General features: G+C 40.9%; 2 protein-coding genes across 4 annotated transcripts; one reads left to right on the top strand and one right to left on the bottom strand.

The window, feature by feature from the left end:
* Window positions 1-2,313: 2,313 nt before the first annotated feature.
* On the bottom strand, window positions 2,314-65,001 carry col5a3a (collagen, type V, alpha 3a). 3 transcript variants are annotated; one of them, XM_042504858.1, is made up of 67 exons: window positions 64,764-65,001; window positions 51,883-52,050; window positions 50,983-51,196; window positions 50,370-50,532; window positions 42,962-43,084; window positions 41,080-41,490; window positions 40,172-40,279; window positions 39,932-40,060; window positions 39,789-39,842; window positions 39,638-39,679; window positions 39,130-39,192; window positions 37,017-37,091; window positions 36,716-36,799; window positions 36,504-36,560; window positions 36,141-36,194; window positions 35,946-35,999; window positions 35,780-35,833; window positions 35,154-35,207; window positions 34,866-34,919; window positions 34,274-34,318; window positions 32,124-32,177; window positions 31,889-31,933; window positions 29,951-30,004; window positions 29,268-29,312; window positions 28,829-28,882; window positions 26,743-26,787; window positions 26,311-26,364; window positions 25,664-25,708; window positions 25,471-25,524; window positions 25,273-25,380; window positions 23,207-23,260; window positions 22,811-22,864; window positions 22,665-22,709; window positions 22,399-22,452; window positions 22,016-22,060; window positions 21,780-21,833; window positions 21,623-21,676; window positions 20,745-20,798; window positions 20,527-20,634; window positions 20,081-20,170; window positions 19,868-19,921; window positions 19,569-19,676; window positions 19,152-19,259; window positions 18,986-19,039; window positions 18,702-18,755; window positions 18,487-18,594; window positions 18,298-18,351; window positions 13,936-13,989; window positions 11,656-11,709; window positions 11,479-11,532; window positions 11,273-11,380; window positions 11,103-11,156; window positions 10,707-10,760; window positions 10,467-10,520; window positions 10,300-10,353; window positions 10,073-10,180; window positions 9,866-9,919; window positions 9,662-9,715; window positions 9,466-9,573; window positions 9,322-9,375; window positions 7,776-7,811; window positions 7,274-7,327; window positions 6,873-7,173; window positions 6,517-6,629; window positions 6,298-6,366; window positions 5,205-5,438; window positions 2,314-5,014 (listed from the first exon to the last, which is right to left on the bottom strand). In XM_042504858.1, the coding sequence occupies exons 1-67, from the start codon at window positions 64,846-64,848 to the stop codon at window positions 4,868-4,870; spliced, it is 5,619 nt and encodes a 1,872-aa protein (XP_042360792.1). In that variant the 5' UTR covers window positions 64,849-65,001; the 3' UTR covers window positions 2,314-4,867. The 3 variants fall into 3 exon arrangements, with proteins under 3 accessions (XP_042360792.1, XP_042360794.1, XP_042360795.1); XM_042504860.1 differs by having other exon boundaries at window positions 39,944-40,060; XM_042504861.1 differs by lacking the exon at window positions 41,080-41,490.
* Window positions 65,002-79,384: 14,383 nt separating this feature from the next.
* rdh8a (retinol dehydrogenase 8a) lies at window positions 79,385-87,258 on the top strand. Its single transcript, XM_042505085.1, has 6 exons — window positions 79,385-79,804; window positions 82,028-82,189; window positions 84,564-84,743; window positions 86,164-86,257; window positions 86,377-86,560; window positions 86,665-87,258. The coding sequence occupies exons 1-6, from the start codon at window positions 79,699-79,701 to the stop codon at window positions 86,890-86,892; spliced, it is 954 nt and encodes a 317-aa protein (XP_042361019.1). The 5' UTR covers window positions 79,385-79,698; the 3' UTR covers window positions 86,893-87,258.
* The last annotated feature ends 34,638 nt before the right edge of the window (window positions 87,259-121,896 follow it).

Genomic DNA, 121,896 nt, shown 5'->3' with positions numbered 1-121,896 from the left:
TGAGGGCAGACTGGACGCTATACTGTGACTCACTATTGCATCTCAAAGTACATGTGGTATTACAAGACAGGATGCGATAGGGAAAGCAGATTGGCATGCTTCTCTTAGTTGAGATCTCTGCAACACAATACATAGACATCTTTGATACTTAAACTTTTACTTTTTCACATTTTGTTCATACGTTAGCTCTTCTTTATAGAATTCTGGCAGCATCTTACACATTGCACCTTTAAAGATATACTATGCTTGATGGTGTTGAAAAATAAAGCCAACACAGAAGTGCTAAAAACTGCAGTGCTTTGAACAGCCACTTAAGGCTGACTCGAGAAGCTAGTCAATCCCCATTGACACCCATATTAAAATGCCCAATGTTATCAGTCGGTTACAAAAAACTGTTCTAGTCTCTATAGCTATTTCATGAGCGTATAGCTTCATTAAAACTCTACGAGGGGTGAATTTTTAAATAAGTCACCAGTTAACATTTGATTCAGGCTTTAAATTACGCACAAATACTAAACGGCTTCAAAACTAAGTCCACAAATCAATGGGTGATGTCACAGTACCTATGTCCATTATTTCTAGTGTATAGTGGTGGTGGTGGTGGTGGTGGGGTTGAGGGGGGGGTTCTTTATAAAAGGTAGCAACCAGGTGCCAGAACATAAGCAGCAAACATCTAAGAGACAAAGACCAAAAAAAGCAATTATAGGGAGGGGAAACGCCAAACGAGTGACTCTGGGGTTGTTTTTTTCTCTCTTTCCCTGGTGAGTGTGTTTACAAACGGCAACTGGCAACCTTAAAGTAAGAAAGGAAGGAATCACAAAATATTGGAAGGACATCTTGTTTGAAAAGAAAAAAAAAGTTTGAAGGGTGCTGATAGCAGACAAAATGGATTTAAAAAGAAAGATACTTACATGACGAGGTTCCTTTTTCTGCTGTCTGCTCCAGCATTCAGGTATTTGGCCTGCTGTAGTTTTTGTAGTGTCTGTAACATCAGAAGTGTTAGGGACCTTGAAAAGAAAGAAAAAATTAGTAAAGTTTTTTTTTCAAGTTATTCAACATTGTTGTCTTTTTCCGACAAAGGGGCATGACAGACTTTAGAAACAGTTCCTCCTCAGCTCTTTTCAGCATTGTGTTTATGCTGTATGTTTGTATTTATGAGCATAAGATACTCACATGGGAGTGCATTTCCATGGGATTCCCACCAGCTTTCACAAAGCTGAGCTGCAGGATCAGCTGGATGAAGAGCTCTTTGCTCAAGCTGGTTTACCTCTGTGCTGTGGAGAGACTGTATATCAATAGTTTCCAAGTGCTTGTCATGTTTGAAGACTCAATTCAGAGTGGCCATTCTTGTACATTAGTCAATTATAAAGACTTTCAGCTCTCAACAGAGGAAATAGATGTGAAGCACTGCAGCGATGCTATCTTTACAAAAGGTTCAGCTCTCGGCAGAAGAAATACAAGACTTTGGAGACACAATGTCACAGGAGCGGTGGGCACTAGAGGGTGGAATGTGAACGAGAGAAAAGGGCATGGTGCCGTGGAAATACCATATTGACAGTCACAATGCTCTTCTGCTTGATCATTATTCTGAGTTAGTGGCAACAGATGACCTTTCCTGGTCAAGAGCTTAGTGTGGTTAAAATTCAATTGAGTGGAAGAGAGCAGAAAGAAGAAAAAAAATAACATGGTAACCTTTATTCTGCCATTGACGCTAACCTTGAACAGTGGGCCCCAAAAGGGATAAGCGCCTTGTACTTTTATGTGTGCAAGAGAATAGGCTGTCGTGCGTGTGCATGTGTGTGTTGTGTATGTGCAGGAGTCTGCGCAAATTTAGCAGAAAGCAATTATTGCACGTGTGTTTGTGGTAGCAACAGAGATAAGTAGGCAGACTGAAAGATAGGGAGAAAGCGTGTGAAAGGGGTGCAGAGAAATTACCCATTGGAACAGCTTTACCTCAACCAAACCGACCGAATCTCCACAGATGTGTTTCTCACCCTCAGCCATTTCTTTTCCGACCTCTTCTCTTGTTCACACCATCCACACTTTCCTCCTTCCCTCACCTCTGTCTCCTCCCCACCTTCCCTCTGGAGGACTGAAACAGAGCTAATTGAAATAAATGAACTGGGGAACAAATCAGAGTTGATTACATCAGCTGCATGGGGATGCTGATTGCAAGCTTGTTGAGGGAATGTTGCAGAACTAGTTGGTAATGAAGAGCCTTGTTTGTGTATTACACTGACTGGACATTGCAGACAGCCACACTGTCTCATGGATAAACCCGCCTGTCAGGTCTGGAGTGGAAACATAACAGAATGATTTCTTGTTTGTTTTTATTCGCACATCAATTTGTCATCAATTTGACATCAATTCAGGCAGCAGCTTACTGCTCATAAACTCCTCAGAATAACTGTACAGTATATAAAATTAGTACAACAAAAAACACTATACACAGGAGGGGCTGCGCAGGATGGGACAGGAGGGGGAGAGTTAATAACTGGAATGTTTAAAAGCAATGAAACAGAGTGAACTGCAAAATTAAACACGCTGGGCACACAGTCTACTGTTTGAATCGGAGGAGGTAGGCAGAGCATTAAGATTTCATTTACTAAAGGGAAAATCATCCGTAAAATAGAATTTACATGCGTATGTCATTTTCTGTAGTATTTCACAGTTCCATTTTTTAATTTGAAGAAGTCTGTTTAAGCTGACATTCAGAGACAGACAGTGGTAATAATGTCATCTCAAAACAAATCCTGGAGCCGCTCCACAGACAGTGAATAATGGATAACATGGCACTATAATGGCACCCCTGGTAATCTCACTAGGAAGTGAGGATAATTTGTAAGTCACAGCTCTACAATTTTCAAAGGAAATTTGAAATAAATATTAAGAAGAATCTACAATGGATCAGGTTTTCATAGTTACCAGATGACAGTGTTGATGCTGGGATTTTTAAGTTTAGTTACATTTTTAGGTAATGGCTCGGGAAGTCAGTTTTGCATAATTTTAATAAAAACGTAAAAATTAAAAGGCATGGGATAAAAGTAGGTGTTCTATTGACTCGGTGAGCTTTTGTGCCACATTTTAAAGCGCTATTCATTTAGAGGTGGTGAAATTATACGTTCTTTTGTTGTAAATGTCTTGATTCTTGTTTTATTTTCTGTTGGCTTTGCTGACACACAGCTGGCCAGCCACATTAACGTGAAATCACAGAAAGAGTGGATGAGGACAATGTTACCAAAGAATAGCTGTTGGGTTGGGATGACAAAACGAATGCTAATTACAGAGCGAGCTCCATCGCAGTGCAGTAAATTGAAAAAGAACCAACATTAAGCTATAATCTAAATGTGTAGCCGCTCAAAAATATTCTCAGTGCTTAACCAATTAACAGTTAGCCATTGACAACCTCACTGGCTTTACCGTATCAGTAGACTGGTACACAGTAAATTCGGGTTTAGATGGATTTTCCCTTTAAAGCTATCAACCACAACGCTCTGAGCTGGCCCTAACCTCCTTTCACTGGCCCTGTGAAATTGGCACAATCAGCCAGAAGATGTGCAAAAAAACACAGTAGACTAGTCCCCAGACTCTGAGGATGTTTCGTGCTGTTGAAAGAGCAATAACCCTCTCCCTCACTAGTCCGATAAGCCTGCCCACAGAGACACACAAACACAGTGACACAATAATAACAGACTCATCTTTAGCACCACTGAAGAGCAAATCCTGTCAAATGAACAGCAACATATTCTGTCGAAATTTCAACATATGAACAAAATGGAGAAATGGAAAAAAAAAAAAAAAAACCTCTGAGTCGGGCAGGAAAATGAAAACAGGTTATGTCAGCAATTATAAAATGCTTTCAAGAGATGCGTGAAATGTCTCTTGGTATAAAGAACCACAGTGAAGATGAGAGAACATTTTAATAAGCATGCTCTTACTTCTTGCCCTGAAATATCCCCAGCCTGGTTGCTGAGGTATGTCATTAGCAGGTATATACCACAGTAGAGAGGATGTTAATCTGACATATACAGTACTGTAGTCCTTGGAATCATGGTGGGCTCAAAAAGTCTATTATCAAGCCCATGGAGGGAAGCAGTCCAATAAAGGAAACAACCTTATCCATTCAAGTAAGTGTCGGGTTCAATAACTTGCTATGCCTATTGAATACTAATCAAGGTAATTCACTGAGCAAACTGCAGTTGAAGGGTAAAAAGGACAATTTATCATTCCTGCGCACAGGAAATTAATTACGGTGCTTGTGTGGAATTAATATGCTAGGCTAGTTCACAACTGCTATGCAATTGTCATTATGCTGAAATCTGAGCATGCAAATGAGCACGGAAACACCTCTGATTTATTCAGTCCCAGTCTTTGTAAAACATTAGGTAGCGACTAGTTCGTTTAAGGTCTGAGAAGCTGCACTTAACTGACCCAAACTTCAGAATGACAGGCTGTTCCTGTCTGTGATCAGACAGATCTGTCTTGTTTATAAGTGGTCATCATCAAGCGGTGCATTCCTCTTAAGTCTAGAGGATCAATTACAGCACACTCGAACAGAGAGAGAAAAAGAAAACAAAAACACTTAAAATTAAATATCTCTAATTGGAATGTTTCCCTTTGGTAAATGTGCTTTGTTCCCACTGGTATATGTCCTCTTTCTCGCCATTCTTCTTACTGTTGTAAAGCCATAGAACCTATTTCATTGGCTGCTGAAGAGTCTTAAATAATATACCACAAACCCACCACATACAGGAACATAATATAATAAATATTAGCTTGGGCAGCGGTAAAAGTCCAGTTTCTCTCACTGAAAACTTGCTGTGCAGGTCTGGGTTTTTTTTAAGGTTTTTTTTTTTTGGGCATCTTGTTAACCATTGAAGCATACTCGTCCAACTTGGAATCCATATTTCTGGTTGCTGTTGCCAAAGTCTGTTGGAGCCACATCCATAATAGGGAGCAGCTCTGCCGAGGGGGAGTCAATCTCTAGAACAGTCCTTTCCTGACCTTTGCGGGACTGAAAGAGAAAAATTAAAGCCATTATTAAACTTTGCTTGGCTTAATACGACTAACTAGCCCTCCCCCCACTCTCTGGCTTAAAACCCAGTTTACGTCAGTGATTGATGGCTACCGCAGCAGCACGATTGATAAACATATTACATTCATGAAGGATAATTCTCGTTTGTCCAGCTAGTCCCTGCACTGACCTGGCATCCGTCATGCACTGCATTGATGAAGGGGCTTTTGGCTTGTGTTAGCTCTTCGTCGTTGCTGCCCCGGAAGCGGAGGGCATGCTGGTAGGAGCGGGAGGTGCTGTCAAACCAGCCTGCTGAGTTCTGGCAGGTGTAAGTGAAGCTCTGCTTGGCCGTGGCACTCAGTAGTTTCAGGAAGGTCAGCTGAACTACATGCACAGGGTTCCCATCCCTGTCACTGTAGGAGAACTGGATGACATAAAAACATAAGCGTTGGTGTACAACACAGACGGAGAAATGAAAAGAACGACTTTACCCTTAGAAAACACAAAATCTTACAGAATGAGAAAATATACACAAAAACAGGTTCTCTTTAAGAGACAAAGCCAAAGAAAAACACATCTGAGCCTGTAATCTGTCTCAGACAAATATGAGTTCTAATTTTAATTATATCACCGAGATAACAAATCTCCCAGCTTGCGCTGATGAAGGAGTTTATGTAAGCAAGGGTGAAAAAGTTACAGCAACTTCTCCTCAGAATCAAAACAGACAGGGAAAGTAAAGTAGGAAGTGCAGAAATTAAGAAAAGAAAAAAAAGCAGATCCAAGGACTCTGTGCGAGAAAGTCGGTGAATTGCAATTGTGCTGGCAGCTCTGTGATTATCAGAGAGGGGTATGAGACCTCTGATCAGGTGCACATAAAAGGCCAGTGCTCTGAGCGTGCTGCCCTGAATGCAAGTCAATAAAAGAGCTGGCAATGGCTCTGTGTGAGTCATCCAGACTGCTGAAATCAACTGCTGGCAATATTAAATCAGCTCTCTTGCTGCACATGGTCTAATAAATTGATACCAAATTATACAATGTGCAAATATACAAACATTCGCATGCTGTCATGTGCAGATGGATGGACACACACACACACACACACATGCATGCATACACATTCATGTGAAGACACTTGTACAAATGCTGGCACCTCAATCATATGCATGAATATCATTCAAACACTCTCAATTAGGATGAGTAATTTAGCTGAAAAAAAAGACTGCCTGGCATTTGGAGCCAGCTGAGATTAATGGCAGGAGAGGAGGCTTTTTGTTTTTTTGTACCTGCTTGCCTTTCCTGTATTGGCTGTACCAGCTTCCTGGCTTCTCTTTGTTCCACGCTGCTAATTTCACCTAGACACCCAGAGAGAGAGAGAGAGAGAAAGAAGGGAAGGATGCTGGGTAAAATTTTAGGCTCAAGGAATACAGGGAGTGATTTGTGCTATGATGTAATATGACAAGGTTGGCTTTGTAAAGGCTGACAGCAAGAGATTGGAGACTTACATTCTCAATCCTCTTGTCAGGGTAGAGACATGTCTCTCCGTCAGCTGTGAAGTTACAGTAGACCTTGATGGAGTCTTTGTTACAGCCCTGGTTAGGATCAATCCAGTAGTCTCCTACAGTGTGCACAAAGAAAGGACATCAATCAAGCACCAGATGTTGATACAATGACCACATCGGGCATAACAAGATGATAACATGCAGCTAGCGAACGCATACAGAGCATTTTAGCTTTATAAGGGTATATGTTTGAGGGTGTGTGCATAATTAAAATGAGTTTTCCTGGACTAGTTTTTCCTCAGGTAAAATTTTAAATGTGTTCAATTAGGCATTAAATATGAAGAAATGTCTTTGCTAACCATCTTTGTAGTCGGGTTGGACCATCATGAGCTCTTTGCAGGTCCGGGCAGGGCTCTCAAAGGTTCCCAGGGGCCTCCTCATCAACTCAACTTCTGTTTTCATGGAAGATAGGATGGCAAAGACTTCTTCCATTCCCTCAGCATCCTCCAGAGGCTGATCTCCCTGGAGGAACTCATCCATATCCATATGCACGTCCTCCTCCCTGGATGGGGCTGCCCCTCCTGCCCGTTCGGAGTGTCTTCGTCTCTTCCGCCTGCCCTCCCTGATAGGGAGGGGCTCGATCATTGACGCTGGGGGTCCCTGGAGGTAGCACAGAGAGGTGAGCAGGAGGTGAAAGGAACAGAAAGAGGGTAAAGTTGGCACTGAGAGGGCCATGATTTGGATCATTGGCGCTACTCACTGGGGGTCCTGGGGGTCCGGCAGGCCCTGGATCTCCTCTGGGACCCACAATACCCTAAAGAATAGAAGAAGACAAAACTTTGTGTCAATCATGTCTCACCTGGAGCCTCTCTTACACCACTTGGCTGAATCCCAGCTCTATCCGGGCAGATATGGCTTCTGCTTTATAGGATTATCCAGCTGTGTGCATCAGCACTCTGTGGTCAAAGCCTTGGCTCTCAAGACACACTATAGTGGTTTTCATAACATCACACACACCAGAACCAAATCCTATTAAAAGGGCCCAATGGAAAAATCACACACAAGGCAAGTGTGGCTGTACAGCAGGCTTTTAGTTCCAAAGACATGCAGTAAACACAGTGGAGCATTATGATTATGGAGCATGGTACATTTATGCCAACAAACACACTTTTTCTCTCTTCCCCAGCATATGTTCCCAGCAGCTGCTAACCAAGCTGAGGTGAGTACAGCGATGTATAAAGAAGACAGATTACTGAACTCACCGAATCTCCCTTCGATCCTTTCTCGCCAGCTGCACCCTGAGAGTGGAGAGGAGGAGTAAGTATGCAGTAAAAACATAAATTTAAAGGATAAATGCTTAGAAAACTACCTAATTACTCAAGCAAGCACTGCACAATCAGCAATTCACTGGAAAATCACACACCTGCTGCACAGCAGGGCAGGTTATGGTCAAAATTATTACTTTCACTATCAATGCTCTTTGGATAAAATGGTGCTAAGCTGGGCTCAACAGCTAAATCCCAAAGATCCAATCTTATTTGACCTTTAAATACATATTCATTAGGGCTATCTTGACCCAATTTTATATTAGGCATGGGACTGATCAATGCTCTTTTCAACTGATCGAGATTGACTATATTGAGCTTACAGAGCCCGATCTGATCCTTTGTTTTAGGTCAGCTGTCATACTTTACTCATGAAGCTTTCATGTACAGCAATGAAACAAATGCAGCAGTCATCACCTCTCAAACTGTTGGCTGTCTGTTTCTCCTCCACTCCACTGAGCCCTACCGGCAGCAAAACGCCAAACACCATAAACAGCAGCAAATCACAATGAGACTGTTTATTTGTATTATTTAAGCACTTTTTTTTTAACTTCAGCTCAGTGTGAGAGTCTCTTGTGTTTTGCTGTCATCTATGGTACAAGGTGTTATACCCGACTGCTCGGAGAAGAGACAACAACCACACTTATCACGCCACTGCAAGTGCAACAAAAGCCCTGCGAGCAAAAAGCCAATAAGTGTATTTTATTAATGTAGCCTCATCCGTGCAAAAGATGTAGGCTACAGACTAAAATAAACACTCAGTCGAATAAAGTTAATTCAGGTAACTTAGGCAAGGCTGCACCTAAGCAACAAACACTGAAGAATACTCTTTTTAAAGAGACATTCCCTTAGACAGCAACAAGAACAAAAGGATTACAGAGAAGGTTTGTTTACACTTTGTTTTTTTGTACAGAAATAACTAATGGAAAATGAAAACATTAAGGGGGATTTGTTTTTCTTAATGCATTGCAAAGCTACAGTATTAAGCTGTCAAGCTTGGATTGTTTTTAAAGATTATTTTTCGGGGCATTTTCCCTTTACTGACAGGACAGTTTGGAGATAGACAGGAAAGGTGGGTGAAAGAAGGGGGAATGACAAGCAGCAAAGGGCCACAGGCCGGACTCAAACACAGGGACACAGGACATCCTAAGTATTCAAAGAGTTTCAGTGAAAAACTGGTCAAACTGTTTACACAAAAGCTATAGAATGATGAATAGAGAGCATATAGAGATAGAACAATGATTGTACTTTTTGATGCCCGTTTCTTTGCTAGAGTGAATCTCTCTTGACATACGGTATGTGTTTTATGTTTGTTTAATATTTATGGGCTTAATATTAACTGCATTTCTGATTCAAATTTTCATCTGCATTAACAAGAGGCAGCAAAAATTATAATTTCAATTTATGTATGGTAGTTGAAAACATACTTGTTCACACTCTGATCATGTAAAAGCATGTACATTATTGAACAGCTGTGACTTACTGACAGTCCAGGTGGTCCAAGTGGGCCAGTGGGACCAGGTGAACCAGCCGTTCCCTAGATGTGAGGACAAGCATATCTTGTTAATGAACTGCACTGTCTTTCTGTATCAGTGTATCAGAAGCATTGTGTTGCAACTAAATGTACCGCATCTCCTTTAGGCCCTGGTGTACCCTGGTTTCCTGGCAGGCCTCTGTCTCCCTTCTCACCAGGCTCTCCTGGGGGGCCAATTAAACCGATCAACCCACCATGACCCTGCAGAAAGAGACATGGTACATCAGCATTGTTTCCCAAGGTTTGCACGAGTACAGAGTGTTCTCTCTGTTGTGGGCTAAACACTTACTTTATCTCCTTTTATTCCAGGGTCTCCTTTTAATCCTGGAAGTCCCGGTGGCCCCTGGTAACAATGGCAGATGAATTAATTGACCAATGATTTAGAATGTGTACATAAAACATAATTTAGTTGTGTTAAGTTTAAATCATGATCTGTTATTTTAAATGTCCTGAATTCCACCTTTCCACAAACAGCCAAATGTAAGGATCTTACTAATGGTCCTGGTGGTCCAGTCTGTCCTGGTGGCCCATTTAACCCTTGCTCACCCTAAAAAAAAAAAAAAAAAACACAATAATTAGAGATCAGCGTAAAGTATGCTGAGGCAATGATTAAACGCAAATGGGACCTCATGTTCTGATGATTGTCTTGCCCCGTTTTTAGCCTCAGAGTAATAAGTAGCATTTTAAATTGTGTACTGACCGCGGGACCTGGGATTCCTCGAAGACCTTCTGGGCCAGACCTCCCTGGCTGCCCTTGGGGTCCCACTGGGCCTGTCTTCCCCACTGGACCCTGGGTTCCTATCGTCCCCTACAGAGCAAGAGGAACAGCCACAAACAGCAAGGCATTTGGAGCAAAACAGTCCAGTAAAGCTTAATTGAAACACACCAAACACAACCACAGAGTTCAGTGATGGCCATTATCCTCACCTTGGCTCCCTTCATGCCTTGCTTCCCTTCTTTTCCTGCAGTACCGATATGACCCTGGGGGATTGAGAAAGACAATGGTGCTGACATGAAGACAAGAGCTATTGAGCAAACAAACACACATATAGCTACATACACATGGGTGCACACATAGAATATGATAAGCTCACCCTCCGTCCTGGAGGTCCTGGAGGACCTGGCTCTCCAGATGCTCCTGGAGGTCCCTGTAGAGAACAAAAAAGTTGGAAACACATTCCCACCCAATCACTAAACCCTGAGAAGAATATCCAGCCATAGGGATGATGACACAAAACCTCAATATGTTACAGAGAATAAAGACTTCAGTTAATCATACAAGAGCTACTAGTGTTGTCAACAAATGAGGTAGAAAAAAAACAGTCACTGCTTACTGCTTTGCCAGGTTCTCCGTTGTCTCCTTTAGGCCCTGGCCCACCATCTATTCCCTGAATAAGACAAACGCAATGTGGAAAAAAATATTTATCATTAAGTTAATAATAAATCATTGATTATTCAAATAGAATTATACAATGGTCTGGGTGAATGCTCAGTTCTGATTGGTTGTGTAAAAGCTGATAATGGACACCCACTAGATAGTTCTGTTAAATATGGCTGTTCACCATTTTAAATTAATGTGCTGAATACATGCTGTTATCAGCCTGTATCTAATGAGTGACCATGTTAAAAGGGTGCTAATGCCCTTCAAGGTGTCCACAGTCAGGAATTAATGGTCATTAATTCCTGATAATGGACACTTTGATGGCCATTATCCTTTACATAATACTCACGTTGGCGCCAGGTTCTCCAGAGGGCCCTGAATCTCCAGGAAATCCAATAGGGCCCTACGGGCAAGCACAGTGCATTAGAAACCATCACATGCATGGCATGGCAATAACAGATTGACTGACCTGAAAACCACAGCAAGAAAAGTCACTGATCCGGAGAGACGAGAACTCACAAGGTTGCCTTTAGGTCCATCCTCTCCTGGAGTTCCTCTCGGTCCTGGAGGCCCAGCTGCACCGGGGGGACCTGAGTCACCCTTCTCCCCCACCTCACCTTTAGCACCCTGGAACACCAGCATGGGAAATGATAATCAAGAAAAAGGGAAAAGGGACGATGAGGTTGAGCAAGACCGGAAGGAAAGATGGAGGTGACATGACTCACAGCAGTGCCAGTTTCTCCCGCTGACCCAGGGTTTCCAGCTTCTCCGTCCTCACCCTGGTAAAGAGTAAACATTCAGTAAGATAATATCACACCCCACATACTGGTGCACGCACCATCTACCGTTCTACTCTATGTGCACAGGAACATGCTAAGTAGCTGCTACGGGGAAATGCTGACCTTCTCTCCAACAATTCCAGGCTGACCAACTCCACCTGGCAGTCCAGGTAGACCCTGTGGCAGGAGAAAAGAGAACAGCCTGTATCAAAATATCATAACACAAGGGAAAGTTTGAAATATTCATTTGATTTTTCAAAATCAAGTTCTTGGTGCGGTATTTTTTTTTTGTTGTTGTTTTTTGTCAGCAGTTCTGCTCACAGAATGCTGAAACTGGAGCAGAATTATCACAACACAAGGAAAAATACTGAGTGTCAGGTTTGCTATGTGGATAGTGTCTGAGTCACACAGTAGGGTGGATGCTATTTCTCTCCTCTCAATCAGTTTGTTCATGTGTTTGTGCATGCATGTTAGTTGGCATCCATGTGTGTCAGTGTATTGTGCTTTTGTCTGGAGACGAACCCAGGAAAAGCACGTTTTCGGTAGAGTGCACAAACATGAGAGCTGAGTACAGCCATGCACTACTACTGAGCTCCTGCTGTCAACTGCTTTCCTCACATGCCATCCCACCACCATTTCACTTTTCTCCACTATTCCTGTATCAATCCATTTATGGATCCCAGCGTCTCTGCACCGCTTTATTTCCATGCTTCCTGCGAAGCACTAGCATGGCTCACACAGATTTCTGCAGCTTGCTGCTGAATAATTGACCGACGTGAGAGGCTGCAGAGAGACGGCCATTACTAGAGGTAAATATAACTGCCTCTCAGGGATGATAGTCTAATACTTCTTAATGATTCATAGAGCAGTAAATATAACTCTCTCCCAGGGATTATATCCTAATACTGTTTAATAATTCAAGTTTCAAAAGCAGTGGAGGGTCTGTGGCAGTAAGTGTTGAAATGAAGAGACTATATATGAAGGCATGAGGGGCTGAAAAATATAATGTGTCTATGATGTGTGAGGACAAGGTATTGTTCAGTCTGAATTTTAGATAATAATGTGTATTAAATGGAAGCCTTCTTGATTCCAAAGCTGATAAATTATCATTTTTTCCTGGAGGAGACACAAAGGCATGAAAATGGAAAACATTAGACAAAAGAATTATATATTTCAAAAAGAACAAATCATAAACAAAGAATAAATACTGACAAACCTTAAATTAATTAATTAATATTTAAAATGCAAAATCTGACAGACAGAAACAGAAAAAAAACCACCAAAAAAACAAAAAACAATTCTAACCTTCTGTGAAGTTGTTTTGACGAACATTTCCTTATGAAATGTAGCATGCAGATGCATTTATTGTTCCAGCTAATTTAACAATCTCTGTATGTTGATTTGAAATGTTGTCACTATGAATGTTTTCAAACAAATACTTGAACTGTATTACAAAGATGGATGTGAAAGTAGGAAACAATGGTCCACACTACAGCTCAATATGCATTTCTCTTTTATTCAGATGATGTTTTGGCCATGGTCAAAGGTGGAACATGATTATCTAATCACCATCTGGCGTGTGACTATATAACATAACACTGCCTGCGTCTGACTGTTATTGCTGATCTTGAAGAAGGCCCGAGGGCCCAGACATAATATGAGTCTATTGTCTAGTCTAGTCCATTGCCAATGATCAGCACGTCACCACATTCCTTGGTGTGCATTACTTTTCTGTATTATATTAAGATGGATATAAAGAACTTGTTGATATAAACTGTCTGAATTGTGCCCCGTAGGGTAATTCTTCTTTTACTTACGTTAGAGTACCTGCATGTGTAATGACACTTTATTCCATCTCTTTAGTTCTCCTGGACTCGCTGAGATTGTCTCTGTAATATCACAGCCTGTTCTCATGCATTATTCTTATGTATACCTATAAAAAGTAAAGCACTAGAATTGGTATATAACCCAAATAATTGTGACGGATGCGATCACATGATCATTGGGCTGACAAGAATAAAGAAGGAAGTAGTATAAAAAGACAGGTTGGAGTGTTGGATTTGTCAAAGAAACACAGGATTGTCTTCCAGGAGACTGGTGTTCATGTCCCATGTAAACTTTGAGTTATTTTGACATGATGACCTACTGCTTCTTTTCCAAAACCCAACCTATGTAACTTTGTGTTAAGTGCATAACTTTATAGCACCCAACTTTTTCTCTCTTAGGGGGTGCTAATTTGTGAGTAGATTATTCATAAGATATCATTTGATGCACTGTATTTAAGTAAGATATCATACAAACCGTTGCAAGAAGATTTGTTGAATTTTACAATCATGACCATCTCTAAATTAAATGTGTAAATAAAAACAATAAATGAATAAAAGAAGTAATGCTGCGATTTACCTCTCCACCTATGGGCCCCTGAGGTCCTCGTGGGCCATGCTGTCCTGGAGGACCCTGTAGAGAGAGAAATGAAATGTTTTTCATTAGGATCTCAGTGCCGACAATAAGAATATACTGCATCAATAAAACAGAAATACAAACTGAATGTGAGCTAGGGGTTGGCGGGTGCCTCTTAAAGTAAATGAGCGTTAGAAGTCAGGCCATGGTGGATTGCTTATGCAATGGGCCCAGTATCTATGATCATTATCGTAGTGACATGATGAAGACATCCAGACAGGTCATTACCCTCAATATGACACAAGCTCTGATTCTTCCCTCCCCTTCTCTCTCTTATTCTCTCTTATTAATAAGAAACCTCTAGCCTGTGATGTGTAAGACCATATTCTCTCAGCCACAGTGACGGCATGTGATTTGACTCGTCTGTGCAGCTCAAGAGAGAGCGGCAAGCAATTAATCCTTACTGTGCTCAGCTTCAGTTTCAGTTGAGTAGATGTTGAGCTGCGCTCTGAATCACTCTGAAGTCTTGGAGGGAGCCTTGTGTTGTAAAGACACTGAGACAGACAGACAGACAATCTGCCCAGAGAGAGACTGTGTGGGACTAGAGGAAACACATATCCTTCTGCCGGAGAGATACTTGAGCATTAGAGGGGAGAATTCTGTGATCCGCAACGCTCACACATGAATGAAACTTCCCCACTGAGTCTTCAGCATCTCTCCTCTCCCATCTTTCTCTCTCTCTCTCTCTCTCTCTTTCTCTCTCTTTTGTTTTTGGTTCCATTCTGATGCATTCCCTCCCTAATCTGGCTGTGGAGAAGAGGGGCTATAGAGAATCTTGTTGAGCGTGTGTTCATGGTTGACAGCGTTGTGAGATGACTGTCACAAAGGAGGATGCTCATTAGACAGCCAAGGCTGAGGCTAATCTGATTAGCAGCTGTCACACCGTCTTCCTGCTCACAATCGGAGCCACGCCTCTTCCTTCCACTCCATTGCTCTGCTGCATCCTCTCTGTCACTCTCTCTCTCTTTTCTCTTATGTTTTTTTTTTTCCTTTTACATACAGGACCAAATTTCATTCTGTGGGCTCGTCTTTCTTGCACATGAATCCACCGTCTACTGTGATTCACACTCAGCTTTGAAGATCAATCACACTTTGTAAAGACGAGCTGATATTGTTGTAGGCTTTATGGTTTCTTTTCGCTATTATTATTGTTGATATCAATGTGGATAACAGAAAGATATAAACAATGCCAACAGACAAAGAGATATGAAGAACTAAATTAAAAGAGGAGTTGACTGGAGAGCAAGTGTTTTTTTTTAACTTCAGGCTGTATTCTTTCACAGGCAGCACAGTAGCACGGTACATGATATGTGCCATGGTAATATGGTTGACTTGTTTGCAGCTACTTAGCAGCAGTGTTGGGAGTAAGGCGTTACAAAGTTACAAGTTGCTGTAATTCCTATACTTTTGACGGTATCTAGATATGTAATCAGTGAGTTTTTCAAATTGTATAAAACAATTGCAATTACTAAAATTTAAATTAAAGAGCTTATTATATGTTACTTGACATGTCTTGATCAAAATAAACAAACAAACACAGCCTATTCCCCAGATTCTTTTATGGGTTATGATCTACCGTCACCCATGGTAATGCGCAGATGTTGATGTTGTGTGAGAGGCGCTCAGTCCTTCTGTCTCGTGTGAGTGTTTGAGAGAGAGAGAAGAGAAGGTCGATATTGCATGCAATGTTTCTGTTACTTATTAATAACTTAACATTACTCGAAACACTGCAGGACCACTAGACACCCTAGCTTAAAGCAGCACTATAGATGTTGTGAATCAATCAATCAGCATTAGACTGTCGCAGCACACAATGACCAATGGCTCTGGCAGCTTGCGCTTGCTCTCCAGGAAATAAAGAATTCTTTATTTCCCTTCACAAGATCAAGGACAAAAATAAGCCTATAGTGGGGGGTTATATTTTATGTGCAGTATTTGAATTATTGTCAAGGTAACCAAGGATAAACCTTTATAACTTTTAGCACTTTTATTTCATTAGGCCTATCATGATGAGAATTTACTCTAAATGGTCTGAGAAACAGTTATTTCATTTCATTCTGCAAAAGGAGTATTAAAAACTACCCACTGATGCTTTATTTGAACACCCACCCAGGCTAAAAGAAATAGGCCTATCAAAGCGTTGTTTTTTTCTCTCTCCGCTACAATCATATATTAAATTTGGCAGTTGTCTTGTTGCTGACTGCCACAGCAACACTACAGAAATGTGCCCTCATTTGAGAATTAAGGCAGATATTTAAAAGTAACACAAAGGTTACTCTACCTGGTAACTAGTTTATTTTATATGCAGGAATTGGTAGTCATTTATTTACTTTTGAGAGAAGTAACTCCTTGCTGTAATTTATTACTAATTGTCAGTAACTTGGACAACACTGCTTAGCTTAACTAACACTTCAAAACCCCACACAAAGTGAAAGCACTATTTAGTTGTTAAGAGTATCATGATTGTGAAATGCCTATATTGTATGGATTATAATCACTGTCTTTTCCTATACTTTTCTGGAGCAGAACCATCAATAATGTTATTACTTAAATCTGTGCTTTTTTTGTTTTTACAAGTCACATTGTCTGCTTTGAGAAAAGCCTTGTGAAACCACAGATTGTGCGGATTAGACTGATAGGTGCTGAGAGCTGTCAAGGCTATTATAATGGAAACATAGCTCTTAGTAATCTGTGAGCAGAGGCGCAAAATCAATCTTATTTTTTTTAACAGTCTCAACACTAGACTGCACCAAGTGTAAAAACTATTATGGGTATACTCTAAAGATCTGTCAACACCTCTTTGTATAACCTAAACTGTACTGAAATTAATCACGGACCAAGCAAACTGGGTTAGACGGAGTAAATTTCAATGATTATCAGCGAAAGACAAAGGTTTGTTTACAAGTTTTAAACACAGCAGCTGGATAACCACAGCTACCACTAACAGACAGAGTCAGTGGCACTAATGAAAGTTTAAATAGCTGTGGTGGGTTGTGTGTGTATCAGATACAGTTAGCAGACTGCTGATACCTTGAATCTTTGCAGTACTATAATGATCTGGGTAACTGCAGGTTAGATAGAATCTTCATACGAAGATCATTTCTGTCTTTTATTTCCATGATATGCAATCAAAAATACCATCACCTTAAGAAAAAAAATTACCATGAAACTCCCTTTTTTTCAGTATTACCCTCTTGTGAAGCCAGTATAAGATGTATTCTATGATACCATCAGATGCAATAGAGATGTTTTTCTTCTGACTGTAACCTGCTGCATTTCTAATACCTTGTTTTTTGTGCTGAATTTACAGTAAATTTCAATTTCAATAGCTTACATGTAATACAGTATTAGGCAACTGTGTCAAACTGTGCCTCAATAACTAGTGTTGCGGTAATTACATTTCATCATCAATGCTAGTGCTGTTAGCTAAAGTTAGCAATTTCAGTCTTCAGCAGGCAACTGCACTTTGCCAGTGTAGCCCTTAATCACATGCTGGCTTCCTAAATAGGCACTCTTGCTTTTGAATGTGTACTCAGTCATCAAAACTCTGAGCACCCCTGATCTACAGGTATCAAGCAATGTCATTACACTCACAGTAACACATGTACTCAATGTGTTAAGGTACACCTTGAGAGGGGCCTACTGATGAATTTGTGCGCACCATCTAATTTTTCAAAAGAAAGCGGGATGCCCTTTATCAGTTTCTTGGAGGAAGCTATCACATGCAAAAATGCATTAATCAAACTTGCATCTTGTGAGAGTATCAATAACACATGTGAGAAACACCCACAATGACAGAATAATGCCTTCAGGCACGATAAAGATATTTTTGTATCACCTGTTTGAAACTCTGAGAAAACACTGGGCTGAATAATTATCTCTGACAATTAAGTGTTCACATCTTAACAAATAAAAGTGTTTCCAAACCATAAACAACAATGTAAATTTACACTATTTGCAGAAGCTCTGCATTACACCCTAAATATTCCAAGTAAATAATTCATTGTTTTTCTACTAATGAATGCATACGTTTGATCTTCAAAAAGATCTGTTAAACTGCTTTGATAGTAGAGAGAAATTGAGAATAGTGGATGAAGTACAGAAACATATTTGAAGGTTTTTAGAAAGTGAAGAAAAGTCAAGTATCAGAGTGGCTCCAAGACAAGTCAAAATCATCATAATAATGAAGCAAAGTGTGAGATGTCTGTAAAGTGGTGCTGAGAACAGACTCGAGACAGACATTGCACCAGAGCAGTGGACTTGAGATGAGTGTTATATGTGCTGAGATTGCTGAATCGCACTCACCATTGAGCCAACATGCCCGCTCTCTCCTTTCTCTCCTGGGGGTCCTGGCATTCCCTGCAAATGCAGATACGGTGAGCAGTGCAGTCTCAGGCATGAAATGGAGAGAAATATAAACTTAAGTCTAAATGTAAAAGTGGAGATGAGCCAATAGAGATAGTCAGTTTTTTTTAAAAATTGATAGTCACTTACCTGTAGCCCAGAAGGACCAGTTGCCCCCTTAAAGCCTCTGTGTCCTTCATCTCCTTTCGCCCCATTCATGCCCTGCTGCCCACGTGGACCTGGCTCACCATCAGCACCCTGTAACAAACACAGACAGGTCAGCACTTAACACTGCATAACTTAAACCAACTCAGGTATAGAATTATGTGTCTTCACATGATGCACTCTGAGTTTTTGTAACATACTGGCAGTCCTGGTTGACCCACAGGCCCTTGACTTCCAACAGGTCCTGGGGGTCCCTAGAAAAGCAGTAGAGCCATTCAATACACCGCAAAAAAATTCTTTCTTTGACTGCAGAAAGACATGATTAAAACCATCTGCTCACTCCATAAGATGATGCACGGTCCAGGAAAACAGTTTTTAAAATGAATTGCCAAAAACTCATTATAAGGCAGTTTGTCCTCTACCTCCCAGTGATGCAAGGTAATCATGCAATGTTCGGACTATTTGCAAAAAAAATCCTACTAACAGCTTCTCCTTTGTCTCCTTTGCTGCCCTTCTGGCCTGGTCCTCCTGTCTCTCCCTATAGAGAAAAATGCACACATGTGAACACACACAAACACACACCAAGTCCAAGCGTCAGCAAGCACTTTGCAGCAGCAGTGCAGTCCACGCTGGCTGTCCAGTGTAACTACCTTGTCTCCATCCTCTCCTGGAGGCCCAGGAGTTCCCGCAGCCCCTGGCAGCCCGACAGGTCCCTGTTCACCGTCCTGCCCAGCCGGCCCCACAGGCCCCTTCTCTCCCTGGGGAACAGATGGGAAAACAGTTCACATCTAGCAAATGCCACAATACTTATTATCCTCATATAGCGGCATGACACTTTGATTAATGTATCATACCAGGAAGGAAACTCGCACCCAAGAAAGCAGGCATTCACATTCATATATTCTCTCGCTGTCTCCTTTACCTCTCTCCTGCCCTCCGTCTCATAATGACACATTCAAAAGCAAGAGTGCATGTTGTTTATTACCCAAGGGTGGGATGACATGGTATAGTATGTGTAAGTGGACACTGTTGCCTAAAAAACAAATTAGTAATGTTCTAAATCTTACTGGCTCGCCTTTCTCTCCCATCGGCCCAGCAGGACCCACGCCACCGGGCCGTCCTGGCTGGCCAATAGCACCAGCCGGCCCAGCAGGGCCCCTCTCTCCAGTAGCACCCTGGAAAGAAGTAGAGATGAAGAGGAGAGGTGCGCATGTCACATGATTCACTCTTTGATTTAATGCAGTGGTCACGAGCAGTGATCACCATGGAAACAGCCTCCTGCTTCACATGTCCTAGAATTCTATATGACATAGAGGCTGGGCAGAGAGCAGGGGGTTGAATGGAAATTTAATCAAATCAGACTTACAATAGGTCCTGCAACACCAGGTAGGCCTTCTCCACCCTTCAGACCCGCAGGACCCTGGAGAGACAACAGTGAACAGTCTTCACAACTGAGTGACAACCACATCCATTACGAGATTTATCGACAGTGAATTACAGCAGTGATCTAATCGCAAGATGAGCATTTCAAGAGAATCTGATGTTGACAGGATGTGAAATATATGGAAGTTTGCATTACCGTTGCACCAGGAGTCCCTCTGCTCCCTCTGAAGCCTTGGAGCCCAGAAGGGCCACTTTTACCCGCAGCTCCTGATGGACCTGGGTCTCCCTGGAAACCACACACACACACACACACACACACACACACACACACACAAACACACACACACACGTGATTAGATATAAGCCAAGTAGCCAGCAGACAGCAGGCCCTTATGCAGTCATAAATCACACCAACCAGCAAGTCACACCAAGAAGGAACATTTATCTTTTATGAGCCATAATACACTCAACACCGCAAGGTTTCCGCTGTTATTTATTAGCAAATTAGTGGATAGGATGAGACCCAGGAGATAAGATATTCAGGCAGTGCTGAGACAGTCCTTGGGCTTTATCTAATATAACAGTAATAAGGTGATGCTGGTAAGTGATTATGATCTTGACATTTGGATGAAAACTACTCACCTTGGCACCCTCTTTTCCAGCAGATCCAGGTAAACCATGCTCACCTGGTGGTCCTGGTGAACCCGGATGGCCTCTGTCTCCAGTTGGCCCTGTCTCACCAGATTTGCCCTGAAAATAACCAAATTACAAAACACATATCACATAACAGTTATTTTAAAAAGGCATTTGAATATAAACATGTTTGCATGAGAACCTTATATATGGGCTCTTCCTCTTACCTGCGGTCCAACAACTCCTGCTGGGCCGGGGGGTCCGTTCTTGCCTTGGAAGCCCTGAAGAATGAAACAAGCAAGTTGGTGATCCTCAGTGTTGAAACAGAGTTCAGTAATGGCCTCTCAACTTGCACTTTGACTTCCGTGATTTGCTGCTTAAGTCATCGCTTTTGACTTGTTTGCCGCATTGACACATGCAGTAGATCATGTTGACTCTCAACTCTATGTTAAGTTAACAGATTGCTGCAGGGGTGACGTTTTTTTTGTGGGCCGTCACAGAAGTTAGCATTGTTCTGGTTCCTATGACGAAAAGTCAATGGTGTTTTTCCTTTGGATTTTAGATTTTTGCAGAATATTATTTCTGTGGCAAAACAGCATTTATAGATGTTTTATTCATAAAGATAATATGCACAAATGAACACAGATCTTATGATTCTTGAAGCCTAAATGCAATTGCCAGAAGTAAAATGCTAACATTAGGTTATAAACAAACTACATCATGGTTGCAATACTATAACGTCTCCACCACAACAAGTTTGTAAAGCCGTGTCCGGCGTGATGATAGTCTCATGTAGCCACTTGTTATCAACCGCTTTTTTTTAAGACATGTAAAAAGCTTCAAAATTCGTTAGTGGGGTATTTATTGATGTATGTTGTAGAACAAAATGTCTCTTAAGCTTGTGTTAACCACAGACCTTATTTGAACTGGCACAGAGCCCATTCAAAAAACTCAACGACCTCGAGACAAGGGAACCAGAAGTGCAAAAAAGCATTCCCAGATTTTAGTACTCATTCCTGCAGCACTCTATGCTTGGATGTGCACTTTACATGTATAAATGTTAAATACAAATTATGTAGCTGTACTAGGAGTTAAGGTGACTCACAGGTTCTCCTCTCTGGCCTGGATGACCTGGTAATCCATCTTTTCCAGGTGGACCCTGAAAGGGCAGCATTTATGTAAACATAAAATGTGAAATGAGGTCATAATGAGTGACATTAAATCAACAGGCAAACAAATACAGAACATCGTAGCCAACTCACATTAGGGCCTCTAGGTCCTGGTTCACCGTTTCTTCCCTGTGGTCCTTGGGGCCCCTAGAAAATAATAACACAGATTGTCTGTACTCTGTCTCAAACCCCAGATTGCATTTTCTGCTTGTCCTATAACAATTTATGAGGCCATATCTGAGATGCCAAGATATGTTTTTTCAGGCTTCACTTCTATGGTCTTATATAGGTGTTGCATGTTCAGTTTTACCCAAGAGTGAAACAATTACCTGTTCTCCAGGGAATCCTGGAGGACCATCTTGTCCAGCAGTACCCTACCATGTACAAGGCAGAAGACAAATGAAAACACAGTACAAAAATATGCACCACTCAAACATTCTTAGTTTTCTATCTGACAACAAATCTTTGGCTTTCCCAAGATGGTCTTAGAGGGTTGTAGTGTAAAGTGAAGCATCCCCTGCCAGACAGTCGGCTCGCACTGCACCAGATGGCCTGACATCGAGGAGTGCACAGCAACAACCAGCTCCAACTCGGTTGGCGCATTCATCTAGATTTTATGAGTCAGCCAGGTGTGTGTTTATGTGACTGTACCTGTATGTGTATATGTTTTTGTTTATGTCAGTGTTTGTGTTTGTGTGTCACTATTTGTCACCTTTTCTCCGGGCTTTCCAGTGGGCCCGTTTGCCCCTCTACCCCCCCGGGCTCCCTAATGGAAAAAAAAAGAACATCCTGATTAGCACACGCCTAACTCCACTGGAGGTGAAAGATTAACGTCTGGTGATGGGAAAAAACATTGCAGTAATATAACAGCATGCCTCCCACAAGTTGTGGTAAACTGATGGTATCTAATTAGAGCAAAACTTTATACATTGAGAAAAAGCATGGTGGCTCAGGCATGGCAACTTTAGCTGTACTCACATTAGGACCTCTTTGACCTCCAGTCCCTGACTGACCGGCTGGACCCTGCATTGTAGAAGTTAACAATTATTTATCAGCCCCAAAACAGAAAAGTTTACATATTCTGCAGCAATCAGAATGTAATAAAATGTCACCACAGTCCTCACCCTTCGTCCTTTCTCCCCTGGGACCCCAGCGACACCAGGGAAGCCAAGTGATCCCTGGAGACACACATAGAGGTTAATCAGCCTCAGTCTTCCATTCATCACACATCACCCCCGATGCCTCATTAACGTATAATTAACCACTGTATCAAATTAAAGCAAATCTAATCCATGGGCCCAACAGAGACTTAAATACACCATTCATCAACATGTAATGAATTGATGTCACTAATGAACTATTAATAAAATAGCCTTTTTTAATAAGCCATTTATCATTCTTTATTTTTAATCAGACAGGAAACAGTCCAGCCAAAGACGCACATCATGCTGCTTAAAGCTCTGATAAAGGAACCAGAGGACATATTAACTGATCGTAATAGCTCATCAATGCTAAATCACCTTAGGACCTTGTCTTCCCGGGTATCCTGGCAATCCAGGCACACCAAGTTTACCCTGCAGAGAGAGCAGCAAAATGAGAAGGGAGGAAGAAATAAAAAAAGGAAAAAAGTACATAAAAACCATTAAATTAGGGTTTTTTGACATTCTGCTGACTATGCATGCACCTATACAGCAGGATATCTTTTAAATTAATGCATCGAGTGATGACAGAAAGATTAAATGCTTAAAACATGCACACACTGGTTTGGTGGCAGCTTTGCCTTAGGAATGGGCTGTAACCAGATGTAATAAATGTGAGGGCATTAAAATCCATATGCCCAGTTTTTCAGTGGTTTTCAGACACTCATTTTATAAGAAAGTTTTGTCACAGCAGAGCGAAAGAAATGTAACTGTACCACCTAACATTATCATGGCTACAGCAGCACTATTCAGGTTTAGATAAGAGTTATCTCATAATTTGGCAACCTTTTCAATCTCTGTATTCTCCTCTTTTGTGTCCTAACCTCGTCTTGTAATGTAAACGAAATCTTCCGAAGGTTCCATAGTGTAAAAAAGACAGATTCCTATTTTGGTTTTTTTTTATATATAAAGCAGGTATAGGTGCTTTATAAATACTATGAAAGTATCAAAATGCACAATCAACAGAGAAATGCACACATGTCCATATTCAGAAACAGCATTTTAATGAGCTGTCAGGACCTCTGTGAAGTTGTGATGTCACAACTATACTAAACAGACCATTTCAAATTTGAAACATAAATACTGTAAATGGTTCTCTTTGTATTTCGTGTTGGAATATTCTGCAGTGTATGCAAATGACGCAAGCTGACAGGAAGTAAAGAAGGACCCAAGCAGTTCCTAAACCATCCAATTCTAGTTAAACTGTCTGTCTTGTCATATTCTGAAAGTCATGCACACCAGGGGGGAAATTATCTGTGCCAGAAAATAACCAGAGGGCTGGCGCACTAACAAATTGCCTGTAGCTAAGTAAAAACAATAGATATATGCATGTCAAAGGGTTATTTTAGCACCTAATGTCTACCAGAGAGGAGAAGTTACATTGCCTGTTGTCTGTTTATCTCATTGCCCCCTCTCCTCATCCTTCCTCTCTTGGAGAAATGATCCAACCGAATGGCCAGTAGTGACATACTTTGATATTTACAACTATTTGATTGAATCACCAGGTGAGATCATCATTTCAGCTAACAAAGATCAAAACCAGGTATTGCATAGCTTTTTAAGTGTCAACCTCTACACTTTTTCTCAGTTTTCAGTTTTATTTATATAGCCCATTATCACAAAACAAGGTTTGCCTCAGAGGGCTTTACAGTGTACAACATCCCTCTGCCCTTAGACCCTCACATCACCCAAGGAAAAACTCCCCAAAAAGAACCCCTGTACGATAATGGTAGGTGTGAAATTAGTAATTCTGGTCAAATTAGCAAAATGCTTGCTGCATACATCATACTGAGTGTCAGGATCCTAAAGTTCTCCCATATCATCTTACTGATACCTCCCATTTTATTGCTTAAATGCTCATTTTTTTGGCTCAGCAGCTTGTAAAAACAGAGTTAAGGATTCATCAACATGTTGGTAGTGTATCCTGCTGCAAAGTAGCTTTAAGCCATGTTTGTGTTATTTGCTTGCAGACATAAATGACAAGAAGGCATCGTCATGCAATACAAAGTCAATAAAGAGCGCTGAATTGTTTTCCCCCCACCAGTGGGGGCGGGACCTAAATGCGCCAAGTCCCTATAAAGATAGCAAGTGCCACTACAGTTATTCCCCCAGCTGCCATGACAGTGCAGATACGCCGAGATACAGAAGACCCAGAAACATTGCCCATTCAGAGCAGACTGGGCTTTTTTGGGAAGGGGGCTTAAAGAGGACGGGGAAAAAACAAAACATTTCAGACAAAGGGTGAATACAGGTATATTCAGGCAGGATAGGATGAGAAAAAATCTGTGTTTTTTTAACATTAAAGCACCTAAACATGTTCTATAAAAAACCCAAAACACAATTATGAACCATAAAATGATCATTGTCTGGGACCTTTAAAAATGTACCTTCTCTCCAGCTATTCCCAGAGCTCCCGCATCTCCAAGGGGTCCCACCTGACCCTTAGGACCCTCTGGTCCATCCTCTCCACGAACACCAGGAGCTCCGTTATCACCCTAAAGTCAAGAATGAGAACAGAAGGAATGTGACAATTTGATTTCCACTGCGACAGAAGAAAATTATATGTTATTTGTTGGCGCCCTCACCCTGTCTCCCTTGATGCCCATGTCACCTTTGAATCCAGGGAAGCCATCTTCTCCCTGTGATGCATTGAGGAGAGTTCTTGTCTAATGAAAACTCTTTCATGATAAATGGCGTCATTACGTAGTAATTCGTCCAGTGTCCTTCCAGTTCCATTCTGCAGTTTGACAACAAATAAAGACTATTTGTCTCACTCACCTTCTCTCCTTTGCTCCCCTTTAGGCCCCTAACTCCGTCTGCTCCCTGTGGAAAAAGTGGAGAATCAACAATCCAACATCACTCAAAAGTCTAAACTCAAAAAAATGTCTCCGGCCATCACACAGAAAAATCACTAGCTGCCTGCATTTCCAGAAATGCCCCATCTCAAAACACTGAAATGATTTATAAGTGCCTATTGATTTTCTCTTGACCTAACATCGCTCTGTTATTGAGTAGTTATTGACCTTACATTCATTTCATACAGATGATTGCCAACGAGGTCAGGCTTCCCCTAGACGACGTTGAGCCAAACTACCAGATAAAATACCAGACATGTGAATGTGACAAAAACAAAGCATTTCATGACAGCTTTGCTTTTATTCCTCAGTTTCAAAAAGCAGTCAAAATTAACTGTTCCACACCTACACAGCTCTGTTCTATGACTCTCCCATCCGTCAAATGTTCCCCACTCTGTTGTTAGCAGTCCCCTTGAGAACTGAAGTGCTTTCCCTCCACCTGTCAACTGTCAGTCATAGACTCAAACAGCTAGTCCATCACAGGTAAACATACTCGCTGAATGAAATGTGCAAGGAAATAAACATCTCAATGGACACTACACCTGACATCATGATGCATTTATGTCTCACCTTGACTCCACGGGTCCCTGGATACCCAACAGGCCCCTGAGCACCTGCTACACCCTACATTTAAAAAATACAAAACAAAAACAGTTTTTTTTTAGTTTTAACAGGCGGTAGCTTGGAAATCAGTATTTTTTACCAGATATAAATAACACTGCACTCAGTCACCACATCTTTGATTGGCAATGAGCTTTTTCAAACAAAAAAGATGATGCTGATGAGTGCGCGCAGCTGACTCTAATGAGCTAATACTCTTGCACAATAAAGATGATGACATTGTAGCAACACAATGATTATAATGATAAGAGTGAGCATTATTGTAACCTAATGTGAGTGTGTGCACAGTTACAACACATTGCAAGAAAAACTGTGATATTGCACTATTAATATCTTGCTATGGCACTACAGTAGACAAGCCTCAGATATGCAGTTACCCACTTGGATGCCTTTCTCTCCCGCGGGGCCCTCTCTTCCTGGGTGACCCTGAAACAGCAGAGAACATGAATTAGATTGACTTAGCACCACTGCAAATACATCATTATTGTATTACTCCTTGATGGAAATTTCCAAATGCAACCAACCAGAGAGAAAGCGGAAACGCCAGCAGCACTGAGAGTGAAGCACCATAAAAATATCATTGTGTGTCACAAAGCTTTGCAGAACAATATAAGGAACATTAAGTGAAACTCATTCAAATGCGTCTGACTGCGATCTCAAATTAATTCTTGGAGATGAGAAAAGCCTCACTGTTAAAGCCTTTACACACCAGGGTATTTTTTTTTCATGCTATTAATTTGCACATCAAAATATTTTTTCAAACTGTTTCTGTCAACGATACTCTCACACAAAACATGAACATTATGCTGCAAATAAAGGCTTCAGCCTATCATGATGTGTGGAACGGACATCATGTCACAACATCACAACTATGGTATACCTTTTGCAACTGTCTAAAATTTGCATCCCTGCTTGTATGAATACTTTTTTTGTGTCATTTACTTGTCACAACCCTGGTGAGTAAAGGCCTTTAGAAGCATTTTCAATCTTTTCTACATGTTTAACTGCTGTGGATCAATTCTAACAATGCCTCCTGTTCCCCCTGGCTGACAAATTTTATACTCTTGGCTACTTTAGTTTAACTAACTTCTGGGTTGAATATGTTGAATATGTGTACATACAAACGTGTGTGTGTACATATATGTGTGTTTATATATATATATATACACACACACACATACACATATCTAGAGATATATACACACAATTAATTTGGTTGTATTTAGTGTTGGTATAGAATGATGTGAGCTTTTATTTTTAAATGTACTGAAGGAACAGCATCCTGTAGAGCAGGAGTCATCAACAACATTTGTCCTGGGCAAGAAATTTTCAAAGCGGATACTGTACTTAGGGGCGGAGTTTCAAAAAGAAAATTATTTAGACCAAATTAGACTCATAATACAATAATTTTAATGATAGATTAAAGGTAAATCAAACAAAATGTTAAATAAAACCATATGAGCGAAAAAATGTTAGATGAGAGTTTGCCCCTATTCTTGCATGAAAATATAACGCAGGCTGCATTTATAAAAAACAGAAATTGGTTTCACCTTCTCCTATCCAATCTGCTCTATGCAACAAGCAAAAATATGGGCTAATCAACCACCTGAACTGACGAAAGAGACAAGGACAGAGACAAGTGCTTTGGCACGTGTGTGTGTGAGTGATGAAATGAGTGAGTGGAGAGAGAAAGTGGAAGGTGGACCAATACACATAATATTTCTGTAAATTACTAATAATTATTAGCCTGTGATATTTTCTAGTATTCTTACCCATACCTGATCCACGGGCTGTGTGTCTAAAATAAGCAAATAATAAGCTAACAGATGGATTTATTAAGTCTTTAATACTCACAGGTCATAAGCACATATTTGGGGTTGGTAAATCATTCCTAATAAGATTATTTTAAACTAAATAGTTTTTGGGGTTTGCTAATGCAAGAAATGCTAGATACCATAGACAGAGAAATGCATGTTTTCCATTTTTCCTCCTCAAATTCAATGAATTAAATTCAGTTAATATTCTGCAGGCCTGATGGGAGCCCTCTGTGGGTTGTACATGACCCACAGGCTGCCAGTTGGCAACTGCTGCTATAGAAGCTGGTAATCTTGGTTGAGTCCTCTTTCATTCATTATCTGGTGTATGTAGGATTTTGCTTGTTTAAAGTTGTGTATGTCTGTATGTTTTTACCTACTCTCTTAAAAAAAAAAAAAAGATCCAAAAACAGATAAACAACCTGTGCCAAAAATGTGTCATGGACTCTACCAGTGGATCTGTTGATCTTGTGGAGCTGTCATTCAGTTGTCTTATCCCTCGAGCACTGAGCTGACTAATGCAAGAAGCAGCAGTAGGCTCTCTATTTGTATGCACATAGATACTGCATGTGCAAAGCCATGCATGGATATGTGCATGTTTATGTGTTTGTGATAATGCATGCATATATGTATTTGTGTGCCTGTGTACTCACCGGAGGGCCATCAATGCCTGGTAGTCCCTGCATGCCTTGTTTCCCGCGGGGACCCTGTATAGGATAGAGAGAGCAATGAATACAGAGATGAGCTTGGATATGACCTGCTACCTTAACTTATGTCTACAAGACCACATTTCCCACTTTGCTGCTCCTCTACCAAACATATAGTATTTATGACTAATTCCACTTTTTATTTCTTTTATTAGTCTGCATAGCTTCATGATGCGCTGCGGCCATGGCCGTCCCTAGTGTCTGTTTTGCCTGTGTGTGTTTCTTCTGTATCGATTTCCTGTCTAGCCGTGCCTTGTCTGAATGGGAGCCAGAAGTGGTTGGGTCGTACTCTCCAGCTCAACCGGCCTCCCGTGGGTATGTGATGACAGTGGTCACAAGGTCACAAGCTTTAATTCTAAAATTAAGTGAGAGACATGCTACCTACCTTCTCTCCTGGCAATCCAATGGGACCCTGAGGACCAGGCAAGCCCTGGACCAGAACAAAGCATCAATCAGGTTAAGTGACACAAGACTTGGAGAAGGCTGGGAGGTGAGGTTTTGCTATAGCCTGTGTGTAAGTGTGCATCTTGTGTGTGTGTGTGTGGAGTCACGAACAGTGTGTGTGTGGATGCCTTTATGTGAGCTGGGTGGTTGGATGGATTGTTGACATGCTGGAGAGCTGAAAAACATGATTAAATCTTCTTTATATGATTGTAATGTCTCTGACGACATTTTTAAATTACATTTTGTTGCTGCGTGGGTGAAAGCCTTGTATCTCCAAAAACATTCTTTCAGTGAGGTAATAAAAACAGCCTGAATACATTTTAGTGTCATGCAATTAGATTGCAAAAGGCTTTTATATGCAAAAAGGCCAGAGAACTTTCTAAACCTGTAGAAGAAGTAGCAAACCTTTAGTTGAAGTAAAAATATAATAGAAACAAGACATTTTTATGTCACAAAAACACAGAGATAAAGTGTGTATGTATGAGAGCAAAAGTGTTATTATGCAACTGCCTGCTTTCAAGTGATTGTGCATATTCAAAGCATGTCTATGACTCGAATAAATTTATACGATGTGTAATGAGTGGATTAACTCTCGTAACAAAAGAGCAAATTTGTGTGCAGTACCTGTACTCCTGGATTTCCCTGCTGACCTGGGGGCCCTATCTCTCCTGCTGGACCCTGACAACAAGAAACACTGGTAATCACACACTCTGTCTCCACAATATCTTTGTCATAAGTTCATCATCACGTGACTGGTTAACAGGTTAATTAGAGGGCTACACTAAGCCCCTCCAGCTGATGTTTTTGTAGCTGACATGACTTTCAAAAACGTATTACACACTAGGCATGAAGTAGTTACAGGTTTAATGATAACATCTATGTAATTCCCAACAGTTTGTATTACTGTTTCGAATTTTAATTATCATCAAAACTGTGTTTGATTTCAGTGCTTTAAAAAACTAAAGACACAAACTGTCCAACAAAGTTAGAAATACTGTCCAAGGCGCCAACACAGCATGCTATGTGGGTTTCTTTTTCTATTCCCATGTTTACAGAGCAGATGTGCAGCAGGCAAACCCTGTGATGCAACTGTACCCTTGTTCTCAACAACAGTGACACAGACACTCAAATGTGCATTTCTACAACAGGCCATCTTTACTGTTAATGCAAATTTGATATGGCTTTGTGTTTACTGAAGGTACTAGCAGTGGGGATCCTTGACTCTGGGTGGCCCCTGGCAAAGAAGCCCACTCAGGAGAGGAGAGGCCCGGCAGACACATATTTCTCCATTATCTGATTAGGATTGGCTGAAATTATCAGTACATTGAGAAAAGCTGGTCCACCTTAAGTCAGTCTGCCTTAACAGTACACATATTACACAGCTACATTTAACTTCATACTCTGCTGTGGTCGCAGCAGCCCCAGCGTCATTAGGCTGGTTTCTATTAACACTAAAATTGTGCAAATTGTAATTTCAAATATGAAACACGCCTAATTGAAATAAGTCAGTTTTAGAAAAACTCCCATTTGTTGCAGTTAAGTTTTGCCGCTTGTATGATATGGTATTTTTGGCGATTCGAAAAGACCATATTTCGCAATACTATACTACAACTATATCTACCATACTTATAGCATTTATAGGTCACATGATGCTGTGACTATGTGCTTGTCGGTAGGAACTGTCTCCCTCAAGCATGATGCAGCAGGTGCTACAAGAGGTATTATTGCATCACATAACTCTTTGAAAGCTGAGCGGATAACCTGGAAGTTTTGAATCCACAATCCCTCCGTGAAATCGTGTACTATCACCTCCCAGAAATCCCTCATATGTGGCCATTCCCATGAACTGGGGGGCTTGCCTTTCCATTATTGCTCACCTAACACGCCTACTTCACCGTCAACTGGAAATAAACCTGCTAATGTTTTGAACATCCATCACCATGCATCTCTGAACATTATCACTAGAGGAGAAGTGCATAACATCGCAAGAAAAGTCAAGTAACATCACTCAATGGAAACGCAATCATCTCGCAATTCTGTTTTATCAACATTTCAAAAATATCGCTTAATTTTTGTGCAAATTTGGTGTAATAGAAACCTGCCTACTGTCACCGGCCCACACTTTCTCTTGGGGGGGCCACAGTGCACTGTGAGATGTTTAAGAGCTTTATAGTTGCTATTGAAAAATGTGCTAATATGAATGGCTATAGGGGGGATGGGGGGCTAACATATGCCTGGTTGCCTTTCCAGTGCAGAGTGCACCTTTGGGTATTGACTATGTTATCATTCTAATGTTTATGCAGACAAAATAATACAAAAGTGCACAGCACTACAAATTTTACTTATGGTTTTCAATATACAAATGCAAATCCAAAAATTAAATTAAATTATTTCAGGGTGTGTATCAGTACTTTGGTCACTATTATCCTGATATAACATTACATACTGTTTCATCCCTATATACCCACACGCTCATATTTATGCCACTCTTTTTACATTCATTGATCATCAGTGGTATATCATGACATAAAATAAAGTGCTTATGAAGGTAGAAGGACTGACCTGGTTGCCCTTTGACCCCTGTACTCCATCAGTTCCACTAATACCCTAAAAAAATACATGATGTCAGAAAACAGTGGATGAAATATCAAAGTTTGATGGAAATAAGAGACACAGCTCAACAGCATCCTTGTTTATCTTCAGTGGCATATTGATGATTCCATGCACAAGAGGACCTTTTATAGAGTTGAAGAGACTGAATAGCTCTGATCTTGCAATCAAGGCGATGTTGACTTACCGGCTGGCCAGGTGGACCAGGTGGACCCCTTGGCCCAGCAAGACCCCGAGAACCCTGGAGACAAAACATAGCAAATAGTCAGCAGCTAACCTGCATTCATGATGAGACTGGGGTGAGAGTGGAATACTAAATTATAAATCAGAACTAAGAAGGGAGAGAGTGGAAAACAGGGAGAGACAAATAATATATTTTTGTGTGTGTGTGTGTGTGTGTGTGTGGGCGCATCTGGTTTTGTATGTGCTAGCCACAGAGATTGCACTAGCCTGTGTTTGTGTGAGTGTGTTTGTGTGCTCTGTTTTTGTCAGCCTCCCTCTTTGTAGGCTGGCCAAGCCACCTGTTCCAAAGCCACATCTGTGATCTCCTGGGAAGTGATTGATATGGAAATATAATCATTCAGGCCAGGATTTTATCTCTTCCCTCTCTGACTCTCTCTCTCTTTCCTCTTTCCTCTCTCAATCTCTCTTATCTCTTTCACCACCAACCAAATTTCTGCCGTGCGTTTGTCTCTCTCGCTGCCTCACATTCCCGTCGCTCTCTCTCTCACACTCTCACATCAAAACAGCCAACTCTTCTCTCCTTCCTGGATCTTTGTAGTTTAACACAGCTTTCCTAACATGTCTTATGGCACTCTATTTCTTCCTGCACTAGATGATCCATTTGGAGGGACAGAGCCCTGCTGAGCTCCAACCTCACCTACTGGGAGAAAGATAGAGTGTGAGTCATAACCAATCAACCACTGTTCACCACAGAGGTACACAGAAAAAATGACAGCTTCCTCTTCTGTGCTCTTAAGATCTCTGTGGTTTCTCTATGATCTAAAGTTACTCCACGGGAAGAATTTCTATGATAGTTTTTTTAATATACATATTATGCATGTCATGCCATTGTATATTCTCGTGCCCGAGCTGCATGCCTTTTCCAAGTGACCTTTTCTCTCGTAATGCTACGGTGAACACTATGACAGTAGGCATTAATAAGGTTTGACTGTCCTACTTTTTTATATAGTGCTGTATATTGTAAAACACTGTGTAGCATGTTTACTGTTATATACATGCACAGTATGAGCAGTAAATTTTGTACTTGTTTAAGTTCTTCTGTAAGATTATGGCTGAAACTTCTGCTTGAGCTTAAATCTGGTGATCTCCTGCAATCCCCTCATGGTTTGTTGTGAAATTATTTGTTTGTGTGATTCTGCACAAAGAAAAGGGTTTTTCTGGGAACCAAAAGACCAGACTTGAAAAATATATACAGGATTCCCTCATTATGCCAAGGACAAAATTTCCAAACTTTCCAGTACTATTCAAGGACCCATGAGAAATTCTTCACTCAAAACGTATAAGACGAACAGAACTGTACAGTTAACTTTACTCTAAATATTAATTATATCATTATTGGCAATCATTGGATACAGAGCAGTAGAGGTACCTCAATAGGTGAAAGAAAGCTAACAATTCAATTTATTTGTTCGCAAAAAAGAATACACCATACCTTCAAACTACCATGCTCTACTTTCAGAGTAATTTAAATTAAATCAATGTGGGCACTGGTGTGCTACAAGTGACAATTTAAAGTCCTGCGCTGCCTTTATCAATTGCTCCATCTCATAATGTGATACAATTTAAAAAATATTAGTGGGGCATCAGTATGGAAACATGTTACATCACACTGCCACAACATTATATTTTTTGCACCAGCTGCCAACGTTATTCAAACATATCAGATTCAAACTCCATTCAAACATCATTCCAGCTATCTGGCATACATGGAGGGAGAGATGAAAAGCCAGGAGAAAATGAAGAAACACAGAAGATGGTAAACAAAACATCACGCAACTACACATATTAGAGCTATGTTACATCAGCAGCTACAGAAAATAACTGTTATTTTACAGTATATGGAAGGTTAAATGTGAAAGATTATTGTAACAACTTTTTCATTCGTGTAATAAAATTCCATAACTTCTCAAAACCTGGAAAACAATATAGTGAACTTCTGTGACTTTTCCAGGTGTTCAATGACCATAAAAACCCTGCATATCCTCCACACTAATTACTTGTGACAAAAAGTAATGTGGCAAAACAATGAACATTAAATATTGCATTGTGTACATTATGCGGGAGCATTATATCATTCCAGATGCGAATACTCACGGGTTCGCCAGGTTGCCCTCTTGGCCCGACAGGTCCATCAGATCCCTAAAATAACAAAGACAGAAACAGATTCAACACATAAATCTCATGCACCTCTCTAAGTCAACCTGAGGCATGGATACATTTATATCCCCACAGACATAATCTGTGAAAATAGCTCATTAAAGAAATTCACTGCCTGACAGATAAGGCTCAACTATCTCTGAGCAAAGACTAATAGGCCACTCTCTCAAATTTCCCCCGCCCGCCTGCGTGAATTGATACTATCTTGACAGAGCTTCTATCTTTCATATTTTCAATTCTATGTCAGGGATGCACTGCATAGCTTTCATGTTTTTTGCAAACCTCGATACTGAATGAACTCAGGCCAGCATAACGGAATTAGAAATTCGACAGTGTAGGACTTCATTCAGTAAAGCCTGCTTTGATCCGTGGTGCTTTACCATCTAAATGGTTTGTAGAATTGATTCACTGATCTGGAAAGGTTTCCCCCTTTAACCTTAAAAATTCTGAAAAACAAAGCACTGCTGCAGGATGTATTTTCCAGGCTTTGTTTGTTGCAAGAACATTTTGCAAAGTACTGTGCACTCACCTTTTCTCCTGGCTCTCCGACAGGCCCATGAGGCCCCGGCTTTCCTCTGTCCCCCTACAAGATAAAAGCATTAGCCACGAGCCTCAAGATATTTAGGACTGTTCTGTTTATAGCAGAGCAGGATCCAGCAGATGCTTTTTGCTGTACACTGTCATCACAGAGATCACATGATCAGAATGTGCAAATAAACACCTGCCATATGAGGTGTTAGGAATTCATGCATGCCGTGCATGCACTGTATTACTTAATAAATACAGTGACAATGCTAGGTTACCAAATCAAACTCACTCTGTGTCCCTTGTTTCCTGGGAGACCTGGCAAGCCGTCAAAACCCCTGTCACCCTGAAAAGTAATAGAGAAGCAAGAGCATTAAACCCTGAAACACGCACACATACGGTAATGTGTAAACATTAGCAGAATTGTAGTGAAAGTCTCCCCTGGCAGAGCCTCGGCCATCTGCTCTGAGTATGTGTTCGGGAGAGGGAGCTTTCAGATTAGCTGTAGGTCTGCTAAAATGCTGCTTTGACTGATAAAGACTCTGCTGTTCTGTCAGACCCAGCATCAAGGGAGCCTGATTTATTTGCTAAGCTCTTCCTGCAGCTGTTAGGTATTGAGTTGCCTTGTTGTCAATACATATAATAAGCTGTGGGGTGCTGGATACCTAGAGGCTTACACTTGCAAGTGGAGATAGTTTGTTATCGTACAAGACCCTGCTGCCTAAACATTTGTGGTATTGTTGTGTTTGTAGAAACAGGAAACTGAATTCATGCAAACTCAACACAGAAGCACTGTGGTCTAACAACTGGCAATTTAGCATTCACACAACTATTAACTAATAGCCAAATGGGTAGTAAGGAGGTAAATATATACAAATCGGTGGGTTCTTGATGCAGCTCGATTATTTGAGATTTCACCTTTGAGCCAGTTTCACCTGGAGCTCCACGACCTCCGTCTGTTCCCGCACGCCCCTACAAGATTCACAATCCAGTTAAAATAGCTTCATGCTACATCAGGCACAGTATGCTTTTAACACAATATGCATTTTCAGCATAGAAACCTGTAACACTTTAGATGTCTCACCCTTTTTCCAGGCTTTCCATTAAGTCCTTGAGGGCCTTGCAACCCCTGTGGTCCCTATATGAGAAAGAAAGCGAGCAAGCCAGATGTAGAGAGGTGTAAAAGGGAAGGCAAGAGGACAAAAAGAAACTACTGTTAACAAAACAAGAGTGGTATGATGGAAGCTAGTATTGAAGTAAATACAATGGCTGGTCTTACAGGAGGGCCATTTTCTCCACTGTCTCCTTTGAACCCAGTGGGGCCTGGAACACCCTGCAAAATAAAAAAACAGAAATAATTTAAGCATAACATAATGCGCAGGATCAATTCATCAGAGTACCATTCATTCACAATACAAAAATGAGTTGAGAAAAAAAATCTTAAAATTCTGTACGTTTTTGCAACCATTAAGTGATTTCCCAAGCAATTTGAACAAACTGAGAATGCATAATGATACGGTTAGGGTGGGAGGGAGAGAGAGGAGCTTGTGCTTGGTCAGGCAGAATGTGAAGTTGAGGTTAAAGGTTGCAGGAGCCCTTGAGGTATGATACAAATTTGGTCAAGGTCAGGGGAGTGTCTTACCACTGGGCCTGGTCGCCCTGCGAGTCCCAGCGGACCTGGAGGTCCCTTCATTGACAGCTGGAAGAAAAACACAAATGGGTTGTTTATGTACACTTCATGAAATACCTTTTTGACTTTTAATATGCAATAATTTGGTCGTCACATACAGCGTAAAATGTCAACAGCAATGTCAACATTGATAACACCAAAGTATGGGTTTCTGTGAAGTGTACCTGGGCCTGTTGCAGAATGGCCTGTGCCTGCGCCTCTTGGGGAGACACCACTGGTCCCTTCTGGGAATCACCTCCATACTGGAACTGGAGGTTATGATAAAGAGGTCAGTTCCCACTGCAGGATTCCCCAAATGTAAATGAAGTTCAATCACACAGCCCCCCCTTGTGGTCATGCCCCTACACCACACTGGGGAAAAAAGTGTAGTCTGAGTTTGTGTGTGTGTGTGTGTGTGTGTGTGTGTGTGTGTGTGTGTGTGTGTGTGTGTTTGAGAATGCGTGTGAGGTTGCTTTAAGGTCTTACTGGTAGCATCAGCAGGGATCCTGGGGGACCTGGAATCCCATCAACCCCAGCAAGACCAGGACGCCCTGGGGGACCCTGAAAAGAGAGGTCGGGGAATGGGATAAACATCAGCTACTGTGTGCATGGTGTGTGTGTAAAAGGGAGTGAAAAAGGGTCTAAACGGAGAGAAAAACAGCCCTGCAATCTAATCACTGTAAAAACAACCTTTGCTCCATTTCCACAGGGCATGTCATATACACACATACACACACATTACCTTATCTTCTGTTTACACACTGTACATTTCCATTTGAACAAGTCATTCAATGGAGCACTGAGTCATCAATATTGTGTTCATCGGATTACTGTAAAGTTATCTGATAAGTATTTAATCGGTAAGACACATTCTTCTACTGGTACATTATTTTGCAGATCTACTGTAGTTTTTTAGTACTGCCTTTTGACAAATAAATGACACTTGTTTCTAGGAAGTTTATGGCACAAGTGAAACAGGTGGAAATATGTTCAATAATCTTACCTCATTGGTGAACATTTTAATTTATTTTTAAAAATACATACTACTTATTAATCCAGAATATGCATTATAATTCATTGTTTGTAACCACACTGGAAACAGATGATTTTCTGCCTGAAGCATTAAATGTCTACAGCATGTCCCCATAAGTATTACATAAGTCCTTACAGATGAGCTAATTCATATATTAATCACTGGAGGACAGGCTTAAGTGTGTTATGTGTTTTTCGTGCAGCTGCATGAACAAAGGAAGAGTTCCTTCTCTATGCCTTTGGCTTCTTCACATGTAACGCTCTCATTACGTGTGTTTCAGGAGGTCCTCGAGGGTATTGCTGCTTTTAAATTATACCACACAGAGAGGCTTTGTGTTTTTGATGAACACGTCATTCCTGTGTGGTTAGTTTTGTACATCGTTCTTCTGGTGTTATTGACACAAGACTGTTAAAACAACCCTAGAAATGAATATTTAGACATGAAGCTATATTAATGAGGGTAAGACACAGTACATGTAATACATAAAGATGCAGCATAATCTTTTGTTTCAGATACTTTTGAAATTTGATGGTGATTCATATTCATGTTTTTTAATGCCATGCCTAAAGAGATTTGGAGATATATTGCATTGTTCATCCTTTCCTCACTTACTGATATCATTGTCAAATTCAGTGATATGCGCCATTGTTAAATCTCTTCAAATTTCATCCTAAGAAATAAAATAATTGGTTTATTTCTTGTGTCAAATACCTACTAAAAGTGTGTACGATTACTGAGGTTGATGTTTGTAATGCTGCATTCACATGGAATCGGGCAGACCACAGATGGAAAAAAAAGTTGGATGGCACGAGGAAAACAGTCTGACAGAATGGCAGGACAGTAAAACAAAACATGCATGATGATATATTGCGTTGGTGATGCTGTATTGTTTAACAAGAATGAGGCATAATATTTGCGTTCACCATTTTATGTCTAGTAACTGTCCAAATAGCCTGTGATTTTGCCTTGTGTAAGGACGCGATGAAATATCCGACTGTGAATTCTGCCGCAGAGAATCATAAAAAGTTAAAGCGTTTTAACTTAGATAAAGCATTTTAACTTTGTACAGCAATGCCAGCCTGTGACCTAATTTTTATTGTCCTGCTGTCATTGACTAAAATGATATCTGGTTTGCCGTCGACAGTCTCCCTGATTCCATGTGAACGCAGCATAAGCCACGACAGTCTGCATAAACTGCCATTAACATCTTTGCAAAGCAAAATGATAAAAACATCAACAACTGGGGAATTGCAGAGCATCTGTCAGTGTGTGTATGCATGCGTGTGTGTGTGTGTGTGAGTGTGTGTGTGTGTGTGTGTGAGAGAGAGAATGTGTGTGTGTTCCATTGTAATGAATCATGGACCATCACACACACACACACACACACACACACATAATCAGGTCAAATATGTGTGAGTCAACATCCGTCCCTGAAGCCCAGCAGGTTCACTTCAGGACGGAACATGTTTCAATGTGGAGTCACAGATGAAATCACAGCTCTGTGAAGGGGTCAGACCGGGTCAAACTAACCCAATGGGCCCAGCTCTTGGCCGAAGCCACACTCACCAATTCGCCAGGATCTCCCCTGGGTCCTGGAGGGCCTATTGGGCCAGCTGGGCCGGCAAGCCCCTGTGAAGGAAACAATGACAGCACTCAAATAAACATTGAAGAACATGACCATATTGTGGCTTCGTTTTCAACAACATGATAATCATCTTCTACGTCATATTTTAAACCTCCAAATGCTAGACAATAATCCCTTTTTATTTCTTTGTGTATTTTGAATCAAAATATTTGTACTTTTTTATATCATCAGTGTTTCACAAAGTGCCATCTTGCATTGCATTACAGTGCAGGGGTGTATTTTTACGGTGGTCACCTCTAAAACCCTGCTTCCTTTTCCAAAAACACCACATTGCATCCTGATGGCTAGAATCCAAAATTCTCAACATTCTGCACCACATCTGGACAGTGCCTGCTTGTGTTACATTATGCCACATCCTGTATCATTACAGAGACAAAACACTGTCAAATCTTCTGTCTTTTATTGTGTTCAGGCAGTGCATTGGCTTACCTGTGGTCCTGGTAGACCTGGGGGTCCTTGCGCTAATGTACCCTAGAAAAAAGCACAGGTAAAATGAAATGTAAATTAAGAGAGTATCAACTCATTCCCATGCTCATAAAAAAGCTACCAGGCTATTCATTAAGTGTTTCTACTAGCTCACCGGCTCAATAATAGCTGGTTCTCCCTTCTGGCCTTTCTCTGCTCTGAGTCTAGCCTGAGGAGGAGAAACAGATGAATAGATGGTAGAAATCACTTGACACAGGCAATCAAAGACGTGACCACTCACTTGATGTGTGAGTTCACCTTGAAATTTACCTCCCCATGCCATGTGTCTGCTCCTTCCCGCTCTGCAAAGTCAAAGCTGTCCTCGTACAACTCGTACTCTTCATACTCTGACTCTGTGTCATTCTTGTAATCTTCATATTCAAGAATCTATTAAAAAAGGGGGGGAAAAATTCCATTCAGGTATAGAGAACACCAAAACAACCTCTCAGTGTTTTTGTGCTTAGGTGAAGCCATGTCTCGCATTTGCATTTAACCTACCTCATAGTCAGTAACATTCGGGCCCACCGTTACCGTGGAAACATAGAGGTCTCCATAAAGGTCATCTTCATGCTCCTCCATCATCGGCTTCTTCACTAGCTTGTCCTCCTGCAGGCCGACACACAAGCTTAAATGAGTCATAGCAAAGATGAAGAGGGGGAGCTCTGCTCATTAGCACCCAGTACATCCAAGTAAAGTCACATTTTGTGATGCACAATATGAATGTTAGCAAAACAGGTGGAATTTATGAGTGTGTTGACTATTCGGGATACAGGTTGACAGGTGTGCAGTTAATTACAGTGCTGGAGTTTAATGAGCTGATGGACTACATCAGATTCATGTGGCAGCATGGCAGAGACTGCAACAGCTACAGAAACAGCAAGAGCATGAAGAATTAGTTCACTCTGCAAATCAGCAAATAATAAACATGAAGGAGACACACAAGTTTTCCTGACTGACGCAGTGTGAAGTTAAAAATTGATCAGATTTTATGAAAATGATTCACAGTTGTTTTGGCATATTCGTAATTTAAAATATTGAGACGAGAGTATACATTTACATTGAATGAAGTGAAAACCCAATACTCATTCTGTATGTTAAAATACAGGAAGATATATACTGCATGTACCATGCATACCATGATTTTCAGACAAATGGTATGCATGTGCAACAGCGTGTTCTACAAAAAAAAAAAAACACAGTCAAAATGTCTAAATTAAGATGCATTCTCCAGGTTTTCAGTCATAGAAGTGATGATTAGGATGGTGCTGGTTAGTGGTGGTGGTAAGCAACTGAAGAGGGAAGAGGTGCTCTTTAAGGTTAGGAGGTATTAGGTAGGTGATCGGTTAGAACTGCAAATGGCAGGCGGGGGTTCAGGATGGAGGGCATCTACAAGTAAACTTGTCTACCTCCTCAGTAACCTTTGATTCAGGCAATGCACTGGGCATCACAGTGGGGGCCTCAGCGGTGTCTGGTTCATGTGTAGGCATCTCCATGAGGGTCTTGTCGAAGACTTCAGTAGCACTGACAAGTTTTAGGACACTCTGAATTTCTGGCAACTCTGTTGGCTGAAATGGTTCTTGGGATAGATACTCGGGCAGTGTTGTGGAAACTCTGAGGAAGCCATCCTCAAGACCCTCCTCTTCGTGTTTTTTCTTTCTGGATCCCTTCTTCCCCTTGCCTTTACGTTTCCCTTTGCCTTTAGAGCCCTTGTCCCTCTTCTTTTTGTTCTTTTTGCCTTTCCTGTCCTTTTTGGAGTCTTCCTTTCCTTCATCGGGCTGGTCACCTTGCATGAGGGCATCAGACCCAAGTTGGGAGTTCTTTTATGAAAACGGGAATGCAAGATGAGGGCACAGGTGAAGGTTGAAGAAAACAAACAAACACTCTTGTGAATGAAAATACAATACGAGAAATAAGTCGCAACAGTAAAGTCCTGTGATACCCTTACAGGGTCAGACACATGCTGTGATTCCCACTGAGCTGACAAAAACCTAAAGCAAACATGAAATGAGAAGGGACAAACAAATGTGGAGTTGTTCCCTCTTAATGCCCGCAGAGGACATATTTGCTTGAGTGGTCAGGGGTCACTGTGCCTATGATCCTAAAGAGGTGCTAATTCTTATTGTGCTCTGTGGCAAGTGAGCAAATATGGGTTGTGTCATCCTCCAGTGATATGAATGGCCTCTGCCTGAAAATGACACTGAAGGCCCAGTCTGTGAAAGACATCAATGATGAGATTTAGATCCACTTGTAAACAAGGTCAGTGTGTAAGGGAGAATGATGGGAACTAGGTCAGTGGGGTGACAGATGTTTGACATGTTCTGGATTCAGAGCTCATTGCTCAGCTGTAGTTCTTTCAAAGCCAGCTGGATGACTATCGAAATGGCTTCACACTGCCATTAAGCAGCCATCTCTGGAGCATAATCACTGACCAGGCGCACACACTTTTGTGCAGATATGTATACACTCACATGGGTGCGCACACATGAGTTTATGCACGTGGCATGGACATTGTAAAGAAACATACAGGAGATATTTAAGTGTTAAATTGTATATTCCTTGAAGCCCAACCACACACATGCACTCACATCTCTCTGGCTCTTATCCTCTGGCTGCCTCCTTCCTCCTTATCTCTATCTTTCACACACCACCAAAGAAATATACAGTAATTCATATCCATGATTGATTCATTTTTTATGCACGCCTTGAGGAGGGGAAGAGCTATTATATCATGTTTGAGTTATAGGCTCCTGGCTCCGTGTGTGTGAGAGCACCTGACCTTAAGAATGCTCCACTGCTGGCTGCATTTGAAAGAAGACACTCACTTGTTTGACTGATGGCCTATTCTGTCTTAATTTCTCAAGTCTCTTTTTGCAAACACTCAGTACATTTTGCACTGTACTCAGACCTCTTCTTGGCCTGGGCTGTTGGCTGCTTGTAAATCATATGAGTCTTAGGGACACATAGCTCTATTGATAGGCATGCTCAAGCTCATTTTACTGGTTGGCTGTAAAGCAAGGGCTTCTACAAACTCAATTCAGCAGCCAAGAGGACATGATATGTCTTAACATGAGAGATAGAAGCCGAGGCTCATCAGATTTCTCGAAACTTATTTTTAACACATTGAGGAAAAGTGGAAAACTATGAAACAAATGAGTGACTTGAGACATGTATATAAATGGGCCTGCCATGTGTTTGCACGTAAAGCTGTACTTCACTGTATCAAATTTGTATGAAGATTAACTTGTTTTCCAGTGGGCTATGCCACCTCCTGTTGGTGGCAGTACTGACCTCCTGCAAGACCAGTGGTTGGCTGTTGTAGGGCAAATCAGAGTCACAGTCTGGTATGTAGTTTTCACAGTAGTGGGCAGCGGCCTGAGGATCGTCCAGAATCAGTAGTTGCTGAATATCTCCCTGAAATAAACCAGAAAGCAGACCAAAATTATACAAAAGCGTCATGTTGTAATGGTAGCCTTACATGAGAAGCAGAATCAGAACCGGATGAGAGTGATTTGACCAGAAGACTGAACCTAAAAAAAACGACACAGACTCTATGACAGCAACAAAACTGGCCGCAGATATAAAGCAAAGTATAATACAGTAGCATCAACAGACTGTCACTACTGATACAACTGCTTCTTCTGTGTTACCCTAACTCCAGGAGGGTCCTGATTGTGTACACGAAACAGTCAAATAGCTCTCTCTCACCCCCCTGTCAGGACCTTTCACTTCCCATGCTGCCCTGGAGGCGTAGCCAATGTGTATACACAAACATGCACGGAGTCGGCACTGCTGGACCCTGCAGCACTAAGCCCAGAGTCTCTGTTAGCTTTAATGGCCTTACACTCGACAACACTCTTTTCTTTGGTCAACATTTTATTACATGTTTTCACAACTGTTTTGGCACAACTCCAAAATAATAATGATAATTTTCAAAACGTTGTGTGCAAACCTCAAACCGCTGGGCACTTGTTAACAACAGATTTGAGTTTCTCATTATTTAAAAAACATGCACATCAATGAAATCAAGCCTGTATTGTCCACAATTTGCATAATAACTATTTGAATATAACTTGATGATCAAAACTGATCATATTGCTTTTCAGGTGATCAGTTTTACTCTCCAAAACATATATTAAGTCTTACACTGTGTAAGTTATCACATGCACAATAGTCTGTTCAACTGTCATAGTCTGTCGTCAGTCTCAAAACCAAATGCCTTTGCTTGATGCAATGGATGCTGTTTATGATGACATCACAGTAGACCACTGCAGGGGGTAGTTGCGGCATGCAAGAAGATTTTTTCCCCCCATGCAAGGGAGAATATTAGGTGTGATATCGATGAAAATTTGTGGCCAGATAGACAGGAGTGACAGGAATTCCAGTGAGGTGCTTTGGTGTAGAGCTCCAGCTTTACTGTGTTACAGTGTTATCTTTTTTTGTATTGATGTATTTTTGTATTACATTGTGCTGTGTCTGTTTTTCTGTTTAACTTTCAACTTTAATTTTTATTTGCCCCAGAAGTGCAATTGGTTTTTGCAGCCAGACAGATACAAAACAGAAAAATACAAAAAGCTTATACAGAGTACATTATGGGGATGAGGGGGAGGTTTGGGCACTGGATGTTGCAGATTCAGGGGAAATCAACAATGGTCCCAGGTTACTTTCCCCATTAAAAGCCAAACAGGACTTGCTGCCAGTCACTGCATTAGAATGCACCCTTCATCTACTGTGATGTATGACTAACAGACACTTAACATAAATAAAAATACAGTAACAGTTTCCATGGAAATGTGAGTGAAATATATAATGTAAAACTTTGTACTATTATAATCCTCCTCTGAATAGTATTCAGTTTGCTACAAAAGAGCACTGAATCAGCTAGACAGAAACAATATTCTAACACAGTAACCATTAGTGTCAATAATAAAGTGCAATGTCGGTATATGGTACATTTCCAGGGTCCGCTGCCATACTAACAATTAAACATCCAAACATTTTGACTATTGTTACACAATGCCAATTTTCTTTATTTTGAGGGCACTGACTTTTTATCTGCGACAATAACTTTGTTTTGAAGCATGACATACATGAATATGTGCTATACTATGCAACTTGTCTTAACAAATGCACTTAGAGCTTTGAGAATGCTTAATTCACTGTCAACAAACGCATTAAATGTACAATGTGTAAGATATGGCCAGAGTTTTAGTTTAAAATGTTCACAATATGAACTAATTTCAAGTGTGAGAAAGTAATTATTTATTTATATCAAAGACACGTGTGTGTCGTGTTTCAGATGTGTTTGCTAAAATTAGCATGCTAACTGCTAGCCCCTGCCACGTCTGCCTTGTAATAACCTTTGTACCTCGAGAGGCAATAGTGTCACTGTAACATCCGGTTTGCCCTCAGTCCGACATAAGAGCACAAGAAGTAGAGTGCAGCCACCAATTAGTGCCACAGTAAACTTTTGGTGGCAAAGAAGTGATTAATGCTACAAAGAAGCAAAACAAGAGAAAACACTGATGTGGCTGTCCAGCGCTGGAGAAAGCTCATGCAGACAGCAGCACAGAGAAGACAGAAGAGACCTTCTGCATGGTGAATTTACAGCTCACAGCAAATTCATGCAAAAAAAAGTTTTGTTCTGATATCTTGTGTCGGGGGAAAAAATGTTGTTGCATATTTATAACCTGTCATTAGCTTGTTAACTATAATACATTAATGCCGCTGTAACACTGAATGTCCCACAGAGCCCTATCAAACTTTCAAACGTTGTATGGAAAACAAAACGAATCATCAAAAATTGGTATTAAACTGCCAAAGCTGATTCGATTGGCATAATTCTGAGATGGGTACAACCCTAGCATGGGCACATAGCACTTTTTAAAGTACAAATTTGTCAACTGTCAAGTAAAATACCAAATGCCAACAGTTACATATTACTATTAAAAGAATATTTATAGTTAAGACAACAGTAGCGACACAATGAGTTGGGCTTAAATAAATATCAATGGGCATTTTATATTATTTCTTATATGCTGAATAATGAATAAAAAATATATCCAAAAGATCAGCAGATAGTGAAAATAGCTTTGAACTGTGGGGCTGATTCCCTGAGACACAGGTCACAAAGTAATTCCATATAAGCAAAATGCAGGCAGCCCCATGGCACAGCGTTTGACAACATTTAGATTAAATTAGCGACAAGAATCTATGTCACTGACAGGCCATCGTAAACATATGTTCGGGTGAAATGTTATCGAGGGACAGCTGGGAAGCCATTTGTGATAAATCAAGTCAGATTAACTGCTTGATGTTGTGGTAATTATAGTCCCATTGTAATCTCTTTAATTAGGCTTTAGCGGACAGAGGTGAAACAAATCAAAACATATCGCTTCTCCGTTACCCACCACCAGCTCATATATCGACGTACAGCTCATGCCTTATCAGCGATGCAAGTCAATGCAAAGTCTGGATCACCATACGGAAAACTGTAAATCTAGGAATAACCGTGAACATTATGCTTTCATGTGAGACATAAAACATGAAAGGACGTGTTACCCAGGTATACTTTTTCTACCTGCTTTAGCCAAAAGCCAGTGTCAAGCAAAGGAAATTACTGCACTCTGAGGTGAGAGACAGGGAGAAAGAGTGTGAGAGAAAGGCAATGGGGAGTTAATCCAATCTAATCCAATCTCAATTTGAGATCAAAGGCAACACTTTCACAGAGAAGTTTTCCTGTTTTTCTTGCCTAGCGGGGTCTCTCTCCTCTAGAAACACACAGCGAATAAAGTGTTGCCCAAAATCCTGTGTGCTCTGCCATCCTCCATTTAGGATGGGGCAGGGGCATCTGAGGAGGACATGTGAGGACGTGCTGCAAAGGAAAACACCTCAGCTGAATCCACAAACTTTCGATGGCTCGCAAGCATCCTGTGCGAGGTCACACATGGCACTGTTGGCAAAGGTTCATTAGTGTTTCAGAGTGACCTCTTCGCTTTCTCCTGCTGCCTGCCAGCGAGCCAATAGTCACACTGCTCCAACAAATCACAACTAACTAGACCTTATGTGAGGTTCTGTCCTCTCATTAGCAGCGTCTTAATCGGATCTAAATCTCCAAAAAACAACTTGAGTTTTTGTGAAGTCATAACCTCGCGTGGGTGACGGAGCAACAAGCTCATCGTAATGAAACAGCATTTTGATGCTCCTCGTTTGCTTAAAGTGCAACAGATGCTCATGACTAACTAAAAACATCTGACCACCATCAGACATTACGCATAGCCAAGGCAAAATATGACTTAAACAGACCTTGACCGACTTAATGTGCTTCTCCGCTTTGTGTCGAATATCGGTGGGTTGCTAAGCATTCAAATAAAGCTGCCCTTTAATGATATGCTTGACAGGTCTTAGTTTCAACATGCTTGTAACAGCAAGCCAAAAACATTTCTTATTTCCAGTACTAATCGAGATGGAAAAGATCTGAATTTCGAAACAAATAAACGCCGCCCTGGATTTTATCTAGGCAGTCAGTGTGTTGGAGACACATACACAGGGCACACAGCGGCAAAGAAGGAGTACAACCAGACTTTAAACAGTTTGATGTTTGCTGTGCTGCAAATGCAAGCAGAGTGTTGAGTTTAAACACCAAAACTTTTGTAGTCATTTGTAGGGCAATCTGGAAGCAATAGAGACATTAGTGGCTGACCGCAGTCCCAAAGCTCCCACGCTGAGCTCCCACGCTGGGAGAACTGGGCCGGAACTCCGGCCTCCTCCCCCAGAACCAGGGCCTGGGAACACAGGCCCAGAGGTCAGCCTGAATTATCTCTCCTCCCCTGGTACCAGCCTCACCCGAGGTGCACAACACTTATGCCTCGAGATGCACAGCCAGATAAACATAGCTTTGAATTTATACTGTAAATTTATGCAAACATTGAAGCTCATATTTTAACATCACATGTATCACTATAAAAAAATCAAAAACAGATGGCTCAGATGAAGGCTTTATCTCTTGCTCCAAAGAAAGCAAGACATGAAGACTCAATATTAGATTAAATTAAGGGCACACTTTGATACACATGACCACAATGGCCACAAAAAGTGCATGGATGGTTCCAAAGGAGGGATCTGATCACAAGGAGGTTTTAGTCATCACCACAAATAATGTCTCATCATCTTCCTCATCATCATCATGAACGTCATCATATCTCTAAACACATGATGATGACTAAAAGCATGACAGTTTTTTTGGACTAAGGTCAAAGATGACATTCTCTCCACTGTTTTGGAATACGGAAATTTGTAGAGCCCACAAGGAGAGACATTTCCTCACTGAGGTAGGAATGCTTGTCAGTGTCTGAGAGGGAAGGGCAGGAGGGAGGGGAGGGTCACTTATAGCATGGGAGGGGTACCTGAGTTTAAGTTAGGTCATAGGGAAGGTTAATGTGTGGACGAGGTTAGGAGGGTAGTTATTGACTAGTAAACCCAAAGGCAGGAGGTGTTTACTTGTCAGGAGAACATCTGGTTTTCTCCTGGTGAAAGTGAAGAAGGCTGAGGTTTCAGGGAGCAACAACGACCCTCCCTCTAAGTTTAACAGTATGCTCCTTTTGCAAACTGTGGGGTATTTTTGGGACACTGTGGGTGAACTAGAGTTGGGAAGACGGTTGTTTCTCTAAACTTGACTACACCATATACCTCCGTCTATCTTTCCTTTTCTTTCTTGCTGAGCAGACACAGAGGCCTGAGGGCATGGCAGGGGAAGGGGCTTGAGCTGATCTCTATTTCATGCTGTGGGCGAGAGATCTAGAGTGGAGCCTCATTAGGAATGACAATGGTGCAGGGTTTGCATATTGTCATGGGAAGCACAGAGAATGACTTATGACAAAAAAGGTTACTGCAGAGAAAAGGAGGGATTGGAACCACTACTACAACGCAGTTTGAATCTCCTTGCCGCGTGTTAGCAGCATATTGATTAATTGATTGATTAATTATGTGGACAAATACAGTATTCTAATGCTCTAAACCCAAAAAGTATATGTCAACTTCCAAAAGAATTAACTTTCGTATTTTCAGTTACATGCAATTTGGATAAGTAGTAACTTAAGCTGTGATACACGTCTTCTGCTTCTCAAAGATTTAAAAAAGCCCAACATTTATAATCAAATAAGAAACTGGAATTTTTTTCTACAAGAGTATGAGTCCTGACCATCACAAGGCCAAACAACACAAGCGGTGGACTGGACATCAGGAAGTTTAGGAATTTTCCCAGTGGGCCAATAATGTGAGGGCCGATTTTTTTTCCAACTTCAGCATTATATACCATTTTTTAACACCATACTTGACCATACTAAAAGACGAAATCACACAAGTATCCTTACGCTTACTTTACCAAGTCACTCGCCACTTCTCCCTGTCAGCTCAATCTAGGCCATCTGAATGCATTTACCATGACTGTATAAAATATGTACATATTGGTGCACTACACTTGTAGCTGATTTGACCACGGAGATGCGAATGACAGCTTGCTTGACCGCAGCTTATTTTTAGAATATGCCCTACAGAAGACTGATTGGCTCCCTGCAGGCAGCCAGGCACTGGCAGGTACTGAGTTGGCGACCCCTGATAAGGCTTAAAACGGATGATAGCCAGACCAGCAAATAAATATTTAAAAAAAAAAAATAATACTCCATGACAATATAGTGTGAACTGATGGTTCCTATTAAGATCCGTGTTTAAACACAATTGACTGCTTTGCAATATTTTAAATAGTTCTGAGACACAGGCTATTGAGAAACGGGCTATAGAGTCAAATTAGGTGATCATTAAATTACTTGTAACCTTGGGAAATCAGTTTCAAAATTTTACAAATTAATAACAGATTGTGTGCGTGTGTTTTAATTTTGTGTGTCAAATGGGGGCCCCTTAACAGCAGATTCTCAGGCTGCTTTTTGTTGCCAGTCGACCCTTGCCAAACAACACACATTCACAGTCAAGAATGTTTCTAATGTCCAAAAGAACAGCTGGCCATTCAGACATCAACCCTTCAACAGCTGACAGATCTATACTGACCAAAAAGCAAAGAGAATGTGTCATTTCTTGGCTTTGCAATGGAAATGAAGAGGCTGGGCATGTCTGAACAGTACGTCCCCTTCACCCCATTCCCTCCCAACATCTCTTCCCTCTCCATTGCTTTGTTCTTGCAATACTTGATTGACAGGATAGCCCCTTGAACCGCGATTTTCCCTTTTAAATCTTTTCGTAAGTAGCTTTAAAAGGTAGGGCGGGGGGGAATTCCACTGCACCAAATACAATTTATATTCCACTAATCCCACGATTTTCCAGACACAACTGTATACTGTATTATACTGTGTATCTCATGCACAATACAATGTATAATATCATACAGGTCATGCATACAAGTTATAGAGGAAACTGTTCAAACCCAGTATCTTATTTCTCATGCATTTTTAAGCACATTCCTTCAAAAATCAGCCCTTATGTGTTTGGTATGTTTTAGATCTTGACAATAACTTAAAACAAAGAGGATATGAGCTATGCTTGGCCACTGATGAAACTTGAAGAGGTTTTCTAATTTGATCAACTATCCAAATCCTTCACCAATCACCTTGCTCAACAGGCCATAGAAATATTAAAGTCAGCAGCAGCTAAAATACACTGACAAATAAAGTAAGAAACAATGTCTCACCTCAAATACATCTTCGTCCAGCAACCGTGTCCCAAACACAGTAACACCTTCTGTGCTGACGACAGCATTGTCCCCTCGCAGCAGATCCAAGGTCTCTACCTTCTGACAGTCCAGGTAGAGGGTGACAGACTTGTCCTGCACACTGTAGGCTATCCTGTGCCATCTGAAAGAACAAAGAGCAAGTGACTTTAAAAGATGGTGGAGAGAAGTACGTTGAAAAAGTATTTGGTGTTTGAGTATTTTACTGTCCAGAATCTGCAATGCAAAGAGAAATTTCACAACTCTTTCAAGTCAAGAAAGCCAAAAGTGCCTTTGAGCCTGAGAATGTGAAGGATTGATCCTTTGATCAAGTCAAATCATCGCAGCTAGCAATCAACAAGCATCTTATTCCCTTTAAGGTTGCTCAAGCTCAAGCACAGGGAGTGAGCTGTATGAATCAGGCTACAGAAATGTAAGGCCTGCTCAGATCCAAAGGCTTAAGAAAGTTATACAAGCACAGTTAAAATAAATTACACGGTGCTGGTGAATCTCTGATCTGTGCACACACGCATGTCAGATATGGTGTGCTGTCAAACAAGCATAAAGTTCATTAATATCTGCTCAAACTACCCACTTTCCATCAGCCAGGTTGATCTTCTTGAAGGTGGGGTACATTTCTGGTGTGGGCTGCCCATGCTGGTCCTCATACAGGAAGACAGGCGAACGGCCCACTTCGAGCCCCAGTTGCTGCACTCCCTGGTCATCATACACTGAAAGAAGGAAGAACTGGGAGCCCTTTTTGGCTCGCACTGTTGCCATCACAGAGAAATTCTCAGGAAACATGGAATCTGGTGAAGAGGAGAAGAGAAGAGAAGAGGAGAGGAGAGGAGAGGAGAGGAGAGGAGAGGGAGAGGAGAGGAGGGGAGAGGGAGAGGAGAGGGAGAGGAGAGAAGAGGAGAGGAGAGGAGAGGAGGAAGAGGGAGAGGAGGAGAGGAGAGGAGAGGGAGAGGGGGGGAGGGGAGGAGAGCCCGCACCAGGAAGGAGAGGAGAGGAGAGGAGAGAGGAGGGAGAGGAGGAGAGGAGAGAGAGGAGAGGGAGAGGAGAGAGGAGAGGAGAGGGAGAGGAGAGGAGAGAGAGAGAGGAGAGGAGAGAGGAGAGGAGAGGAGAGAGGAGAGAGAGGGAGAGAAGAGGGAGAGGAGAGGGAGAGAGAGGAGAGGAGAGGGAGAGGAGAAGGAGAGGAGAGGGAGAGGAGAGGAGAGGGAGAGGAGAGGAGAGGGAGAGGAGATGTTAAGTCATTCAAACGAAAGCACAGCAGGGGGCAGATATTTTTATAACATGCTGGCATCACCTGCTGCCAGTGAGACCTGAGTAAAGATAATAATGATGAAAAATATTGCCCATGAAAGCAGCGAGCACTCAGGGGAAGAAGTAAAGTGAGTTCAAAGTCAGATGTCGTAAGGTTTTTACTGAGGGAAAAAAAGTGACACTTTTTTTTTTTTTTTTAGAAATACTCTGGAAAAAAAAAGTCCACTACCAGGGAAGAGCTGTTTGGTAGGAGCACTGAGCTGGATCTTTTTGTCTATCTTGTAGGCCAGGTCCGTCTCTTCCAAGCCCCTCCTGCTGGTGCAGAGACCAGCCTCCAAGGACACCCCCTCCATGTTCTCTGACAGCTCCAGCACTCGCAGAACATCAATGGGATCAGCTGGAAAGGACAAGGAGAAAAAAAATGAACCATCTGCACATTGTTATAGAGCAGAAATACAGGGGTTTATTTTATTTCACACTCACTGAAGCTAATTCCACCCCTGTGAACAAGTAAACATGCTTTAAAATAAATCCCTGTTTATTCCTGTTTCTAGAATTGTATGAAAAACTATGAAAAAGATTTATGATAGGGGTGGCAGATTGCAGCCACACGCTTTCAGTCATGTCAGTGTAATACTTAAACTCTGCCAATGTGACAGCACTTTGTTGTCTGGCTCAGTTAAGTGCTGGTTGTTACTGAGCTGAAGAGGAGGGTTTAATGTGGCTGGAAGCCGGTTTTAAAGTGCGGAGGCTTCCTGCTTCCTAGGAGTCAGAAGAGACGAGCTCCTCTGAGATGTGGCGGCAGGTGGCCAGGCTTCTGTGGGTGTTATTATAGGATAGGGGTGGTACACAGCCTAACCCGTAATCCTACTGCAGCACACCTGACAGCTGACACCTGCACACCACTCACCCTGCACCAGTGAGCAAACAATATGTCCGCATCGCATTTATCACAATTTGAGCACTTCACTGGCACAAATAACTGCATCAGTGATTCATATATTCTGGCTGCTATTCTGTCCTAACAAGTCAGCTAGTGTATGAAATCTCCGAAGCTTATTTCCCAGAGAAAAGAAACATTTCTGCCAATGGGGTAAGTTCATTTTATTTGTTCCACATGCAGCTCCCTTGTTTCAGGTGTTTTCCATAAGTGCATGTTATTATTTGGAAATAAGACGGGCCAAGTGCTGCCACACTACCAAGAGAATCAACAGTATTCTAATTAACAAGTTGATTTTAATTACAAACATGACCATATGAATTGTTAAAATGGAGATTTTTTTTTGTTGAGCAAATGCCTTTGCAGATATGAGGTTTCTCCCAGGGTCGGCTCTCTCATTACAACAAGCCTGAGCTTTATTTGCAGTCCGCTGCTCCTGTTATCAGATGTTCTGTTGATAAAGTGCTGCCGTGAGCATTAGCCAGGATCAGAGTTTTGTGCGCAGCCAGTCTCCCACCAGCTGCTAGAGAGAGCCTGTTCGGGGCAACTCAGCACTTAGCATTCCAGGCATTTGAAATGAGGATCCTAAACCCCAAATTGCCTCCTGTAGCTCTTGCTGCTCATACAGAGCTCGCCTTTTATTCTCCTTGTTAATTAAACATGTGGAGAGAGTTTACCGTTGCCCAGACGTTGCTTGCAGAAAAACACAATGTTACATTTTATGGCATTATTTATTTGCATAGCAGAGGCCGTTTATTCCAATCAGCTTTGGGAGCTCGCCCTCTCACTCCCCTAGCATGGCAACAGGGCTGTAAATAGGTTAAGCTGTGAATTACAGCCAGGCTCCAACAATGGAAAACATTAGGTGCAGATCTAAAGGTATTTAAGACCTCAGGGCTTAAATTTTGAATTTATATTAGAGTCATAAACAAGCAGTGTATATTAAATAATTAGAGGAGTTGCTGGCTTCTAATTACAGAAACCTCAGGCTGTTGTATGTGTAGCAATAAATGTTCACCCACACACAGTCTGGAATAATTTTCAAATCTGCTCTCGCCACTGCGATAGAGAACCAAGAACTAAATGTCAAGAAATAAGGTGTCTATTGACTCTAAAAGGTCACAGCCCAGTCACCCACACTTATTCCAAGAATAGGTACACTGACATTGTTTTTGATTTTACATTCACATCTTGGATTCTTGTCTTTTGTCCTTATGTGGTGGCCTGATGAACAAAATTAACATTGCCGGTTAAAGCTGGGGTAATCAGCATTTGATAATACAACCTTCTCCTGCAACTTTCCCAACAGAAGACCATGGGCATACACACGTTTCATACAGTAACCTAGTGATTTCAATAGTACTTTTTCTAATTTTTATTGTAGCGTTTTGCTCAGCTCCTCCTTACCTCACTCTCTCTGTGCGTTTATCAGACCATAAATTAAACAAGAATTAACTAGCCACCCAACGGTTCCTTTGCTTCGCTCCCCAACACTGTGGACTGCTTCACCAGGACAGCAGCTCCAGAGATGGACTTTCAGTCAGCAGCTGTTGTGCCGGTGCAAACCCCCCAGCACTAGGTGTCCCAGCAGGCTGGTAGCCAGCAGCATCACTGGGTCTAACTTGTGTAATGGCAGCAACAGAAAGTTGACTGATTCAATCTGAGGTTTGCACTGCCTGGATTTGGGTTGCTGCACCTGCTGACTAGGGATCAACTATTTTTTTCTTCAGCTATGCTGATATGGACATGTTTTATTTTGTTCGTGGTTTCGTTAGACTCTCTTTTTGATAAGTCTGTCTTTCTTTTTTGGATTGCTCTGCGGTGTATGCAGCTGTTACCAAATCAGAAAAACTAACTTTCTCTCTGATTTTCCACCACTGAACCACACTTTCACTGAAGGTACATGCATCTGCATTTGTACAACAGATAGTAGGAATATTCTCTTTCTGAAACAACCTGTAATTGGCCAAAGTTTCTCGTAAGGGGCTTGATTATCTAAAGGTTGACAACACCAGAGCCAAAAGGGGGTGCAGAAGTCGACTTTCTCTCAGTCCACTTGAGTTACAATATGCTCATAGTTTAGGAAAGTTAAGAAAGTCATCAAAATGCTTGCTGCATCCTAAAATGCTCTGATCAGCCTGAAAGATATGCTGCATCAAAGTCCCCTTTATTCGTAAAGGCTCAATCTTTATTAAATATGTGAGCATCTGCATTTCTGTCAAACATCGTTTTTATTCGCATCAGTTTACTCTGCATTTTACACCATGTCTGGGTCCTAATCCCTAATGTTTGTATTTAATTGAATTGGTAGGAGTGTGTCTGTCTTTGTCTGATACCAAATAAGCTGTTTGTAGCCCTGCCATGGCCTAGACTATAAATCAATTTCCTTTTGAATAGTAACATTTTAAGTTTGCGATATAGTCAAAGGTCAGAATCCAGTAATCTCTCTCTCCCTCATCGCTCTCTGTCTCTATCTATCTATCTTGTTATTATTTTATCTCTCTCATACATACTCATGCAGAGGGAGGAAGAGAGGTCACAAGGCTGTGCTGTTTGTAACAGTCTGAATAATGTTTTAAACTGAAGCAACATGGATCTAATTATACAGGATTCCTGTCAGGCCATCCAGAGCAGCACCTGACAAAATAGCCTCAAGACAAAATAACACAATTAACTTTGCAGCAGAATTGTTTAATTTCAAGTAGTCCAAAGATGATGGGCTCTATCTTATGCTAGGTGTAAGACGGCTCACGGCGCAACACCAGTGTTATTGCTAGTGTCAGACCAACGCAGTTGTCATTTTCACACCTGGCACCTACATCCTTTATATAACAAATGTACTTGCGCCCATCTGTGCGCCCCCGGGCCTGTCCGTCCTTAAGTGAGGTGTGGTCAGGCGCACTGTTGGCGGGTTGCTATTTTGAGGCAACAGAAAGCGAATGCGCCCCTGACCAAATAAAAGCCCGCTTTGCCTTTGCTGCTTCTGTGGATATCTGCTGCTTCCGCAAATTATCTGCTTGCGAGCCTTCACCTCGTACATAAGCAGATTGGTTTCTTCAGCAGAACACCTCTCACATCTGTAATCTGCCAAATCCGTCATTTAGATTGCAATTCCCCAATTCCTGGCGCACCTGGCTGGGAGCTGACGCACAGATTGGTTAATTCATGTCCCCCCCAAAACACACCCATGACTAATTCAGTAGAAATACAACCCCTCTGCGCCGTGCGCTGCACCTTGCGCCCAGATTATCCACCATTTAACTAGTAAAATGGACTTTGGCAAGCCCTAAACACATTTGCGCCATGTGCTTTAGATCGTCTAAATAGGGCCCGATATGTCAGTGCACCCCGTGAACCACATAAAGTACACTTCTGCCTTAACCACCATGAGTTTTAAAAATATCTGTTACCCAATTCAAGGCATGTCCCAGCTATGGTCTGTGGGGAGACTGTTGACCTCTGACACTCTCAAGACAACAGAGAACAGTCAAGTTGCGCAACAATGCCAAAGGGAGAAATCTGAGACATGCGGCTGAAATTCTTCCCAAAAAAAGAAAGTAACTGCTTTCACATTTGTCTGTCAGTTAACCGTGCAGGGAATAATAGGCACCCCAAATCCAAGTGGGCAAAATAAATTGTTATAAGTTTGGCAAGCCATTTCGAAAAAACGTGGGAAAAACCTGTGCTGGACTCCAGAGGATGCAGCCAAGCTGCTGCAACAACATTAAAAGCTAGTTGAATAAGCTTGACCCACATAAAATACAAGTATCCCCTATTTCACCATTTCAATACCACCAACTCTGACTCTGGCTTCAAGAGGAAAGCCCCAGGCTTGTGGCAGGTGGCCATATAAAGTCTGGATCCATGCAGCAATCAATAAAAAAAATGCATCTTTTCCCTGCTTTGGATCCATTTATGTCACCTGAAGTTTTGCCAATTCGTGCAGCCTCTGTACCTATCCTGCAGCATTGACTGTCTGAGCAGGCTTTGCTCGCATCACATTAGGCTTTGAGCTAATCATGTCCTTATCTCACCTGTCAAAGTATTTTACTTCAGAAGGAATGTAGGAAGAGCGTAAAGGAGATCAACATCTTCAAGAACATAATGCTATGGCCAATAATAGACAGAAGTCTTTTCTCTGTCGGCCCGTGCAGCGGGCTGTCCCCATCGGTTAAAGATATGGCTCAACATGTTTGAAATAGCATCGTAGAATCTCCAAGGACTGATGACTCAGAGTGTTTTCCAATCACGCCAGAAGGTCAGAGTACATGGGAAGGAGCTGAAGCATCCAGCAATTTCACAGACATCTGGCATTTCTGCATTTCTCTTTCTTGTGTGTTTTTTTTTTTTTCTATGAGACAACCATGTCTGCCCAGCAACAGAGCTGTTCACAGTCTCTCTGACAGAAACGAGCTGAGCACTCCACCTCACAGATCATGCTCTATCCCCCTGGAAATGCCACCAAACAGTCCACATCTGTGTGTCTTCTCTGGCTGTGTGACACTTGACACAGTTTCTCCATGCCCTGCGGTCGTACAACTCAGCACCACTTCAGTCATACATGGAAATAAAGTGTTCTCTGTGTTTCTAAAGCTGATGTCTCTGAAGACATTCTTTATGACTCACACCACCTACACTCCCAGCTCAGCCTGAAAATACCACTCGCACACGCACAATACTACTCTGTCAAAAACGATCGCGCCTGGGAACTGGGGAATTTTAACAAGAAATGAAGCCAGAATTAATCTGTGCAATGACAATTTCTCATAGTATCTTGGACCACACCCTGAGATGAGTGGAGGAAAAGAAATTCGTTTGAAATTCCCCAAAAAACAAATGTTGAGGGGTAATTTAATAAGAAATGAAGTCAGAATGAATCTGGGCAATGACAATTTACCATAGTATATTGGACCACACCCTGAGATGAGTGGAGGAAAAGAAATTCGTATGAAATTCCCCAAAAACGAATGTTGAGGGGGCATTCCTTAAGAAAACATTTTAAATGCAACAAGATGTAAAAAAAAAAAGAAGGGAAAAAGGAGTCTAATCATGAAAAATTAATGACAGTTTCAGTGGAAGTGCTTGAATAAATCCAGACGCTGTTTCTCCCAGGCTCCATGAAGAACAGCCTTAATCTAATTAGCCGTGGGTGTGACCTTTTGTCTGGGTCACTGCTGTGTGTGGACAAGAACACTATGAGGTGAGGAGAGCTAATGCACACTCTGAATAGATGAAAATGTAAACACACGAACAGCCAACATACACCGACTGCACACATAGTCACACGAGTATAGCCAAACAGCCGGCTCACAATGTTTATATGCAACTCAATTATAACGGCCACAGAGAGGGAAAAACAGCACTCTGGACCTCTGCCCTAGTCAAATTTCTCTCTGAACCAGTGTATTATTTTATCTGTCAAACACTTGGCCCTTTTCTTGTAAACAAGGGCTTTTAAAACAAAGAAAACCGTGTTGCAAATATCTCTGACAAAGGTAAATTTACTGTAACAGAGACATTTGTTGGGCTGGAAGCATGCAAACTGAGAGGCAGTGATAGTTATCACCCTAAATGTGCTTTGTGGTTGAGTCTGCTTTGAGTTATCGCTGAAAGTTTAGGAGCAAGTCAAGTCAGCGGTTGTGTAGACAACTGCTGGGAACGGCTTTAAGCATATTCTGAGGGGTTATAAAGTCATGGATACTATTAAGAGACAATAAAAGCAACCAGCGGTGCCTAAAATTAAGTCTTTGATCCATTTTAAGCACATAGTCTGCAACAAATTATTTTTAATACCACATTACTAGAGACAGACTATTAATATTTCTATAATTATGCTCTCCTGTCTGTGTAGGCCTTAGATACAAGCCACCCAACTAAATCCAAACAAAGAGGTTATGGCTGATGTAAGACACTCTGTGGCTGAGGAGTTTCATACTGAACTGCACAGGCGCTGAGAGAGAGCGACTGACTAATCGATTAATCAATTAATTGTTGTAGCTCTAGATTTAACCATCTATTGTGCATATGCATTCTCATAATATACTGTATATAGACTAGTAAACCTGCTTACAATGATAAACCAGACATGACCAACAATGTCTAAAATGATCATACATCAGGGCACAATGTATGATATATAATATATATCATATAAAACATGCATGATAGTTGCACAAATGCAGGTACTGTGTTTATCCTGCCTTACAATCCTATAGCATTTGGTTATTATAGTAAGTGAACTTGCATAGATCTGGCTTGTGCCTCTATAGAAATACTGTATGCAGGCCACTTTTTCCCTCACATCCCCTCGCCCACTTTGCACTACAAGGGGAAGATGCCGAAATTGTTAATTAAATGGTAAAACGAATTTCAATTTAATATGATCTGTAACAATTATTTAAACAACTCAGCTTGCTCCAAGTGCTCTGCTGAATATAGGTCAGTGTCCTGATGTTACTCTTGGTGTTAAAGCTGCTGAAGAGTCTGGTAGCATCCGGTTACACATTTCTTTCCAATTCACATCAGCACCACATTCTTCAATCTCCACAGTTTGTTCTGCTCGTGTTTATTCACAGCGTGATGGGCAGACACAGGCCAAGAGCTGTTGGGCCCACAGAGAAAACACCTGCCCCTCAAGGCCCATAACCGGACAGGCACTCCACACACAGAAAAACACACTTGTACTTCTATACTTGTGAGGATGTTCTCTGACTGCAATGAATCCAAACCCTTGCTATAATCTCCAATGCATACCTAACATGGGCCTGACACCATTTCTAATCGCTAATCACTGAAATCCATGTAAGAGGTGGGGCTGTGGGTTTAAAAATGTCCTCTTGGTGTCAGATTTGAATCGCTCTGAGGATATCAGGTCTTCATAAATATGTAACATAACACTACCACGTCAAATACGAGCGCGCACACACCATCCTTATGCACATGTGCATGCATACATCAGGCGCCGAGGATTACCCAGATACAAACATGCAAGCCCATTCAAGTTTCAACCCCAAGCTATCATTTAGTCTCTAATAACACTGAAGCAACTATTAAGGAGAGGTGGCCATAGCAAAGTATAACACTATGTGCGACATACTCAAACACGCCGTGTCAGGTGGGTATATACACAGGCTGCACAAAGAGATGTTTGCCCATAATCAGCCAGCTTTTTAACATTACAGTGTGGGTAGTAAATAAACTGGTGAATTTACCTCCAGCATCCAGATCTCCATGTTTCTCTCTGGCCTCAAATGTGATTTTCGCTGGCTCCACGGTTGTTGCTCAATTGTATTTCCGCATTTTCGTTTGCCCGTCACCGTGGCCACCACGGACGTCGAAGAAATCCACACCTGCCTCTTTCCCTCTCTCTCAAAAAGCACAAAAACAGCTCAATGGGTAAAAAATAAGCAGTGCCGGCGAATTATAAACCAATATTATGTTACCGCGTTCCCTATTCCTACACTAAAAACGTCTTACGAAACACCCTTTAGCTTACACCGCGGGGCCGTTTGCTACCTGCCAGCTGCCATTTTGTTTCCTCTAACAAAAAAAGCGGCCCAAACCGACTTCCCTATAATACATCACGGTCCAAGCGCAAGCTCGTATTACGTCATCCTGGCGGAACTGTTTATGGTCAGCTGCATTCTGGTAGTTGTAGTTTTTCTTCCTCTTAAAGAACCAGTTTTATTAATCACATTCAAAATTGAAAATTTCCAAGAATGAACATTATAGAAATAATCTGCTCATTATTTTATCTTATCTAAATCTTATCATAGCTAAATTTTACACTCATCAAATATATATTTTTAAAGAAGCTAGCATTATTTACCACTTAAAAAAATCAGATCTATATAGGTCTACATATCTTAAAACAATATAAAACAAAAAAAAAGTTATAAGAAAAAGTAACCAAAACTATTAATTTCGGCATTTTTTTACAACTTTGGTATATAACTAATTAGGTAAACCTCTGTGTGTCTACATACTTTTATTTTATTTTAATTTTATTTTATTTTTTTCTGTCTGTTTATACCTACTTGTCTCATTATTCTCATTTGTAAAATTTTGTATTGACCACTTAATGTACTGTTTTCAAAACTGCTAATAAAATGTTATAAATAAACATATAAATAAATAAATATATATTTTTAAAAACCTCTTGAGCAAAAGCCCTTTTCCTCTTTCAAAAGTGTTTGCATCTTTGTACTGCATAAACAGCCTAGTTTTATGGTAAGACCTTATTTCCAGCTGTGAAATACTTCTTAAAGAAGTTCTGCTCCTTTGTGCTTCTTAGGAACACTTTGTAGAAATTCTTAACAAGTATTGTGGGCCTTCGCAGCTCAGCATCTCTGCTGAAGGACACTTAGGAGGTTCAGAGCAGTTGAAATATGAGCCAGGTCACGGTGTCACTGAGGGTAGCATATTGTTTTCCCTTTACAGATAGCTTTGGAAGGAAAGCTTACTCCTATGGCCTCTATTAAAATGTGAATGTGCATGTGATGGATGATAATAAAAACTTCTCTGAGGCCTATAAAGTGGGATATAGAGCCATTTGACATGTAAGGGGACACTGCAAAGAGGTCAGCCCCTCTGATGTCTAGTCATTGCAATTCTACAGGAAGCATCTCCATCTAGTCCCACCAGAAAGCTTCTTGAAGCATCCAGTGATCAGAAATGCAGAGCCATTGAAGCCTGAGGGAAAGGGAGTTGCTGAGTTTCTGGAAGCCAGATGTGTGCTGAATACTATAGATCGCAGTCCGGCGCCATGAAGTGTTCAAGCATAATTTCAACATATAAAAGACTTGGGGCAAATCCAAGCATTTTGCCTCGTCAAGAAGTCTGAGAAGCAGTTTGATATGACACTTGCAGCATCAGCAGCTAGGGACAGACATCAGCATCTCTGACACTTCTGATGTTTAATGTTTCCCATTATGGAAACGCAAACTCACACAACAGAAGAAAAACACAAGCGCTGTAACAGACGTACAAATTCCTCTTTTTCTATTCTCTCTCCTGCTAAATTCAGCTGCCTTTTTCATTTGTTTTCATTTGCCACTAATTTGTTGCTGGATCAAAGGCGAACAAGGCTTGCCGTCTTCCTTTGGGAGTCTGGTGCAGGATTGGCAAGGAGGCTGGATCAAACGGGACACAGTTAGGGGGCTGTATGCACGATTTCCCCCGTCATAGAACCAGCCAAGGATGAGGCAGGGCATGAGCAAGAGGAGAACGATGATGTAAAAGAAGAGATAAGGCATATAAAACAAAAACAAACACTGCCTATTCCCAGGAACAGAACAAAAGGAAAAGAAGGAAAGGAAAACCGAACAAAAATGTGTCGAGGCAAAAGAACAGAGGATCCAAACTGAAACTAGCTGTGGACGTGTGCAAGAATGCCTCACTTCCTGTCAGCAAACATAACTACAAAGTGCTCTCTCATCTCTCCCAAACACACACAGAAAGCATATGGGAAAACATTCTGACACTGCACACACACACACACACACACACACACACACACACACACACACACACACACACACACACAGATTATCAGCCTCATGCACATATCTGAGACTGCCATATCAGCAACACCATATGTCCCATGCACTTTGAAATGATTGCAGCCTCTCACTTCACAGGCCCGCTCATTAGAGAGCAGTGGACACCACAGCTGCTGCGTCACTTGAATGTGATCATGTCGGTTGGGCCTACTTCCTCCCACCATCACTTTGTGTCATCCAGAGAATCCCAAAAATCATGCGGGCCATAAAAGTGGCTGCATGTGGAAAGGCATGAGTGAAAATCTTTAAGCACTTCTGGTGACCACAGGGTTAATGCCTGCTGTTGAGGCATGTCACTCCATCAGGGATTTTCTAAACCACCACACCTGCAAGGAAGTAGTCTGCTGCCAGTTGAGGATACTCAGGACTCGGCCTCAGGGCATGCAGGCCTGTGTGGGCGACAGATAGCACATACAGTATGGATGCACAAGCTAGTTGTCACTGGCTATCTTGGGGATGAGGATGTCTTAAAAGTGAAGTGGGTAAGATTTAGGGGGATTTAGTGGTGTCTAGTGGTGAAGACTGTAGAATTGCAACCAGTTTTTCAGGCTAGAATTCATTCAGTGTTTAATGTTCAGGAGGTTTTTACCAGGACATGAATTATCCACAGATGACTTTTACTCTATAAAACAAACCAACCCAGTGATTTAAACTGGTAAAACCACGGAATAAAGCAATAAAATGTTACAAATCAGTGTTATTCTAATGCTGCTTAATGCAGCTGCTAACTACAGTGGCAGACCCAAAAAAAAAGCAAAAACATAGATGGCCCAATCTGGAGCCAGTGTTGTCTTTTGTCCTTCTGGGCTAAGGTGGACACAGGGAACATGGCATTATCCACAAATGAGGACCCACTTCCAATGTAGATATAAACAGCTTTTTCTAAGACAGGTATGTCCAAAGTCTGGTCCTAGGGCCAATCATGGCCCTTGGACACTTTTTAAAATCATACAGTTTGTAGACATGCACCAAGTAGGAACTATGCAGTCAGATATAATGTGTTTATATAAAGATTTAATAAACAAGCAAACAAATGGAGAAAGAAGCCCGAAAGCAATGACAACCAGGGCCACCGCTTTCAGTAGCAATGGATAGTTTAATACGTTTTTTAAGTGGAAGATGAAATAAGTGCATTTGTCTAATTTGCACGTGATTTTTTTTAGTAACCCATATAAATATGAAAAGCAGCTGGGCCCCAAAGTTTTTGCACATTATCTAATCTGGCTCCCATTCAAAAAAGTCTGGACACCCCTGTTCTAAGGTAACAAAAACACAAAAAATCTTATTTTCAGTTGATTATACACTGAAGAAAAGATACTGATTATGTCGTAGTTTATTTCTGCAAATATATACCCCTAAAACATAAACACTGGACCAGCGCTTGCACACGATTGATTGACCTTCTTTATTTTCTTATCATGCACACAATGTGGCCAACCTCCATGGGTGAATAAGACACCAAAAGCAGAGTGGTCCAACATTTCCTTACATTTGATTTCAAACTCTGCAGTTATTTCCATGCTCGACCTTGAACAACTTATTCATCTTTCTCCCAAGCTTGAAAAATAAAATCTGCAATAAAAAAGTTCCCATCCTGGCATTTTACTAAAACAAGCACATCCTTTACATCCTGCCAAACAGGACAAAAAATTAACCTCATGCTCAATTTCATCTTAATTTCATCAAGCTCACACATCAAACAAATTCTGTCACCCTATAAGCAAGCCTGGAAGTGCAACAAATGTGGTCACCAGAGAGAGACAGACAGCTGTTTGACAGGCCCTCTTCTTCTTGCAGGTGGATGACTGAAAAATTGTAGCTACTTCCTTCCTACAAAACATAGAGTGCCTTACAGTGCGTAAAATATGACCTGGGTTTGTAGCATGCAATAAAACATGTAAAGTATGTAAGCGTGCCAGAATAATCATAACTGAGGCAGTAAGAGTGTTAGTGCTAAGCGCCTTCACTTAAGACCTATGTGAGCAGAGGGCACATTAAACAGATCCATGACAGGAATTTTAATCCACTCTGTTCGGTCAGTGTTCAGCCATTCACCTCTTTCTCAAGACAACGTTAAACCTTTTCACAGTAAACCGACGCTGGTCACAAGCAAACTCGAACATGACATCATACATCTCCCGAGGTTGCTGCAGCTCACCTGACGTAGGGAGCAAAGAAGGACGCATGGAAATTTAAAAAAAAAAAAAAAAGTTGGGAATATGTTCAATTATAATGCAAGCTGGAGCATGAAAACGCTGAATCCATCATAACTCCTTGCGCAACGACGCGGATAATTAATATGTATGCATAGAGAAAAATAACTTATTCATAATTGCATTTGAAAACGACAACTTCTAAAAGTCATTTGAGCCAGCTCAAAGTTTATTAATCCCAGCCTGAAGCGACTCTTTGGAGCAAGTAGCAGCATCACCAAAACATCCAGATTCAAAGCGCAGATAAAAGCATTAATGCACCGGGATCAAAAGTGAACATTAGAAGACAGATATCATGCTTCTGCGCCAGTAACTTCGTGTTAGCTGCAGACCAAGTGATGAATGAAACTCAGATAAAGGGGACAGTGCACCATTCATGCGCAACTAGATACTTTACCAGCTCGTGTCGCCGTTACATGCAGCAGGATCAAAAGAAACAGCGGTATTCTCCTGCGCGACCTGCTCCTTATTAAATGCTCCATCTTTCCACGCGGAGACCCCCCTCTGCCTCCGCCAGCACAACTTTAATCTGAAGTTATATTTACAGGAACTCAACAGCCATGCGGGGACTGGAGGACAGAAGCCAGTCTGTAGTTCCACTTGCTTGATTGTTAGGAGTTGGGAGTTTTGTTGTGGTGGCTCCTCTCAGTGTCGCTCAGTCCCTCTCATTCAATTTCTCCCTCTCACCATCACTCCCTCCCTCTGCTCTCCACCTCCTCCGCCTCTTCCCTCCCATAGGACGGTCCCGGGGACGCCTGGATAAGCAGTGCGCCTGCAGGAGAAAAAAAAAAAACACGCCCATCTTAAATCATGTTTATAACTAGAGATAATTTGTGAGTTCTCACTGAGTAAAGGTGGCCATTAGGCACATAAGTGTTGTAGAGCATAGTGACCTGTCAGTTTCCTGATTTTGTAGAGTAGCCTACTATGTTATTCACAAGCACATCGGTGTAGATCACGGGAGGGGGCAATATTTACAACATGTGCATTTGCCCCTCCCCAATCCATCCCCAATAAAACATTAAAGTAGCAGAGGACTTTTATTTTGACAAAATTAAAGACATATGTCATGAATTGATGCAGCACAAATAGTGTGTGTGGTGGTGGGGTTAATGTAGCATAGTATCATTATATTTTTGAGTGGCAATTCTGTATTGATGCACAGACGCCAAGTATATTTTTTTTTTATTAGGCCTAAATTATTAACTTTAAAAATACAGCTTAAACTTTTGGAAGCCTACTAGAATAACAACCAGAGATTTTCAGTCCATTAGATACATTTTGCTGCAAACAAGAATGTCTGAAGTGAGATGAATAGTCTGAAAACTAATTGTAACTTTCCCAGAGACAGTTTCATTGATAAGGTCATGACTTAATGGAGAGTGTGTCAGGATCACAGTCTAGCTGAGAGCATTGTGGGAAATGTGATGTTCTGTGATGAAGTCCTGGGTCAGCAACATTGTGGGTCAGTGCAACATGGCTACAGACGAAGCACACACGACTCCAGAGTAACAGTATTCTACCCGTGGTCCTAGAGGTGCATACAGTAACTGACTTTTATTTGTTTCACATTTGTGTGTAATGGTGTTAATGTGCCTTTACATGGACATTGTTGATGCATTTAAAGTCATTTTATCTTTATTTCGGCACGTCTGTCGTGCTAATGTTTGTCAGCCTGTTTATTGATGGACACTAGCCTGAGAGACTTCAGGAGTGAGATGAAATGTTTTTGAAACTTTCATATTTTTTATTTTGTTGTAGTTTTCATGATGTCTAAAGAAACAGAGAGAGAGCAAAATAAATCTTCAGTGGACATCAGTACGAAGCGTGGTCATTAATTCTTTGGACGGGTGAACTACACTGCTATCGCACTAGATAAAACAGATGGCAAAGTTTTTCTTGGGGGACATAACTTGAAGTTAAAACAAAGGCAATAAATTGCAATATATCACAAGATATTTTACTGCAATATGCAACATATTGCAATATGTTTAATATCGCAATAATATTGTATTGTGATTTATGTATCATGTTGACATTGGTTTGTGAGGCCTCCAGTGATTCTCAACCCTAACAAATAGGTACATAAAAATTCACCAGAACTTTTATGTACCTCCCTCCTCCCTCCTCCCTCCTCTCAGTGACTGAATACAGCTGTCATCATAATATTGATGATGATGATGAGGAGGAGGAGGAGGAGGAGGGAGGAGGTGAAAGATGCAAAACTGTTCAGATATCTCCTTTTTAAAGTCCTGTTATTTGGTCCCTGCATATTTCCTGTTAACTCCCACCTGACAGTCAAGATCAGAGGTCTGGGTATATCAATTGAGGCTGGAGGATGTAACCAAGCTTTGAACTTCCCACATAACTCTACTTAAATACATCTCAACATTATAACACCTCTGGCTGGTTCATGGAGTCCAGCGTAGGTTATCTCCACCATCAGTCTAATCTCAGTCCAAGCATTGCTGCAGCAGCTTAATAATTCTTGCTCAGGCTGGAGCTTGACCAACAGTAAGGCTGGCGGCAGAATCACCTCAGGTTAGAGGTCCTGCACTGCTAGTTCAGAGGGAAGAAACAGCTGGAAAAAAACATATTTTTAAATAATAAGGTATGTTATTCCACCCCCCCCTAATTTGAGTGGTTATCATACCTTGTATAGTTCTCTGAAGGAATACTTCACCCACAAATGACCATTTGCAAATCCATTAGTCATGCCGTGCTACCCTGAAGAAAAAAAAGAACATTTTTTTCATGCTTCAACAGGAAACGGCAAACATATTGATTTATTGGTTGACTGACTGATGAACAGCAAAACTATGAAAATATCTGTTTACAAACTCTCAAACAACTTATAAAAAATAAAGTCCAAGTCTGATTTATCCAAAAACTTTATCCTGAAACTAAACCTGTCTATGCTCCTCAACAGCCAACTCAAGGGTTTTTAGAGAAGAGAGAAAAAATGTTGGGAAGTACTAAGTATACAACTGGATAAATGCAATATATTCTCATACATTTGTTCATATGATATCCCAAAAATGACATTACATACTTCATGTAAAGTTACTTACTACCCATAAAGTTAAGTAGGTAATGTTTAGGAAAAGGAACATGTTGACAAGGTACCATAAAATGACTCAAACTTCACATAGTTTCATAGTCCTGCAGAAATGTGTTTTGCAACTCATCCACCACCCCAGCTTGCCTCATGGGGACAGCTTTATTCTTTACCCACATAATTTGTCACATTTGTGATATGATTACGGCCCTCTTAAATACATCAGTTATACTGGCTCATGCTTATGTCGGATATGTAAAAATTTTTGTTGCATTACTGCCGAGCAACCTGATAAATGTGAATTGAATTATACTGCAAGATTTGTGTGAGAGTTTGTAAACAAGATTCTGATATATATTTCCTGTCAAGGTAACATGACATGACTAATTAATATACACATGGTCATTTTATGGGTAAAGTGTTTCTTTAATGTAGACAAAATCCACCAGACAATAACAGAAACATCCATTTTGTACATGTTTAACCTCACCACAATATTAAAAAGTATGTATGTTGTTTCTCCATTATGTAATGAGCATGTTTGCACAGGTATTACATAATATGAATTGAGTTTGCATAAATAATCTTTTTATAGGGGCACTGCTAATGGGAATGCACATAAATGATTGGTTGTGACAAGTTACCTACCTCTTAATACTGCTGGGGACATCTGTCCTAATCATCATGCAAAACTTAAGCCTATATAGAGATTTGATTACCTGTGCAGGCTGAATATAGTCCTGCCAGAAGCCTAATTAATTCTAGGAAGACTGTGGTATTCAGTTGAGACATGCTCTAAGATAAGACTTGTGAGGGCCTTGTCTAATTGGAAAATTACCAAAGATAACGTTCCTAGAGTCCAAGCTACAACAGGCCTTTGTAAAGTAACAGGGAGCTGAAATCCCAGAGAGCATGCAGAGAAAAGAAGCCAAGTCGTAATTTCTCCAGGGAGAAGAGGCTCAAACCACAGAAAGAGGGAGAAGCACACCCATTTAAAAGTCCTAACTCTTATTTCCAGCCAAGCCCATCTCTTAGCCGCAAATTATTAAACATTAAACATCACTGACAGTTATGAAGTCATTCCAAAACATGTTAATGCTTCACCATGGTAAATAAAAATTGTTAAGAACAGTTCAGTTCAGCAACACAAGAAAATTCCTCTTCAAATCCTTCAAAATAAAGGGCCCTTTAAGAAAATAAAAGATACATTTCCTGAGCTTCAAAGACAGTAAACTTTGGGAGCACAAATTGGAGAGTAAAAAGAAAGAACATGAGAGTGAGAGATAGAAGGAGATTTGACAGAGACAAACAGATAACTGGACAGATTGATGCTGATCTGAAAGGTAAACAACGGACCCCCTGACCTCCCACCATCTCCCCTCTCAGTACCAGCTTAGCCAGCCACAGTCCAGGCCACATTCCTAACAGCTTTTAGCAGATAGTTACTAAGAGTGCAGTGGGTAGTCTGAGCTCTGGGTGAGAAATACTTCCAGAGTGTGTGCTATGTGCCTTTGTCCAACTACGGGACCTATTGCAGATAATCATTCTTTAAAACACACAACAAACAACAAAACAAAGACAGACTAATTTATGATGATACATAAGGTAAGGAAGGGAAAGTTTTACTTTAGTATCCCAGAGGGATTTTTGGTTTGGACTCAAAGCTGCTGCATCATACACCTAAACTGCCTAAATTAATAGTAGTTAATCATTTAGTAGTATAAATTAATAGTATAACTAGTAATAAAATCAATAAAAACAATAGTTTCACAAAATTAAAACAGATAAAATCAGACCAGTTAAAAATTGAAACCATAACACAATTACGTTAAATAAGCCAGTTTCAAACAGTAAAACCAATTGTAACCAAGCCCAATAATAAATAGTCAGGTTGCAGCTCCTTATCGAGTTTTTCTCTTGACATTAAAATATATTATGCAGTATTTTTGTGGAAAAAAGCTTTTAAGTCATACAGAGGTAAACCCTCCCAATCATCACTTATGACCCAACAGATGTGTATGGCGATGTATCTGTAGATATTCTGCCTGTATTTTCTTCTTATTTTCTGTGTCTGGGACGTGGTTTCATAAAAAGGTAGCAAAGCAGCAGGCCCAAGAGACTTATAGAACCATCGCACTACAGAATTACGCTGATACTACTATCAGCGATAGCTGATAGCTACTTCTGGTTTAGCGCTCTGCTAACTTGAATGGTGATAGAATGATTTATTCTTACGGCTCTTCTATACTTTGCAAATGTTAACAGACTGAATGGTTTAAATTTTAATAGACATGAGTCATTTTGTGGAGGTTGTGACAGTGAAAAAATGTATCCACTGACTTACAGACATCACTCTCCTAATATGAGTCTATGGGAAATATCTTTTCGGACCCAATGGCATCATGTGACGAAATTGGGTCTTGCAATTCCACTGTTTGGCCACTACAAAAAATGGCTTTAAAGCTTAGCGCACTTCCTGAGGATGTGGGCTAAACACCAAAGAAGAGTGAATCTGGCTTTTACCGTCACTTTTGCTGGCGAGTGTGTTTACAAACAGTGAGCAACTTTAACTTTGGTTTTCCACATGGCTGGCACCAAACAGGCATTGATTGAGCTTGGGACCCAACACATACTTTTAAATTATGACACATGACGTGACTGTAATGCACAGGAAGATTGCAATTAAAATCAAAGTGGATCCACTTGTCTCATGCCAGTAGTTTGTCATCTTTCATTATCCAAGAGGACCTCATAAATCAGACTGATAATGATTTATGTAAGGTAAATAGTTTATCCTTCTTTCAAGCTGGTGTAAACACATGAAAGTGCTCAATGCGGAGAATTAAGTCAGTTCATGCTGATGGTCTCTTAATCCTGACAATCAATCAGCAGAAACCAACAGAGCAACTTTGTTTTGTAGACACTCACAAATCACATGGAAACACCAAGATACTAAATCACATTCTGTTTGTGTTTTGATATGAATCTTATGGATAAGCGGCTTGAGAAAAAAATCAAAGATGAAGTTTGGCAGGAGATTAGTAAAAGAAAAGCTAGAGGATGTGTCTCTATGTTTCCCCTATTTTAGTTTCAGTCTCTTGTTATTTTTATTTATGTATTCTCCAATTCCTCAGAATGCAGAAATTCTGCTTCCAGTATTGAAATTTATCCAACACGTGATATGGTGTTACAAATTGGAATTATCTCTCTCCCTCTGCAGGTCATTCAGTGCTGATAAATAATGGTGGACTCTTCTTATCACTGATTCACTGAGAGGCCGGAAGGTGAAGTGGAGTAATCTGTCATCGCCACATTTTAGGCCCTATTAGACTGAGTTTAACATTATTAATCCTCAAGAGAGGCTTGGGAGCGTTTAGGATTAGAGACCCTAAGATGGGCTTTCAACTGAGTCTGCCTCCGGTCTGCTCCTTGTGTTGAAGAACATGCCAGAACAGGACAACAGGCCAACTTTCCGGAAAAATATGCATGTGAAGTTGCAAAGGAAGAGGTGGTTGACTCTTTCTGCTTGACAAATATTGATTTAATGAATGTATAAAAGGTAAAAAAAAAAAAGAAAAAAAAAAAGTTGTATGTATGGTTATGGAATAACCACCTTCCAAATCATTTCAGATCCTGTACTGCCGCTTCCTAATGGGCTTGTGGTGTCATTTAGTTGTATATTATGTGATAAACATTGTTATAACTCTCTGTCATATAATGAGGATTTAAGGATGATTGTGAAGTTTGTGGTTTGTCTGTGGTGGATCCTCACAGCTGATCCATTGTCACTTCATTTCACTATTTATAGCAGAATTATGAATGAGCCTCAGATAACAACTACAGTTTTTTTTCTCTAACAGCCAACATCTGTGCGCAATATATCACATGGAATAAAAGCTATGTGGTCTCAGTGCTAATAGTGAAAAAAGGGTCTTTTATGTGGGATTGTGTCAAATGTGGGTTCTGTCAGTAAAAAAAAAAAGTCTGGCAGCCTTTCCTGATCAAGCGTACAAGTTGGAAGGCAAGAAAACACAGGTACTGAACAAATGCAGATTTTGCTTGCGGGGGTAAATGTAGGTTAATCTGTCAGAGGCTGGTAAAACCCCTGATCTATGAGAGCACCTCAAGAGAAACGTGAATGTGCCGCCCACAGACTGCTGATGATAGTATCTCCATATATCAGAAAGCATTTGTTCTTACATAAGAATTTAACCACAGCCTGTCATACCAGTCTGTCTTCTAACAGGTATTCTGGGTTTACAGTACAAAGGGGGGCAGAGCAGAGGTGGGACCAAGTCATTGTTTTGCAGGTTTTAAGTCTTGGCACTCAAGTCCCAAGTCCGAGTTTTGAGTCCTAAACATGTCATAATGTCACTCTTCTCCAAATGTAATGCCATTTTAAAAACAGAGTTATACTATATATCATATTTGCACTAATCATGAATTCTTTATACATTTTTCATTCAATTATTAAAACAAGTCTGTTGGAGGTTGTTTTGTATCTGTAATGTTTGCCTTGCACGTTTTGCATACTGCAATTATTTTTTTGTTGAACACCATAGTTTTTTTTTTTTTATGGGGATAACATTTTCTTTGGCATAATTTGTTTTCCAACTGGCACTCGTAACGCTCCTGCTCTCCTCTCCGGTCCTCTCCTGCAACTTGATTTGATGCTTTCAGATTGGTTCAAACAAAGTGGATCTGGCGAATTAAGTCTCGACCATAAACTGTAAAAATAATGAATGTAAGTGCAGTGACGTCACCCATTGTTTTATGGACTCCCGTTATGAAGCCTCGAGTTTAGCATTTTGGCTGTTGCCATTTTTATTGGAGCCAGAAGTGACCATTTTTGGGCAAGAAGCTGGCGCTGTGGATGAGCGAAGGGTGGATTTTTCTGAGAAGCAGAGGACACAATTGGCAGACAGTCAAGCAGCCGCACTCTTAAATATGCATAAGTTTGGGCCTTAATAAAAATGTAAATGGTGGAGTTATATAATAATTCACACTCCATACAGTTGTCATGAAGGGGAAATTACCTATAGAGTCTAAAACCGTTTTTTGTACCAGACTGTAAACATGCTTATGCCTGGTATAAATTTGGCTATTTCAACATTAACATTGACTGGCTTTTGGAGCAAGCCTCAAGTGACCATTCACGCATTGGCTTCATTTTTCAGCCCTGGAGCCATTTTGTGTTGATTTGCTAACAATTATTAGTATTAAGGTTAATTTATTTAGGAATAAAGGGAATGGATTGATTCATGGCACACTTATCAAATAACATACTTTTTCATCTTTGGGCTTTCAACTATTGTCAAGTAAAAAGGCTTGAGTCAAAGTAAAGTCATGAGTCCATGGTCTTAACATCCAAGTCTTTTTGATTTTGTCAGGTAAGGTCTAAAGTGATTAAATTTGTGACTGTCTAACTTGAGTCCAAGTCATATGACTCAGGTCCACAGCTGTCCAAGCTTGTTAGCTTGGTATTTAAATTAATCACCACTGTACTTCCCTTAACCAATTATAGTGTTTGGAATTTGCAAAAGAGCTGTATTTTTATTGGAGGCAGCGTTAGGACCAAAGCAGGGATTAGATGAAGACCCGTGTTTTCAGACATATTACTCCACACAGCCAGTTGCTCAACCCTGCTGTTAAGTTGCCAAACCAGGGATGTGACCACGAGAAAGTGTGTGGAAATTTTCCTTCCTGCACTGAGGTCATCTGCCAGTCTGGTGATAATTATAATATTGAGAGATGACGGGAGACTAAACTAATTAACATCTAAGGACCATGTCTGTTAAATGAACTGCTCAAACAAATAGACTAAATAAACTCAACCGGCGACCACACTCAAGCTCACCCTGCTGTGTACTCTCCTCTTCACTGTTAGTTTGGAGCACAAAACACAGGGATTGTATTTTGATCTCTAAATAGTAGGCATTTAGGTTAAAAACTAGTATTTGCAGGGTCACTTAAGTTACATACAAACACTGGCCCCAAATATGATTAAAACCTGCATTTATTTGAAATAATCTTCAGCGTACAGGGCAAAACAATTAGTTCAAGGTCACTATACACCAGTTGTCTTGCAACAATCCTAGGAAATTTAGGAGCTTAATAAATTAAAGATTATAATATAAAATGTATTGCTAAGCAGAACACTCAAGGACTTTTAGAATGAGAAATACTTTGGTCAGTGGTGGCTGCAACATGGTGCCACAGTGACTGAGTGGACAGCCCCAATGAGAATCCATCTCTTTACTTCGCTTGCATACGATCCAACCCAGTCGCCAGAAAAAATGTTGGCATCGATTGCTTCTGCAGACAACGGACACATTACATTTGCACATTATAATTTGTGGAAATGTTAAAACTTTGAATTTTTTCAACAACACTGTGGTGAAGGTGTGGTACATTTTGGGCACAAAAACCACTTGGTTATAGTTAGGAAAAGATGGTATTTAGGCTGAAGTTTGGAGACAAAAAAGCTGATCGAAAAGCAGGGGCAGGTTGATGGAGTACCCCCAGGTTCAGTGGCTCAAATGCCAACGGAAAATGCCATGACTTGACAATAGAAAACCCAGGTTTAGTGCTCAAACGCCACTGGGAAATGCTGTGATTTGTCCGTGAAAACACCCAGGTTCGAGAGCTCAAATGCTACTGATAAACACCAGGGCTCAGTGGTACAAATATTGCTGGGAAACGATGCAACGTATTGGCGAAAAACACCCAGGTTTGGTGGCTCAAACACCCCTCGAAAAAAAACAAGATGTGTCGATGAAAAACACCCAGGTTCTGTGCCACAGATACTGCTGGAAACACAGTGAAGGGTGGCAAAAAGACAACCATTGTTGTTGTTGTTGTAGAAGTCTGCTAGGCAGGCACCTTGTGTAGGTGACACACCATCCACCATCCCCTCCACCTGCCAATCACAAAGTAAGTTTGTGTATTACAGAATTTTAGAAAAATTTTATTATGATATGTGTGAAACATGCAAATGTAACGTATTCGTGGTTAGCAGAAATGGGAACATTTACTTCTAGTGACTAGGTTATCAGAAAAAAAAACATCGAAACTACCTATAAGTTGCAATGTTCTTATTCAGCCTGTTTCCATGAAGAAATTTTGTACCATCATCATCATATTTAAATTAATTAATAAACACAATCCAAACTTTTTTATGCAATGCTTTTCAACAGACGTGTCTGAGACTGTATAGATGGCCTATTATGATGAGCTGTAACTCTATGAATGTTTCTAAGAATGTCATTAACTGGTGCTCAGAAATGCCACATTATGATCTTCAGAGAAACTCTCTGTGGAGTGCCCATTGTGTGTGTAGTCTGCAGCTGCAGCAACAGTTTTAACTCTCCTCTTTTGGTGCAGCTCATGGGCTCCTCTTTTTAGCATTCTCTCTCTCTCTCAATTAACTGTGTTCTCTGTCTGCCTCAGAGCCCCTAAAACACTTTCCCAGCTCACTCCGCTCTAAGTCTTTGCACCCATTCTTTCTGTGTTTTTTAAGTCTCCTTCCCGCCCACCGACCCCCAGCTACTCTTTCCCTTTCGTCCCTTTTATTCTCATGAAGTTTGCATTCCACACCTCCTCTGCAGACTGCACACAAAGGAGCAGAAAGCGCCACTCCTGACCTGTGGCAAACATTCCAGTCCTCTAGGCCTTTTCACACAGCCAGAGTCCCTTATCCTTCCTGTAGCATCAGCCAGAATATGCCTATGTCCAATACCACTGCATGGAAATGCCACCAAAAGCAGGGCCCAAACAGTGGATGATGCACTGGCTGTATGATGAGGACTAACGATGGATATTAGCCTCCGCCCTATAATTTTGCATATTTACATGCAAATGTTCATTAATATTTCCTGTCCCATATTTTAAATAAATAAATTAAAAATCGAATCTGACAGTAGAAATTATTAGTAAGAAATAAATAGATAAACAAAACAAATGCATGAAAGTTGTACATTTCAAATATTTGAAATGCCAAGTATAGATTCATTTCTTTTAACAAATAGTGTGTTGTATGTTTAAAACAGCATCTCTACATAATCACACGATCCATCTTTAATCATGATGAGCCAAAACAGATACTGGCTTCACTAACTCAGCTGGGAAACTACAGAAGGTTTCAGAAGCATCTGTTCCTTAAAGTCCAAATACAGGAAATTAACTGTTAAGCTATAAAAGAAGGCTTAAATGAGATGGGGTGTCATTTTCCATGATTTGGACTTCGATAAAAAGGTTATGGACGGGTGATTTGGGCTCAGAGCACAGCTGGAGGAAGCTCAGACGAGACAGGCGAAAGCTCTGATGAAGGATGCTGGAAAAACAGATTGCCATAAGGAGTGTTAAAAACTGTAGCGGTGTAGCAGAGAAGTGGAGAGGGGAAAGTTTGAGGTGAAAAAGGGAGGAGGATTTACAACAAGACATTTAAAGCAAAGAAAGCACGTGGCGAGGCGAAGCATGTACGGGCTTGTGTTATCCCCTCCTCTTTGTCTCTTTCCTCACTCCTTTTGTGTCTTAGTGCCTTAATCTTCTGAAATTCCACAGCAATAGCTCGGAGGCTGGTAGACATCAGTGGCTGCCCAGCACCCCTCCTCATCCCCATCCACACCTGTCCACTTTCTCCGCAGGCACAAGGGAAAGCATGCCAGGAACGGCCATGACCTTACTCCAGCGGCTTACTCCGGCCCCTTTAGCACCATTTCCACTGGTGGACAGCTTTTAGATTAGTCCCAGCTGAGTTTTATGACTGTGAGTACTTTATTGTACTGTGACATGAAATTGAGGGTCAAATAAGTTGAATAAAACTTACTTCAAATTAATCATTTGGCAGCAAAATAGCCTTTGAATTACTTGTTAATTGTTGGGTCAGGGTTCGTGTGGGTCAAAGGTTCATGGTCGTTTTTCATTCTGAGCAATACATTTGCACAGATCACCACCTGCTGCTCTGTCATAAAAATACAAAATGTAACAAGATTATTTTGGAATTATATTACACTGTCTGAAAACCCTGAATTGTGACTATTGTGCTGTGTTCCTCTGCATATTCTTTATTTTATTTCTATTTTATTTATCTATTTCTATTTCAAATTATTAATTTTTTTGAGGGGATTTTGACTTTTGTTGTGCCATCTCTGATCCCCTATATTCTGTAGCCATTTTATATTTATTGTTGCCACTGGTATGTCTCATCTGATATGTTAACCTGCCATGCACCAACACTTCAAAGTCAATGAAAATTTGAATTAAGAAAAAAAAGATTTTTGCACTCACGGTGATAATGTGCAGGCTCTTTTTCTTCTGTTCTCCTACTATTTTATTTATTCTGCTTATACACTCAGTTGCAGGTGACTCTGAGACTGTCATCCAAATGCCTAAAATTTGAAATGCAGTCAAATATATAAATATATAAACTAAAATGTCACTGCAGTGCATGTTGTTTGGCACACTGTCAGCTTGAATTTAAAGCTGTTTTATCTGACAATGCAAATTATACTTTTTATTATCTCATTGTAAACTTCTGCTTTCTGCTGAGAGAAATGGGTCATAGCTTAGGGATGTTCTCAATAAGCAGACATCAGCTTTGCGAGACAGCAAGAGGAAATTGGGCCTGAACTCCATGTAAGCTGACAGTCTGCTCTCTGTTGTCAGCATTACAGACAGTTTATCACAAGCAGTGGTGATTGAAGATTTTTCATTAAGTATTTCATATGTTGAGTTATATGCATCAGATGCTTCAGGTTGATCTTTTCACAGCAAGACGAAACCCGTCTTTGCACCATAAGCCTGCTGGTGACTGGCCGACCCTCAATAGATCAGGGCAGGACTCCACTCATTGTTAAAATAGGTCTTCCCTTTGTGAGAATCCGTTCAAAGTAATGACGGAAATGAATAGCTGCTTTTAATGGATGTAGTAACCTCAGTTTACCCTCAGAGGAGACAAGCAGGCCAGAAAACTCAGGAACTCATCCTTGTCCTCTCACACTGTTCCCTCTGCTGGTCTCTCTCTCTCTCTCTCTCTCTCTCTGTGTGTGTGTGTGTGTCTTCTGCTTTCACCTTTTCTATTCTCTTGTCTTGTCCTCACAGTGACCTTAGCGTTCCACATTGTTGTTAATGTGTCCAATTAGGAATGGGGTTAACAAGTTAAACCAGAGGAGAGCATTGACACATGGGGGCCTATAAACATCATTGTGCATGTGCATGCAATATGTTTTAAATGTCCAGGATGTAGGATTTCGGGGATATATATGTTGGCAGAAATGGAATATAATATCTATAAGTATGTTTTTATTTCCTTAAAATGAGGTTCGTCATGTTATCGGTTGTTACATTAGAATGAGTCCTCTTTCAAGGAGTCTGCAATGTTGTTTCTACAGTAGCCCAGATTGGACAAATCAAACACTGGCTCTAAATAGGGTAATTCATGCTTTTGCATTGGCTACTTTTGTTCTCCTCCTCTGGAGGTGTTGCTATAGTTAACATGCAATGATTTCACTTGTCTGATCCACTTGACATCAAATTAGGCTGTATGTGTCCAGTGCACTAAAATGTCAGTGTAGAAATGTTTTCAGTCTGAAAATGATCATAAATGGCCAGCAAATTTTACTTGCATCAGTGGAAAGAATAAGCAACAACAACAAAGAATGCACCATATAGAGCTACTTTATGGCCATTATGTGAACTAATTATTATAAATATGTAATCCTGAGCCAAGATCATCATAACAACCTCAGCTCAATACAATTCTCAAAAACAGGATGCTTGTTGTATAATGATTTAATGAATGCATTAAACAGACTAAAACAATATTTAAAAATGATATTAAATCATTAAGAATTTATACTGATTTTTTAAATGGAAAGAACCAGCACTTGTGTTTGAAGTGTCCACCATGCAAAGTTGGCAATGCATTTGATAAATACATGGAAAAGTGTATTTGCATACAGACAAAGTGTTCTAAAAGTTATAAGAGACATAAATCACAGATTACTTCCAACAAATCACTCACTCACTAACCAGAGTGCTCTTTGAACCCTCCGCTCATCCCTGCTTGGATGTTTTGAGTCTAACCATCAGAGTAAACAGAAAACTAAATTTTGCATGTGGTTGCATCACATGTAGCAACAGGCCCAAACACATCAGACTCTGGCTCTTGCACTATAGCATTTCATCAGAGCAAAAGACTGGTTTAAGATCTTATCAATGGCACTTTGACCCCTTACAACATCCGTCGAGAATAGGATCCACTTATCACCTTAACAGAGCCTTACTAATGCCATCATTGTCATTTGAGACACAGCTGAAAACCAGACTCAGATCATTCGTTATATTTAGTCAACACCTGAATAACAGTGATGCAATTAGCATTACTTTTTGATGAGGCATTATTGCGTTCAGAGGCTGGAGTGCCTCTTAAATGTGCTGCATTGTGCCTTACCACCAGATGGCAGTACAATGCAGCGCATTGAGTAACCATAAACATTACCTTTCAAAAGTAAGGTAAGCAAGGAGGGAGTGGTTTTATGTCAACTAGAGCCATACAAAAGTCGCTTAATTTGGATACAGGAAAAGCTAAGAACATCATGATGATGATAATAATAGTGGTAATAATAATAATAGATTGTATTTGTAATAAAATCATATTTTCAGCCCATATATGTCATGTAAAACATTGTCTTAAAATGTAATCAACCATTCTTACATAATTTATTTTAACTTTTATAAAGATTTTATAAGATTTTATAATAGTAACATTTTCTATTTTTTTTAAATGGGCAGGCCACCATAACATAAAGCATGGTAAAACGTATAATGAAGTAATTTTAAGAATAAAAAACGGTTGTATAGCGAATCACAGATAGTAGCAGGTCGGAACAAAACATCATGTGACCGCTGTCTGAACATCACAGTTGTTTGTTGTTGGGGTCACCAGCTCAGAAATCAACTAAGCACTGCCCACTCTGCAACACGCACGTGCGCGCATGCACGGCCACACACATTTTAGAGGAATTAACTTCATTTTCAAGGCAGGCGGCACCTATCAAGTTTAAAGTCTTGTCTGCGAGTGGTGTTTGCAATGCCACGTCCTTTTTTTGGTTACTGATTTTATTGAACATGTGACTGAATTAGAGGCTCACATGGCTGCGGTGGCTGCATGATCCGCTTTAGTTTTTTAAAGTCCGGTGATCGGTAGCTCCCTCGGCAGCGACCATCCAGAGCAGAGGACCGCTGCAAAACACAGCGCCTACCCGGACAAATCATGGCGAACAGCGGGCAGAAAGTTGTGCTGATCACCGGCTGCTCCTCCGGCATCGGGTTACGAATCGCCGTCACGCTGGCCAAAGATGAAAAGAAGCGTTACCATGGTAAATGCGCTTTCTTCTACATTGTTTCTTTGATCGGACCTATTAGTAGCAAGCCTGTAATAGCCTAGTGTGGTTCGCTTGAAAACCTATTCCGTGTTTACTTTCCCCTTCAATGCTCTGCTGTTGCACCAATCCTCCTTTACGCACAAAGTTCGGTTGAGTTTCATGCGCAACTCTCCGTCTTAACGCAAAGATTTGGTGTGGTGTCCACTGAAATAGCTAGTGATATGGGATCCATATCCTTTTGTAAGGACTGGGATTCAGTCGCCCCTTTGATTCAACAATTATCATCTGAAAGCGCAGTTTCCAGGGTAGGGCTCTGCAAGGATGCCGCTTTCCAGGCGGAATCATAAAAGGAGTCTTGTCAGTTCTCTTTCAAGTGACTTCTCCAGCACAAAGCCCCCTTTTATCGCAGTGAATTGTAGACCGCCTGCTCCGGTTTAGTGCCGTGTCTAATGTGCCTATAGTTCCCTCACTGGAGCGAGTGTTGAAAGGGGGACAAAGTTTGAGACCTGTACAAGCGAGGGTTCACTCTAAAGCAAGGGCCTTGTTTGAAGTCTTCATTGGTGCACAGTGGAGTTAGGGTGTCCCACTTTGACATTGTTGCTCTGTGCGTCTCCTCTCCTGCTTCCCAGCCATCATTAATGTCACTCCAGGAGCTGGAGATGCAAAACCTTTTCCATGTCATGAAGCCTCAGACAGAATTACATTCAGCCCACCTTCCCACCCCCAGCCCCCCGTTGGTGAGAGTTGCCCCCTTCTTGTTAGATGTGACTTTATGCAGAATAACAATTGTCTGTAGGCCTATAATCAGTGAGTTAACCTATGATTGCAGCAGTCATCCTATGCATTTTCTAATTATTCTCATTTTAGTCAAATTATGGTATCACTGCTCCTCTTTTGCAACTGTAGCCATCAGGGGGCCACCAGGATCTGATGGGATTTATTACTGTGACACAGATGAGCAAAACAAAAGTGATTAACTGCTCCCATAACACTATTATTTTCACAATGTGACCTGATTTCAATAAGGCCACCTCTGAGCAAAGAAGCTGATCTGCCCTTTTCCCAGGGTCTTAAGGAAATCCAACAGATTAAATATTGCACTGTGCATAAAGTAATAATTAGCTGCACCAAACTCAGAGAACCCCCCCTCCCAAAAATACCTCTTTGTGTGTGAGTGTGTGTGTATTGCAATGTGGCTCATTCAAGAATGTTTAAGCAGCCCAAGAGTAATTCCTGCAGGAGCCAGAAGAACAATGGAGCTCTTGTTCACTTCTCTGCCTAGATGTAAATATCTTTGTTCCTTCATGGACACACAGTTCTCAAATCATAAGATTAGACTTAATTGTGAGATGTCACTAATGCGTTGTGTGTTAAAGACGAGTTGCATGACACTTACAAAGCAGCATTCTCAGAACATGGGCCTAGTTTCATTACGATACGTAACATTTTATGGCAATCCAAAGCCTCAAGAGCACAGCAAGCCCTCTTTTAATCTTACTTATCCAACCTTGTCTCTGTTCAGACAAGAATCAGGTGAGGGTTTGCCTTTATCTGCCGAGGCCAACAGGTAGATTCAGATGAATGTGTGAAGAAGAGGTTGTTTACTCCCACTGATTGCATTGTGCAACAGCACTGTCTCTCCCTCTCTCTGCTAGATAGCGTCAGTCAGAAAAGTGTTAGCACGACACACAATATGGAAGAAGCAAAGTCAACAGCGAGCTGATAGCTGCTGTCACCGGTCAGGATAGATTCCTGTGCTATATGTGGGTTAATGCGGCCCAGCGTGTAAAGTTCAGAGGAAATCAATTCCGTGTCCTGTATACTGACAGGCGTGGTCATTGCTGGGAACTCTGACCCACACGTCTCACTCTGTCACAACTATGAGTGTGTGTGTCAGGAAGTCATTTAGTGGTGCCTCACAGATCAGAGGTTTCCTGTGTGTCACTTCATTAGTGTGACAATGGGTCAAAAGTGTGTTGTTTTTGTAATTACAGAAAATGATTCATAATTTTCTAAATGACTACATACAAAAATGGCCCCAGTAAAAAGTCACCTTGAAACTGATGATACTAAACCATTTATTTGTGGTTCAAAGCGGCGTCACTGTGAAACTTTAAAGAACCTTCATCTGGTATTGCAAAAGCTCTTTTTGTAAAATTTGAAGCCACATCATACATGTAAAATAATATTTTATGCCTCTCCGTCTCTCCCATTCAGTCATTGCCACCATGCGGGACCTGAAGAAGAAGGACAAGCTCGTAGAGGCAGCTGGAGATGCATATGGCAAGACCTTGATGTTGCTTCCACTAGACGTGTGCAGTGATGAGTCAGTCAAGCAGTGCATCAACAATGTCAAGGACCGTCATATTGATATCCTGAGTGAGTGGGACACACCTGAAACTAGGCCTGCATCTGCCATTTGACTCCTTCCCCAACTTTGAATACATTTGCTTTCTTTTATCATATATTTTACAACAGTTAATCAATATTTTTACTGTATTTTTTAAATGAAGTAATGTACTATATAACCTTATCATGGATGGATTACTGAACGGGTTAACCGGGCACAGGCCCCGGGGCCAAAAGTGTCAGGGGCTCTCTGAGGTATTCACCCGCAAAATGCCACTCAAAGAAACATGCACTGACCAGGAAGATACTCAAAATGACCACTAAGAGAAACAAAATGACTATGAAACAATTATAGGGATAAGCAAAACAAACACAATGAGACACAAAAAAATGCAAAACAGCTGCAAAAGACTCAAAACAACTATGAAAAGGAGATAAACAACCACAAAAAACACGCAAAATGACCAGAAAGAGACAAAATTACTACAGAGATGCAAAGCAACTACAAACAGATGCAAAACAACCAGAAAGAGAAACAAGACAACTACAAAGAGCTGCAAAACACCTGCGAAAAGATACTAAGAGACTCGTGATGACTACAAAAAGGTGATGAAAGACCACAGAGACACAAAATGACTACAGAGAGATGCAAAGCAACCACAATCACAAAATGACTATTAAGAGACACTGTGACTACAGAAGGGGACAACAACCACAGACTTAACAGAGAGAAACTGAAGGACGTCAAAGCCACACCAAATCACAGAGAGTTTAGTACTGACCACAAAGACACACAGACAAGACAAGTACAAAGAGTTGCAAAACAGCTGGAAAAAAAAAATCAGACTCATGACGAAGCGGAAAAAGGAACCACAAAGTCACACAAAATGACCATAAAGTGACAAAAAATTCCTACAAAGAGATGCAGAGCAACTACAAACAGAACAAAACCACAGACAGACACAGTACGGCTCAAAAAGTTGCAAAACAACCACAGACACAACAGAAAGAGACACAGAATGGCTTTAAAAACTCACAAAACCACAGAGAGATTAGTCCTGATCACAAAGAGACAAAATTATAGCAAAGTGACACAAAAAAGACAAAAAATTACTAATAAGACATGCTTAATAGCCAATAAGAGGCGCAAAACAACTGCAAAGAGATACAAAACAGCTGAAAAATACAAAAAGAGGCTCACAGCGACAATGGAAAGAGGATAAACAACCACAAAGACACAAAGAAACACAAAATGAGCACAAAAAGACAGCATCACACAAAAGACACACAGACTCTTTGTATTGTGTCTGTGGTTGTTTTGTCACTTTTTCTATTTGTACTAAGAGACACAAACCAGAAAGATGCGGAACAACTACAAAGAGACACAAAACTACAACAAAAAGAAGCTAAACAACTAAAAAGTCTGTTTGTCTGGCTGTCATGTAGGAGAGGAGGTGGGCGCCTCTTCGTGTCATGTCTATGCCTGGGGGCTTGTGGTCTTCTGCATATAATATTAACCTTGAAGCTTCCGGCGACAGTAGTCGGCAGTAGTGTATTTTAGGTAAACAGTAATGTCATACTTTTATGAGAGAGAAAATAACAGTAAACATCCAGCGGACGTGTCAGGTGGAAAAGCAAACTATCACAGTACAGCGTCAACTTTGTAATAAAATTACAACTTTAAGACTTTAAGTTGTTGAAGTAACTGAAATGTTTTTGTTGGTCAGTCTTGTAGCGTTGTCCGTCGTGGTTTTGCAGTTGACATAAAGAGTAGGTGGGGGGAGGAGATTGGAAGAATCTTGAAATTCCAGTGGGCAGATAGACCACCACACTGGTATCCCGAGTGTGCAAAATATAGCTGGAACTGAGTCTGCAGCTCTATGTAGCCATGACTTTTTATCTTGCTCAGTCTTTAAAGCTAAAACAAAGCAGAAAAAGTGTTCTAAAACCCAGAAAACTCATTACGAATTAATTAGGACCTTTGCATTAATCAGTCACTCTATAAAAATGTGATAAAAAAGTGGTTTTATGGAAGTTTGGTAAATTGTATGTTGCTAAATTAATAACCTGTGAATAGGAGTTATTTGTGTCCAGACCTTTCCTCTGGATAAAGGTCCTATTTATAAACCTGCCTCCATCTCACTCTAAATCCAACATTACATCCCCCTTCACCTAATTACTCAAGACCCAGAGGCCCTTCAACATGGGCTGCTGTTACATCACACCTCTCTGTTATTGTCACACACTGACATCTGGTGGCAAAATTAAGTAACATCACCTGCCATCTATGAAAGAAGGATCCACTAAGACGGATATGTTTCATTAAGTTAGCAATATTGTAACTATTTGGATATTTGCAAAGCTGGAGATAGAAATAGGTTGTGATTTCTGTGTTTCCTGTCAGTTAACAACGCAGGTGTGGGCCTGCTGGGACCTGTGGAAAGCATCAGTATCGAGGAGATGAAGAGAGTATTTGAGACCAACTTCTTTGGCGTCGTTCGCATGATCAAGGAAGTGATGCCAGACATGAAAAAAAGGCGTTCTGGACACATCGTGGTCATGAGCAGCGTCATGGGTCTTCAGGGTATGATTTGAGTGGATTTGAAAAATACCGACTGTAAAAAAGTACATGTTTTTAAGACTTAACCGATGTAGACAGAAGCACACAGAAGTAGAAGTAATTTAATAAACTATAGCACAACACTTGCAGTAATAAAAGTACTATTGATATATATTTTTCTAGCCTGAGGCTCATTTGAAAAAGAGGAGGATTGAAGTCTCAATGTCTGTAAGCTACAAGATAATATATTTTTGGACAGACTAATGGAGAGTCTTATGGCCTTGATAGTCACTCATATTGAGCTGTAAATCATACAATGTGTTCTGTGCTTTAGGACCTCCTCAATCTGAAATCAGGTTATACCACCATGCCAAACTTGAACTTAACAAACTTGAAAAATGAAATTACATTAAATAGAATTTTATCTCATAACAGAAATATTTTTTTATAATGCTGAAAGAAAACACTTTAGGTTCTTATCAATATTATTATTATTATTAGTATTATTATTTATTTTGATTAAATCTTTTTTCAATATTAGTAGCAAATAACTTATCTTTATTCTGTTTAAAGGTCCAGTGTGTAGGATTTAGGGAGATATATATTGCCAGACATGGAATATAACATAATAAGTATGTTGTTGTTGTGTTTTATAATGAGCTGTTCATATCTACATGGGGAGCTGGTTCTCATCCATGGAGATCGGCATGTTCCACCGCCATGTTTCTACAGTAGCCCAGAGTGGACAAACCCAACACTGGCTCTTGTTGAGACTATTCACATTTCACATTGGCCATCCTAGTTAACGGCCGTTATGCACCAAGCTGAATGGGTGTTGAGAAATGCTGACTTAAGAGGCGAAACTGCCTCGTTTAGCGTTTTTAAAGGTTTAAATTAGCAGGTCACATTGTTTTGGAGCGGAAGAGACATCTGTGTTTTATTACGCTCCTGGTAATGTCTGAATCTTAAGTTATCAGAGAAAAAAGGTGAACACACATAAGCAGGCACTGGACAAGTGGCCTGTCTTTGACTTACCAAACAGCATAGTAGAAACACTAGGTCACAAGGTCCAAGACTAATGCGGATAATGCGGCTCACCGTAAAAACCTCTTGAACAATGAAAAGTGAAGGAATTCAAACTGACAGTTCACATGTGGCACATGGTAGTTTCAGCTGGTGCAATGTGCAACTCTCTCCACTAGATGCCACTAAATCCTACACACTGCTCCATTAAAACATATGGGGTTAATTCTTAGATGCAAGTAGGCAAAACTGACTGGCATATTCTGTCTGTCCTATGTGACACCTATCTGTTACTTGGTTGATTTGAGTATCTTTATGTGTAAATGATGTTAGACTCATGTCTGCTGTTAACTGAGTACTGTGAGATCTGATAATACAATGAGTTGACGCCGTCCTTTATCTCTATGTTTTGTTGGTTTAGGAGTGGTGTTCAACGATGTTTACACAGCCTCTAAGTTTGCCATGGAGGGTTTCTGTGAGAGTATGGCTGTGCAGCTGATGAAGTTCAATATCCGGTAGATTACCCTCTTTCCTCTGTTTTTTTTTCTTTCCTCTCCTCCTCCTTCACATCTGTCTTTAGTTTGTGCCATACATGCTCCCTAACCGGCCTTTCTGCATATCACTCCCCTCACAGGTTGTCCATGATCGAGCCTGGCCCGGTGCACACTGAGTTTGAGACAAAGATGATGGAGGACGTGGCCAAGATGGAGTATCCGGGAGTAGATGCCGACACAGTTCGTTATTTTAAAGACGTTTACCTGCCGTCATCCATAGATATATTTGAAGCCATGGGACAGACGCCAGAGGACATAGCCAAAGTAAGGAAACATGATCAGTTTTGCATGTCTGTGATCACTAATTGGTTCAAACATTCAACCAGCCTCCATGAAATCAATCCAAACTTTTTTTCACTTCTCTCCAGTGCACTAAAAAGGTTATTGAGTCAAGCAGCCCTCGCTTCAGGAATCTGACCAACAGCCTCTACACACCCATTGTGGCCTTAAAGTACGCAGATGAGACTGGTGGCCTGTCTGTCAACACCTTCTACAACCTTCTCTTCAATTTCGGCCCTCTCATGCACATCACCATGAGCATCCTCAAGTGCCTGACATGCAGCTGCCTGCGTAGACGCACCATCTCACCTAACTGAGGGCATCCAATCCTGCCCCATACACTTCCAGTTTGTTGACCCCCCACCCAGTTCCTACTGCCTTTTTCCTGAGGTTTGGGGCTAAGCAGGTAGACTAGAGCCAGTAACTCTGAACAGAGGAGGTGCCTTTTAGTTCAAAGACACTACCATGATAAGCTTTGCCAGACAACATGCACAATTGCACATATTTGTCACAGAGATGTTGAATGCAGGATGACCTCATGCACTCACACAGACAGAGACACAGAAGCATCACACACGTTAGATTGTTGTACATACATACTATAAAGCTACGGCCATGCCTTGGTCAGATATAGAATGGTTTTATAGTGGTTAGATGTCTATATCGTTTTAACTCACAGACAGGACACGAGATACGAGCCCCATGGACGGACAACAAAGCACAAAAACATGAACTCAGTTACAGAGAGAGACAATACAATTTTAGAGAAATAATGATGCTATAACTTGTAGCCTATATAATTATACACTCAGGCTCACCAGAGTTATAATGTGTGACAGAGACAGAAAGAATATATCTGCTTTTTTGGTGTTATGCCCTTAATTTCATGTTTGCCTGAGCATAGTGTTCTCATGGTCATAACTGCTGTTAAATCATATTTTTAATCTTTTCATAAATTGAATGTTTTTTAAGTTTGTGAAGGGGTTGGTCAGATATTTTAATCTAATGTCTTGATTTAAAATAAACAGAATTCTGATTTACCCTTAAAAAGGTATTATTCATTTTTTAAGGATAATAATCAAATGTGACCACTAATGTGACTTATATGTTTTCTTGATACTAATGTCGGAGTTCTGCTTGGGGTTTCTCTGTCTGCAAGACCCTTTAGGCACCAAGAGGGGGCAGTATTTTACTGTATTTTTCCCTTGCAGCCAACTTGTGGATTTTAGGAGCCCAGTGTGAAGGAATTAGTCCTTGGTGGTCTGAGAAGTGCAATATAATTGAATAGTTAAGATCTTGTGTACACTGCCTATTGTGTTTTTTATGAGCACATTTATTTCATACATTGGATTTGTAACTATATGTTTCAATAATACAATAGTTTGATCTCATTTTTATTTGTTCTGCTTAGAGTAATGCACAACAATCTGATTTGCAGTTACTGTGATTACATATTCCATGACCAAAAATGCACAGGAAGAGGAAGAAAAACTTTTTTTGCCTGCTCCTGATTCAAAACATAAATAATGAAATAGATGGTCTGTCAATCACAGTTACTTACTGTAATAACCAATACTTAAAGTAACCTGAGCAAAAGAAGAATCAAGAGCTATATATAATAATTCACCATCAACTAATTTGACAGAAAACCTGGAAACTTTGTGTGTTTAACTGAAAATTGCTCATATAATTATTATCTATAAATCATTCTGTAGAGAATTCCACAGTTTGACACCAAGCGCACATCTGCTTTAAAATAGTCAGTGCACACTGATGCTTTAAATTAAATTCAGTCCTGTGGTAGTGCTTTTTTGAATTTTGAATGGTTAATTTGGAAAGATAGTTGTTCTTTAGTGGTTAACATTATAGAAAGTTTTCATGTAACAAACATGTCTAAGCTAACAGAGCTGTTGTATTCAGGTAAAGACACATAATGCCTCTTGCAGAGCACGTACTTGTTTTTGCATATGCATTTTTTGTCTGTGCACATACGCACACATTAGCATGTGTTTGCATGCGTGTGTGTTTTCATGCATGTGTGTGTGTTAGTGTGTGAAAGTGTTGTATGGGCATGTCTATGGGCCAAGTTAGTGATCTGTTGATGGATATAAAGAGGTCATGGCCTGTTCCCCATCAAAACCCCTCCCTTGAACCCCCACCCCTCACACACACACCCTGCTTTGTGCCGTGTGAGAGAATGTGACCTGGTTCCCATCCCTGAGGAGGGGTGAACCCTAATGACGGCCTCCTCAGACACATTGCGCAGTCCCTGAGCCTCCATCTCCAGCTGGCCCCCTCAGCCCATAGGGCCAGGACCCCCTGGTCCACACTGGGAGAGGCCTGCGCTGTGGCCTGGATAGTTTATCCAGAGTTTGTCCCGTCTGCACACACCCTTTCTCATCCCATCCTGCTATGCCCTGCCGAGCTCAGACTGGTTACACTCACCGGCTCACCAACACAGGACAGTGCAACTGGTAGCAGACCTGCCCAGTGTACAATGAGTGCAGCGCCTCGGCTCTGTGTATGTGTCTTCATCAGAGGCGACAGCTCCGCACAATGGAACAAAGACGCTGTCAATCACAATCAAATGGGTGTGTGTGCGAGGGGTGGAAGGGGGGTAGGAGGTTGGGGGAGGAGTCTGTGTGTCTTGAATGTTCAGGGGGATGCCAAGACCCAACCTCCTACCCCCCTTCCACCCCTCGCACACACACCCATTTGATTGTGATTGACAGCGTCTTTGTTCCATTGTGCGGAGGGCAGGGGGTGGGTGGGGGGAGTTTTGGGGGCAGCGAGGGGTGGGGTTGTGTCGCATTTGGGGAGATGAGAATTGGGGTGCCCAGGCCTCAATGGAGGACCTGTTTACTAATTGAATGAACACAGGAGTTACAGCAAAGTCTCATTAAACAAGGGGTCTTATCAAACCATTGTTGTGTACCTTTGTTTTACAATCAAGAACATAATTGCGTTATAATGAGGGCAGCGTGACGTGGTTAGGTCTTCCCTTAATTGTAACCCTGTCACAATTACTGCTCCACTAAACATGCAGAGGCTCTGCCTACATGCACCCTTGTTGTGTGCTGACAAACAAGACACTTGCATTTCTAGGCAGTGAACGTGAGTAGAGAGAAGGGGAAAAGGAGGAACCTCAAATGTTATCTTTGGCATGTTTTTCGGATACATGCTTTTAAATGTGTCTACCTTCTCTGTTGCCGCTGGGTCACTGCTGGTTCAGCACTGTTATTGCATCCTCCTCTCACTGTCATCATCGCCAGAAAACCACACCTAAGCTTGACTCAGAGAGTTGTTAGCTCTACTAAGGAGTCAAACACAAAAAAGGAGCTGCAGAGGTAAAAAAATTGTGAAATCTGTTGTGAATATTGGAAAGAAAAGTGTGGAAAAACAGAGACAGAGAGGTCAGGGTGTTGTGGGATGCTGGCATGGAGTGGAGCTTACGTCTAGACAGGGTGCTTCAACCTGATCCCAGGTCAGGATGGATCACAATTAGGCTCCTCTTGTCTGTTTCTGTTATTACTTTATAGAGAACTCCACTAATGAATCCTACAACCTGGAAATGAATTAGCATTTTAACAACTCCGGGTTTTTGATTGTGTTTTTGGTTAGAAGCCTTAAATAAGGTCAATAGTTAACACTAGCTTAAGAGACTTTAACGTTTTGCTCTATGACATAAAATACCTCAGTCAATGCCCCACTTGCAAACTTTGAAGCTTTTATGTGTCTTAAAAAAGACGGTTGCTAACATGTGGCTAAGTGAGACTACAGAATGTCATTACATAGAGCCACGCCGAACACAGCTATACAACCTCATCCGTAGTGTAGTTCCTTTATAGCCTAACATTAACTTCTTACTTTTTTTCTGGTGATTACATTCAGGCTTTAAAAATCCTGAAAATGGTGTTCATTTGTCGAGATTACTGAGCGAAATGCACAGTACTGTGCAATAGTCTTAGGCCACCATTTGTTGTTTTAGCAAAGTTGCATTGACGATACATACCAATTTATTTCTGTCTCTGAGTTCAAGACATGCTAAGGGGGAAGGGATGCCACACTAAATACTTGCAGCCTGTTAAAGTGGTTTTATTCTGAAATATTTGCGTTTTTGATACTATAAACATATTTCCTGTAGGTTCTGTTGTATTTTAGTAGAGATTTCTGAGAAATAAATATGTATGATCATTATAACTTTGCTAAAATAACAAAGTTTAAGGTGGCCTAAGACTTTTGCACAGCACTGTAAGTATCATACATTTTTGTTCAACATGGATCTTATTTTATGCGATAAGTTAAAAGACTGGAAAAACCCCATAGGGGTTTTGACCAGGGAATCAGGGTGATGTTAGCTTCTGGGTTGGTTATCGTCCCTGGAGTACTCTTTTCTGAGTAGTGTCAAAGAATCCATGGATCAGAAATATATTCAAGGCACAACAGGACAGATAAAAGCTAAAGAAGGTGGAGGTCATCCACCATTTAACATGGCCGCATGAGAAGTAGCCACATGGGACGTATCAATATCCATAGAGCTGATCTGGGGTCTGAAGGGAGCTATCAATCTTTATATAGTCAAAACAGAAGAAGCCCTAGTTGCCCCGTAGCTGGCCTGTGGCAGCCGGGTCCATTTGGGCAGCAGAGGCCACAGGGAGAAACAAACACGCAACGTCCATCTCTCCATCTCTGTCCACTCTCTTTCTCTTCCCTGCTCATTCACTCTCTAAAGCCCACTGCCTGTCTGCCCTCTCCTCTGTCCATCTCCGTAACTCCACTGTGCAGTGACCTCTCACAGACCCAACGTGGGTCACTTGTTTATTCGCACATGGAGAGGGAGGGGGGTCGTCATCTCTCGTTCTGAGTAGAGCTGCTTGTTTGCATCCAGGATCGTTCGGAGGTCAGAGCATAAATCAAAAAGAATCTCGACTCTAGCTGGCCAGTCATACACATTGTTTTACACACACAGAACCGCTATTGTCGCTATCATTACAACATTAGCGCTGTCCCCTTTCCCCACTGCTCTTCCAGAACATAAACAAGCCAGCAGGAATTTCCAGACTGCAGTTTGCCCACTACCGTATCGTTTTGTTCCGCTCCGTTCACTCTCTCAAAACTACCAGTTCCAATGACTGTGAAACTCCGTGATTAGAGGGTTCATTCTGTGTACAGGCATTATAATTGTCAAACAAGGGGATGGAGGTTGATTGTGCTGGGCTTAGAGATGATGTAATCTGAGCTGGGGTAACATGATGGTGTTGTTTTTATTGTGGACAATGAGGTAAGATTGGTGTAATATTTCGTTAGAACAGCAAAGCCACTAAATTTGCTGCACAAACTTTGAAAACTCCTGTGTGCAGAGAATACGAAGTGAAGAGCACGACAGAGTCCAAAATGCAGATAAACAAATAAGGAACTCAAACAAACAAATTGCGCTTTTCTCACCATCCTGTGCACTGTAATTTCTTCCTCTAACATATCATCTCTCTTAACCTCTTCCACCATGGATCAGTTGTTTCTCTCTTTCAATGTTGTAATTAGACGTCTGGAAATCTAGCATATGCTTTTCTGGTTCGACCAACACCAAGGAGGGAATATTTTTTTTCAAGGGATGATTATCCTTTTAATTCATTTCCCAAGAATGGATGTGTTTTCCCTCTTACGCCTCTGGCAGTGCGTGAGTTCAGTGAGTGTTTATGAGGTTGCGTGTATGAGTCAGACAGACAGATAACAAGAAGAGTGGTGACAGATGTAGATAGATAGATAGATAGATAGATAGATAGATAGATAGATAGATAGATAGATAATATCATAGACAGTTAGTCTTTGTGTGATAGACTGTGACCTCATCAAAGAGTCTATCAGTATTGAAGTTTGTCCTTGCCTGGCAACCCTGGCTGTATCCCAGCCTCATTTCCCTGCCAGAGAGGAATCCTCGCTCTGGACCTCATCAGCTCTGCCATGGATCTGATCTATTCACTGTCGCCAACCATAAAGATGAGAAACTAAACAGGGTGCGGGCACACCCATGCCAGGAAGCCTGACTTAGCCCAAAGAGCCCACATCATTGTTTATTCAGCTTGAGTGCATCATATCTTGGCAGCCAGGGTGAGAATGAATAGACGTTAAAAATCTTTGTCCATAATGATAAAAAAGCTTCAAGTAGCAACTTGCTTAAGCATAAGGAAAATTAAAAATGTCTCATATATACAATTTTATGCCTCTAAACTCCAAAACTATGCATTCTGGTCATCTGCTTCATTCATGAGTGGATGATTGGTAAACTTTGTGCTGCATTCATGGAACCAGCGAGGCTGATTTTTTTTCTTCCATCAAAACAAAAGAATGCCTCTGTCTATTGACCGTGAAAAGATGTTCGTAGATTTGTCCCCAGTGAAGAGATGTCTTTGTTGGTTATCTCCATTGGTGAGCCGCCTCCATTTGGCTCAGCCTAATCAGAACACAAACACGCCTCTGTCATTTGGCTGCTCTCCCTCTCACCCTCCATCCCCTCCCTCTCTCTCAGGCCGTCTCTTATTAACTAACACTGCAAATTAGATTCTATTTTCTCCCTCCTAGATTCATTTTCACTTCTGTTCTTTTTAGATCCCTTCTCCCCCTGATGCTTATTTATTGGTGTGTGCATGTGCAGTCCAAAGAAAATTACACCACACTGTAAGTCTCTCCGGCCCTCTTCCTCCCACCTTGGCCTCTGATTTGTTTTCTTCCTTTCATCTTCTGTCTATCTGATCCACTCATCTCGATGGTGTGTGTCTCTCCCTGAGGCACCGACACTGAGGCCTGGCATACATTAACTCTGCTTGTCTGTGCACGGCCTGGTTTCGGTTGCCGGAGGGGAAGTGTTACGATGTAAAGAGAATCCCTCAGGGGGAAGACTTGTGCTGGATTTCTGATGAATACGTGGTGGTCACATCCTGAATATGTTCAAGATTTAAGTTTCCTTACATGAAAGAGACACAAAATATACTGCCCACCTTCGGAGCCAAACAACTACATGTGCAACCAAACGTGACTATAAGATCAGGATATATTTCAGAGGAAAAAGATAATTATTACATGATTACAAGAAAAACGTCAAGAGTTGATGAAACCTGAAACCTGAAGCCAATGACAAACTGCAAATGTGTTTTTTTTCTTGGACTCAGTTTGTAACTCTAAATGTCACTTTTTTGGAAATATGGAACACAGTTTTAACATTATAACTAAAAAATAAAGGATTCTGTTCATTTGAAAAGGACACTCAAAAAAGTATGCCGACACAATACTTAAAGTGCTGCTGGGCCGCACTTCTGGAGCCTATAGAAGAGCTCTATTCAGTGTTGGAAGGTACAGTGTATGACTGCCGACCCTACGCACACATGCCTGTTCTTTATGCAATGGAGGGATGTGGTCATACTGATGTGGGCACTCTCCAGAGCTGGATACGTCACTCCAGGTTCTGTGTGCTGTCACTGGATCTCATAAGAAGTTTTGTTTTTTTCCAATTGCTGTTACAGCACTGTGGTTGTGTGTTTAGTGTTTATTTCCAGCAGTGATTACAATCTTAATTATTCTGCATACAATACAGTGTAGTATAACACTAAAAATGTTGAGCAAGATTTGAAAGGGTGGAGGTAAAAACCAAACAGAAAAGCACACGTAAAACAAATAACACATCTCAAAAAACTCAATTTTGCATTTTAATAATACATGTTTGAATGCAGGCTACTGTTTCATATTGTGAGATGCACTTTGTTTTGCACATTTTTGTGTTTTGAGCCTCATTTAAAAAAAAAAAGCATAACATTAGTAAAAAAAATATATATATACGTATACAAAAATCAATAAAAACAAAAGAAAGGGGAAATGCCTCGACTATGCAAGTACTCTTACTGTAATGTATGACTCTGTCTTACAGTTAGTTATTTTGCAATTCTGAGTTCCCTTTTTCAAAATACTTAATGGTAACCTGTGGATCGTTTGCCTTGAATAATCGATCATTTACTGACCACTTCTTTCAAAATTCATGATTGCTTTATTCAGTCAAACTCAACCACCAAGAAAACTCAGTGTGTAGCATCTACAGGCAACTCTGCATGTTTACACGGGCTATTCTTTTCAGAACTTTTAAATTTACTCTAGGTTAGGACAAGACCGCATCCAAATACCTTACTGAGATGAATCTGTTTATATATGTGTGTGTGTGTGTGTGTGTGTGTGTGTGTCCATTTCGCCGTCTCTGTCCATACACACACACACACATACACACACAACACACAGGAACCTTTCTACGTGAAGTGTACATGTTCTCCTTCAGCTCTCCTCTTCCAGCTCCTCCAGTTTCCAACCCCCCTAAAAACACTAGCATATTAGGTAATATGAACACTCCTGCACATTGGCCACAGAACTGGTTTTGGTCCCTGTGCACTTAAGTGTAGCTGCCCACTGCTCCTAAAATAGGTAAGGTTCAAGCCAGAGGACACATTTAGCCGCAAGGACTAATAAAAAAAAAAAAAAAAAGGATAGAATTTTTCTCCTTGAATTAATTATGTTTCAGTTTGTATATTTTGGAATTACTCTATCTAAAATGGCAGTAAGAAAGCATACCAACAGTGCCAGACTTGTTTCGTTATGGAATGACGGTTAAGAAAAAAAAAGCTCCTTCAAAGTCGAAATGATACATTCTGGAAGGCTACATGCTAAAAGTGCTTTTCGGATACTGTGACAAGATGAGAAAAATGTTCTTGGAAGAACATTTGTTCCTGTGGTTAAATAAGTTAATTTTGAAACAAGCATAAGGTCTGTGTGTAAACAGTAACCATATCTCTGTTATTCTTAAGAGTTACTTACACCTTAACCCTCCTACACTCTTAAAAGTTACAGTTGGTAACTTTTATGAAAATTATTTTGTGTCATATTTGCTGAAACTGTCACCGTGTTCTGGAAAAAGCACATGAGACAGATAACCTGTGAAAAAAACATGTTCCTCCTCCTCTTCCTACTAATTATAATGACACCACATCTACCACGGTCAGGGTTCCTACTGCTGAAGGAACGTCCAATTTTACAAAACCCCAAACTTAAGAAAAATGAAACATGCACTAACATCAGTTACTTGGGTTAGGGACAATTTCCCCAAAGGTTTTCGTCAACATAAAACGTGACTTTTTGGGTCAAGTTAAATGATCTATTTTAAATGCTGAAATTTTTAAAAACTTTTTAGAGTGGAACACATGGAAAATGATGAACTATCTTGATCTGCATGATGTTTAATCCACTAAATTATTATTATTTTTTAAAGTTGATGTTAGCAATTATTTTGAGACGATGGAACATCAAAGTGATTCTTAATATCCTACTTCCAATGTCCTAGCCATGTTTTTGAAAGATCGATTTAAGACATTTTAATCAACAAATTAATTAACCAATTTAGACCTTATTTCTAGATCAATGAATTGAATGTATTTAAAGACTTTTTACCGATCCGTGGGAACCCTGACCACGGTGCACCAAAAACAACCAATGAGAGCCAAGGAGTCTCTAACATAGTTGTCTGAGAAAGTTTGACACGGCTGCCAAGTTTGATACACTAGCAGCGCCCACCAGCCAGACTAATTTTCTCATTTTACAGCTGAACAGTACACTAAAATAGGTTTCTGAAAGCATTTGGCATCATAAATAGGCAATTCAGTAACAGAATGCCTAATTTTACAGTTTGACCACAGTTCATAAGTGGTGACTGACATGATTGACAACTGCGTTAGAGACACCTCGGCTCTTCTTGGTTGTTTTTGGTGCATGAGAAGTGATCGACATGATTGATAGCTGCGTTGCAGACATCTCGGCTCTGATTGATTGTTGTTTGTCATCATACAGAAATACCATTAGAGGTGCTATAAGGCAATAAAGTAGGCATCGGAATATGATTATAATTTTTTGCACGGATTATTTGTTTCATTAGTGCTTTTTTATACAGTGACCTGTTTCAGCAAATATGACAACTTTTAGTTAAGTTACCAACAACATCTTTAAACATCCCCCAAAATGCAAACATATATGCACACTTTAATTTTCTGTATAAAATCCAACACATCAATTGTAATTTTGCTCAGTCAAAGGATGCATGTCCCATGTCTGAGAATCCAGTTCTGAATACAGCTGAAAATGAAAACATATTTCATGGAATAAGAACTAAATGTTTCTGTGTCATATTAGCGAGAGCAGACCTTTCTCCCAGATCCAGGCCCTCTCCATATTTCTCCTGACCTGTGGTGAATGGCCTAACTGTGACATTTGCTGAAGGTCAGGTCTGCCATGAGTACTGGGCAGGACCCCACTCATGTGATCGCCCACTTCCTTGGATTTTTTCCAGGAAAGAACAGAGTGATGTGTTTGGTTCATGGTGGGAAAAGCATTCCTTGGAATGTGACTTTAGGAGAACCGTGTGGGACCAGCAAGAGGGTCTTCCCTTTCTCAGTAAAAAAAAGGCTTCTCCTCCTGAGGCTGTGGGAAGGTCAGAGGTCAAATGTACCCAGTGCCCACTCTGCGCTGCACACAAAACCCACAGCTGATGTTGCAACTCTATCCAGAAAGCCTCAGGGCAGCAGCAGTGGAAACAACTGACTACACAGCTAGCCACACAATTCTTCTTGTGCTCAGTCTGACAAAACCCAACAGCATGCGTGTTTGAGACAGGGAAAGTACTTAACTGGTTTCACACCTGCATCTTGACTAGAAGCGTGATGCCTCAACAGATGAGTAATATCTGCTCAGTCGGGTTAAACTAGGTGTTCAAATCTGCAGTCAAGGGGTGCTTGTGTTCAAGCAGCATATGATGTAAGCTCAGATATTCTTGCATGTCTGTGTATATGAGCTTTTTTTCTGTTTTAAACACCTCTTTCATGGCTTTGTTTTCTGTGTCTTGTTGCCTAGGGGTTAGTGTCATATGTTTTGTTCCTGACAAAGAGCAAACCAACCAGTGGAGCAGTCGGCAGCACCTCACAAAACGACTTGCCCAGTAAAATGAAGGGGCTACAATTACAAAAACATTGCAGGGGTTTGACCAGAATGTTTCAACTCCTTTCAGATGTATTTATGACTTGTTCATGTTTAAAAACCTGGTCTCTAGAGGTCTACTGTCAATGAAACATGGGAGAATATTCCTTCCATCTTGACCTCCACACCCCCCTTCCTTTCTCTTCTTACAACACAAGCCCTCACAGGAAAATAATAAACAGATGAGTAGGATGGGAACAGCTCCCAGCGAGAGCAGCCAGGCACTTAGGTAAGCAGGCATCACTGCTCTGGTTCCCAGGCTAGAGGGGAAGAGGGCAGGCTTCAGCTTGACTGTCCCATTCACTGAGTAGAACCAGAAAAACCTGACAGAAATCACCGTTACCTGTCACCGTCATCCCCCATATTACCAGCTTTCCACACCCCCTTGCACAAGTCTGGACACACAAACGCAGGAACTGGGAGTAAAACAACAATTTCTAAGAAAGTGAGGATAAGTTGTTCTGTCTTGTACTATATGCGGTTTTGTGATGAGCAACTCTACATGATTGGGTACTATAGCTGTTTAAGAGGAGTTGTGCTCACAAGTTGGGTAATCTTGGAGAGCAGTGGATTCTCCCAGGCTTGTGGGCCCTGGCCCGTGCCAGAGCAATCTGCAGACAAACATGGACTATTAACTACTCAGTTTCACAGTAACCCCCCCCCCCGCTTTCCAGCGCCCTTGCATACACCCACATTCTCAAACATACTTGCACAACTCTTTCCACAGCAGACACACAGAACCACTAAAATGCTCAAAATGGCTCTGTCTGTCACATGCACACAGCTCAGAGACTTCCAGCTTCAGCCTTATCACTCACGACAGAGTTCAGAATCACAATTCCGCATAACACTTAAACACACAGACAAAAGTACTGGCATCATTTGCCCCTGCTCCCTCTCTCCTCTCATTCTCTCTCTGTATTCTGGCAAAGTCCGCTTTTGCAAATTAAACACAGATCTCCCATAGATGCCGGGCTGACAGCTCCAGCTACGTGCCAACACTACTAAACGTCTGCAGGTCAGAGGGTCTAGGAACACAGGATTATCCCTACTGACTCTCTTGAGCCAGACAAGTATTTCAGTTGGCTCTGACTGTATATGCTTTTGTATCACTTGGATCCATCTGTTAGCCAATGACTGAATAAACACGGCAATCATAGTGGGCTGATGATGTTTGCGACAGCGCTGACATCACAGAAATATTGGATTACTGACACACATACAAGGCTTTGTAGACATGCAAGTCTACACACAAAGGCACATGTTGAGTACGCACACAAACACAAACCGAAATCAACAATCTGAAGCGGTGGAGCCTCAGAAGTGTGCACACACAATGTAGGTGGTGGCGGCAACACCACAGCAAGACTGAAGTGACGAAAGCGAGTGTGTCTGGACTTGATCAGCAAGTACTTGTTTGTGTGTCTATGAGTCATTCTATTGTCTAAATGTCTAACTTGTGAGAGTCTCTGGCCACCAGTGTAAAGTGCTTTTTCACTCCTGTTTCCGTGGAATCAAATGACTTCTAAGATTACTCCTTAAAGACTTACTCCCACTATTGAGAAACTGATACCACGTGCAACCTGCTGCCATTTGTCTATTTGCCTAACTGTATGTCTCTCCCTCTGTTTCCCTGTCTGTGTGTGTCTGTATGTGTGCATGTGGATATGGGAACATCTTCCCTGCCACGCTTCTAGGAGTCACATACATAAGATACAAAACTTTTAAATTCCGTGCAACATGACCAGAGAAAAGAGAACAAAGGCTGTGTCATATGCTTTTGTTTAAAAGAAAGAAAAACTACAACTACCAGAATGCATTGTGCCACATTGGACAAACAAATACATCCGCCGGCGGTGACGTAAAGCAGCTTGGCTGTTTTGACACAGAAAACAATTTGGCAGTCGGCTGGTAACAAAAAATCTCAAATAAGAGTTGAACAGTAAGCTATGTTTCTGAAATGAATTAGGCAAGAAATAGGCAAGAAGATAGGTTTGTATATTTTCAGCACTGCGTAGTTTTACCATTTGTTTTTTCAGTGTTTGTTTTTACAATACAGAAACAGTATGGCGCCCACTTCCTGTTCAAAATTCTTGTATTACAGCCAAACAGTGCACTAAAATATATTTCTGAAGACATTGTAGGTGAGAAATAGGTAATAGAGTAACATAATTGGTTTACAGGGTCACCAAGTACCTCAGTTGGTAGAGTGGGTGTCCCATGTACAGAGGCTACATCCTTGCTGCAGTGGCCACATGTTCAATTCCGGCCTCTGCCCTTTGTTGCATATCATCCAGTCTCTTTCCCCCTTTCATGCTTATGCTATCCTATCAAATAAAGGCAATAAGCCCAAAAAAATCATCTTTAAAAAAAGTAATTGTTTTTCATTTGGTCAAAATTGCCTGGTTTTACTGTTTGGTCTAAGTTTGGTCTGAGTTTAAGAGATATAGACAAAGAGAGGCAGGTCTCTCTTTCAATTTGCTTTTAAACTCTTCGCGTTGTTTTTTTTTTTGTTTGTTTTTTAAATCAAATCTTTATTATCAAGGAGGAGTCACAGTCACAGCGTCAAATTGCTTTATATTATTGAGCTGCAACACATATGCAGTAAAATCTGGTTTGCACTCTGCCAACAAGGTAAATAGCTGCCGCAATATCATAGAACATGGGGATGACCGATTTGTTTCACTAATGCGTCCACAGTCGACCTTGGGTTGAAATATATGTAAAAAAAGCTTTGGGTGAGAATTACATTTATAAAAAGGTCCTTAATAAAAGCCCATTGACAGATATTTTCTAAATGAAAATATTCTGTGTTTCAGCTGCCACCTATTCCATCATACCCAAAAACTTCAGTCAGGCCGAGCACACCAAAAGAGGCTAAAAAGAGTGCACCTAAAGAGCACCTGAGCGGACACCATCCCTTTATTTCTAGCTCTGTCTGCTATAACCCTCCAACATTTCAGCTTTAGTTACATTTAAAAATAGCAAAATAGGTCCCATGGGGTCAAAGAGCATGTCCCAGCCCAGAGCCAACGAAAATCTGTCAGATGAGAGATGAGCAGGGAGATCTGTGTGCTGTTCAGATGGAGGGAAGTTTACCACAGTTAATATACATATACCTACTATCCACACTGCTGTGATTCAAAGCTGGTTGAAAATCTGCAAAATATCCTTAAAAGTTTTTGCCCATACAAGACAGAACGCCACCGAAAAAAAAAAGCACAAAGAAAATGTGCGGAGCCCACAACAGACTGGTCACTGTGGCGAATGTGGTTGGTGGAGGGATTTCGGCAGGGAACTGGGTATAGAGAACAGGCCCTTGTATGGTGAAACGATGCAGACCCTCATTCCTCTGGCCTTATGAAAGACTATTTTCGTTCATTTTGTACTCTCCCACGCAAGCACAACAATTTTGGGGTTTGTTCATTTATTTATCTTATATGTTTTCCATCTAATGAAGCCCAAGAGAGAGACGTGTATAGTTGTTTTTGGCCTTTGAGTCAGATAGAAAAAGGAGGAGGGGAGTGAGTGTGTCTGCGTGCTCGAGTGTGTGTGTGACTGTTGCCTGAACAATCATGTCTTGCATTCGGTATTTTTGAGCCTTACCCCAGAGCATCGCTGCTGCTATGACTCAACTTTCATATCTGTAGCCTATTGCGAAAAGGTGTGTCTGTTCTGCAACACCATTGAGCCCTGTTAGTGGAATAGGGAGAGATTTTCTCGCTTTGTTCTGGTCGAAGCTGGATGTGGCTGTGATTTATGGTTATTCTCATATACAGCGGAGGGGAATGGGGGAGATGGCGTGGGAGAGACCCTGGGGAAAGAAACTTCGCTCTCACAACCCCACTGCAGCGGGCCAAGAGTGAGGTTATAACCTGAGGTTCTGTTCAAGTTTTTTTCCCTCTTTCTCTGATTACGGGTGTGACGCAAAAACCTACACACATAAAATGCAGCATAAAGCGACAAAGCACACACTCAAGCGTTTCTATTTTTGTAATTAATAGCTTTTGAATTGTCTGCTAACTTAACACGTTTCAAGGACATGGAAATGCTTTGTGGGCCCCCACATTTTTGAGACGATGACTTTGTTTTCCTACCACTATTGTAGTGACAGCCATGAAGGCTGCTCTATTATTCTTTTAAACAAGGTCATATAACTCTTCTTGGCATATTTATTTGCTGAGCTCAAAATGTTGGGTGGTTTTTGGCAGTTTTAACATGGGGCCTTCTGCATTAACGCTCTTCTACTGAGCTGCACAACAATAAAATATATAAAAATGATATGAGGGAGAATGTTTTATACCTCATCATTTCCTCTCCTCTTATGGTCTCTTATGTCATCACAATGCAGCCAAATATTTATGTTCTTAGATAGAAAAATGTAAGGGTCACTAAGGGCCATTTGAACTGTAAGTTATGGACCTTGACAGACTTTATTAAATATTTCTGTTTGACTACGACCCTCATAGAGTTGTGTATTTTGAATAGTCAACGAGATGAGACAAGGGGCTTTCAGCAGCAGTGGTGTGTGACTGACTGCTATTGGTGCTGGTGACAGTTCCACTGTAGCTACAAGCTCTGACAGAGAATTTCCAATGGGACCAGTAAACACAAAAAAAGCCCACTTTCTCACCCTGGACTTAATGATGAGATGTCGCTTTTGAGTCTCACGGGGTTTAAAGTGGTTACCAACCACTATGTTGTAGGCTGTTCAATTCGGGTTATTCTTATGCCTTTTTAAGTTTAAGTTGATTTTTAATCCTATCATCTCACTGTTGTGGTGGTCAGTTACTCACTCATGGGCCAATACAATGCAGGATTTTCCTTTAAAAAAATGTGTAGACTAAAACAGAAGTAATTCCTCTCAAACATTATGACCCACTAGAAATGTGTGATAGTGTATTATCTGAAGAGACTCTGTGCTTTGTCTGTATTTTCTTCTTCTTCTTTTCTTTTTTTTTTTTTGTTGTGCTCAGGGCATTTCTGGGCATGAACCAGGTGCCAGACGGTAAGCAGCAGGCATCCAAGAGACACAATACAGAAAAGAACCCACTAATATAACGAAGCAGTACACCCAACAAGGGTGCATCTTTAGTTGGCTTTGAATTTTTACTTCTGCTGGCGAGCAGGGGCGTAGCACAAAATTCTGGGCATAAGCAGTCTCAATGGGCCCCCACCCTTCCTCACTTGATTTTGTCTCTCTCATCCACCTTTTGATTTTTTTTTTAGTGTCACTTTCTTTTGTTTCCCTTTCCTATCTTTCTTTTCTTTTTGGAACCATGATTTCCCTTTCAGTGTACACAGCATAAGCAGCCACTCAGCTCTACGTTTAGAGACAAATACAAGTGAAGGGGCGAAATAAACCATTTTGTGCCATTAAGGGGTGAGAGGGGCATCAGAGAGCTTTGACTATTTTTTTAGACAATGTTCAGTCTTTCAATCTATTTATTGAAATGATTTTAATTCAGTTATGGCACTAATTATAAATTTAAAAAATTGCAAACAAAACCAAACTTTTCATTCCAGACTTTTCGATGGACCCCCTCTCACTGAGGCCCTTGGTAATCAACGAAAATCCACTGGATGACGGCAGATTTTTGTGCTCAGAGATAAGCAAGGAGATCTGGATACTGGGAAGTTGGACGCAAGTTTATCACAGTTTATCTATACAAACGAGGCACACTGTCATGATACAAAACTGGTTGGAAATTGGCAAAGTATTTCTTTAACACCTTGCAATCTAGTAGCCTATGTATAGGTGATATTGAACTTCACCCCTTTGACTAATTTTGTATATGTATCTGTTCATGTTCATTCTAAAACTCAATAGAAACAAAGGGGGAAAAAAAGTAGTGCAGTACATGTATAAAGTAGCATACATTCGAAATAGTCATGAAAAGGGTAAGCTCCTTAAATTTGCTCTTAAGCACAGTACATGAGTAGATGCATTTAGTTACATTCCACCACTGCATATTTTGTTTATCTGAGTCTATTAGACTACCAGGATTTATCCAGCTGCACGTTGCCATTGCTGTTGACCATGAAGTCCTCCTTCTCCCTCCTCCACTCTGTAACATATACTCGCGATGTATGCGCTGCTTTCAGGCCTGACCCTGACACTTCTCACATTAAAGCCTGTACACGCTTCTATGAGCCCTGATGTGGGCCTACTACGTGGTACATGAGATAAGACTGCGGTTAGAGTGCAGTTTTTCTGATGTCAGCTTTATCAGAGAGGCCCCATGAATGGGCCAGCATAGTTTCACTGAAAATGCAACAATAACACACCTATCACACTCCATTCCCTCTCTCTCTGCTGGGATGAGTGTGAAAGATAAACTGTCAGACTGTCTCACAGAGATCAAGTTCCATGCCGCACCATCATGCCTTAAAAAACACTCCAAGCAAGATAAAGCTTGCACTGTGGATACATTTACAACAGGCAAGAAAATCACTCCACATGTAAGTTACATGTTCACTGTAAAAGGAATTGCTTGTACAATGATAGCCAGTGGCAAACGAAGTATTCAGATCCTTTACTTAAGTAAAAGTACTAGTAACCCCAAGTGAAAATAGTCCTCTGTTAGTAAGTCCTGCATTAAAAAATTTACTTAAGTAAAAGTAAGTACAACCAAGAAAATATAAATAAAGTATTTAAAGTAAAGGTACCCAATTCAGAAAAATATTTTAAAAAACAAACGTGCCCAAACCTTAAAATAATTTTTAAAATTAAACACTCCAAATTGATTTTAAAAAATATACAAAAACAAGACTTAATTATTAAAAAAAATCTTCACTCCAAAATTCAAATAAAAGAAAAACACTGCAAAAAAACTCAAAAAATATTATAATACTATACTAAAATAATATTTTATGAAAACATATATAAAAGATGAGGCAACCCCCCCCCCCCCCCCCCAATTTGTTGGGGTGGCGGTGGTGGACGGCAGGGGGGTAATTTAGTTTTATCACAAAATTATTTTCCAAAATTATTTCCCTCTGTAACGTAGTACAGTAAATGTATAAAGTGGCACTAAAAGAAAATACTTAAGTAAAGTACCAGTACCTCAAATTTGTACTTAACTACAGTAGTGAGTAAGCATACTTAGTTACACTCCACCACTGATGATAGCCAAACATTAAATCAGGCTTTACATCACAAGCCACGGACACAAAGTCCAGTTGCTTCTTGCCTGCTGTGCAACACAACACCCAAGTTGTTACCAGCCTGTAAACACTGGCAGGAAGTGATTTCACTAAGTGGATCTGTTTCATTCTGTGGAGGAGTCAAACTCGCATATCCTCAGGGAACAGACCTCTGACCCCTTTGTGCACTCAGCCAGGAGGCTCCTTCTCCATTCTCTCTTTTTCTTTCTTCATCCCTCCCCAGCCCACTTGTTTTCTCACTGTAAGCCCCAACTCAGTATGCGTCCCACAGAGCAACACTGCTGGCCTTTCTCAGAGTGTTATAGATGAGAATGACAGGTGAAATACAACTAATTTTTTCACTGGAGAATTGACTTTTCCCAGTGTTTAGGGACCCCCATTAGGACTGTAAGAGTGTGAGTGTGTGTGCGTGTGGGAGGAGGAAAAGACAGACAACTTATGGTTGCAATTTGAGGATGCTTTTTTTAGTTACTCTTAAATGTGGGAAGTCAAAGTCATTGAGCCTGGGGCGTCTGTGGGAAGGCAAACTCGAGATCTGGGAGAGAGGGAAGTTTAGATCTCCTGGTGGAATTCTCTCACTTTCAACCGAGGGGGGGCTTTTGGTTTACGTGGGCCATAGGCTTGTTGAGAGTTGGGAATGCTTATTTACATTAGATTGATTCAGTCTGTCACAGTAAAGGGGGAGGCATACAGAGTTAATCTGCAGGAAACGGAACATGCAGCCCACACCACATGCAGTTCTCTGTAATGTGGGAATCCTGGACCACATGACGCTGTAAATGCTGGAAGACGGCCTGGAACAGAACCACAGATTATAGTTTAACCAGGGGGTAAAAGTCGAAAACTCGGTGCGATCTCGCTGTGTTTTTGTGTGTGTGAAAGAGAAAGAGAGGGAGAGAGGAATGAGACAGGGAGAAAAATAGGAGGGAGAGACAGAGACCATGCATCGGCTCGTAATGGTGTAAAGTGCATCTTAGCCTTTCTCGCTGGTTCCCAGAGTCTGAGCCAGCTGGATGGTAACTGTCGAGTCTTTGCTACACAGCTGCCCTCCAAACTGATTAGAGAGAGAGCTGGCTCACTCTGCCAGCAACCATTGTGCCCTTCAATCCAATCTGAACTTGAGGAAAACACAAGAAAGATTACTTTGGTGCTGTTTTTCACTGTCTATTTTACTTTGAGGATATCGAATGCGGCCATGCGACCAGCCCTTGACATACATATAAATGACTGCCATCTGTGAAGTTTAAAATACCGTGAGTTTGTAAACAGAGAGGATTAAAGTGAGAAATGATGCGAGGAGATTAAGTGTTTGATCATACGTATTCTTAAAATTCAACTTCAAAAGAATACAGCTGACAGATGTGACAGTTGACCAATGACACTGCCGAGACGTATCCATCGTGTGTATGACTTTTTAAAGAGTGGCTGAAATGCTATCTGCCCATCTGTACGAGGCCCAGAGCAGTCTGCTCTCTCCAGAACACAGCACGATGAAAAAGAGCATCAAATCGGCGTGCTAATTCACAGTAAATCCTCTTAAAGGACCCCGTTCCTTCCTGTCACTCACACACATACAGGGGTCATAACCTCTAGAGTGTATGGCTACAGAAGTTTTAAAAAGCAGAACGAAAACGTCACAGTCCAGCCACAGGCCCCAAGCTGCAGCATAGGAAATAAGATACCCACAAAACGGACCTGCTGCTGGAAAAAAAGAGTACAAAGGGAGGTTCAAAGACACAGGCATGTAGATGAGGGGGTCTGAGAGGAGGCATGTCGAGTAGGGAACGTGAGTTGGACTGATACGGAGGTCACATAGGCTTTCTGGCACAACTGGGTGGTAGCAGGTGGACAGCAGATTTGATTACCTGTAAAGGGATTGGACTGCGATACAAGCACACCAGTAAGGTCACAAGGCTTGCTATCTAATTAATTAATTGTAGACTATTAACCCCATTAAAAAAAACAGATTTTCTGTTCAAGGACAAATCAAACGACAACCTCCGGGGCTGAAAAATTAAACCAATGCGAAGTGCCAAAAACTGCAGCTACTCAAAGGCCACTAAATACTGGCTCACCATAAAACTCCAAGTTAAATTGCCAAACTTTGCAGAAGAAATAAATATATTTACAGCCCGGCACAAAAAGCGTTTTTGGTCTGTACAGCTTTCCCTCTTTATGACAACTGTACTGTGGGTGAAATTTTATATAAGTCACACGTTTTCATTTAATTGAGGCTTAGAGATATACATAATCAAGGGCATGGCCGCTTTTAGTGACAGGTGGTTGCCATCTATTGACAAGTTGCTACCACAACAACAACATTGGTTTGATAAAGTAACCATGGCATAACCCCAGATTCAAAGAGTATAGCAAAGCCTTAGATGTCAATATTTTAGTTTTCACCTCACAGAAGTCAAATGTGACATTTTGACTGCCTTCTTCACTTTACTCTTCTTCAGCATTTGGCTATTCTAAAAAACCTTCTTCAAAGTCAGATGTCACATTTTTCAGCAAAAAGTACATTTTGCTTCAATGTCTTTAAGTCTGTTTTTCGCAAGCAAAAAAAAAAGCATTAGCATTTGCATGATCATAGTTAGACATAGCTGTAAATGCACCATGCTAACCAAGCTTGCAGTTGGGGTTAGGGTTAGCTCCACCCTCTCTTCCAAATATGGTCACTTCTGGCTCCAAATATCCAAGATGGCAATGGCCAAAATGTCAAACTCAAGGCTTCAAAACATGGATGCATTAGGAGACCTGGACACTGCATTCAGGGCGTGGCCTTATTTATTCCTATGAAAACTGCTCAGTGGCACATGAAGCCAAAAAGCTCTAATTATGCAGTATGAAAATACCTGGATCAGTGCTGTTTCTGCATCACAGGCCCTCAAGCTTGCACACTAGAGGCTTCTGCCTGCAGAGCCAGCTATTTCTGATTAATCACTCTGCTAACATGAATGGGAATCAAATTATTTAATCTTGCAGCTCTTTTAGACTTTCTATATGTTATCGGACTAAATGGATTAAAATCCCACTTTAAGTCAATAGGAAACGTCTCTTTGGGCCCAATGGCATCACGTGACGGACCCAGGAGTTGTAATTCTACAGTTTGGCCAATCCAAACTGTAGAATTACAACTATGCCCTATGCACTTCTTATGCACTTCTTGGGGGCCTTGTTAAAAACAGGAGTCCACAAACCAATGGTTGACATCACAGAGGCTACAACCAGAATTGTATACAGTCTATGGGACAAACAAATGAAACATGGACTTAAAATACAAGCTGCATGCACATCAGAGACAACAACTGATGAATACCTATATTAGAAAATCAAATTAAGGAACTAAGCCACATTTAATCTTTATGGTGTGATGACAGTAAACAGTGGTGCATGTATCACTTGTGTGGTGGGAATCTAATTTTCAGGCTGATGTCTTTCCATGACTCTGTCCAGCGCTGCCATTATCAGCGTGCATGGTTGGTCTCAAGTTGGCTAATCAGATTCAGTGTTGGTCAAGTTGTGTTATCTGGGCTGCCACGGTCCACCAGTCCGCCTATTCTGTGAGCTCTTAGTGGGAGTGCAGTTTCCATGCAGTCATGAACTATAAAGGGGAAGTCGTGTTGGCCTACTGCAGCACTGTGGGAAAGTGCAGCTCTTGCTTCCTCTGCTTATTTGGACCAATCTGGTTATAAATGGACATTCACAAGCAGGCAGCCCTGCAAGGACAGCCCAGAGCCGTTTAGTCACATTAGCCTCTTTATTATTCCCTATCTCAAGAGACCACAGTTCTGAGAGAGAGGTGACGGGGCCATGCATTTTTCCATTAAAGCAAGCAGAAAAAAAAATCCACTGGTATGTTTTGAGTGGGTGTTTAACCCGATATGTTTACAGTAGTAATTTAGACTGATTGTCTGAAAGTTTTAGTCCCTAGAGGCCATGTCAGATTTCTGATTCACTTTTCTTTTTCCTCTCCTTTTGTGACACCAAAAAAAAATGCTGGCATTGTATGTTTGTGCAAACCACAGAAATGTTCCATCTGTACATTTAATGTGTCATGTAACAATTCTACATTGTTGGAATATATGAGTTGTAAATGGGCGGTGGAGGGGATGGTGGATGGCATGTCACCTAGGCGAGACTTGTGCCAAGCTGCAGACCACTGCGGACCAACACACAACAAAGTCACTCATTTTTAAGGAAGTCCTCACTGTAGTTTGTGCAGCTTCCAAATGTGGAGGCATCACTGCATTTCCTGTTGGTGATAGAGCCACAAAAAGATTTTTTTTTACTGAGACATTGCTCTGTTTTCTATGGAGCCCCTAAAGGGACATGGGGGAGAATGAGATGGTAAAAAAAATTGATGGTGGAAAAAAATAATTAGTGAAAAAAATAATTAGATGGTGAATAAATAATAATAATTTTCCTTAGACGATGTGAGGGTCTAAGGGCAGATGGATGCCGTATGCTGTAAAGCCCTCTGAGGCAAACTGTGTTTTGTGATAATGGGCTGTATAAATAAAAGTGACTTACTTGACTTGACTTGACTTGACACCATCAATTTTTTGTCACCTTTTTTTTCACACCATGTAGTTTTTTTTCTCCCCCATGTCCCTTAAGGGGCGCCGTAGTTTCCCACCAGGATATTGCCACAAAAACTGGTTGTTTTTTCACAGACAGTGATGCATTTCCAGCCTGGATGTACCTAAACTTAACCTCACATTAATCAAGGCATTGTGGAAATTGAAAGTATTAACATATCTCCTAGATAATAATGTACACATGCAACATGCAAATGTATGTGGTTTGCAGAAATCCACAATGCCAGCATTTTTCTGTTATTAGTGTTAGTGTTGTTTTTTATTGTCTGTCTTCTCCTTAGTTATTTCCAGCATATGATGAGGTGAAGGAAACAAGAAAGACTATGATAGAGAGATAATGAAATGAATAAATCAGATGCAGCTTACAATTTATGTGTTTTGACACATGTTCTGCCTGTTGCACACTTGCACAGTCTGAAACGACTCCATAAGACTGTGTTGAAACCAAGAATTCTTGTGCAAGTTGCATTCCTATACCCACTAGATCACCACAGACATATTCCATATCATTAGATTACAGGCCTACTGAGGTCAGAGCACCCACAGAGGAGCTTCATTGTTATGTGTGGTGTCAGATCAGAAGCCAGCGGGAAGGGATAGAGTGGATTCTGGCCTCTGTTCCTGGCCGAGGGTCAGATTGGACCCACAGCTGCACAGGCAGGGTCCTGCAGGATGCTGGGTCTGAGCTGAGCCCTGACAGGTGCTACATTAAAACTGCCCCGAAACCGCTCTCTCTGGCTTAATGTTGATCCCCTCATGCAGACGCCCGTGAAACAGCACTTTCATTGGCATGCTGTTAAACCAAACGCCGATCTGTGACCAAAGCACAGGGCGGCGTAACATCAGGCCTCCACAAGGCCACTGAGGGAAATAAGCTTCAACTGAGGGACAGACGAGACAGAAAGAAATGAAAAGAGAAAGAAAACAGATGCAGGAGCGAAGCTTTGATCTGAGTATCATCCTCACTCCCCTTTTCCTGTCTCATCTGTTGGATGACTGTCACTCTCCCTTATTTCATTCAAAGATCTCTATTAGCTCATGCCTGCCCTCTTTTTTCTCTCTTCACTCACACTTGTTCCAAGTCTCATTTACTCGAACTCTGACTCGATACAACAAAGCAGCACAGCAGCTTTGGAATGAGAAAAAGAGGGACAAACAGTTCCCTTGGTCTTCTAGCGAAGTTTTGTCTGTGTTCCTAGAATCCCCCAGTTGGACGTAGTAGCAGCAGCTGTCACTGTCGCTCTCTCTCTGGCCTGGCGCAAAACACCCTTATGCTTTTAATGGGTGATTAGTGTCAGATATCTGGCTGTTGCCGCCCGGGCTTCAACTGTGGGAAATAGTTGTGCCGGTTGCACCTGATCCAGGGCTCAGTTTAGAGTTTCTTCCTATCTGAAGAGGAACACCGGGATCTAGCGCACACAAAGCAAGACTTAGCAGATTGACTCTACAAAATGGTATTTCATTAAGAAAAGCACAGCTCTGCCACTCAGCTGGAGCCTCTCCAGCCAATGCTGGGCCAAGGGGCATAGAGCACCAGTTTATCCAAGCATTTTTCTGCCCAAAATCCCCATTTCCATTATACAATATGACAGTTTGGCAAGCCTTCACTGTGAAGCTGAGGAGGCATGCCGACAGTTATTGTGTGCATGCATTAGGGTGAGGTGAGGTGAATTTCTGAATCCATAGCTGAGATTTATTATGTACAAAAAACACAATCTCAACCAACTGAAACTAGACATGAAATGCCCCCTGTTCTGTTCATAATAAAGAAAAGGAACATGCTACACAGTCCCTGTTTTGTTGCAATGTATTTTTGTGTTTTGGGCAAAATATCATTACATTTACCAGAACTGTTGAAATGTTTCTGTTTCCTTTAAACTCTACATCTCACTGCATATAAAACAATGGTACCCTTTTGTTTTATTTGATTTCATTATTTAGACAAGGTCACTGCCTAAAAGAACAATGGCACAAATATTCTGGTTTCACTTTTCTACTATATCAAATTTGCTGGATTTGGCTTTCTCTTTTTGCATGTTTCGCAAGGATTTACAAACTCAGTCCTCCTGTGTCTCCACAGCAGCAGTGGGCTGACTCAATCACAGAATGATGAGGACCATGTGCTCTGCAAAAACATCGCCACCTAATCACCTGTATGTTGCACAACAACCTCATGCAGCTGTTTGGAGAAACTGGGTGGTGGAAACAAACAGAAACCCAGATATTAACATTTGGTTGTACAGTACAGTAATGCATACGCTGATTGTTTTATGAGCTTCTTTATTTCTCTCTCTGTCTCTGGGTCTGCTGGCACGACAGCATGTGAATGATGCCCTTCACCGCAGCTAAGAGCAGTGGGTAGACGGCTGTCTGTGTGACGGCTGTGGTGTCCTCTCTAAGACAAAGGGAACTTGGCAGGCTGCTGCGCTGCGGCTGGATCAAACAGGCCTTGTTTATTAGACCTCTCCCTCTTTGCTCTGCGCTCATCAGAGGCTGTGTGTGAGACTGCAGTCTGAAGTGTCTAAGAGATCTGCACACCCCTCGAAGACGGGAACCACTCAGACCACACACAGGGTCGCTTCAACCGCCACAAAGGAGGGCCACAGACATGGCAGACACACTCACTGTGCATATGCTCTCTTTATGATTTCTTCAAGTTTGTATCTGTAGTGATTGGATACACTCATAAAGAAGATTTCAGTCTCTCAATCTTGATTTTTCTTTAGTTTTAGCCCATGGTGTCTTATGGTCTCATTTTTCACTCTCCCTCTTACTCTGCTCCCCTCACTAACCCCCTGCTTTTCTTTCTTTCTTTATTTCTGCCCCTGTACTCACTCTGAGAACAATGTCCCGCTCCTGCTCCGTGTTTTCCCATGGTGCTAGCACTGGAATGTGTGCCTGTTAAAGGTGATATATATTTGCCATCAGGCAGAGAGAGAAGGCCTTCATTACTGCGTGATATAGATAGAATGGAAAAGCCGAGGTTGAACACCACTTCCCAGAGACATTATTCATCAGCCTTCACTCTGGCTGCAGGGATGGTATCTGAGATTTGCACAGTCAAGATTCCCAGTGGTAAATCTTATAGCAGCGTGGCAGCAGAAGGCAGTGGGTAGTGTGCAAGAAAGTGAGTTGTTGTTTTTAAGAGAGTGAGTGTGATAAGTGAGAGATAATAATCAGGTGGATGAGTTTTTGTGGAGGGAAGATCAGGTATGGACAGGCTGCCATCTTATCCCTACATCTACCGTTGGGTTCCCAGAGAGTTATTGGCACTCAAGGCTGACACATGTACAGTAAGGAAGATTTCAAGTTTTGACTTCAGGGAAGAAGAGAAGAAGAGGCCAGGGTGTTTTCCATGTCTGAGCCCCTTTTTCCTCTAAATGTTATGTGTTTGACTGACAGACAGTTCTTCGTCTCCCACATCCTCCTATCGCTGCCCTTGATTCCCACGCTAAGCACCAGTGCTGATGGGAACGACTCAAACACACAGGGACACTCTTAAATTCCAGGATTTTTGTGGTGTGTACAAATCTGTCACACAGTTTTAAAAAAAGAAAAGGACAGATAGGGCAAAATGGCACACTGCAAAAAATTAAAAAGTCTGCTGCAGAATGTTATTCTAATTTATTCGCAAAGAATTCTGAACGTGGCAGATCAACAGTGCAGTGGCTTTGAGAAAATAGTCTGATGTATTATGCAGTATTATGTATTACATGGCTCATGCAAATGTGCTTTAGTGGATGAGCTTATAACATGGAAAATTTCCACATTAAAATGTTAAAAAATGACTGCACCCATGTATTTGTTGAGTTGTGCACTAACATTATCCCAAATACTTCCAACAATGTTCAAACCCAGAGAAATAGGCTAAGTAAATTTATTCAAGTTAATTGTGACTTTCATCACTTGTCAATGGCATCATATCCATGGATGTATATGGTGGGCTGGATACAACATTCAAGGTGGGGCCCCATTTATTCCTATGAACATTGCTCAGTGGCATATGAAGCCAAAAAATTTTGACTTCCCAGGTATACAAGTACAATTATCTGGATCTTCCACACTGCTGGGCCCATAGAGTGAGCGCACTAGACTTTCAGTTTAGCCGTCTGCTAACTGCTATTGGGTTAAAATGATTTAATCATGGAGCTCTTCTAGAATTTTAAAATGTATCTGGTATGAATGGACCGAATCATGGTACTAAAATGAGTCATTTAGCGGGCGTTGTGGCAAAAAAAAAAAAATGTACACTGATTTACAGATGTCTCTTTCTCAATGCACATTTAAGGGAAAAAGTATTTTTCAGCCCAGTGGCGTCAGATAACAGATCAAGAAGTTGTAATGACAGTGTGGCAACTACAAAAATTGGCTTCAAAGCCCAGTGCACTTTCTGGTGGCCTGGTCCCCTTTACCCCCTCTAGCTGATGGGGAAATGTCACAAACACCAGATCACAATCACATCACAATGTCACAGAATTAATACCACCAACACAACATGCACATAAAATTCTTTTGATTATGATTTTTTCGACCACAGATAACAGCGCTGGGCTACACCATGATTGAATTAGCCACATAATGTTAGTTACAGTAGCTGTTTGCAGTGTAGGTGGCTTATCTAACGATAGCAAATTATTGTGATATACACTTAACATTACTTGCGGCTATTTCATTAGAATCAAATGACAAAGCCCTACTGTGAATAAGTATGAATAAACGTGAGCAAACATGAATTAAACTTTAAAACATTTCCTCATCCGTGAACAAGATTTCTGCCTGGACCGTATCAGATTGATTTTTTTGTGGGACATGGTGATTGTTTAACAAGAAAACAACAACTCCCATGATACCATGCTACTTCAAGACAGCATCAAAGTCCATCTTTTGTTATTGTTTATTTTGAGAGACCCCAAGCAGCAGAAATTACATACTATCTGTTTTAAGGACTGAAATGAATGATGAAAATTCATTTGTTTCAGCCTGATGAATGTGTTTTTCAAATTTCATAGAGGGCAAAAAATCTGCAGCTATGACGACAAGTAGGCTAATTATATTTTACTTTTAAATAATAAATATTTATTCTATACTAGATTTTCTTGGTATCTAAATTCTTCTTGTATTATAGCGTATCGATCTCTAAAGCACTTTCTTAGTCATCCGCTATCACCAAACTGGCATGAATATTGTTATTGTTTTTTACTGTAAAGCATTTGTGGCAAGTTCCTCTATTCAACTCTCCTCCTTGGAAAAAGGAGCCTGAAAATATATAAATGTATTAAGGCTCCTACACTACAGTGCTGTAACACAACTAGGCTACGTTTTAACAGTGGGAATTTCTAAATGATGGATATTGGACTTACATTTCAGGTTTTGAACCAGAGCAAAATTGTTTGGTTTTAAGAGGCTCTGATTACACTGCTTGATCTGTTTGTAGTAGTTTTATGGCATTTTTGGACCTCTGCTGGCCACATCTGTTGTTTTGGAGAAGTTCTGCAGCTAAATCACTGCATGTTCTGCGACACACAACTTCACTAGTGCTTTAGCTAATGTGAGAGTGCCTACGTAAGACAGAAATTCAAATTTTCAGCTGATCTGTTCATCTGCCCCCCATTTTTTGCAGCATAGTGCACAATTCTCAGGGTGACCTTACTCCTGTTCACATTATGGAGACATTACTAAAATGGGGAGGAAGTTCTCACACAAGAAAAGGATTTTCATGCATGCTCAGCCAAGGCCACTGAGCACTCTTATCTCTCCCTCATCGATCCCAACCGTGGAGAGACGCTTTTCCCACACAGAATCCCCTCACCCAGCAGCATAAACAAACACACACAGCCTGCCATCTGCATGTGGAGCTGCAGAGCTAAGACGGGACACACTGAGAGCTCATTAACCCAAACATCAGAGCTACTGAAACCTGCACACAGTGGCCTGTCTTGTAAGGAAAGGAGAATTGTAAAAAGTTTTATGTAGTCAAGGGAGAATGTGAAGTTGACTGAACGATGGAAAACATAAGATTGTGCAGGGTGCCAGGCTGAGTCATTCAGGTTCATAAAGCCAACCATTGGCCCACACAGCGCATGTGTTTCTGTCATCAGAAGGATTGTATGCCCTGAGTGCCTGTCACTTTAGGAGTTTTTGTTGCTTTGAACATGCCAGCGTTCAGGCAGCCCCCATCAGGACGAGGAGATGAAACAGGTTTAAACCTTGTTAAGGCAGGGGTACAGATGTGTGTGAGCCACACGTGTGTGTGCAGAGAAGACCAAACATCCAAGTAACTCAAAATCCAGAGTGTGTAACAATGAAACCCCCACCTGTTCAAAGTTTCACTCAGCTCAGTCAAGGTCAAACCTACCCTTCATCCAGTAGTGTAATGTCACTAAGTATTAGAACTCTGTTACAGAGGAAGTATCTGTACTTTACTTGAGTTTTTATATTTCTGTCAACTTCCACTTTCACTTGATTACATTTTCTAAAAAAAAAAAAAACATGTACTTTTACTCCACTACATTTCCCCCAAGCATTTTAGTCATTTGCTACAAAATGTACAAGGAAGGGAGGAGGGGATGGATGGATGGATGAATGAAGGAATGGGAAGGAAGGAAAAACTGGATTTTGCTCTTTAAATGCTTTAAATTGTAAAATAATAAAGTAAAAATGGACCTATTTTCTTCATTTTTAAGGTGGTGTATGTTACACAGAAATAAACTTCATAACCCTCTGAGTTTTGGCCACTTGATTTTGCTTGCTTTTACATTTAATATCATAAAATTACTTAAGTACAATATATCAGCTACTTTAAGCATTTTACTCAAGTAATATTCTTATAGGTGACTTAAACTTCTACCAGAGTCATGTTCTGGTAAGAAATCTGTACTTTTACTTAAATATGGCTTTCAGTTACTTCATCCACCACTGAAAATATCACAGGAATTTTAATCTCAAAACTGCACTTGGCACTGTACAAACCAGTTTTAACTTCAAGTAATTGATTTGGGTACTGTTTCCCAATCAAGAAACATAAATTATAATTAGCTATGATTGTAAAAGTGCAAATGCCAGGCCTGGCATCCTGCATCCTGCACAGCTATTTGCTATCACAACCTAAATTCAGCTATCCACTCAAAGTTCCTTCGTCCAAGACATGACATGATGGAAAATGAATTTTGCGAGGGCTGCACTAAAAATGAAATCCAGGCATTAGTCACTCGCGCTCCTTCAGTGCTGTCACAGGAGGGACTTTCTGACTTCAAGTAAACGAAAGGATTCCTGAGGACTTGCCACATTTTGCTCTTCTTTGATGTCTCCCTCTTGAGTGCCTGATCTGATCGCTATTCAAACAGTGCCCCACATTCATTTATTTAAGCCTTGATTTCAGCAACCACAGGGATGGTGGTGCCTAATTGTGGTGTGTGTGTGTGTGAAATGTGGTTTGTAAAGGTAGTTATATCCAAAAATCCAGTTCAGTGTTTCGACACAATCTTTTTCATTGCCTACTGTGTTTGAAAATTAACTCACGCCGCCTAATCCAGATCACTCCTACACACTGTCACTGGGATTAATACTACACATGGAAACATTAAAGTTGAGGCTAGGACTTGGGTTTCAGCAGAACTTCAAACAGTCTGGGGCTTGAGGCCAGTTTGCGTAAAACCACTAAATGAGCGGACCCCATGTGAAGGAGAGAAATTCCCTTGTATATGAGGGCGTGGACAGCCCACTTCCCCTGTTTGCGACCCCCTCACTCCTGTGCCCCAAGCCCCACTGTGATTGCACTGACCCTCTTCCTCCCAGTGCCCCTAAGGCTGCTCTTATTGTAGCAATGTGGGACTCCAGTGCTTCCTCCTCCCTGTTTGTCCTACAGGAGCTTGGAGAGACAAGGGAATTAGAACAAGCTGTCGAAACAGCATTTCCATGGGAGCGCAGGTCAAGGATACCCCCAAGATGGCCTTTCTCATATATGTGGGAAATCCTCCTCCAAAGCCCACTGCTAAACCGGAAGACGCCCGTGTCCCATATATACAGATTCTTTTTTAAAAAGTTGCTACAGTCCAAAGTAGACTGAGGAGAAAGTCAATATTACTGATCTGACAACAGCAAATGCAACCAAACCAGACTTGCTCCCAGCTCATCAAATACTGATCCTCTCAGTGGCCCTTGGCGTCAGATACGACTCACAGAGGTACCCTTTAGCAGTGGTATGATGCTCCAGGCAACTGCCATAGTATAAAGTGCGAGAAAGCTCCCATAGGGCGGGAAGAGGGGAGATGAATGGCTAAAACAAACTCAAGACTTTCAGCCAGGAGACTGTTTTTCATTTCAGTCAAACAAGTGATTTAAATAACAATGTAGAATATGTAGCATTCTACTATGTCACAAGATATATGTGATATGTGTCATGTGACCTTACATTACGTTAGTCACAAACATACTTATTATGAGCCAAATCATGTTTTTCCTACACCTAACTAATGTTTTTAAAGAAATCAAAGTTCCAGCGCACATCAGGATGCTCAGGTTGACACTTATTTGTTAATAGTTCACATTAAAACTGGTATGTTGCTATATGTTGTTCACTGTATCACTTGTATCTTTTTATCCTATAAAATGTATATTTTTTATTGAAATTAACTCCACACAGTAACCTCACAGTTAATATGACTTTTAATGTTGAAACACACGTCTCATCCTCTGCTAATGTGTTGATTTAAATGGATTTAAATGGTGATTAAACACAGAGCGAATCTGATGAAGCAATATGTGAAATGCGTAGTTTGCTCCTTCTGTTGTTTTTAATGTGAACTATTAATAAATAAGTGTCAACCTGAGCATCCTGGTGTGCGCTAGAACATTAATTTCTTTGATTCATTGTGACCCTGCACTGGCTGGCACCCAGGAGAGAGGCACAGCTGTGCACAATCTGTATAAACAGATTCTGCATATGTATGCAAAGACAGAGACACGATCTTGGTATCGCAAGTTTTCTATCTTCTGCAGTTTGTTTGTGGTTTAAGGAGTATTGACCAATCACGTCTAAACAACAGGTAATCAGTCAGTGTGGAGAGGCATAACACATTGGTCGAAATACAATCTCAGCTCCCATCAGCTATTTCTGGTGATGAGTTAGCTATTTATAAACCTTTTCTTTTACTTATATGCATTCTTATGAAGATATCTGTTTATAGACATTAACCAAAATGTGCATGGGTAAGGAAGCCTTGGCTCAGATATCTGTTGTCTACAGTGGATCAGTCTGAAATATTGGCCCTAAACCGATGGCCTCTCACAAAACATTGGTAAATTTTGTGTTGAGTGAGTGACACAGTCTTTGCTGTGTACTCCACATGTTATTGTAGTAGCATGTCTGAGTGCATGCACGAACACTGGAGACAGGAGTAGGAAAATAAATCAATGGCATCCACTTGCTTGAATCACAGACCGATTCCCAGTAATTATGTCCCATAATGGAGCCAATAGTGTAATTAGGGGTTACTGCAGAGCAGAGTGTATGGACCACATCTAGGATCCCCCGGGGACTGCGCGTCTCAACATGTTCACCAGAGTGTGAGAACCTCAACCCATAAGCACACCTAAACACATAAAGCTGCTCCAAATACAGCACCACATCATCTTACATGACAAGTTTGATATCAAATGTTAGTGTTTAATTAAATAAAACTGAAATCTTTCATCCGACTTTCTCACATAGTACATTTAATTGGCACTCCAGATACACTGTTTTTTTCAGTTTGGGTGGAGGCCATGCCACTGTGAGAAGCCCATGAGACATGGGATCTCATGACACAGAGCGCAATCATCACTCTTTCCTTTGACTAAAGGGATACAAATGAATCAAGCAACAGGTGATTCCAAGACTGTTTTTCTCCTCAAAGCAGCAGGTGCCTGCCTCAGTCCAAACAACCCAGCAGGAGCTTTTACTTTCGAGTGTGAGAACCACAAAGAAGGTCCAAGTGTACATGAGAGCTGCATCGCCTTCTGACATTTCCAACACTCTCTGAACCTACATGGATAAAGTTCTGCTATGCCTGCAATGAAGCGGATAAATCTCAAAACACAGTTTGCAAGTCCAGTGTTCCACATACAAATGCCAAAATAAGCAAAAACACTTTAGAGCTTGCTCTGATTTCTCCAATTATCTCCCCATTATAGCCATGGCATTTTGCTGACTGTGACAACAGAAGATCCTGAACTATTAGGATAATAATAATAATAATAATAAGTGGTCGGTTTTTTAGGTATTAGTATTTTTTCTTTCATAGTTGTGAGTTTTTTTGATAAATCCTACAGAAAGGTTGGTTGACAACTGACTGAAAAGAAAGAACTGGATTTTCAAATTTATAAACATTAGTGTGAAACAAGGCTTAATTTACATTCATACTAGATCTCCATCTACACCAAGCAACAACCTCCATGGCTGAAAAATGAAGCTAATTCGCAAGTGCCAAAAACTGCAGTTTATCAAATGGCCACTTAAGGCTGTCTCCAAAACAGAGTAAATCCCCATAGACCCCAACTTTACAACAGAAATAAACACTTTACAGCCTGATAACCGCCAAAAGGGCTTGTTATGTGTAGCTAATTTCAACATTCATGATTTATGTAGCCTGGTCATAATTTGGGGGCTTTATTCGCTCACTGAACTTAGTGAGAACAGCATTAAATTAAGTTTCTCTGTGTTCAAATTAGGGTGTAAAGCAACATGGAAATTACTGTCCACCTTTAACTTCAATATGACTACCACTATTTTCCTTATTATGCAAGTTCAGTTGAAACACTGTGAACTTAAGTGCCAAATTAAATCTGACAGATGTACTGACATGGCAATGGATTTTTTTAGTAGAAACAATGAAACAGGCAGCTAGTTTCACACGCTTATTGACATCTGTCAGGTTTCCCAACTACAACGTCCTTTTCAAGAAAATAAGACAACAGTAAACTTTCTCTAAACATAGGCAATAGTAATGACCTCTCTTAGCTAGTAAACAGAAATGGAAATAAAAATAAATCTGCATCAGCCATTAGGCTATACATTAACTCATAACTCCATGGTCACACAGACTTAAGCATCCATTTACATTTTACACAAAAATAAAACTCTTCAGAGGGAAATTATTGACCCAAAACACTTACCCTCATTTGACACACCCACCGACGTACACCTGCGGCGCTCAATACTGTGCTTTAGACAGCTCTGTAGACAAAACATACAAAATTCACACATTTCGATAAAGGTAGGAAAAGATTTCCAACATTAATGTAGCTCTGTTTATTTGCACAATGTCAGTGTGTCGCACTTACATCCCAATGTTGACCTGCAGGGCGGACATCTCTCACACTGAATTCGCACACTGGTGTTACAAATCTGACACCGAACAGCGTACACAGCCGTTCCTCATCAGTCTTCGCCCGCTAGCTTAGTAATACTCTTCTGCATTAACAAACGAAACAATTTATGTGTTTTATCATTTTTTAGAGGAGTATTTACCTGAAACTCTTCCTCTCCTGTTAACTTCAGCTGTCGCTCCGAAGCGTTATCGCGTGTGACGTCACGTGAGCGCGCCGCATTTTCAGTCTATTTGTGGATATAAACAAATGTCTTAAAGTGACAGTATCAATTTCACACAAGAAGTTCAAATTGTAGTATTGATAGTGGTAGTAATAACTAGTAACAATCCAGCATCATTATTTGTCTCTGCTGACTATTTCTACCTGGTTACGTATAAGTCACTCAATTACATATTATTTAGTTCTGCAAATTTTGTGGGTTGCGATGTAGACAGTATTTTGGCTAGAGTGGCATGGTTGTAAGTTACCAAGATGTTATGAGAATAAAGACTAAAGTAAGCAAGTACAAGAGCTTTAACCATCCATTCTGTATAGTTTAGAAACGACAGACCATAATGAAACAGTGGTGGTCAAAATGTCAAACCATTATTTACACAGTCAATAGTCATCAGGAATGTCCATATGCACTGATTCAGAAAAACCAACAACACTAACTAACACTAACCTGAAAACTCATGTCACATGACTATTTGCATAAACTGCTTGAATAAGAAGCAGCATGTAAAAGGCAGAATTTAACTGCGCCATATTTGCTATCACCAAAACTTTAGCTAGTGTCATTGGCATCTGCTAATGGGGATCATTTTAAATAAATAAATAAATAAATAAATAAGCCTGTAATTTGTCATTTTGATTAAATCACTGGTTATCAAAGCTGATTTTCATTTTCGTCCACAAAAGGCTCACATGATAGGGGCATGACAATTCAGGCAAAGGACATGTCTAATCAGGAAGTGAATGTGGGTGTTTGCATCATTACTTTGCAAAGCCTCTGTTTGTAAAGTGTAGCCTAATCCCTCAGTTTTCAAACTTAGACATGGTTAGCAGCATCTTCAAAAGTTCTGTTTTACAGTTTCCAAATTCCAGAGTAGAGAAGATGCTAGGCGCAAATGTTGTACAATGTACGTATTT

The sequence above is a fragment of the Plectropomus leopardus genome, chromosome 17 (assembly GCF_008729295.1).
Source record: "Plectropomus leopardus isolate mb chromosome 17, YSFRI_Pleo_2.0, whole genome shotgun sequence".
NCBI lineage: Eukaryota > Metazoa > Chordata > Actinopteri > Perciformes > Serranidae > Plectropomus > Plectropomus leopardus.
This window is presented reverse-complemented; position numbering and strand designations above follow the sequence as displayed.

Excerpts from the sequence above, each read along its gene's own strand:
- col5a3a (XM_042504858.1), bottom strand. The coding sequence starts at position 64,848 with ATGGAGCATTTAATAAGGAGCAGGTCGCGCAGGAGAATACCGCTGTTT. Across the intron at positions 26,365-26,742 it reads CGGGAGAGAAAGGCATCCAA|GGTGTAGCAGGTGCTCAGGG; the intron begins GTGGGTAACTGC and ends TTTTAAATGTAG. Across the intron at positions 20,171-20,526 it reads CTGGAAAAGAGGGTGCCAAG|GGAGACCCAGGTCCATCAGG; the intron begins GTGAGTAGTTTT and ends TGTGGTTTCCAG.
- rdh8a (XM_042505085.1), top strand. The coding sequence starts at position 79,699 with ATGGCGAACAGCGGGCAGAAAGTTGTGCTGATCACCGGCTGCTCCTCC. Across the intron at positions 79,805-82,027 it reads TGAAAAGAAGCGTTACCATG|TCATTGCCACCATGCGGGAC; the intron begins GTAAATGCGCTT and ends TCTCCCATTCAG. Across the intron at positions 84,744-86,163 it reads CAGCGTCATGGGTCTTCAGG|GAGTGGTGTTCAACGATGTT; the intron begins GTATGATTTGAG and ends TTGTTGGTTTAG.